The sequence below is a fragment of the Lytechinus variegatus genome, chromosome 14 (genome assembly GCF_018143015.1).
Source record: "Lytechinus variegatus isolate NC3 chromosome 14, Lvar_3.0, whole genome shotgun sequence".
In the NCBI taxonomy this organism is placed as follows: domain Eukaryota; kingdom Metazoa; phylum Echinodermata; class Echinoidea; order Temnopleuroida; family Toxopneustidae; genus Lytechinus; species Lytechinus variegatus.
In genome coordinates, this window is record NC_054753.1 from 16,739,123 (window position 1) to 16,877,848 (window position 138,726).

The window sequence follows — 138,726 nt, forward strand, 5'->3', positions numbered from 1 at the left end:
ATGTAACTGGCTCGTTCATATATGAACGAGCCAGTTACATCCAATTGAGAGATTCAATGATGTCACTAACTCACTATTTCTTTTGTTTGTTATTGTTTGAATTATACAATATTTCAATTTTTACGAATTTGACGATTAGGACCTCCTTGCCTGAACCACAAAATGTTAAAATAATGGAATTCCACATGTTCAGGTAGGAATGAAACTTCATTTCATATGACAATGACAAGAAAATCAAAATATTTCATATTTCATATGATAAAATACAAAAGAAATATTGAGCGATGTCATCAGTTCCCTCATTTGCATACTGACAGAGATGTGCATATAACCGTTTTGTGAAATGAAGCGAAACTTTAAAATGTCATAACTTTCTTATTTTACATCCGATTTTGATGAAATTTTCAGTGTTATGCTTGTTGAATATTTCTCTTTTTATTCAAATCAAGTTTTTGTTGGGGTGTGGACTTGTCCTTTAATAGTGAAGATAATTATCTTATTCATCCTTCCCAGACAGTTAAGAATGATTTGAGAGTCAAATTATGTGCTAGTATGAACCTCTACTGTGGGAGATTTTATGTCACAATTGGCTATCCACTGCTAAACCACAACTTTGGTCTACTCTAAATTCGGTCATTTTCCAACATAGTCTAAACATCACTTGGTTTAATGCCCTGATGGTGTAATTTCCACTTTGTCTATTTTCCTTCACTTCGCCAGATGAAAAGTTGGTACATAAACGGGCCCCTCTTTCTGCAACGGGCCCCAATCAACAGCGCGCATTTGATTGGTTGAAAATCAAGTTGCGCATGATTTTTAGAGTTGCGATTGATTGCATCTCTTTCTGCAACGGGCCCCATTGGAAAAAAAAACAAAAAACTGGAAATTAGACAAAATTGTAAATGGTCTATATGGAAGTTAGACCAAATGCTGGGGGATGAGCTGATGATGGACAAACTATGATTAGACCATGCGGGGTGAGACTAAATGTAAAGTAGACCAAGTTGCACAGCACCATGATCTGGGTCTCTTTTCACAAAGACTTGTTATAATAACAAACGCACAATATCTATAACAAATTTACATGTACTACCATCCAATCAGATTGTAGGATTTCAGTAGCTTTTAACTGTTAAATATATTTATATTTGTTATTCTACCAAGCTTTAAGAAATGAATGACTTAACCCTATCTAGGCCGGGGGGGTCCCCCTCAACGAATCGTGCGATATTTTCGCCGTGCGAAATTTTTGGACCGCGCTGCTCAATGACTTTTTAATTTCAAGTCTTGCGCAATTTTTGAGACCAATTTCGCGTCACCCGGGTATGTGGTTCCGAAATTCACAATATTATTTAAGGGCATGTCAGACCAAAAATTGCTCAAAAATGTGAGTTTGTGTACAAAGTCAATGCAAATTGCATTTTCAACCAAAATTCATAAATGTATGATTATTTTTAGTTTTGCTGGTCTAAATTAATTTATTTTATGCTTTTTATGATCTCAGAAGAGTCCGCAACAAATTTCATTGAAAAAAACAATGAAAAATAAAAGGTAAAAAAACAAAGAAATACATAGGAAATTGCAAAAAACAATTCACAAAAAAAGGATTTGTATCATAATTTTTTTTCATGTACACTTGCTAAGAACACCACACAGAGTTTCTATACCAAAAATTAGTACATTTGGAGCTTTATTTAGGGAGTTAGAGGAATAAGTATGATTTTGCATACTAATTACGCATAAATTAGCATTATCACTGTATAGTGATTCGCATGAAATAAATTACTATACAATTTTGAAGATTATGTCCAAGGCAACTCGCGTGCCAATTTTTGGTGCGATTGCGCGGTCGACGGCCGAGATAAAATCCCAAAATACCCCGGCCTAGATAGGGTTAAACTGCTAAGATTGGTTCCAGGCAAAGGTTTTGTACCACTGACTTGGAACAACAGACTGGGTACACCCCTCAGTTCATACTAAACAGCGCATCTGAAGAATTCAACCAATCAAATCAAAACTCCAAGGGTTCGGACTCGCGAAGAGATGACTTGGTTTCGCTTTTGGATATCCTGAAGTTCTTTCACCTTTCGCCCTGCCACGTCCTACAAAAAAAAAACGTTTTCTCTCTGAATTTTCAATTTACCTTTTCTATACATAAGACAGCCCTAATGAGTTTACGTTCAGGGTCCTACTGACACCACTTCTTACTTGTGAACAAGTTTCCATCTGAAAAAAATTGCTCTTTTACTGACAAAAAATCAAAGGAATTTACTAATTTGTGTTTTCATTTAGTCACTGAATGAGTAAATGGACAGAATAACAGAATACAAACTACATATATGACAGAACAGATCCTGTCCTACAAAGAATTGTGATGGATCTGATCAACCATGACTATGGAAAGCCAACATGTCAACATATAAAATACACGTTTGTTAAAAACGTTTTCTAGATCGAGATGTGATGTAAACCCCTCAAAAAAAGTTCTGCAACTCAAGTTTGAGTGCTAATAAATATCTTAAGCAAGGTTTCCACTTTAGCGAGTTGGAGTTGCGAGTCATACGCGAGCTGCGCGAGCTCTAACTCGCCTTAGCTCGCACAAGCTCGCGTGAAATTTACATTTTTTTCTGGAATTTGCTCGAGTGACAAAAGACTCAACATCGAGTTCACTACGCTCGCTGTACGAGTGAACCGAGCGCGAAACGAGTCAGGCCGAGCTTAGTATGAGTTGCGGTGACCTTTATACGACTTAAAGCGAGCTATGAACGAGTTATCAAGATTTTGTTACGAGTGATAAGAGTTTCATACGACCAAGGGACGAGATATGCACATTTTTGGCACTCAAAGATGGATGCCGGCGGCGGTGGCGTCAACACCAAATCTTAACCGAAGGTTAAGTTTTTGAAATTAAATGGCATCATAACTTAGAAAGTATATGGACCTAGTTCATAAAACTTGACCATAAAGTTTATCAAGCATTATTGAACATCCTTCTTGAGTTTCAGGTCACAAGACCAAGGTCAGAGGTCATTTGTGGTCAATGAACTTAGACCATGTTTAGGGAATCAACATCAAAATCTTAACCTACGTTTCAGATTTTGAAATGTCATCATATCTTAGAAAATATATGAACCAAGTCCATGAAACGTGGACATAAGGTTATTAAAGAATATAAACATCCTGCTTGAGTTTCAAGTCACATGACTAAGGTCAGAGGTCAATTAGGGTCAATGGACTTTGGCTAATTGGGGTATTTGTTAAATTAACATTATAACTTTGAAAGTTTATGAATCTGATTCATGAAACTTGAACATAAGAGTAATCAGGTATCACTAAACATCCTGTGCGAATTTCAGGTCACATGTCCAAGGTTAAAAGGTCAATGAACTTTAGTGATGTTCGGGTGATCTGTTGAATTACCATCCTAACTTAGAAAATTTATAGATCTGATTCATAAAACTTGGATATAAGAGTAATCAAGTATTACTGAACATCCTGTGAGAGTTTCAGGTCACACGACGAAGGTCAAAGGTCATTTAAGGTCAACGAACTTTGGCCATGTTGGGGGTATTTGTGGAATTACCATCATAACTTTGAAAGCTTATGGATATGATTCATCAACTTGGATATTAGAGTAGTCAAGTATCACCGAACATCTCATGCCAGTTTCAGGTCACATGACCAAAGTCAAAGGTCATTTAAGGTTATTGAACTTTGGCCATTTTGGAGATTAATACTATATTGCTGTCATAACTTTCAAAGTTTAGATACAGTTTATAAAATGTGGATATAGGGTAATCAAGTATCACTGACAACTGAAGTCTTAGGTCACATGATCAAGGTCAAATGTCATTTATTGTCAATGAACGTAGTATTGTATCATTGTATGAATGGTGTTTTTGTGAATAATTATTTTATAGTAGTTTTCAAAGTCAGCACTGCTACTATATTGGATAGCGTGATGCAGGTTAGACTGCCAGAGGCGCTCCACTTGGACCTTGTCTAGTTTGATGTCTTGTTCTTTTACCTTGGCTCTGCTCGTCATTGAACTTTTCTTCCGTTTCAATTGTCTCTTCCTGCACTTCTTCTACCCTTGTTTGAATGTCATCTTCTTTCGCTGTTTCCCTACCTGAATGGCCACAACTCTTGGATCTTTTGGATCGAGGCATATTTCTCTCCTTATTTGTTTAAAGTTGTAATAATGCAGTGGCAACAGCCTTTTTAAAAGTAAGTGTACATTTCGTGGGTTAGTTAAAATGTTCACTTTAAAATAAACTCCCTCCTCTGTTTTAATAAATATCAATTGTTATTAATATCAATGATTAGATCATCTAATTTTCTTTAAAATGATACCCTACATGATATGATTATGGTTCACATGGAGGTGCAGTGCCTTGAAATGTGGGGCAAGGTCAAATTCAAAATTAAGTTGCAAAGTGACACAATAATGAAAGTCACTGTTCCTTTTTCCGTGGTGATGAGTGAGTTTTTTAAGCGGTTTCTTTTGAGTTTGATCGGTAATCCCGCCTCGGCTTTAGTAAATATCAATGTTAAATTAATATCAATGAATAGTTCATTTAATTTTCTTTAAAATGATACTTTCCATGATGTGATTTTGGCTCACATGGAGGTGCAGTGCTTTGAACTGTGGGGCAAGGTCAAAATTCAAAATTTGCAAAATGACATAATATTGAAAGTCACTGTTCTTTTCATCCATGATGATGAGTGAGATTCTCAGCAATTGTTTTCATGCACCTTAACATCAACATTCAAATGGAATCAAGCATACCTCTGCGCAAGCAAACACACAAAAAACATAAACCACAAGAAAACATTATGAAATGAAAAAGCAGGGCCAATGGATTTTCATCTGTATTGACACAGACAAAATAATCATGTTCTGTATTGACCCTCCATGATTATTTCTGCTCGTTTTGCAGCTTTTTACTTCAGACCTCATCCAACACTTTTCAATTTTGCTCTTTTTATGATGACATGATCATAACAAGCATGGGATCATTTTAAAGGGAATCAAATGATCTTTTGAAAGATATCAAATATGCATTGTGTAAAATTTGGAGCCGGGAGAAATTAATGGCCAAACTCAGATTTCCAAACTTTTTTGCTCGTTTTGCAGCTTTTCAATTCAAACTTCATCCAACACTTTTGAATCCTGCTCTTTTCGTGATGACATGATCGTAACAAGCATGGTATCATTGTAAAGAAAATCGAATGACCTTTTAAATGATGTCAAATATGCAATGTGTAAATTTTGGAGTTGGGAGAAATTAATGGCCAAACTCAGATTTCCAAACTTTTTTTTGAGGGGTTTACATGTGGGGAAAATATAGATCACTGGACATTTATCATTCAGCCGGCATGCCTCTGAGCCCTTGCCACGCACTCGGAATAAACTCATACGAAACTCGCTGTAACTCGGGGTGCTCGATCTAAAGTCGCGCTAATCTCGTGGGCACCTCCACTTGACTCGTAAAACGATCGCAATGCTCGTATCTCGCTCTTGAAAACTCGGAACGCACTCGCGTATACTCAGATGTGGCGAGTTATTACGAGTTATTGTGAGTTTATCTCGAGCTTCTTACGAGTTATTACGAGTACTGCGAGTATACAACGAGTTTAGGTCAGTTCAGCACGAGTTACAGCGAGTTAGCAAAATTTTTGAACATGTTCAAAAATTTTGAAACTGCTCACGACTTCAAGGAGAGTTGTCCCGAGCTTGAACGAGCTCCGCCGAGTCATGCCGAGTTGTCGCGAGTTATCCCGAGTTTCATGGTGAGCTTTATGCGAGTTATCGCGAGTGCCTCATTTTGGCAACTCGCTATAACTCGCCATAACTCGCGATGTTAACTCGCCAAAGTGGAAACCTTGCTTTAGTGTGCCATCATCATTTGTAAAAGTGGTATCATTGGAAAGTATGATTATTCCTCTTTACGATCATGTGTCATTTGTAATGCTAGTGTTATCATGAAATACACAGACATAAAAAATATGCAGCAATGTAAAAAATGAAATGTTGCAAAATTCGTTGCCATGTCATGTTGCAGCTCAAACTGCAAGTTTGAGTGCTAATAAATTTCTTAATGTGCCATCATTATGTGTAAAAATGTATCTTTAGAAAGCATGATTATTCTTCTTTACAATCATGTGTCATTTGTAATGCTTGTGTTATCATGAAATACACAGACATGATAATACGCAGCAATGTTAGAAATGAAATGTTGCAAAATGCGTCGTTTCCAATAGCGAATTTCCAATTGTTTCGAGGATGGACTGAGTGCATTCACTGTCACCTGCATGGTGGAAATTCTATAGAAATGGAGACTCTTGTTAGAAATCAATGCACTTTGCAACATTTCACTTTTGACTTTTCTCAATGTTCAGGGTGATTGCATATTCCATGATTACATAATCACAGCAAATGGCACGTCATTGTAAAGAAGAATAATTCAGCTTTCAAATGATAGCAGTTTCATCTTTTTTACTTTATTAACCAAAAAGATATCATCCCCAGAACTGAGTTGCAAAACTTTTTTTGAGGGGTTTATATTCATTCAGTGTTTTCTTGACAATTCAGTATGATCCGCTTTGATTACAAAAGGATATTGTGCAAATTTCTTGTAGAAAAAAATTATGACACTGATGGATTTCCATAGAGTTACGATTGATCGGATCAATCGTAACTCTGCGTAGGAGTGGACCCTGATCTTACCGTGAGTTTCTTTTCAATCAGAGGTAGGAGAGTTTTGAAGAGATAATCAACGTTCTTCAGGATGAACTGCCGCTCTTCTTCGAACCTATCCGAGGTGACGGCGCCCTCTACCAGCTGGATGTGGTTATCAAAGACATCAACCAGCACCTCTACAATGTTTGGATACAGCTGGAATAAACAAAGTAGGAATAATGACGATGAATAATAACTAAAACAACAACAATAAATGAAATGATAATAATACTAATAACGGTATATTTACCCAGGGTAGCCACTTCAGTTCTGAAAACTGTTCTCACAGCAGGCCCTGCTACTGTTATTAGCCAGCTAAGCTAGGCTACTTATTTAGGTGCACACAGCTTTTTGAGGAATTTCTTCCTCCCAGTACCCATTTACCTCACCTGGGTTGAATGCAGCACACTGTGGATGAATTCCTTGCTGAAGGAAATTACGCCATGGCTGGGATTTGAACCCACGACCCTCTGTTTCATAGTCAGCAGACTAATCCCTGGGCCACGACACTCCATTCCAAATAACCTTATAGAGTCTAAATGATTCCATGACATTCCCTCCAGTGATGATTGCTCTGCTATAAATACCACACACATATCGAATGACCAACTTCAACCCTGAATTTAACACCATACCCTACCTAAAACCTAACTATCAACCTAATATAAAACCCTACTGTAACCCTAACTGATAACGGACAGTTGAGTCTACTCTTCTGTACCTGCTACTATCCATTCGTCGACTCAAGCTATTATTATTATTACTTATTATTTGTAATGTTATAGCGACCACTTCTCTAGAAAGAAAGGTATTGAAACATTTGCGAAAGAGGTTAGAAGCTAGCCTTCTCTCACAAGCCTTCCTACTGCTCGGTTTTCCACTTCTTCTGGTTTACAGTCCTTTAAGGACTACACTCATTTCGAAAAGAATACTCTACTTCCCAACCTCCACTTTTTCGCCTTTCCATTTCTTCTCCATATTTCAATCTACTTTTTCTATCTCAGTCCCTCCAGGACTTTACACGTGGTGTACCGTAAACCTCTTTCGCAAATGTTTCAATACCTTTCTTTCTAGAGAAGTGGTCGCTATAACAGATTTGACATACCTCTGGTACATAGAGTTTCAGAGCATCTTTCAGGAAAGCCAGGACCACTTTTGTGAATGCAACGGTACTATTGGCTAGATTCACAAAACAGCTATCTGTAGATGTAAAGTGAAACAGAGAAGAATGCATAAAATGGACTGTATTATATTTATATGAACAATGTCCAAAACAAATATTTGTAATCATAAATTAGCACAATATAGAAGTTTAACAAGAAACCATAATATTTACCACAAAGAGCATGGCCAAACATATATTTCAAATAAAAAATAATTTTAATAATAACATCTTGGAATTTAGAATATGATTTATTCTATTAAAAATTTGCTATTGACACAGCATTCATCCAATTTCATAATTGCTGTTCTCATAAAAATATGATGTGCTACCAATGTTTAGCTGTAAGACAATGATGTAATTGCATATCCACTTCATATCTATTAATTTCCAAGGTAGACATTTACGTTATGTATTCAAATGACCTTTGACCCTTGGGAATGATGTATGAAAGTACAACCTCATGGAAAACTGATAGTTCTTCCAAGTTTGGTTGTAATCTGACTATGTACTGACTCTATAGTTGGCATTTTGGAAAATTTATGGTAAAAATTAATGACCTTTGACCTCAAATGACCTATGACCTCACAAAATACGTGAAGAAGATAATACTTACCATAAACCAGTTGGTTAAATTTATCAAAGCCTAGCTGCTGCATGTCCCTAACCAGGTTGTTAGCTGCATTGGGATTCTTTAAATTCAAGGGGTACCAACGTTCCTCCTAAAAGACAAAAGTGATCTGACATTATTATTATGGCTATTTCAACTTTTCTATCAAGTTCCCGTCATGGTGAGTAGGCCCCCCCCAAAAAAAAAAAATCAGAAAAAAATGTATTCAGGCCTGCTTTTCACAGCCAACTACCGAAATCTGCAACAATGAATAAACTATATAATACAATTCCCAAGAATGTTCTATAATCTGATTGGTCAAAAACTGATCACATGATATTCAGCAAAATGAACTATTGCATCCAAAATGCACTATCCTGCACTCTGACATCAGACGCAAGGTCTAACGTTAGAATTATCTAGAATTTAGATCAAATATAGCATTTGGGAAACTCGGTATCATGGGGGTGGGGAGTTGTATAAAACAAACAATGCATGCATTCTTGTGCATAGAGGACCTTAATAATGAACTCTGTGCTCGACTCACCAAATGGATATACCGCACTCGGTCCATTGGCTCTTCTCACGCATCGTTCATTATTTGGCACTGCATGCACGCAGTTACGTGCATTATTTGTATAAAATAGCAGTGAATGGGTATTTTCTGGGGCTCACTTTTTGTATTCCAAGGCTCTTTTTTATTTTCAAGGGTTCTTTTGAGCATTTCGGGCCGAAATTGCCCCCAGCCCCTGTGTAACTGATAACGGAAAGGTACAAGTATACTTCTTCCTAATCTTTCAAGTAGCTAGAAATTGTGTAAAAGGGTATTCAAAGACGTGTATCGATCAGATCTGATTATTCATGTCTGGGAACAACCTTTAAAATTGCCATCCATATTTGAAAACAAGAGATGAAGATGCAAATCCTTTGCTCAGGGCTTTGAATCCTCGATGTTCATATGTGTAGTCAGGTGCCTCAGACTACCTAGATACATCACCTCCAGTATTCTATACATGTATATGATTTTCCAATATAACCTAAATCACTTCCTAAATAGGATAGATGCGTGTAAAAGGATTGGTGATTTATGTAATTGTTGGTGAATTAATCGATCATTCAAGCAAATGGGTATTTGGTCATTTTGTCTCCGACGAAGATTCTGCTAGGATCGAAAGCTTAGGCCCCTTTTGACTCTCTAAATGGGTATTTTCACGGTGTTCTTAAACATTCTTTTTTCAGGTCACATGAAAATATCTGAATTCATGCAAGTCCAACATACCACATTCCGATGTCTTGAGGCCTCGATAAACTGTTCCTTGTTGAAAAGCAGCACCTCCCTGATCCCTTTCAGTGTTAAACCATTGAGTGCAAAAAGGAGGTCTAAACCGATTGTTGAGAGCAGAGAGCAGGAAGTCCTCGCAATGCAAACACATTCAGCAACGGTGACCAGGGCCGTCTGCTTGGCGAGGGCTTGGCGAGAGAAGAGGTTCACAAAGCTACGAAGCTCTGCCTTCGCCCACACAACAAAAGCTGAAAATATGGTAAATATGTAAGATTTAAGATGTAAAGATCTATTAAACTACTTATGTATGTGTAATACATGTAAGATATCCAAAAAAGTAATATTAGGTTGGAATGTAAATACATTGGAGACTCTGCATAGCAATGGTTTGGAATAGTAATGAAATACACTTTCCTACTTTAATCTGTTTTCATTATGAAAGTCATGATTCCTTGGAAACGAAACTTCGAGTAAATAAAGTTTAATCAGTTTACATTTCTCACTAAAAGAAAAAAACTAGGGTTCAATCAAGAAATCCTCTTGATTTCTGCTAGATTGTTTGTACATAATTGAAGGTAGTTGATCCTCCCTTTCTTTATTGGCAGTGACTTGTCCTTGCAGTTTGATGTTGATTTCAAATTACAGAATAAAACAACTGAATATCACATTTAGCAGTTGTAATTGGGTATGTAAGATCTTGAAATTTACAGTCTGTGAAACCAATTCATGAAAATGAGGATTTTTTAAAATACCAAAATGAAGCAGTATGTTTGTATGCCTATGCTATGCAGAGGTATGCTGATAACAGTGTTACAAAAAGAGGGAGAATAAAGTGGCCTTTGGATTGGATTGTAAAATTCATTTTCCAATTAAATTGATAGGAAGCTTACCGGAATAGCAGCCTTGATTCTGGGAGAATGTAAACCTAAATTCCTTGCCCGTCTCTATGATGTGGTTGAAGAAGACGTGACAGAGTTTGGTGACGTAAAGGCTTGTAGCGCCCTCTATCCTCAGCTGTCGTAGAGACTGCTTGATGGCTGCGCTGCGATTCTTTAAGAATAGGTCACAAGCCTGACAGAACAAATGGGAAATCATGATTTTTTTATCTTGTGATACTCATTTCAGAGCAGTCACCCTATATTTCAGTATTTTAAAAGCTGAAAATTTATATTTCGGAGAGGAAATCAGTATTTTCAAAGAAATAACATAGGACAATATATAAAACTGGAACTTAAGCAACCAGTAATCTGCATGAAACCATTGGTATTCTTCTCATTTTTCAGTACTAAATATGGAATATTTGTACTTCTTGGCAGCTCTGTGATTTAGAGATGACTAATGATTGGTATCCAAATAATGAATGTTTATAAGTGCAATGGACATAATATTCTATCTTTCATCGAATGAAGTACTCTACCAATTGCAAATTGAAAAAAATCACTATTTGTTTTACATTACACCTAAAAATAGAACCTAATCATTCGATATTCATGAATTTGAATGGAAAAGTGCATGCAGCTGAGAGAATGCGGTCTGTTCAGTGTCACATACATGCATGTATTAAAGAGTAATTCATGCTGCAGACACAATTGTTTTTATGTAGAATGCCAGTGGTCTTGGAAAGGATGTGCAATTGACAAAATCGTATGGATCCGAAACTGCATGAATGACGTCATTACAAAATGGGCTGAATAATCGTTATCAAATAAAGATCTATCAATGAATCAGATGACAAATATGACGCAGCAAAGAATACAATAATTTCCATCACTGAAACCAAATAAAATGGGACAAACCGGAGATGAGGCTAAAAGTAGACACTACAAATTTCCCGTACACTGGTACAGATTGCTTTTCACAAAATATTGGGACACATCTATCTAAGCCCCATCTTGCAAAGAGTTACGATTGATCCGATCAACCACAACTATGGAAAGCCAGCAACGTCAGCACTTAAAATACATGTAGATGTACGTTCAAAATGTTTTCTACTAGATGTGACGGATAATCATACATTCATTGTTTTCTTGAAAATTCTGTGTGCTTCTCTTTGTTTACAAAGGACATCATGCACATTTCCTGGAGAAAACATTATGACATTGTTGGATTTCCATACAGTTTAAAGGGGAATGGAACCTTTGGAACAAATAGGCTTGTGTAGAAACAGAAAAATTAAAGAATAAGAATAAAGAAAATTTGAGAAAAATCAGACAAATAATGAGAAAGTTATGAGCATTCAAATATTGCAATCACTAATGCTATGGAGATCCTCTCATTGGCAATGCGACAAGGATGTGTGATCAGCGTTCTTGCCAGTGTATAATACGCATGGTGCAAACACCATGCGTGCGGAAATGGAGACCAAGTGGAACCATGCGTAAAATTTCAGCGACATGCGTGGCGACATGCGTGGAAAAATTAAATGGAAATATTCATTAAAAAAAATACACTCCCTGAACTCATCTTAGTGATATCAACTTAATTTATCGGGTTGCGCCGAAGTCCCACCAACTTAAGACCACTTACAGGCCTCCTACGCCACGGCTAGGAAAGTGGCAAGGCGCCCAGCTAGCTCGCGGCTGCTCGCTACGGTTCTCCCGACTCCCTGGTCCTTTCATTCTCTCCCAGTCATCCATGACCCAACTCACTGCAGACATAAAAACCACACACACAAATTCTCTCCCCATCATCACAAGATCAACTCACTGCAAACATTATACACACACAGGACACAACGCAAGCACATGTTTGACCGTGGTTTGACCCTGGCAATTGTTTCTTCGAAGTGATTGTTTATAATTTTTAGTGCTGTGATGATAGAGTGATTTCCGTGCTTGACTGATATCTGATTTGATTTAATCCAAGTTTGAATGTGTGGTACTTGGTTTACTTGAGGTCTGTATGTTTACTGTTTAGTATTTTTAGCCCATTATTTGTCAAGAAAGATCTGCATTCGTGTCCAAATACAATGTAAAAAGATAAAGTTTTTGTAGAACTTTCGTACAATTCTGAGAAAAGTAATTTTATCATACAATATACCTGCAAGCCTGCAAATGTGAAGTTGAAATTATTTAAATGATGCATTTAAAAAAAAAGACTATCCATCATGAATGCCGTCCAAAGCCTCTCTTTGCAATTAAATTAATTTACCCTGACCTAATTTCTCAACACAGGCCATGTAGCAGCCAAACCCAACACAGAATGAAAAGGGCGGCAATCTTCTACCCCCCCCACCGCAAGAATATCAGATTTCCAAACATGTGCTTCTCAAGATTGTGCAATACTAGCGGAGACAAAGAAAGTTATGTAAACAACTCGCGGAGGGTTGGGACTAGTCTTTGTTTTCAGTCACTTAAGAAAATGGCAAACTGGATAAAGGTGAAATACATCATTAAAAAATGATTGTTTGGAATGAAAAGACTAAGATTAAAGGAAATATGACTGAAAAATATCCATAGTTCAATTGCTAATTTCATTACTGACAGAACAATAATATGTGTTTTATTAACTTCTGGTCAATATTCCAATATGACAAGACTCCCATTCAAGACTAGCGAGCAAATGATGGTGGGGGGGGGGGGTTCTGGAATGAAAACCCCCCCAAAAAAACTTCTCACACAAGTCACACACAAATCCCTATGTACTTTGATGATACAATCACAAGTGTTGCTTAACGCAACGCACGTGCTCTGTACTGGCTTTGCACAGTCACAGAAATACACACAACACACACGATGCATCACGGCATACACTGCAGGCTCCAAGCAGAGAAAGTTTGTCCTCTGCTGCTCGAAGTAAATCATTCTGTCAGCTCCAAATTCCATGTTTTTTCTATCTCAGTGCTTGGATTCGGCGCTGGCTCCCAAGCCTACTGAACGGCAAGTATCTGTGCATTTATGTGCATTTGTGTGGGCTTAAAAATACGCCACAATGGGGCTTCCTTAGCGTCTCTATTTGATGAAAAGGCCGTCGCTTCCGCGCTCCGCGAGGGAGGGGTGAACCCCCCCTCCCGCACCCACCCCCCAGGAGTGGCAGCACAAGTCCCCGACATGCGTGATTTTTTTTCTGGCGAGAACGCTGTGTGTGATGTCACTGATGAACAACTTTCCTTTTGGTGGACTATAAAATACCCTCAAAATGTCTCTTTTTGCGTTTTCTTATGATGATACAAACTCTGTATCCATGATGTATTTTTAAAATATATGTATTACATGCCCTCATGTAGAAAGAACACATGATCTATGGATAGATGTGATAAAAGAGGCAATTCAAGTGAAATATATACTAAAGTAATAGGGAGAGTTGTTCATCAGTGACATCACACATCCTTGTCGCATTGCCAATGGGAGGATCTCCATAGCATTAGTGATTGCAATATTTAAATGCTCATAACTTTCTCATTTATTGTCCGATTTTTCTCAAACTTTTGTTGATCTGTTTCTTTGATATTTCTGTTTTCACACAAGCTATCTTGTTCCAATGGTTTCATCCTCCTTTAAGATGATTCAGATCAATCGCAACTCTGTAAGAGGGGGCCATGGCATACTCCTTTGGCAAGGCGTTAATCCACACTCTGCCACTCTCCACCCAGGTGTTAAATAGGTACCTGGTAGGATGTGAAAGCCTATATGTAGTATGCCTAGCAATTGAGTCTTGGAACTCTTGTTGGAATGCTCCCCAGGGAGTGGAGAAGGTGCATACATTGTATGCGGGTATGCAAGGATCCGATGACCGGGGTAATAATATGTCTGTAAAGCGCTTAGAGACGTTGTTCCGATGTATTAAGTGCTATATAAATGCGGAATATACTCACCTGAGTTGATTTACCAAGTCTGATGAGTTGGACGACGGCCCTCCTGGTCACCTGAGGTCCGCCTCGGAGTGACCGGTCAGGTGACACTTGAAGCTCTCTGGTCAGTGTATCGGTCAGCTGCTTCACTCGATGGTCAACTCTAGCCCTATGCATGGTGAATAGAAGAATTGGAAATACAACTAGATCACTTGCTATCTGTGATATAATTTTTTAAATATTAACAATTTGGCTATGCTCAAACAAATACTTTCATACATGTACATGTAAGTATGCAACATTAAAGAAATTGGACTGATTACAACTCAGAATACAATTTTAGGTACAAAATATTGTAAAGTGTGATTGTTTTACATTAGAATTATGATTTCAATGATGAACACACACTATCTACAAGTATATGCAAAATATGTCCTTGAAAAATTATGAATTAAAAATAGAAAGATAAACCACAATTGATACTAATAGTAAAGACATACTAAAATTGTGCATAACAAATCAATTTTGAAATAAGGCCTTTGACTCGAAAGCAATGCAAGAGAAAATACATTGTACTATCAAATGTATATTACATGAAGACAGTATTGTACCAAATATCTTGACCAAAAGCAGAAGGTTAAATTCATTTTTCATGAGGAATCCTGATAAATATGCACAATTTACCTCATCTCTTTCAGTGATGGACCAACCGGTACTTGTTCCAAATATTCATTGGCTGAGAATGAAAATCATGCAACAAAAATAGAAAATTACATATACATGTAGTATTGTATCAGGTTATTCATGAACACAGTACATATCTGAACCTAGTGATGAAATTTTGAAATACATGAAATTAACAACAAAGACTCTGAAAATTAGATTTCAGTGGAGAAAAATATAGGAATCAAGAGTAAATTTAAGTCCTACATATAACATCAATGAAATTACAATGGGACCTACAAACAAAGACCGGAAACAAGCAAATATCCAAACAAATTTGGGAGCCAAAAATTTGTACCAAAAGTTATGCGAGACTTGGCAGAGTAATAAAGTTCGGTAGTGTCACAGAGAAATCTTTTTATGATCGACTGATGGTCTTGCATGTACTTTGTGGTAAACTCCACATTTTCATTGGAGTTTATTTAGTTTCCAAGAAGGGATTATCAGTCATTCTTTAGGTCTTTTTTAACTTACATGTAAGAACAGCTTCATGAAACATGCACTTGGGTGGAGATTGATATTCGTACATTAATATCTTGAAAAAGAGGTGCTTTTAATTACCATATCCACATCCAATATTACACCAAGTAGGTCATACAAATCTCTCCAAGATTTATGTATCAATCAAACGAAACAAAAACTGAAGACCATACCTCTAAGAATAAGATCAACCGATTCTTCAAAGTTCCTCTGTGCAATACTCATGTCAAGATCTTCCGGAAGCTCTAACAACCAATCGACTTGAAGCATACTTGTTTCCATGGAAACAGATTGAAGAAACAAGTTTTCCTCCTCTTCAAAGGCTGGTAGAAAAAAAAATAAAAGGGAAGTATATCATCATACATGTATATGCCAAGTAGAACCTTTTCAGAAGTCCCTAACCCTAACAATTCCTCATAACGAGGACTGATATATATTGTATACACACAAACGCGAAATAAAGAAAATTTATAAAAGGAATACAGCTAAAGACATTAATCCAGGGCGTAAGCTACCATTTTGAAACCCAAAATATGAATATCTCGGCTATAATTTCATTATTTTATATTTTGGGCAAATATGTACTATTTTACATTTTAATTATATTCATCTTAAAGTAGAGCCTTGATATGCAATGTTTTGATGTAGACTATAGCCAATATATGTGTAGCTTTGGAATCATTGAAAAACCAATTGTTGTCACAGACTCTGAGGTTGGGTACATGTTACATCTACTACATAACTGTAACGACATGTAGGATGGGGGGTCGGGTGTCTGGACACTTAACTTTTTGAAGCCTTCTTTTTTGTCTGTGGATTACACTAAAAATATGAATTCGTTACTTGTAATCATTTTCTATTTTGTTCTTTATAACATTTCCTAAAATTTTTACTAAAAATTGATGAAACTTCGCTTGTAAATTTTTCCAAATGACATTCTTAAATTGATCGTACGGACACACAACCCGTTCGGATACACAACAACTGGGTATACATCAAAGGAATGGCTGATATAAATGTTAATAAGTGTGTTTTATCGTGATTGTGGTGGTAGTAGCAGCTTTTTTTTTTAGTTAAACGAACCAATGAAATGGTTATCTTTACAGAAGAAAAGCTCTGATTGAACAAGGTCAGACTGTAACATTAAGGAATGGCTGATATAACTGTCAAAAATATGTGTACATATTGTCATGGTGATGGTGGCAGGTTTTGAAATTATAGAAACTATCAGTTACTAGGAACAGCTTCAAATGAACAAGGTTGAATTGTGACTAAAAGAATGGCTGATATACATTAAATGTCGATAATATAGTGTATACATGTTTATTTTTTATTTAATTTTTTATTCATTTCACATCTTTATATAGGGTAACCAATTCAACTATACATGATAAAAACATTTAAAAAGATAAAACGCTAGTTTGCAATTGGGCCCTGTTAACTAAAATACATACGAATTATAATAGTAAATACATGTATATACAATACATACTATGCAAAATAGACATGTCAATGTATGTTGTTATTATGTTGGTGGATGGTGGTGGAAGCGGTTTATGAAAATTGAAGATACCGTTATATCATATTATATTACTGGTAATCTTGATTGAAAAAAGCTCAAACTTAACCTTTAGAAATTCTTTTTATCCTACATGTACAATAATGGCTCAACCACAACTCATTCATGCAAATAATAGCAACAACTGTAACAAAACTAGAAAAAATAAATATCTTGTGGATGCACTAATGGTAAGATTGATATAAATACATTCTACATTACTAAAATTTCATATGTTTCTTTTTTATCTGTTAAAAATGGGATGCAACATTGGTAAAATATTTACCCTATGTATTTTATTATATAGTGACATTTTTATGAGTGGATCAAACTTGAACTATAAATCACAATACATGCAAGTACTCAATAAATTTGACGCACAGTTTTTACAAAAACTGAAACCAAAAAGAAAACAGGTGAAAACAAAAAATAACTGCAGACAAAAACAAGCATCAAGCCCTAATAACATTCCTGTATTGAGAAAATAGGGGGGGGGGGGGTTAGAATAAAAACAAATAAATATAATGTGATGGGTTTAATTCTGTATCCAATAATAAAATATAATTTATCAGAAAATTATACAAGCTAAGACATGCTATATTTGGGGTATTAAATTCTTGCTCGAATATATACTGTTCACCTAATATAGTACAGAATAAATACCCCCGCCCCTCCCCTCTGGTTGAAATGTACTGAAATGAAAATAAAAAATGAGGAGTATTCAAAATCTGCATGATGCATAATTATGACGTGCAAGATGAAGATACAGACATGCAATAATTTACCCTCTTCTTCTGTACAAGAAAACAGGATAGAGTGCAGAGAAACATGTAGTAAAGAGAAGACCAAGCACAAATATAACTGCATTTAAGTGATTTTTAAAAAGCATTTTGCACATTTATATTAAAATGATATCATTGAATAAAATCATTTTGTTGAGAATAACCATCATTACAAGCATGAATCACAGCCCTGGGAACAATTTTTGAATTTTGTTCAGAAAAAAAAATCCCTCTAAAGATGATCAGGTTTTTGGTAAGGAAAAACTTTTACTTGGGAGAAATACCCCTTTTTTGGCCTGTCCACCTGTGACCTGTTGCATAAAACTCTTAAACTGAGAAAACTCTGGTAAAAGCTGAAAACTAAGGTTAGTCTGATTTCTTCCATTGACTTTAACACAGGGCAAAAACTCTGGTTAAAACAACCTGAGTTTTCTCAGGTAAATTTTTTATGCAACGGGCCCCTGATTTCCAGGGGGTGCTGCCGATGGTTAATAACATATGCAGCACTCCCTGATAAATATTTTTTTGGGGGGTGGGGGGTTCAGCATACCAGCAGTGCACCCCTGCTTCCCTGGAACAAGGCATGAACACATCAGTACTCGAAGTTAGTTCTTCTCTATGCACAAGTACTGAGAAAACTTGAAAGCAATTTCAGAGATGAGCTTCGGTGAAATTGTGTTGATCGCATATTGGGCAATACCTTTGGCCGTGGTACTCCCCCCCAAATATCTCCTGTAGAAAATCAGTGCAAGGGGAACGTTCATATTTACAGAGCGCGAATTCAAGAGAGATTAAAACAATTATAAACCATGCTGGAATCAATGACATATACATGTAGTTTGCAATATTGAAAGCATGAAGAAAGAAAGAACAAATATGTTTCAAGATAAAGACCGTATGCTCATATCTTTCTTTACAAGGATGAAAATAATATTCCAGACTGATTTCTGTAAATCAACATAGAAATGGTACAAGTAAGAAAGATATACAACAAGAATGAGAAATTAATACATTTTTTCAGCACACTATAATATTACTACAGAAAAAGGCACATTTATTTTAGAGACAGAATTTGTGCAATTAACTTAGCATCAGCAGAACAAGACCTGCACAATACTGCATATTTGGGTATTTGAGAATTGCTAAAATTTGATAACTCATCAGATGGCAAATATTAATGAAACGTCTCCCTGATCGAAATTGAGGAAAACTTACGATTCTTTCCCTCTGGAATGTCTATGCTCATCTGTTCAGCCAGCTCCCGCCTCTGACTATTGGCAGCAACCTGGATCTTCTTCGCTTCTTCGAGTTTATCCAGCCAGGTACGCTAAAACCAAAAAAGGACAAATAAACAAATGATGAGGCATGAGCTTTACGAGCCTCCAACAGAAATTCTATGTCCATACATTTAGGGAAGGCATATGTGCTAACTTTTCAAAATGAAAAATCTTTTATACTAAAAACAAATGAAAAAATATCTAATTTGGGGGCAATAACACACAAAAAGTACACTGCATATACTTTAAAAAATCTTATCTTTGCGTTTATTTTGCCTGTAAGAAAAAAAATCTCAAGGAAAAATAAACAAATGATGAGTTTACGAGCTTTACGAGCCCCCAACAGTAATTCTATGTCCATACATGTAGCGAAGGCATATGTGCTAACTTTTCAAAATGTAACATCTCACTAAAAACAAATGAAAAAAATCTAATTCGGGGGCAATTACACACAAAAAGTACACTGCATATACATTTCAAAATCTTATTTTTGCGTTTATTTTGCCAATTTGAAGGAAAAAAAATCTTACTGGTTTGCGGAAAATGGGAAGATAATTCAAGACTGAGAAACAGAGGGAAAAAGATACATAGAAAGACAGAGAGAGAGAGAAAGAGAGACAGACTAAGACTAGAGCTCATTTACCTTTGATTTAGCTGTCTCAGTGCTGTACATGTGCTGGTCAGGAAATCTCAGAACTTTGAAAGCATTCTTGACAGCTGGTTGGGAAAAAGAATACAAAGAGTCATATGAAAAATCTCAATAAGATTGACAACAGAAAGTAATAATTCTTTTGTTTCTTAATGATTACTAGTAATATATTTTGCATAGATCTTTGTTTCAACTCAGAAATGAAAACAAACTCAACTCATACAAAACCTTGATTTGATTCGACTTGAATTTTCTCTATACACAAGTATTGATGAAATTTCTAAAATGTCTCAATATTCGCATCAGATTCCAATATAGAGAAGCATACCAATTGTGAGGTGTGCTGTGGCCTTTACATGGCCTCTACTTACGTCCTACATCTCTGACGTTAACTACAGCCAGACTGTCCAGTTCAAAGAGGGCCTGGTACTTGTATCTTACTGGTCCTCGTCTGGAAAAAAAAGACAAGAACATAGTTTGGAGAATTCATCAAGTATTTGTGAGGAACATTTGAAAATAAAATTTAGTTATACTTGCGAAGTTTGATAATATAGGGAACTATCAAACCTGATGTTCAATGGCTGTTTATAAGGCACCTTAGAACAAGTGTTTGCTGTAAAGCAATGGTATCATCAAATTGTCTCAATTCTTCTGAAGGTCACGTGCACTGCACACATACAAGTAAATGTACATATGGGACTACACGACCATTTTCAGCTCAACAGTATCAGCAGTTTGTTAATGGAATAGAAGGGTTGACATCAGAGAAGGCAAACTGATCAAGAACATACCGGTTATTTTAAAGGCTGAAAATCAGTATTTTGGTAAGAAAATCAGTATTTTCACAGAAAATTCCATAGGACAACACATAAACTGAAACTTTAGAATTGAGTAATTTGCATGAAAACACTGGAATGTTCTTTCCTTTTTCACTAATAATTACTGAGAAGCAGAACTACTTGCCGGCGCTGTGATATTAAGATGGAGTGAAGGGTGGGAAGAGGTAGTCAGCTTTAATTTGCAAACCCTCCACTCTTGTCAAGTGGTCTGAGTGCGCAAAAATACAATGGCTTGTGCACAGAAAGAAAATGAAACAGCAAGTTTCATAATGTGCTAGTCTTTGTGTGAAGACCCAAATGTTGTTCAGAGTTTCAGTCAGGGTCTGTGCCTGCAGACTAGGGGAGGGGGGAAGGGAGTAAATGGGATCTGCTGGGAGATGGAGGTGAATCCAACCACCCCCTTTTAATGGGGACAAATCTGGATGTCAAAGATTGGACCGCTGACTGGATTTACCTGTTCCTGATAAAGGTCGTGATGACAAGACTATCATTGAGCAGGTAGGCATGAACTCTCTGGATCTCTTGAAATGAGTCTGTATCTAACTCGATCAAGTCAGCATCGTAGATGATGTATCTACCCGGGACCTCAGCTATTCTCTGCAGGGTATTGAATAAATGATTAAATCATGAGCATCTATGTCATTTACTTTAATATAAAAAATTAGAATACGTAATGAAAAACAAGTGGAATGCCTCTGGCCGTCTCACCTGCATCACGCAGTTCAATATAGCAGCAGTGCTGACTTTGAATACTACTCTAACTCGCACAAGATGTTCAGTAATACATGGTTACTCTTATGTCCACTTTTTATGAACTAGACCAATAAACTTACAGAGATATGATGGTTATTCAACAGATACACCCAATTCGGCCAAAGTTCATTGACCTTTGACCTTGGTCATGTGACCTGAAATGCGCACAGGATGTTCAGTGATACTTGATTACTCTAATGTCCAAGTTTAACGAACTAGACCAATAAACTTTCAAAGTTATGATGGTAATTCAACAGATACCCCCGATTCGGCCAAAGTTCATTGACCCTAAATGACCTTTGACCTTGATCACGTGACCTGAAACTCGAACAGGATGTTCAGTGATACTTGATTACTCTTATGTACAAGTTTCATGAATCAGATCCATAAACTTTCAAAGTTATGATGGTAATTCAACAGATACACCCAATTCGGCCATAGTTCATTGACCTTTGACCTTGGTCATGTGACCTGAAACGCGCACAGGATGTTCAGTGATACTTGATTACTCTAATGTCCAAGTTTAACGAACTAGACCAATAAACTTTCAAAGTTATGATGGTAATTCAACAGATACCCCCGATTCGGCCAAAGTTCATTGACCCTAAATGACCTTTGACCTTAATCATGAGACCTGAAACTTGCACAAAATTTTCAGTAATGCTTGATTACTATTATGTCTAAGTTTCATGAATCAGATCCATAAACTTTCAAAGTTATGATGGGAATTCAACAGATATCCCCAATTCGGCCAAAGTTCATTGACCCTAAATGACCTTTGACCTTGGTCATGTGACGTGAAACTCATGCAGGATGTTCAGTGATACTTGATTAACCTTATGTCCAAGTTTCATGAACTAGGTCCATATATTTTCTAAGTTATGATGACATTTCAAAAACTTAACCTCAGGTTAAGATTTCAATGTTGAATCCTCCAACATGGTCTAAGTTCATTGACCCTAAATGACCTTTGACCTTGGTCATGTGACATGAAACTCTTGTAGGATGTTCAGTAATACTTGATTAACCTTATGGCCAAGTTTTATTAACTAGGTCCATATACTTTCTAAGTTATGACGTCATTTCAAAAACTTAACCTCAGGTTAAGATTTGATGTTGACGCCGCCGCCGCCGCCGTCGCTGTCGGAAAAGCAGCGCCTATAGTCTCACTTTGCTTCGCAGGTGAGACAAAAATCATATATTAGGAAAGGGGAAAATTTAATATCTCCTTATTTCATTTTGAAAAAGGAATAAATTATCATTATCATTTTTTTTCTTTACTATTTCATTCAATATACATATCAACATATCTAAAAAGGCAAACAAAGGAAAATGCAATCAGAAACCTAATTATCCAACCTGGAAGTTGATAGAGATTTTTAAAATCTTCCTTTTTAAGCTTCAGTTTTCATAAAATAGTTTAAAATAAAATTAATCCTGACATGGAAACGGAAAGAATATACAAAGGTGCAAAGTATGTTTGTCAGTGCTATCATGGATGGAACGTTGTCAATAGAAGTCTACAAACAAGATTGCATGGACTATATCTGGGAAGCATCAGACATTTTATCCCATAAGTCATTTTATGTGACGGTTACTATCATAGCATCTCTCTCTTTGAGTGCCATATTCCGAAACGAGGTGTAGGCGTGATCCCGGCCTGCCTCAAATTGTGACCATTATCCATGATTGTTCTTGAAAGCATCTGAGACAATTAAAATCAAGGGAGGTTGATGAAATGTTGATGAAGGCATCTAAACTGGGATCATTTTATCAAAATTTTTAATACAAGTTGTTAGATCAGTCTTACAAGACTTATGATTGATCCCATCAATCACAACTATGGACGGCCAGCAATGTCAACATCGAAGATGCAAATTTGTTCAAAATATTTTCTTGACAATAATGAATATTCATTCATTCATCTTTCTCTTGAAGATTCAATGTGATTCTCTTTGTTTACTAAAGTGATTATGCAAATATCTATGAAAAAAAATTATAATATCGATGGATTTCCATACAGTTGAGATTGACTGGATCAATCGTAACTGTTTGTTAGACGGGGTCCTGACACCTTCCTTGATCCTGATTGGCTAAGATGCTCTGTCACTATGGTAACTGTCAGATAAAGCGGGACAAGTGAGATAAAATATCTGACAGGTCCTTCCATGAAACGCTTCCAAGGTACTTGGTTCTACCAAACATGGTGCAACAGCTGAGAAGGCCCCCATTATCACAAGATCAAAGGTTATACTTACAGAGCAGCCTTCAACTCTATCAAGTAATGAAGCAATGGTTCTTTTATGTTCTTCCGGGGCTTGGGGTGCATTCTTGTCCCTTCCTGTCTCCTCTGCAATAAATCAGAAATATTGAAATCATATTCATATCCTGATTTCTATTCATTCATATTCACATTCATACTCATACATGTATTCAATTTCATATTCACTTCTCTATTCCCATTCAAATTGATATTCATCGTCACAGCAAATATTTGGTTCGATAAAAAACTCAGCAATTCAGTAAAAAGACTATAAAACTTGAAACAAGTAATAAATAATAATTTTACGTGAAAGTAAAGAGAAAAAACCCAAACACAACAGTCAAGCATAAGAGAGGTAAAATTTTACATACTATTCAATGGCACACGAGTTATAATGTGCAATTAAGCGTCCCTATCATGGCGTTACTATAAGCTACTGAAATCCGAACACCTCACTGGCCGAAAACAAATATCTGTGAAAACCAGTGAAAAACCGCTATATGAAATGGTCCCCTGGGCACTGTATTACAAAGAGTTGTGATTGATCAGTTACAACTATGAAAAGCCACCTCCCCAAACATTCTCAAATGCATTTTCGTTCAAAAATATTTCCAAAATTTGAAATAATTCATACATTTATCATTGTCTTGTATACTAATTGTGCTCCTTTTTGTTTACAAAAAGATGACATTAATGGATTTTCATACAGTTGTGAAGGTCTTGTGATTGATTGAATTGATCACAACTTCCTGTGAGATGGGACCGAGTCAAGGGTCTGAATTGCAGCCTACTCATGCCTTGTGTACTGAAGGCCCTCTCACTCACAGCAAGTTTTGTATGTGCTAGTCTTTGCATGGAGACACACTTGTTGATCAGAGTTTCAATCAGGGTCTGTGTCTGCAGACTAGATGGGACAATGGTCTATAATAAATACCTTTGCCTCCCATAGACATGTCTAGTAGTTGAGTCATGATGGTCTTCTGTTCAGTCAGAATGTGACTAAGTTGGTACATCTCTCCTTCCAAGTCTGGACGCAATAGTTACAGATCACAACATTCGAAATCAAAATATAAAACTAGACAGGTATTTTTTTCAATGATTTGTGAATACAGAGATAAATATTTTGTACACATCACAGAGGAAAATTCAAAATATCTTTGTCATATGTAGGGCCTCGAATACAGTATTATGAAAATTTCACCAACAAAGGCAGAACGTGAAATTAGAAGACTGTAAAAGATGAAATATGCATTTTAGAAAACAGAAAATGAGGGATTTTAAAATAGCTCCTCAATCATACTTGTATGAAACTCGTGAAAGCAAGGATACATGATATCTCTTTGGCCGTTTCGATGAACTGCGTGTAGTTGCGGTAGACATTTTTCTTCAGGGCAACTGCCGTATCATCGTTGAGATTCTGGACCCTTTGTTTGTGTTCCTGGAGATCCTGATACACATCCCCACCTGATGCTATTTCCAAGACATCTGAGAATAAATCAAAGATAAAAACAATAATAATAAAAATAACTAGAATTTAATTCGTCATGCGGACGAATTAGGTGGTCTGTCTTTATTATTGCCATCATGATCACTATTACCATGTTCATGGAGATCAATATGATCTTCATGATGACAATGGAATGCTCATTATGGATGGATTACTTGTGAAAGACGGGAGATGATAAAGCACTGTGAAAAGGGTCTCTTTCATGTATGACATCACATGATATGAAAAAAGTAATTATAATCTCTTTTATCTTGCTAAATTTTAACTTTTATGCCTTTTAATTATCATAAAGGATCATGTAAGAGGTGGCAAAAAGAAAATATAAATTGAAAAAAAAAATCATCTTGTTCACCCCAGGACTCGAACCTCCGCCCTCGAGAAAGCAAGTCAAATGCGTTATCCATTGGGCTACGATATTCCCCATAGAGATTACACGTAAGCAATTTTGAGAATTACAATTCAAATTTTGCAAGCGAAATACGGGCATGATCCCGGCATCTGATCAAAAAATGGAGGGCACATTCCGGAAGCTAAGAATCTCAGCTACAACATACTATAAGCTTAAGGAAAACTGACAAGAAAAAATGGAGGTATGGCTTACGAAATAGCGGAATGTCGAATCTAGTTTTGAGAAAAAGTCATGTCCCATAGAGATTACACGTATAATAATGAGGAAAAATGACAGGCATGTTTTCATCGCTGTTTTACGCAATGATGCGTTTCTCAAAACGAAGATTCATGTTAACTGAGGAGAAAGAGTACATTATAAACTACAACATATTGAAATCTGGGCGAAAAATAATCTTTATTCGAGAAGTTACAGCCAAATTTGCATAAATTTGATGACGTCATTTTTGAAAAAATGAAATTTTTAGTTTGGGCGCCATTTTGATGACGTCACGATATAATTTAGGGACAATGGTGACATGAAATCAAATCTACAACTCATACTCTATCGATATATGAAAAAAAAATTGGGGGTCAACGGAGTTTTTAAAGAGCTACAGTGAATTTACAATAGGCATGTTTTTGCCCATATATGGCCTATAGTGAGAGCTCGCGCGCACACGTGCTGCAAACTTTAATGGGTGTTAATTTCTATATTAATGGTTGTAAAAGGTTGATCAAGGTATCAAATTGCTCAGAATTTTATTAGCAATGCAATGATATTAAAAGAAACGGTATTTCTGCGTTGCGTTAAGGTGTTACGCGCGGAAACGCGCGCGCATACGTGCGCGCGCGCAAATTTTTGAAATGCTTAAAATGACCTGAAACGTACCCAAAAAAATTTATAGGTCATTTGGACGATTTTTTTACCTTTGACGCGCGCGTACGCGCGCGTCATGACCTCTACATGACCTTTGATGACATTGACAGTTGACCCTTAACATGAAGTTAATGTCATGTAAATATTGGTAATTTTTGATAAATGATAATGAAGATATGATCAAATGAAGAATTTTACAAAATGGCGCGTAGATGACGTCATCATGACCATATGACCTTGAAAAGCTTATTTTGCCGTCTCTATGATAGATTCTATATACGACGAAAAAATCAGCAAAATTGATTCAGCCAATTTCGAGAAAAGTTGGCGACAAACATAGGTGCCAAGAATAAAGAAATAAAGAAATAAAGAAAATTCTGACGAAATCAATAGGTGATCTGTCATAGACAGACCACCTCACTAGAATTTAATTCGTCATGCGGACGAATTAGGTGGTCTGTCATGATTTGTCATTCAGTGTCGGCTGATGTATGAAATAAATCATTTAGATATCATTGATAATCTTGATCGTAGACATCCTAAGAATAAGTTTTGACCATTACTAAATGTGATTATTGATGTGGTGATGACAATCGTCAGACATACATCTTCAAACAGATACATACAAGATAGATGATTATAACTCACGGATCAACACGGCAATGCCGGCATGATCCGGGGAGGTCCGGGATAGTTTTGCCCCAGATGACTGTGAACACGGCATCAACACGGCAGCTTCACACGGATCTACACGGATCATGCCGGCAGAGCACGTCGTCAACACGGACCAATACGTCAGCAACACGGACCTACACGTCAGCTACACGGACCACCACGTCAGCAACACTGACCTACACGTCAGCAATACGGACGAACACGTCAAATGCGTTATCCATTAAGCTAGCATATTCCCCATAGAGATTACATGATCCCGGCATCTGATCAAAAAATGGAGGGCATATTTTCGAAAGCTTAGAACCTCGGCTACAACATACTAAAAGCTCAGGGAAAACTGACAAGAAACAATGGAGATATAGCTCACGAAATAGAGGAATGTCGAATCTAGTTTTGAGAAAAGGTCATGTCCCATAGAGATTACACGCAAAATACATGTGATATGAAAAAAGTAATTATAATCTGTTTTATCTTGCTAAATTTAAACTTTTATACCTTTAAATTATCATAAAGGATCATGTAAGAAGCGGCAAAAAGAAAAAAAAAGTGAAAAAAAAATTCATCTTGTTCACCCCAGGACTCGAACCCGCGCCCTTTAGAAAGCAGTCAAAGCCACGATATTCCCCATAGAGAATACACGTAAGCAATTTTGAGAATTACAAGTCCAATTTTGGAAGTGAAATACGGGCATGATCCCGGCATCTGATCAAAAAATGAAGGGCACACTTGCGAAAGCTTAGAATCTCAGCTACAACATACTAAAAGCTTAAAGAAAACTGACAAGAAACAATGGAGATATGGCTCACGAAATAGAGGAATGTCGAATCTAGTTTTGAGAAAAGGTCATGTCCCATAGAGATTACACGCAAAATACATGTGATATGAAAAAAAGTAATTATAATCTGTTTTATCTTGCTAAATTTTAACTTTTATACCTTTTAATTATCATAAAGGATCATGTAAGAAGTGGCAAAAAGAAAAAAAAAAGTGAAAAAAAAAATCATCTTGTTCACCCCAGGACTCGAACCCGCGCCCTTTAGAAAGCAGTCAAAGCCACGATATTCCCCATAGAGAATACACGTAAGCAATTTTGAGAATTACAAGTCCAATTTTGCAAGTGAAATACGGGCATGATCCCGGCATCTGATCAAAAAATAAAGGGCACACTTCCGAAAGCTTAGAATCTCAGCTACAACATACTAAAAGTTTAAGGAAAACTGACAAGAAAAAATGGAGATATGGCTCACGAAATAGAGGAATGTCGAATCTGGTTTTGAGAAAAAGTCATGTCCCATAGAGATTACACGCAAAATGAGGAAAAATGACATGCCTCTTTTCATCGCTGTTTTACGCAATAATGCGTTTCTCAAAACGAATATTCATGTTTACTGAGGAGAAAGAGTACATTCTAAACTACACCATATCGAAATCTGGGCGAAAAACGATCTATATTCGAGAAGTTACAACCAAATTTGCATAAATTTGATGACGTCATTTTTGAAAAAATGAAATTTTTAGTTTAGGCGCCATTTTGATGACGTCACGATATAATTTAGGGACATTGATGACATGAAATCAAATCTACAACTCATACTCTATCGATATATGAAAAAAAAATTGGGGGTCAACGGACTATTTAAAGAGCTACAGTGAATTTTCAATAGGCATGTTTTTGCCCATATATGGCCTATAGTGAGAGCTCGCGCGCACACGTGCTGCAGACTTTAACGGGTGCTAATTTCGTCATTAATGGTCGTAGAAGGTTGATCAAGGTATCGAATTGTTCAGAATTTTATTATCAATGCAATGATGTAAAAAAAACGGTGTTTCTGAGTTGCGTTAAGGTGTTACGCGCGGAAACGCGCACGCATGCGTGTGCGCGCGCAAATTTTTGAAATGCTTAGAATGACCTGAAACGTACTTTTGTTTGGTCAAAAAGTGATTTTGAGCATTTTTAAATTTTGACGCGCGCGTACGTGCGCGTCGTGACCTCCAGGTGACCTTTGATGACATGACCTGATGACCCTTGACTTGAAGTTGATGTGATGTAAATTTGATTGATTTTTGATAATTGATAATGGAGATGTGATTGATAATGTGATTTTACAAAATGGCGCCTAGATGACGTCATCATGACGTGATGACCTTGAAAAGCTTATTTTGACGTGTCCATGACAGATCCTATAGATGACATGAAATTCACTGAAATTGATCAAGTCTATTTTGAGATAACTTGGCGACAAGAAAAATCCGTAAAAATAAATAAAGAAATAAAAAGAAAATTCTGACGAAATTAAGAGGTGATCTGTCATAAATGACAGACCACCTAATAATATGGAGCTTTTATATAGCGCTTAATACAATACAGTTTCTAAGCGCTTTACAGTTTAAACATAACATACAAACAACAAATCAATAAATGAAATAGAAAGAAAATAACAGATAACTGGTAATCATTAAGTGTAAAACATAAAGAGGTAATGAAATATCAACCATATAACAAAAAATCAATAGAAAGATAACAAATAACTGGACTTTGCAACAGCTTACTTGCTTTGTTGATAAAAAAGATGGGTTTTGAGTCGTTTTGACAATCAAGATAGCAGTTTCATAATGATCACTACAAACATCTAACGTCATTTCATTTAAATTTTCAACCTATTTTCAAGATTAAAATCAATATACAAAAAAAAATTTTCATCAAAGAAAACTTGGCATGTTTATTGAAACTCGGATGGTATGGTCTAAAATGTTTATATCTTAACACATATTTTTTTCATTACTTCATACTTGTTTGAATAACATGTCTCCCTTACAATGAAATAAGTTGCAGCAATAAATATCTAATGCACTACACTGTAAATCAGTTGTTAATCCAATTTTTCTAGTTCTTGGAAGAAAAAAAAATTGAAAAAACCTAATTTAATATAATAAAATACAAAAGAACAAGTGGAGATGTGACATCATCATCCTACCTAATAAATATATATGACTGTTTTTTTCAAAATATTACTAAACTTTAAAATTCAATAACTTTGTTATTTGTTATCCGAATTTGATGAAATTTTCTGCATTTTGCTCAGTGAATTCTACTCTATTCATCAAGCTATAAATACTTTCAGCTCGGACAATCCCTTTAATGTTCTACATCTAATTAAGAACATAATGTAAATTATAATTGAGTACCGTAAGTAACGGTGTATTAACCGCACCCGTGTATAAACCGCACCCCCAACTTTGGACTAAAAAAAAAAAAAAAAAAAAAAAATTCTTCTCATATTTACATGCTTATTTGAGGTACGAAGAAACAAAACTAAGTTTAAGATTTCAAAGTATCCAAAGAGATTACCGGTATGCGGAAATCTGCTGTTCTTGATCAATTCATCTACAAATATTAGAAAGAACAATCCCGACAATATTGGTAACTTATACACTCACCTCACAGTCACAGTGTACACACACACAGCACTGCCATTACATGTACATTGCAAACTACGATACAGTACCAGTCATGCCAGTACATTTTATCAAATCATGATCTGTGTCTTTCCCAGCGTAGGAGGAAGAAACATTCACATTTCTTGCATCAAAATCTCACAATCAATTTCAGAAATTTGATGTCTTAGCATGAATTTTGGATACGGGATTACAGGAAGGTTCAAGAAACAAAGAAATTGACATTTTTTCCAGTTGTTTTTTACGGCTTTGTGCCGTCTCTCTCGTGCGTGGCTTACATGGTATCTTATGAAAAGCAAACAGGAAGGAAAAAAAACAAGCTGGCGCGAAACGGGACTTTGAATAGCTATAGCGCCAGCTTAAGTCGCACTATAACCACATTACAACGCAATCTCTAAGCTCACTCAACTCTCACTCAGCGGTGACAAAATATTACCGAGTGTGCTTGGCGTCTCTTTTAAATTAGCCAGGGAACTTCACTACTTTGAATCGAGAATAAAGTCAAAATTAGTGTCATGAAGGTGGGTGCGTTTGTTATGGACAATATTTAATTAATCGATTCCCATTACCCGCGGCTCATACCCCTCAAAACGACATTGCCTGGGCGGCTACGCCCGGCCACTCGATGTGTTGTGAACTGGCAGACAACGTACATGTACGGGAGGGGTTACGGCGGGCTGGCTCAGACCCGTCACCGTGTATAAACCGCACCCCCGACTTTTGCTACTATCCCGCCGAGAAAAAGGTGCGGTTAATACACCGTTACTTACGGTTAATACAAATTTACCCTTACTTACGGTATCTAGCATTCCAATCTCACAAAAATGTATTTATAGATCAAGTCATGTCATTTTGTCAATTTTGTCAATTCAACAGACACTTGCGTCACGTAACGTTGGCGAAGAACAATAGGAAACAAGATGGCGGCATAAACATCGGGCAAGTCTCTTCCGTTTTTTCATATTTCTCTCATTTTTTTTATGAAGTCTTGTTTAAAAATAAAATCAATTGCGCAGAAATGCGTCGGAAATGAAGTTGTATCCCATGTACATGATTTAGGGCTAAATCTATTTGAAGTAAAAATCTTGGGGGCAAAAGTTTCAGGTTTTTTGGCGGTACAGGCATATAAATGGGAACGCCTGGCTTCATTGAGAGTAAGCCTACGTCAGTAAGTGATTCTTAGTTTACTCTCAAGAAGCTAGACTCCTAGAGTCAGAACTAGAATCATGCATTAAGTTAAAACGGCGCATAAATATCCCTTTGCGCAAAATAAAATATCGAGATAAAAGGTATTCTGAAATTCCCTTATCTTTGCATTCTGTTAACTTACTATCATGACTATGAAAATACAAGAAAATTTACAAGAGGTAGGGGGTTATTAGCTATTGTAACTATATAACAATTGTAAGATGTAGTAGGCCTACCGTATTTGTCGTCTGCAAAGTGCAATTATTATTTCTTGCACTTTTGCAGCATCCCGCAAAAACATCATTCATGTTTCACAAAATGAGACATTCCAATGCCAAAGGGTAAAGACATTAAAACGATTGATCGGTAAACTTTTCAGCTATTTAAAATTGGTGTTGGAGGCAATGAATCTTTTTTATACTACAGCAAGCTTCTCATAATTTGAGATCAGTGCAACTCAGCTCATGGATCCGGCGATTTCGCTCATGTAGGATTTCAATGTCTACATCATGAAAACATGATATCGCCCATCTACTTGCATTCATTAAAAAATGCACACGATTAAAACTGTAATGCCTTCCCTGTGTGCTGGAATGAGCTTGAGGTGGAGTCATCTTATTCATTTTCTTTATTTGTGTACCAAACCGAGATAATCTGCGCAAAAAAGGTAACCTAATTTACGGATTAATATGTTATACTTACATTCGTCTGCGTTGAAATTATCTTTCGACAATTTGTTGACAATTTGTTCTGCCATCTTCTTCTCTTTTTTTAGGAAGTACCTACACTAGTCTATACCGTTTCATGTATGCTAGTCTTTCCCATGCAAACACTTTTTAATTACGGTATGCTGTCAGATTAAAACAAAATAACATATAAACTAATAATATACAAATTCAGTAGTCTACTCGTAATCCAAGTTCAATGAAATCTTATTATTAGATATAATTCCCTTTGGCTCTTTGAGTATTTGCGTTTTATTTCTTACAAAATAGGAAATATTGTTGTAGTAGGGTATAGATACATGTAGCTAGGTAGACTAAAGATTGTTTCCTTTGTTTTTTGTCCCGAACCGACGAAATGCGCCGCATTTTCGGCACATATTTTAGCAATTAAGTCCGCCGTCCCATTGTGAATCGAACTGAAAGTAAGAGGGGAAATCAAACATTGAGATTGGGTGAGAACTTGAAATTGTTTCTTTTGTCTTTTTCAGTTAAAAACTTAAAATTTGCCTCAAAACATAAAATTACTTCATAATCGTACATCTGTACATCTGGGCGCGTGCGATTCTTAATGCACTAAATGTCGCATGGGAATTTCACGTTTTCATGTTTGAGGTGTTGTGAATACATAGGGGTTAAATTGACTGGTAAATTGTGCAGCACATTATGCGAGGTCAGTGTTTTTTTTTTTTTGTGTGGGGGGGGGGGTGTTTGTCTGCATTCCTTAGTTTAAGTTGACAGTAATTTGTATTTAGACAGCTGGGGCCCGTTTCTCAACACCGTCATAAGTCTAACTTCTTGACTAAATCGGAGATACATGTAGTGAGCTACTTGTCCGCTAACCGTTTCACGAAGCCCTCTTTACCAAGATCGGGTACAACAACCTCACTAAATATTTATGACACCTCCGAACCTGTCAGTGTCACAACTTCTTTCTTAATGACGTAGTGGCATCACGTGGGTAGACTATGACATGCAAAAGTGCCTAGAAATGAGAAAATTATAATCTTACGTAATCAATCAAAGATGTTGAAATTACATCAAAAAACAAGTTGGATAATGCATTCTATGATCATTGTAATACAAAGAATCTACAAAAACTGTTGGTAATACTCCACAAAACCATTCATTTTGAAATAGTAAAATAATTTATTTTATAAAGATTCTACCACGTCAGGCCATCCATAAATGGACTCGTATTTGTCGTTTTCAGACCCCTATTAACATTTTGATAAATTCTATCTCTAATTTATGCATAGAATTTGTCAAATAGTAAGTTTCAGTATCTAAGATTTAAAAGAAAAATGTTAAACTATATTTTGATGATGTTTGGAATCGTAAAATACCGTATAATTATCATCACTTTACAACGAAAACCGTTATGGTTTTACTTTCGTAAACTATTAAAATTGGATATCCCGGGGGTACCCATCTCAATGTCCACATGTGATTTTTTAGTCACGAGATCAATTATTCATAATTCCATTTTCTCAGCAATTGAATGCTCAAGTCTTCATGGTCTAAGTATGTATGGTGCATAATATACCTGTGCTATTATTCTTAAAAGATGAAATTCCCAATTCATCACAATATTTCCAATTTTGTTATAATTTTTCTTTTTGAAAATTATGCTATTTTGTGACTAAGGCTACGTCTCGTCTGCTCTTTTTACCGATAATATCGATATCAAGGTATTTTAGTTAGGAAGCCTTTCGAGAAACAGGTTTAGTAAGATTGGAACTAACTCCGTGGTTGGTGGATAAAGATATGACTAACTTGTCCAGGTGTTGAGAAACGGGCCCCTGGTAGCCATTATTACTAGGAGAAATAAGGCCAAATCATGGTTTTGGGAACCACTCGTAGATTTGTGTACGCACACTTGTGTACAAAGACAAAGTGAATGGATGTGGAAATAGGAACCGTGCGTGTGACTGAATAAAAGTTAAAACACTGCTGTATGAAGTGAACGGTGGTTCCCAATATCAAGATAATGCCAGAAATAAAACAGGCCAAATCGTGGTTTCGGGAACCACTCGTCGATTTGTATGCCAGGGAAAAAAATTTCAGGGGCTCCAATTTTTCAATTTTTTGTAAAATTTCGGGTGGCTCCATTTCTACCTTTCGGGGGCTACTTTTTGCATTTCGGGAGCTCCTTTCAAATGCTATTTTTTTTTATTTTGAGGAATACCTGTTCACTTATTAATGAATTATTACTTAGGCCTATTTATTTTTGTATGATTTTTAAGTTATTTTTTTCATGATTAGAATCTTGGATGTGTGTGTGTTTGTGTGGGTGTGACTGTGAGTTGAACTTGGATATAAATGGATTCAATATCTAATTTCTACTCCATCTATTCCAGTACAATAACCTGTACTCGGCCATGTAATAAAGGCCCACATACCCTAACTTTTCCTGAAGTTCTTTGAAAACACAGATCTCCACAAAAATTGCTCTTCTCTATGGGGGAGTCTAAATTTGGTGAGAATGAACTCATTAATAACTTAAATATACATGACAATGAAGAAATCATCAAATTTTGTTGGCAGTTTTGAATAATATACCAAAATGTAAACTCTGTCTGAAACAGAAAATCACCATCATTGAGGCCTTTACTGAGTGAATTCTGGCAGAGAGACAGAGCAGGGAGCTCAGGCTGGCTAGCTAGCTAGCGCCAATACGTGAGCCTCCAGCCGGCCTTGTAAAATAGATGGAGCTTTGTTTGATGATTTATTGCCTGATATTTACCTCATCCCCTAGAAAAATAATACAAATGATTTTTAAGTTATTACATGTATTAGCAAATACGATAAGTTATTTTGGATGTTATGAGAAGCCGTTTTGAAAAGCAAAGCCTAATGACAACTCACCAATGCGAGGTTACTAGACTCTGGGATTTATTTCCTGTATAATTCAAGTTATTTTATCACAGAATTGTGATATCTGTTGGGGAAACATGTGCATTATAAATTACACATGGTGGTAGGCATAATGGACCCCTATACATGCAACCGTTTCCCGACCGCTGCAGTGATTTTTTTTTTCCTACCATGTGTATGGAAAAATGTGGTACAGGAAAAAAGACGCTATTTGAAACTCTGTGCTCCTCGCTATTTCCAAGGCTTGTTCATGATTTTGAGTGCAGATTTTGATTATATTTAAATGTTAAGTGGAGCTCGAGCATATGGCACTCGTGGGCCGCTGAGTTGTTATTGTTTGGCAATAATTTCGGGGGCGAAATGAATATTTTATGTCGCCCTCGAAAGCATGATTTTGGGTGATTTCGAGGGCGACTTTAGGCATTTCCGGGGCGAATTCGCCCGCCGCCCCCGTGTATTTTTTCGCTGAATGTACATGTATGCGCGCAATTGTGTACAAAGTGAATGGAGGTGGAAATAGGGAACCGTGCGTGTGACTGAATGAAGCGCTGCTGTATGAAGTGAACGGTGGTTCCCAATATCACGATAATGCCATAAAACGAAAATGTTAAAAAAAATTGTGCTAATGGCAAATGCAGTTATGCACCGGCCAGTTACTACCAGCATACCCCATCATCATCCATTAAGTACAGTCCACCAGGTTGGTGTATTATCGTACTTGTAGAATTGTGCAGGAGTATTTACAGTGCTGTGGAATTAAGATCTAGTCTATGTACGTGCGGTTTAAAAAATAAAAAATAAAAAAATAAAAAAAATAATAATACTAATAAAAAAAAGGAATCAGCGCAGACTCTTAGCGCAATTGGATTTTCTGCACCTCATCACCAATACTTGTTCCCAAGTGTCATGACTAGTCTCTCAATCACATTTCGATGTCAATATATCTACCACTTTTCAAAATGTCGTGATCGGGAATGGCTGTATTTCGGCTTCGATCTCAACGTCTTTGATCTACACACGGCATACAAATCGCTTCGTGGATAGCTTGGATTCGCCTAACCCAGGGAGCTCCCGCTCTCTGGGTTAGGATTCACTGTGCACCGTAATGTTGATATGAACTGAAGTTAGCAACTAAATCATGTGAACATAGATTTGCATGCTGGCAGTTTGTTCGCCACATATTCGCATGATTTGATTTCTAACTTCAGTTCATATCAACATTACGGTGCATGGTGAATCCAAGGCAAGTCGATCAACGACGTTGAGATGGAAGCCAAAATACAGCCATTCCCGATCACGATATTTGGAAAGTGGTGAACATCAAAATGTGACTGAGAGACTTGTCCTGACATTTTGGAACAATTATTGGTGATTAGGTGTGCAGGTATTACGGTAGTCGGCCGGTGCGAAACTGCATTAGCGCAAAAAAAACCTCCTTGTTTGGGGAACCTCGAAACACTCTGTTTCAAGGAGTTTTTTAAATATTTCTTTTTTACAAAAGTCAAAAGAAAAAAAACAGAATAATAATCTTTCTGGATTTGGATCTGGAGTAATGGGAGTGGATGTATATGTATATGATGCAGTCCGGGCATAAATGCATCAGATATTTGCTGGGACTGACAGCAGTCTAACCGACTGAGCTGAGCTACGCTGCCTCAAATTTTGATCCAGTTTTCATATATTTTCATAAAATAAAGACAAAAATTGATTCAAAGATTCTAGATTTATTAAAACAAATGCTTTTTACAGCTGAATTGGTAAATGTTTTACAAAAGGATGTGTAACGTCACATGTGAATAGCTTTCCCTTTGATGGACTATAAAATACCCTCAAAATGTCTTTTTCTATTTTTTCTTGCTGTGATACAAACTCTTTATCCATGATGTATTCTTTAAAAATCTGTGTTACATGCCCTCCTATAGAAAGAACACATGATCTACTGATAGATGTGGTAAAAGAGGCAATTTAAATAAAATGTATACAAAGAAATGGGGAGAGTTGTTCACAACATCACACATATTTGTCGCATTGCCAATATGAGGATCTCCATACCATAAGTGCTCGCAATATTCAAATGCTCATAACTTTCTCATTATTTGTCCAATTTTCCTCAAACTTTCGTTGATCTATTTCTTTAATTTTTCTGTTTCCACACAAGCTATCTTGTTCCAAAGGCAGGTCAGGTTTCATTCTTTTTGAAGTTGCATTCAAACACAACTCTTTCTGCAACAGGTCTAATATAAAATTGTCTGGGATGAGTTCAGTATTCTGCCCTCTATTGTTCATTCTTCCAAAAGTTACAGAACCCTTTCATTAGTGAATTTACATGTATAAAATGTACATTTCAGCATGATCGGTTAAGGGTTCGCATTGAGGTGAAAATTTTTTTTTTAGGTACTTCTATCAAATTTGTTTTTAAAATAATCTTTGATATCTCAGGTTTCAAAAAACTTAGTTTCATGAAGATTGATGATTCCGAAAGTACCGGAATAGTCCATTTTATTTCATGGGGGTGCTGTTACCTCTCATCACGGACGGACATTTCTACTCAAATTAAATTCACTCTAGTTTTATTGTTTTTAAAGTTACTCTAATTTGGTTTGGATGTGCTTGCACTCTGAACATTACTCTATTATCAGACATAATATAGTAGAAAAAAAATATTGGGAAGTAATTTTTTTTGGTAGGTGTTAACATTTCCATTTTGAAATTTCCGTCCGTGATGGAAAAAAAGATGAAAAGTTTTTTTATTCTTTATCAGAATAGAAATAAAAAATAAAAAGGTGTAGAGGTATCTCTCTATACACTGTACATCATTTTATTTGAACATAGCTGAAATCCATACATTTTTTCCATATCATAAACTCAATCAAAAATGATCACGGACGGACATTAATTTCATCACGGACGGACAAAATTAATTCACTCAAATTCAATTCACTCTAGTTTTATTGTTTTCAAAGTTACTCCAATTTTTTTAAATGGTCTTGCACTCTGAACATTAATCTATCATCAAACATAAATTAATAGGAAGAAAATATGGGAAGTAAACTTTCCTTGTAGATATTAACATTTCTGTCCGTCCGTGATGAAATTAATGTCCGTCCGGGATCATTTTTATTAGGATAATGTCTATGGATTCAGCTTTTTATTCTTTATCAGAATAGAAACAGAAATAAAATTGTGTAGAAGTATTTCACTGGACACTGTATATCATTTTATTTGAACATAGCTAAAATCCATACATTTTATGCATACAATATATCAATCAAAAATGATCACGGACGGACATTAATTTCATCCCAGACGGACAAGTGAAATACTTGTGGAAAGATTGATATATGCAAATGAGAAACTTTGCTGAGCAGATTATGAATTTAATTTTAGCTTCTAATAGCAGTAAGAAGTGGCTCTGAGAATTATTCAGAACTCAAATGGAGTAACTACCTACAACTTGTCACATTTTATTGTGATATCTTTGTTTGGCCATTATTGGGGCTATATTTTTGTCAGGAAAATTTTTACAAATTATTGGAATGCAGATAGGGTTGGAAAGCTGCATGTACATGTATACGCCAAAAAAGCAGGTACCGGGTAATAAAATATGGCAAGAACAAGTCCAAAGCTGTAGATTTCATCAATTCAAGCTTGCAGAAAGTGATGGAGAAGAAAGTAGAATGCAATGCATAATCTGATATTAGCAGAAAAATCAATTTTTCCATGTTCAAACCTATGGATTCACGATGCTTCTAATAGAACATGACATCACAGTCTTGAGGCTTGTGAAAATTACATGAATACCTTTTTTTGAAGTCCATTATGGAGCTAATTTTAAGCAAATCGCTTAATATCTGGTAAACTGTGAAAATGCATAAAGCTTGCACTGCAGTGTTTAAAAGTTTTAATAAGCTTTGGATTGGTATATCAATTTCAATTTTGGATTCGGTCAGTGCCTAAATACATGAGGGCTGTTGATATTATGGGGTGTCTCAACTTTGATATGTGCAAAAGATGGATTTAAAGAGAGCCCCGACAAGTGTTGATCCAACAAACAAGCATAAGGATCAGCGACCTGTTGATCTTTTCAATTTAGATTTTTGACCTTAAAAAAAACCCTCTTTGCTCTTGGAAAATTAATGCCTAAAAATCATCAAGATCATAAAAATACTTGTATCAACATGATCATTGATCAACTAGCTGTTGATTTGGAACCTAGTATTCTACAATTTAAAAAAAAAAATCTTATTTTGACAAGAACTGTGTTTAGAGCAATCATATGTCTAGATTATACTGTGCGTCTAGCATAGAAAACAAGTTGCTATACATCTTAAATCAAGTTGCAGCAACTTGATTGAAGTTGCAGCAACTCGATTGTGCAACTAATAATGTTTAATAATATTAAGATATGTACAAATCATCAATACAATAGCATTTGTTCCCCCAAGAAAGTATTAAGAACTTCTTACAGGGTACTTCCAATGTATTTTGATTGTGTCCGTCCGTGATGTCCGTCCGGGATGTCCGTCCGTGATGGAAAATATTTGCAATTCTCTCAGAACTTTGATATTGGTTAAGAATTCAATTTGCTGAACATAGAAGCTAACATACCCGAGTGTTAGTTGCCTTAACAATTATTGGTCCATGTTAAGCTGTTTAGATAGAAACAATAAAAATGTACAAAAATTCTAAAAACCACATTTCTATCATGTCCGTCCGTGATATGGCACATTTAGTGGATACCTATGTTTGTAGGTAACCATGGCAACAAACTTTTTTCATCATTCAGCATACTATGTCCTACCCTTCACTACAAAACACAAAGGAACCTTGTTCATCTTATTCCTAATTTGTTACAAGCCTTCAAAACTTTCAAAATGTATCAAATGTCCGTCCATGATGAACCGATCACGCTCATTTATTATTTATTGAAAAAGGATCGGGTATGTATCAATGTGTATTGATATGGTTATGATACAATTTCCTGTCTGTAATCTTTTGAATTGTTAAAAGAAAACCACAATAAAGGGAAGAATAATGAGATCCCAGACCGCCCCTGGGGCACTGGGGTGATGCTGGAGAGTGTGTGTGACCTATAGTAGCTTGCATATTTCACTCTGTCCTCCTGAGACAGATTGGATTTGGACTGGAGCTTAATGTCTTATGTATCCTAGCACTGTATACTATAATACAGATGATCTATAGGTGGTTTCAAACTGCCTCGATCACAAGAATCCCTGTTAAATTACGAGAACTTTTTAAGGCTACAAAATACCCGTTAATTATTCCTGCATTCACAACACCCCGAAACACATCCTTCGGGATAAGTTCCCGAAGTTTGAGCATGCGCAGTGTGGTCTGATAAGCAGGCAAGGCGGGAGATTCAAAATTACTAGTCCAGCAGCCACCCACGACGCCGTGCCCAACAACACGCTGGGATAAAAGTTCCCGTAATTTGCTTTCACATTGCCAAAATACCTGCGACCTTGGAAAAATCCCCACGAAAGTTCTTGTATTTTCGCCAAGTACCTACTATTTAGCAGGTATTTTCTTTCGGGGAAATTACGCGTACATGTAGTTTGCTTTCACATAAAATACCTGGTATTTTCTGATCGGGGTAAATTTCCCGATCAGAGAATACCTGGAACTGGCGAACTTCGAGGCGGTCTGAAACCACCTTATGTCTTACAAGCTGTGCTTTTCAATGTATGTATATTTGCCTCAGTTCTACATTCTATCTATTTTTATTTCATTGTTACTTCTTTGATGACATGTCATGTATGGTGTTTTGCAGAATTGAAATATACTTGAACTTGAAAAAGATGATGATTAGATGATTAATAGATAATTCAGAGTGAGAATCAGCCAAAACAATTATTTTAAATATGTTTCTAGGGGCTACTTTCACAACCACAATGTACTTCCTACAAGTACATGTAAATCTGCAACATTCAATAAGTTTTGACCAGGGCTTCTTTGTGTTTGGTGTCCAGGGCTCTTTTGAGCACAGTTTATGGGGCTAAATCACACCCAGCTTTTTCTGTTGATTGTTTCCCTGGTGAGATAAGGAAAAGATAAATTTCTATAACTGAAAGGGGAATGAAATAATTGGAACAAGCGGGCTTGAGTGGAAGCAGAAAAATAAAAGAATAAAAGCAAAGAAAGTTTGAGAAAAATCGGGCAATGGAGATCCTTCTGTTGGCAATGTGACAACTGTCTTTTTGATGGACTACATGTATAAAGTATCCCCCAAATGTCTCTTTTTTCTCTTTCACTTGGTGATACAAACTTATGTTTTCTTTGAAAATCTAATAACATGCCCTTTAGAAAGATGTTGTGATTTTTCTCAAACTTTTGTTGACATTTTACTTTATTTTTTTATGTTTTCATACTTAGTAGTAAGCTATCTTGTTCCAAAGGTTTCATTTTCCTTCAGTTCAGCCCCAGTCACATATAGACCCCGGATCTGATCCGGGGTGGTCCGGGGAGAGATCCGTGTTGGCGCCTTGGGCATCCTTGGAGGTCCGGGGTGGTCCGTGTTGGTCCTTGAACATCCGGGAGGCCAACACGGCAGTTTTTGACTGTCAAAAACATCCGGCGTCATCCGTGGACTGCCGGGTTGGCAAAGCCATCCGGGATGGTCCGTGTAGGTCCGTGTGGCTACCGTGTAGGTCCGTGTGGCTGCCGTGTAGGTCCGTGTGGCTGCCTGGAGTATCCGTGGCAGTCCGTGTTCTTTTTTCCCATCAAATCTTTACAACGCTATTTACTTTATGAACTTTTCAGTAGTTGTTAAACAGTTGACACAAACATGCTTAATTTATTTATGATTAAATGGATGATTAAATGATTCAGGATATTTTCTTACGCTTTGGCGATTGGCCCCAACCTAATATTTGTAAACTTAGTGCATGTATGAATAATTCGTTTTCTCTTTTTTTCTAATATTTACCCCAACTTTGTCTGTTATTATTATTTCACATTTCATTTTTTTTTATAAATATGTATATGTATATGTTTTGTACCTGTTACATCGAAATTGTACATTAAGTTTTATACTACTGCCCTTCATCGACAGTTATGTGTCATGACCTGGGCCTATCTTAATTTTTATTATGTTTTCTATTGAATTGGAAAATTTATTTCCTTTATTGTGATTTCAATAAAGTGATATCAAATCAGTGGCGTACCTAGGATTTTCCACAGGGGGGCAAAATCGTCCGCCAAAAATTTGACAAGCCAAAAAATAGAAATAAAAAAACGGTTTTTAATCACAAATACAGGATATCGTACCCGAAAAAAAATTGACAAGCAAAAAAAGAAAAAGGTTTTCAATCACAAATTGGATGTTTTGAGATCTTTTTTAAAAACATAATATAATGTTGGGACAAGGATGAGAAAAGATGAAAAAAATGAATAAATAGATGAATAAATATCAGCTCATTATTATGAGCAAATTTTAATTTGCCGTGCTGGTCAATACAGCTGCCGTGTTGATCCTTGAGCTGACGTGTTGATCCTTGAGCTGACGTGTTCATCCTTGAGCTGACGTGTTGGTCCGTGTAGCTGATGTGTTGATCCGTGTAGCTGACGTGTTGGTCCGTGTTGCTGACGTGTAGGTCCGTGTTGCTGACGTGTTGGTCCTTGTCGCTGACGTGTTGGTCCGTGTTGCTGACGTGTTGGTCCGTGTAGCTGACGTGTAGGCCCGTGTTGACGACGTGCTCTACCAACATGATCCGTGTAGATCCGAGTGAAGCTGTCGTGTTGATGCCGTGTTCACAGTCATCTGGGGCAAAACTATCCCGACCTCCCCGGATCATGCCGGTATTGCCGTGAGGATCCGTGTCTATATGTGACTGGGCTTTCAGAAGAGTTCAGAAAAGCATGATACTGGGTCTCATGATCTCATCAATGACTTTGATAGGCTTCATTGACCTTGTTTCATTTAAACAAAAAGTAATTGCACAGCAGAGAAACCTTGATTTTGGGCTGCTGAACCTTGGGTTACCATTGTCCTTTCCATTTGACAAAGATGAAACTAGCCCCAGACGTCAACCTTGAGTTGTTTTTGATTGGCTGCTGAACATGGTTACCAAAGTTACCATGTGACACAAAGTATTCATATTTAATAAAGTTCTTTTGTGAAACTGCCCCTGAGGTCGTCGACTCTCACTGGCATGTCACTGAGTTGTGCATACACTGTTTTGTGAAAAATAAGTGAAACTTTACAATGTCATAACTTTCTTATTTTACATTCAAATTTGATGAAATTTCAGCGTTATTACTGTTTGATTTGCTATTGATTCAAATCAACATTTTTTCTGGGGTGAAATTGACCTGTAAGGCGATCAATATTCATTACTTTCCTTTTAGAAAGGCTATAGCTAGGAGTCTTCCCTTAAAATCTGAGTCCTTCAGATAGGACTAAAAGCTGTTTGACCATCATGGTCTATTACTATCAAAAGAAAAGAAACCTGTATGTATATTAAAGGGCCATTTAATTTCAGTTATTAATGTAGAGCTCAAAAACAATGACAAACAAATGAAAACTTACAACAACGATCTGATATTTGTTTACACTGAAATACATACAGTATGACTCAAAGATTGTTTACATGTATTTTATGGTTAATGATTATATCCTATTATGACCTCATTGACCTGAAGCCCCAGTGGGCGTATACATTCCAAAGCCTCATCTTTGTTTGGACCAGTTATTAACCACCTACGTTTTATTGACAAACCATTTCGTACAATTTTCTCAACTTTAAAGGTCAATTCAAACCCAGAAAAATGTGGATTTGAGATCAATAGAGAAAAATCTGACAAGCATAATGTTAGAAATTTATCAAAATCGGATGTAAAGTAAGAAAGTTATATGCAAAGTTTTGCTTATTTTTCACAAAATATTTATATGCAGAACTCAGCGACTTGCGAGTAAGGTGGTCGATGATGTCCCTCACTATTTATTTTGTTTTTTATTGTTTGAATTACACAATATTTCAGATTTTACAAATTTGACAAAAAGGACCAATTTGACTGAACCACAAAATGTTAAATCAATGGTAATTCCACATATTGTATTAGTATTCAGGGAAAAGTAAAACTTAAAGTTCTTTCACATTACCATGAAGAGAAAATTAGAATATTTCATATAATGATGTCATTAGTTCCCTCATTTGCATACCGACCAGGATGTGCATATTCATGTAACTGCTTTGTGCAATTAAGCAAACCTTGAGAATGCCATAACTTCTTTATTTTACAACTGAATTCGATGAAATTTTCAGTGAACATGTTACTTGGATTTTTCTCATTTTATTTAAATCAACTTTTTGTTGGGTTGGACTTGTCCTTTAAACTTAAAGACATCATTAAATCCATGTACACAGATGGAGTATCCATGCATCCTTAACAATTTAAAGGTCAAGTTCATATGAGAAAGATTTTGATTTGAATAAATAGAGAAAAATCAAACCAGCATAACGCTGAAAAATTCATCAAAATCGGATGTAAAATAAGAAATATTGGAAAGATAAAGGAAAATAATGTACTGTACAATGTACTTCTGTATGTATACTACATGTACATAGATTGTATTGTATTTATTTTCCGTCAATTAAAAAATTACGATAGATACATTTACAGTTACAAAGAAACGATCATTAAATTGACGGAGGAATTGCCCTACTCAGCGTTGATAACATATCAACGCTGTTTTACAGAGGGGTCCCTTATAGATCTTTCAATATTATTAATAATACACCATGAAAAAAAAATTGTAATTATACACTGGGCCTTTAATGACATGTCATGCATCATATCATATTCCACTTGATTGATGGTAATCATTTCAGTTGACAAAGGGCAATGACATGCTTCAAGGATTATTTTTGAATAACACCAAAACAAATTCTAAAAATATTAGGCAATAACAAAATTCCTTACATTTTTGTCAAAAACTGTAAAATAGTATTTGTATCCTTGTAAAAAATTCACTTAGCTATTTTGTTTTTGTTCTCACTGGACTGAGCAGTTCATTACTCGGATCATCGAGAGCATTTGTATTTCTTGATAAATTGGTGAGTCTTGTTTGAAATTTAATGTAAAGATTATCACTCAAATTTTCTCTTTTTAACGTCCTGTACACTCCAGAGTGTTCTTGGGGGGGGGAACAAATAAAGATGAGTCCTGGGGCCCATCTTACAAAGAGTTGCGATTGATCCAATCAATCGCAACTATGGAAAGCCAGCAAAGTCAACATATGAAATGCATGTTTTTTCAAAAATTGTGCTAGATATGAATGTATATCCATAAAGTCATTGATTTCTTGACAATCTGGTATGTTTTCCTTTGTTTACAAAGGACATTACAAAGAACATTTTATAAATTTTCTGAAATTATGATACGGTACGGATAGATTTCCATAGAGTTATGATTGATTGGATCGATCATAACTCTTTATAAGACGGGGTCCTGGTAGGTGTTTCATAAAGCTGTTATTAAGGTTACAAGCAACTTTTATGAGTGACTAGTGATCCTTTCTTGTGGAAATTATGTGCACCAAATTTTCTTTGATGTTGATTAAGCTCCAAAAAAGATCAACAGTCTTTCATCAAGTAGTAACAAAATGAAAAAAAGGGGGCACTACTATTGACGAGTGGATACCAGGTGCAACCATGGGGTTTCAAAAAGCACCCTAAATAAGTACATGTATTTTCCATATTCTGAAAATGTATCATTAACTAGTATTGGCATCTGAAAGTCCCTACTCTTAGCAAGTATTGGAAACAAAACCGTACCCCTAAACAAGTACAGATATCTTGTTTTGTCATGGATGTGATCATGGACCTCGGCCTTACCTTTTCTTACATTTTGTTTAGTACCGCCCCACCTCCCACACCTTGCTCAAATCGGACTCTAAGTCTAAGCACGTAGTGTTGACTGCTGGGGCAAAAAGTACATTCTTTTTAGAAGCCATTAGAATAGTCTTTGTTATTCACTCGCAAATTTGACTGTAAACACGTAGCTTTCATAGCAAAAATACCCTTTCAGTATTTTAGTGTTTTTTACACCCTTATTATGTTACGTACTACTTATTAAACATGCCCAATCTTGAGAAAGATGTATTTTTTACTCTTTTTGTGCCGCGCTGGGCATCCACTCATCAATGGAAGTGGACCCCCCCCGGAATTCCCACCAGTCAGTGGTCTAGACTAGGGCCTTAACTTGCATTAGATTGTATGTTTCCTTGGAAAATGATATTTTCTAGGGAGAAAATAAAAAAAGAAACAGAAAAACAGTTATTTTGCATATGTGTACATTGTGTAATATCCTTCGGCAAGAAATTTATCCATATTGTGCTGCACTCGACCCAGGTGAGGTGAATGGGTACCCGCTTTGAAGAATTCCTTGAATGCTCGAGTGCCCGATCAAGGTACATGTACATGTACCTTGATCGGGTGCTTGAGCATTCAAGCTGGGGTAATGATAATAGCAGGGCCCACTGGAAGAACAGTTTTCAGAACTGAAGTGGCTACCTGGGTAAATATGCCGTTATTATTATTATTGTGTCTGAACAGCCGAACTTTGTAGTTTCAAAGATGATTATCGTGTATGCATCCAAGTTTATAGTGGAGTATGGGTACATGTAGATTTACATGTAGATAATATATGACAAGATATTTTCTGTTCTTCATGCTGATCGATTTTGCATATTAAAACCTACATGTACATGTATCTGTGCCTGCTCAAATTTTACTTCATCCTACAAAATTGCTGCTTCATACCCAAGGGGAAAAGTAGATTCTTTTAGCTCCAATATTTGAAAGTTCTTCTGCTCCCACCAAACTGGGTATATTGTTGTTGAATGTAGGAAACAGTTTTCCTCTTCAAATTAACAAAGTGTTTATTCAACCCCATATTGGCCACACAGGGCCTCGATTTTATTGTTGGTTTTCTTTTTTCGACTGCCTCCCTGAGTACACACAAAGCACGTGCATTTAATTTGCATGTAAATGGCCTGCTGAGAAGCATCGCAAGTGATATTGGTTTGGCCTGGCTCGCACTCTTCCTCCACTTTTGGCTCTGAACATTGTCCTCTTTATACTAGCCTCTTGACAAGGCCACAGCTCATGACATATTCCTTGTCAAGTAGGGGCTGAGACAAGACTACTTTAGATATTTTTATTTTCAGATAATTTTCAGGAATACAACAGGTACATGTAATAACAAATTAAATTCGGCCAATGCAAAAAAAATCTGTGCAACATTCAAAACAATATCAGAATACAAAGAAAATGCACATCGAAAGAGAAGAAAACACCAGCTAAAATAATGCCTGGGGATGATCATAAGAAATAAAGATTCTGTCAAAAGACTTTTCTCATGAGCTTGTGATAAAAGGAGACAATGACAAGAGAGACAAGACCTGAGTGGAAGTGTGATCAGATGAGGTTCCAGTCTCTTTTCAGTCGTTTTTTTTGTCTGATCTAGATTAATATGTCTATGTAGACATCATCAGACATTTGGCCTTGTTTAAAGGCTATCCTCTGATGGACAATAACAAGGGGACATCTGAACGACCTCATTTCATTTCTGATTGAGTGGCAGTCTCCTTCCCTCCTCGATGTAATGTTCCATTCATGTATTGTGTGCGTTGCTACACCGCTTCATGCTCTGTGATAATTGTTCCTTTGTGTTTTTGTTTAGGTCTATGATTCGGTGAGGTTTTGGCGCTAAGTTCACGACCATCTGCCTGTTGTGATGGTGGTATGCGATTGATAAAACCAACGATCTCCACTGTGGCTGCACGTCCATGAAAAGAAGAAGGTAAGCCAAAGGACTGCATCTTTATATTTTTTCATTTGATGGTTTGTTCAATTCATTTGTTTCTTAAATAATTCTGAACCAGATGACCATTGTATGCATGAAACACATCGTGTGCACTTTGAAGAAACCTGCTCTGAGGCAATATGGTTTTAGTAAAATAATAGTTTCTATCATAAAATATTGCTCTAGAGTAATGATTTATGATTAGAAACTATTATTTAAAACCTAATCACAAGACAATCATTCTATTTCTAAACAAGGAATATGAGACACAAATTTGTTTATTTTTTATGCTATTTTAAGTCCTGTATTATTCTAAAGTTATGTATTGTTGCTACAATGTAGTGATATTGCTTTCATAGGCAATTACATTTCAGTATTTACATGTATCATTACCATCATCATCATCATCACCACCACCTTGGTGATGATGATGATGGGGATGATGATGATGATGGGGATGATGATGATGATGATGGGGATGATGATGATGATGGGGATGATGATGATGATGATGGATAATAATGATTATGATGATTGGGGGATGAAGTCAATTAAATGTGATGATGGTAGTGGTGATGAGCCCCGGGGGGGCCACTTACTGTACATTGACGAGTGGATACCATGCCCGACCAAAAAAACACGTAAAAAGGATGTCTTTTTCACGATAGGGCACGTTACGTACGTAACGTGATAAGGATATCAAAAGCACAAAAATAATGAAAAAAGGGTATCTATTTCGCTAGGAAAATTACGTGTTTAGGATCGAATTTGCTGGGATGATAAAACAAACTTAAAATGTTTTATAAAGGATGTCATTTTTGCCCCAACACTTCATGTTTAGAGTCCGATTTGCACGAGGTGTAGAAGGTGGGGTCATACTAAACCAAATTAGGTAAAGCCGACGACCGAAGGACCCATAACAATAAAACATTCCTGTTCTTGTTTAGGGGTTCATTTCAGGGAATATTTGCCAAGAGTATCGTTTTGTTTCCAAGACTTGTTAAGGGTAGGGTTTCACACGCCAATACTTGTTAAGGGGTGCATTTTCAGAACATGAAAATTACGTGTTTAGGGTGCTTTTCGAGACCCCATGGTCGCGCATGGTATCCACTCGTGAATGGAAGTGGCCCACCCCCCCCCCCCCCCCGGTGATGAGCTTATGAAAAAGATGATTGATGATGATGATGATGAATATGATGAGGATGATAATGGTGATGATGATGGTGGTGGTGATGATGGTGGTGGTGGTGGTTCTATTGGTGAGGAGTAGGAGGAGGAGGATAATGTTTAACTCCAGTTCTTTTTTCAAATATTTTTTATGTACAGTATGTTATTACATTGGAACCTTAAATATCTACATGTACATAGTTGCCCGGGGGGGGGCACTCGACCAAAAAAGTGGTAGGGGTGTGCCGCGGGCGAGACAAAAACCGGGGGCCTTGGATCGGGCTTATTGTAAAAAGGAATGTCCTCGGAACGGGCTTCGGAACTACAAATGTTTGTGAAAACGGCGGTCCTTGGAACGGATCGCCAGCATGTACAGAGATGGGTGCATGCCAAAGGAACGGGCATGATGCAGCTAGCACAGCATTCGCCAGGTGCGCTCGAGCAGAGGCGATGGTTGGACAGCGCTCTGCAGCCACTTTTCACCAAAATTGCAGTTCATTGTATCAGATTAATGCGATCAGAATGGCGTAATGAAAAACATGCAAAGCTTTGGAGCAGATTTTTTTCTTTTTTCTCGATAAGAAGAAAATGCAATGCTTTGGAGCAGCTTTCTTTGTTCTTTTTCTCAAAAATGACAAAAATGCTTTGCCTTGGAATGGAAATTTGAGTGTAAAAAATGGGGGTCCCCTCTGCGGCACATATGCACTATGCATTATATACTGAGTTGCGAGTGCCCCTCCCCCTCGCCCCCACCTTGTAAGAGCAGTGTTACATTGGGATGGGATGGGTATGAGGTGACCCTCCCAGTGTCTTTTCAAGAAGTAAACAAATAGGAAGGGAAAAGGACAAAAGGTAAAAAAGAAGAATAATCATAAATGGAAATCTGGGTCTTGTATAAACCCACCAGGGCTGTTTATTGAGGCAAAACGTCACCATCTAGGTAATCCCTGCTCCCTCCCCCTCCCTGCCATCAAAAACATCCACTTGCTCTCCCTCATGAAAAGTTGAGTCAGGCTCGAATTGCCTGAATGCTGTACATTTTTTTTGTAGGCTTGTATACCGGTAATTATAGTCATACAGCTGTACATGTATGTTTGTGTGTAATTTATTATTTTTAGATACTGTGCATGTATCAGGGGCCCGTTGCATGAAACTTTTTTTAAATGTGTAATTTTCAATGGTGTAATTTTGTATGCCAGAGTTTTTTTATTGCAAAAGTTTAATGCAACAGGCCCCAGATATCATTATTTTTATGCCCGGGACCGACCTCTAAGATCATCATGCGGAAAGATGTGACCATTTTTCGAAGCCTCGAACTTCAATCCGCTGCATCAAACTTCCCCCATTGACATGCACATGTACATAGCTTGGCTTACAGGCACCCAGTTTAGACTCCACCCATTTTCATTCATCATGAGCACAATAATATTCAGTTTTTCTTGTTGATTTTGTGTGTCTAGTATGAACTGGGATGAGAGACTAATCTCCGGGATGATCTTGTCCTAAGCTTCTCAGGTCAAACATAGACTTCCTCTGAGGCCCTGAGGTCATAGCTGATTAGATGATAAGGACACCTAAAGATAAGACCAGCGAGATAACAGATCTCCATGTGACTCACTTGTTTTGAACTGGTTTTCATACATAGTATTCAGGTTATGTTTTTCTTTTTTTTACATATTTTTTATGAGAGGTCTGTTATTATTAATAATCACATGTCTGGTCGCATGCCCTGGTATGGCTCATAAATCAAGTGGATCGGTGTTTGTTTTGCAGTCAGACTGTCTTGACTTTGTGTTTTGATGCCAGAGTACACACAGGGTATCCAAGGCCATTGGTTCGGGTATCTCATTCCTATTGTGTTTAGGAAGCAACCAAGTCCAAGCAACATATTGAGCAGAAATGAGCATGTGTTAAACTTTGAGAAAGTTGTGTTTCAATGTGTATTTTGCTCTTGAGATACTTCCTACTGTGCTTGGACATGTTGTTTCCGATTAATTCTTTGAAACTTGAAGATCTGCCGGGTGACTTTTGGCTCAGTGGGGTCATCTTATTTCCTGTCACAGCCCTCTCAGGGTCTTGTGAACCTTGTGGTAGAGTTTCCTGAATGCATGACCTACACCGTCAGAGCTGTAATCAAGTTCCAGGTTTATGGATGTGTTCCTGCTTCATAATAATTTCTTACTTCTGAATAAAAATGAAGGAGGTCATATCAAGAAAGATCTATGGAAACCAACAATAATTTTTGAGGAATCTTCAAGTGAATCTGCACAATTGGAAGACACATGAAGTCATATAAAGACTTGTGACCCGTGTATCACTCTGATTGAAGTTATTTATTCAAAGAGCAACATTGCAAACTTCACATTGGATTCGACCAGGGAAGAAAGAAGTTTGTTGATTAACAGGTCAGCAGGACCAGCAGGATCAATCAATGCTTCTGTTGCGGTAACAGCAGTCATCCAGAACAGACTCCAGTCAGCTGTCCTCGTGGATAACCAAAACTGACTAATTCGTCATTGATTTCTATGCATTCTTTGTTTTATCTCGTCCTTCAGTAATCCATTCTTATTGAAAGCTATGGATTAATGGGTAATATCTGATCTATATCGGAGTGACTGTCTACCTTCAAGGCTAGTATCTGGAGTAACATGTGATTCTCTAAAATTGGTATCCTGTTGTATAAATCAGCTTCTTATTTTATTCACTCATGTGCTTTAAGCATTGAATATTGGTGACTTGTTTGCCCCGATTTACTTCTGCTCTGTGAGAGCATATTGTTTGAAAGCAATTAAACAGAGGACTGATTAATTTGCATTCTGTGTGAGGGACGTGGTGAATGGGACTGATTTAGGTACTCTACATATGTACTGTTGAATTCGGAATTCTGTAATTCATATACATGTAGGCTTGTGCAAGGACTACTTGGTACCAGGAAGCAATAGGTTATTAAAGAGCATACTTGTAATATGGTTTAAAGTTATATATTTCATTCACATTCTCCAAGTGGTGTATGTTTATTTTACAACTAGCCAGGGAACTAGGCAAGCAATCATTTCAAATCCTCATCAATCTTGAATCAGTTTTTATGATACCGAGCTAAATTGGCTTTTCACCTTTATTGACTGTCCTTTTCATACCTTTCATCAGAATTTGTCAGATCTTGAATTTTTTTACATGTACCCGAAATAAACTCAAATAGAACAAATAACTTGTATAAAAGACACATGTCTTTCCTTTATACAATACCTGACACCAGAATTCATCCCATCATAAATTTTTACAGAAACCCGAAATTTCATATTTGTAAACACAAGTACAACAATAATTTCTATAAAAGACACATGTCCGATGATCCTTACATACACTTGATCAGAATTCATTCCATCATAAATTTACCCTTCATAAGAATTCATCCCATCATAGATATTAAAAGTACAACAAATAATTTGTTACAAAATCCACATTCTTTGTATGTGTAGGCATAATTTGTCAACTATAAAAAAGTGATCTCTGTTGGGGAGCGCTTGAAGGGACTGTACAATTGAAAGGCAAGCCATCCATCTGAAAGATTTATTGTGATCTGTTGCCCATCGTGACTTCTACCTTTGGTGTGATATGATATATTTTACAAAACTATTCATGGACTCGCTGAAGCATAAATATATCCATGGTTGGAGCGAGGATTATCTTGTGAACTTCTCAAAGGATCAAAGAGATCATGCCAGTGTTAAGAGTTGATGCTGAAGTGTTCTTCAGAGCTGTGTCATTTTGTGATTGAACGAGCAATCTGAGTTGGACAAAAGGAAATAGATTGGACCTCCAAATGGCTGCATACAGAAGATTTAGGTGAATTAGTGCAGACTTCAGTACATTCTTAAGTTGAGGCTTGTTATGTTGTTGATAATGTATCTGAGTTGTTTGTTGAGCTCAGGGAGTTTCTGTGGAAAATTGCTCTTGCTGCAAAAATAAAATAAAAAAAATGTTTTGGCTTCTTTCTTGCTAAAAGGATAAAAAACATACTGTAGTTTATGATTGCCTCCCAAAAACTGGAAATCTGGAATCAACTACATGTACCTATGAAGAATTGACTCTCCCCCCCCCCCAATAAAAAGAGCTTCTACTTGACTTAAATGCTGAAATAAGAAGCTGACCATTTGTTAGTGTGATATGTTGTATTTAACCAGTGAATTATTATTGTGGACCCTATGGTGACATTTATGATAAAACTACATATATCTGCCTATTAGTCCCTTCTGATAACATTTATTATATCAATTTCACAAGTCCTTCTCTATTTTGGTTTGACAGGAATCGCACGATGGAGCTGGGGCCGCTGCAAGTCAACACCTCCGGCACCACACGGGGAGGAGTGTCCTGCGGAGGGTCATCAGCCGGGGTTCAACGCCCTAGTTCTGCCTTGGGACTGATGACCTCGCCTTCCCCCTTGAGCCCCTCCGCCCCCTCTCAGTGTCTCAGCCCCACCAGTAGCGGCAGCTCCGGAAGCAGCAGCAGCGGGGGGCAGTCCTCCGGCGTTTACATTATCCACCATGCCCAGCGTCACACCAACGACTCCTTCCTTGCCATGGACAAGATGCGACAACAGGGGGCGCTGTGTGATATCGTCCTGAAGGTTGCGGATAATGAGATCAGAGCTCATAGGCTGGTCCTTGCTTCATGTAGTGCCTATTTCCATGCAATGTTTACAAGTAAGTCAATGCCATTATCTTTAAGTTAATCTTTTACTTCATCATTAAGAATATTTGGTCCTTGTAAAATATAATACCTCCTTGGTCCATATTCTGAAGTCGGGTTTATTTTAAACTCTGGTTTTAAGTTGTGGTTTAACTATGGAAAGCCAGTTGTTACATAAATCTATAACAATAGCTCAGGTTAAATGTATCAGCTCCCAAAAGATAATTAAATGCCTGTTTGGCTTTTCATAATTTTAGCACAGACCGTGGACTAAGTTAAACCTGTCTTCAGGCCCCTGAGTATTTTGATTTACCCTTGTATATAATAAACACAATATTTTCATGAAACTAATGACACCATCACTGCTTTGTACATGCTGCATGTATGCGCTTTAATATTAAATAAATAAGATACATACATGTACCTACATGTATGTTACATGTATGGGTAAACAAACTTGCATAGTAAATGTGTTTTCAGAATTTTAAAGGAATGGTCCGGGCTGAAAGTATTCTTAGCTTAATAAATAGAGTAGAACTCACTGAGCAAAATGCCAAAAAATTTCATCAAAATTGGATAACAATTATAACAGTTATTATATTTTTAAGTTTAGCAATATTTTGTGAAAACAGTCGTTATAAATATTCATTAGGTGGGCTAATGATGTTACATCCCCACTTTCCGTTTTCTTATGTTATTACATAAAATCATATTTTTTTTATTATTTCATACTTGTGTGAATAATATGTCTCCCCTATAATGAAATAAGTTGCAGCAATAAATATCTAATGCACTGAATCAGTTGTCAATCCAATTTTTCTAGTTCTTGGAGGAGAAAATTTGAAATTTGAAACCTAATTTCATATATAAATACCAAAGAACAAATTTTCTCCTCCAAGAACTAGAAAAATTGGATTGACAACTGATTCAGTGCATTAGATATTTATTGTTGCAACTTATTTCATTATAAGGGAGACATATTATTCACACAAGTATGAAATAATGAAAAAAATATGATTTTTTTATGTCATAACATAAGAAAATGGAAAGTGGGGATGTGACATCATCAGCCCACCTAATGAATATTCATGACGACTGTTTTCACAAAATATTGCTAAATTTAAACTTCAAGAACATTATTATTTGTTATCCGAATTTGATGAAGTTTTCAGCATTTTGCTCAGTGAGTTCTACTCTATTTATTATGGTATAAATATTTTCATCCCGGACCATCCTTTTAAGGAAATGGTGTTTGAACAGAGGTCCTGCAGTTTACATAGTTTCAAAGTTAGAACATGAGTTAAGATTTCATTGAATTTGGAAATGCTAACTTTGTATGAGTGCACTAGTGATTTTTATAAAAATAATTAAGTGTATCATCATTTTAATGTTCATCGTGTATGTGTTTGTTTGTGACAGGTGATATGTCAGAATCCCATAGGTCAGAGGTCACGCTCCATGAGATTGACCCCGATGCCGTCAATCAGCTAGTCTCCTTTGCATATACTGCTGAGATCATGATTGGAGAGAGTAATGTCCAGGTATTAATCCCAAATTCCTCTTTTTTCGCCTTTCAGAAGGGAAAGGAAAACGTGAAATTGTCAAAGGTTAATGATGTAGTAATTGTAGTAAGAGAAAAATCTGTAAAACTATGCAAGTTTATTTCTTATTGGTCTAATGCCAATTCGTCTAATTACCAACTCGTCTACTATCATTTGGTCTGTCATCAGTTCTTCCTCTATCCACATGGTCTAATTGCCATTTCATTCACTCCCCATTTCTTGTTATGGCCAGTTGTTCCAGTAGCCGTTTACTCCATAAACCATTGTCTAATTTGATATCAAAGTCTTAATTGGGCGAAATGAATAAAAAGAAAATGGGTATTAGACCAACTTTTTATTAGACGAAATGGTGATTAGACAAAGTGATTATTGGACTAAATATTTATTGGACCAAATGGTTGTTAGACGAAATGAAGGTAGTCATGTGATTAATGGAATCAACAGTGTTGTGAAATCCTGAATTCCATGCTGAAAAACAATCACACTAAAGATCCTCAGGGTTCCTAGCCTATCACTATCAGGGAAAATTATTCAATTTTTGCCAGTCAGGGAAAAATCAGAGAATTTGATTTTAAAAAATACCTCAAATCAGGGGAAAATGCCTCAAATATTGGAAAAAATCAGGGAATTTTGATCAGCCCAGAAGTCAAAAGCATGGTAGTCAGTCAGACTATATTTTGTTACATATCAAAACAGCATCCATTGAACGACTGGTTATGGTGGTAGTATCGGCAACATGGAAGTCTGTGAGAATTATAATGTAGAAAGTTTATATTGTCCAGCGTCTCTGTTCATGGAATGTGCCTGGCCTCCCTATCAACTACATACATTCCCATTCTCATGGACTTCCGCGTATGTGTTTGTGTACATCAGACTGCCTGAAAGTTGGAACTTCCCGAAATGGTTTACTGCTATATAATAGTCAAGGTTTATGAAAAAGATGATTATTTTATTGAATAAAAAGTAATTTCTTGCCTAAGATTACATGATTTACTCTTTCTGAATAGGCTCTACTCCCAGCGGCCAGCCTACTTCAGATGGAGAGCGTCCGAGATGCTTGCTGTAAGTTCCTAGTTGGTCAGCTTGACCCGACAAACTGTTTAGGAATCCGAAGGTTTGCAGACACACACGGTTGCTATGATCTAGAGCAGTCATCCAGACAGTATGCTCTGTATAACTTCTGCCATGTGGTCAATACAGAGGAATTCCTACAGCTTCCACAACAGGAGGTATGAGGATGCATATAATACATTATAGTGCATGATTTGGAGTTGAATATAGCATATTATAGACCTGCATTCATTGATGTCAGGATTCTTAGGTTTATTTGTGCTATTGAGGCTGTAGGATGCTTTGAGATACAATGAAAAGATGATATTTTATATCCATGAATGCAATGCAATGTTTATGGTATTTTTGACATCCTGTGTTATTTACAAACAAAGACATTGGATTGCTTTATTAAACTATTCAATTTATTTCATGAATTAATTATTTCAATTTAAGAAATTAAAAGGGACATGAAAATTAGTACAAGAATTATTATAGATATGACTTAGAAACATACAAATATTGACATTATTGAAATTTACAATGAAAATTATGAATTATTCAATTCATTTCATGAACCAGTTATTCCAATTCAAGAAATTAAAAGGGACATGAAAAATAGTACAAGAATTATTATAGATATGATTTTAAAACATATACATATTGACAATATTGAAATTTACAATGAAAAAAATATGCCCCCAAAATAGATGTTTAAAAGATAAAAACAAGATTACTACTTGATCATCAAAACTGGAATCTACTCTGCTCTTTTCTTTTAATTCTACTTTACAGGTTGAGCAGATGGTGTCTAGTGAGCAATTGAATGTTACGTCGGAAGAAGAAGTATTCAGTGCTGTTATACAATGGCTTCAATTCAATGAAGAAGAAAGAAAAGACTCAGTCAGTCAGGTAAAAATCAATGAAAATTCTATGGAAAAATTGACCCCCCCCCCCTTGATTTGTTATAATTTATAACCTTTTTATTTATTTGGGTTTTTTCTTTTCCTGTTATGTGTTACCTGTCAAATTTTGACATATGACATTTGCATTTTTTTAATGGATAAGACCAATTTGTCGAGTAAAAAAGAAATTGTCAAACAAATTTGACGGATTTTCTGCCGCTCCCCCCCCCCCCATGGAATTCTGGATCTGCCACTACAGTGCCCCAAGGGTTTAACAGTGATTTCATTGGTATTTCACCTCCCAGGTAAGGCGAATGGGAGTATCTGGTAGAATTAAATTCTTGAATGGAGTGAACACTGCTAATAAAATGGGAAATGATAAAATCAGAAAGTCATAACATTTTTTAAGTTTTGCTTAATTTCACAAACAGTTACATCATGTATATGCACACCCTAGTATGTTTGCAAATGAGGGGACTGATTACATCACTCACTCAGTATTTCTTTTGTATTTAATTATATGAAATGTTAAATATTCTAATTTTCTCCTCATTGTCCTGTGAAAGCAAGTTTTATTCCTCCCTGAACATGTGGAATTACAAGTTTTTTAACACTTTTATCACTCAGTCATTTTGGTCCTTATTGTCAAATTTGTAAACATTGAAATATTATATCATTTTAACAAACAAAAAAAGAAATACACTTTAGTTATGGATATCATCAACTCTCTATTTGCATACATGCCACTTTGTTGTGAATATTACTGTTTTGTGACAACTAAGCAAAACACTGAAATGTTATAATTTTTGTATTTTACATCCAATTTGGATGGAATTTTCATTATGCTTGTTTGATTTTCTCTGTTGATTCATATCGACATTTTTCTTGCATGGAATTCTTGGTTTATTTCCAATTGGTCTAATGCCAATTCATCCAATTGCCAACTCGTCTACTATCATTTGGTCTACCTTCAGTTCGTCCACTCACCATATGGTCTACTTTCATTTAGTCTAGTGCCATTCCATTTGATAACCAGTTGGTCCAATAGCCATTTAGTCCATATACCATTTGGTCTGATTAGAGTAAGTGTTAATTGGGCAAAATTAATCAAAATGAAATGGATATTAGACCAGCTGGTTATGAGACGAAATGGTCATAGACGAAATAGTGATTAGACAAAGTGATGATTGGACCAAATGGTTAATGGACGAAACGGTTGTTAGACGAAATGTTGATGGACGGATGGCATTAGACTCAATGAAAGAAGACCATGTGTTGAGTGGATGAGTTGGCGATAGACGAATTGGCAGTTTACCGAATTCTTGACCCTTAATATGGTAATGATAATAATAGGCAACATTTATATAGCGCTTAATACAAATGTTTCTAAGCGCTGTATACTATTACCCCAGCTTTAGCACGGCTACCCTGATTGGACGCATCGATCATTCAAGGAATTCCTTCCTAGCGGGTGCCCATTTACTACACCTGGGTTGAGAGTGGCAAACGTAGATAAAGGAAAGGACGCTAGTGCTGCGGTGGGATTTGAACCCAGGACCTTGCTGTTCAAAGTCCGAAGACCTACCCACTGAGCCACAACACCTATGTAATAGTGAAAGCTTTCGGTAATGTCGCTCTTCTCTTCCCACCTCTAGCTGTTGCGATGCGTCAGGTTGCCCCTCCTGAATCGAGACTTCCTCGTCACACAAGTGGAGGCACATCCTATTGTCCAGCAGTGTAACGGGTGCAAAGATCTCCTAATAGAGGCCATGAAATATCATCTATTACCAGAACAAAGATCAACTCTCCAGTCCCCCAGGACGAGGTTACGCCAGAATCCTTCTCAAGTGCCAGTACTATTTGCAGTAGGTCAGTATGGTTTCGTTCTTGAGGTAATTTGTGTTATATCCATCATAATGATAAGCTGATCAGATGATTGGTCTCACCCCCATCATGTGACCAAATACATTCCAACCAACGTCACGAATTGGGTGAAATTGCCATGAATCCTGATATTTGGGCCCTGTTGTACAAAGAGTTACGTTTGATCCCATCAATCGCAGCTATGGATGGCCAGCAACGTCAACATCTATTATGCATGTTTGTTCAAAATATTTTCAAGCTGTGATGTATATTCATGCATTCATTGTTTTCTTGAAAACTCACTATGCTTCTCTTTGCATAAAAAGGACATTGTGCAAATTTTTTCGTAGACAAAATTATGACGCTGATAAATTTCCATAGAGTTACGATTGATCGGATCAGTTGTAACATGGCCCAGTTGTCATGAGCCGATAATAGTACCCAAGCCATAAATTTCCCTATTAAAGAAAGTCATTCCACAGAGTTGCTTCCTTTCATCATTGGGCTGCAGAAACTGTTACGATGTATTTACATAGCAATCCTCTAGGAAAAGTGCCAATCAAAAAGTCCCAAGTAGCATAGTCCAGTAGGTTTCACGGTACACCATGTATATTTTTGGGGTAAGTGTTGGTCCTGACAAGGACCACCGAATCTCGACATTTCGACGAGTGTGTTCTTGTCGTCTTCAGAATGCCCGTCGTCTTCAGGAAAAGACGACAAGAAACGTCGAGACTGGGTGGTCCTTTTCAGGACCAACGCTTGCCTAAGAAAGATACATGGTGTACCGTGAAACCTGCTACACTATTCTTCACCATGGAAACATTCAGAAGTTATCCCAAGTAGCATCTATGCGTTACCTCAATTTTATTTTTCTCCCTCACTCCCCCAGGTGGAGGCAGCCTATTTGCTATACATAATGAATGCGAATGTTACGACCCTCTCCTCAACTCATGGAGACCCATGCCAACGATGAACGCCCGTCGAGCCAGGCTCGGAGCTGCAGCCATCGGCAAGATCATATATGCCATAGGAGGGTATGTTGATAAGCATGTCTTTAGATGATTGAATGCTCTGTGGGTGCCAGCTAACTCGGCACTTAAAGGGGGATCCGACCCAAATAAAAACTTGTTTTTAAAGGAAAAAGACAAATCAGACAAGTTGATAGGTGAAAGTGAGAACAATATTGGAGCAAACAATAAGAACTCTACCCATTGAGAGATCAAATTTGCTGCATATGTGATGTCATAGTGATGTAAGGCAAGGTCTGCTCTTCCATGTACTCCAATACATATAATGGCTAAAATGTCATTTTTGTCTCACCTGCACTGCAGAGTGAGACTATAGGCGCCGGTTTTCCGACGGCAGCTGTGCGGCGCTGTCAACATCAAAATCTTAACCTGAGGTAAAGTTTTTGAAATGTCATCATAACTTAGAAAATATATGGACCTAGTTCACGAAACTTGGATGTAAGGTTGATCAATTGTTACTGAATATCGCTTGAGTTTCACGTCACTTGACCAAGGTCAAAGGTCATTTAGGGTCAATGACTTTTGGCCATATTGGGGGTATCAATCATCTTGATTGTTGAAGAAACTGTATAAACATATGATGATAATTGATGGTCCACGAAGGTAGAATATCTTGCCCTTTGTATTTGGAACAAACTCCCTCCAACTCTCCGAAACATCTCCTCTCTTGACCGCTTCAAAAAGCATCTTAAAACACACATGTATATATAGAAACCTAAAGTTGTTTTATGCTATTAATAGAACGTTGTATCCTTTGGACAGTGCTATATACATACAATCATCATTATTATTGTATATTATTCCATTCAGCTATGATGGCTCACATGACCTGGCTTCAGTGGAGTGCTTCAACACCCAAACACACTCCTGGTTCGAGCTTGCCCCACTTGGCACCAAGCGCAGCTCTCTGGGTGTGGCCGTACTAAATGGTCTTATCTACGCTGTAGGTGGGTACGATGGTGCGTCTTGCCTGAACAGTGCTGAACGATACGATCCTCTGACCAACTCCTGGACGTCGATAACACCCATGTCAGCCAGGAGGAGATATGTCAAGGTTGCTGCTTTGGGTAAGTCATTTGAAGATTTAAGGTAAAGGAATACAATTATGTCATGAGAAAATCTTTGAAACTTCAAAATATCATGATTAATTGTCACCTTATTAAAGATCTAGATTTGGTACATTCATTTGGTAATTCATTATTATAGGCTGAATGCAATTGTTGCATTTATTTCACAGACCAAAGATAGGCTGAATGCAATTGTTGCATTTATTTCACAGACCAAAGATAAAAATATTGCTGCAAATTTATAGAATGTGATCCACAGTTGTATAGTCATTTGATGCTGAAATTAGCTCTGATTATCAAGATTAGAAAATTGGAGATTACTGTTAGCAGTAAATATGTATCATCTTTCCTTGCTCAGGTGGATGCTTGTATGCAGTAGGGGGTTATGATGGATCCACTCACCTCTCGAGTATCGAGAAGTACGACCCACGGACAAACACCTGGACCTCCATCCCAAACATGATCAACCGACGAGTCAGTATGGGCGTGGCCGTCATAGCCAATCAGCTCTTTGTCGTCGGAGGAAGCGATGGAGCCATGTGCCTGAGCAGTGCGGAGAGCTTCAATCCCGAGATAAACCTCTGGGAACCACTGCCCTCTATGTCAATACGAAGGTTAGTTGAAATCTACATTGGTATGTCTGATTTAAGCAGAGAAGAATTAGGTCACGTATACCATTACTGCTAAGACAGTTCTCTGCCATTTATCACCTGAATTCAACCAACTTGATACACATGCAAGCCTGTCATGTAGAATGCAGGAATGATGTCAGATTTATTTATTTTGTCGTGAAGTTGTTGAAAACTTCAGAGCGGGAGCTGAATCTGCCCAATCATCCCCCGCTGGTCTTTTTTGGTTAAAGCCAAAATTATGTGTATGGTCATGGCAGGGAAAATCACAGAAGCAGGAGGGATTAGAAGAAAAGGGGCTAAATTTGAGTTCCTCCTTACCCTAAGTTTTTTCTTTTAATAACCCTCTTTCACTGCAAAAGAGCCTATACAGTTTCCTAATATGTTATTTGATTCAATACACATTTTATAATTTGGCTTGAACAGAAATATGAGGGAAAAAAAGGATGGTACAGAAAAAGGTAGATATGTTATTCTTTCCTTGTGTTATGTCATTTCAGGAGCACCCATGATGCAATAGCTCTTGATGGCCAGCTCTACGTTGTCGGGGGTAACGACGGAAGTAGTAGTCTGAACAGTGCAGAACGTTATGACCCAAAGACACATCGCTGGACGACGATATCGGGCATGTCAACGAGACGAAGTAGTGTGGGAGTGACGGTTGCCGACATCGTCGCATCGAGGGCGTCGCACAATAGCGTTGCCGAGCAACAGTTATAGCCTCGTGACCAAGAACATGAACTGAACATTCTTAAAACACGGCAGTCTGACTAGCATGTTTAATGTTATTTATTTGAAGCAATGTATTGTGGGATCAACAGCTGTAAGTATGTGTTTGCTATGTGTGCTCTATTACAAAGTGATATGCCATGTGGCTTATTTGTGTCATGTGACTCCGAATACATGTCATGTGACTCTGCATACATTTCATGTGACTGTGAATTCATACCCTGTGATTCTGAATTTATGTCATGTGTCTCTGGCTTTGTCATGTGACCCGGTGTTCATGTCATGTTACTCTGGATGTATATTATGTGACTCTGAATAAATGTCGTGTGACAGAATTTGTCATGTGACTGAATTTATGTCAGGTGATTCCTTACTCTGTACCATGTTACTTGCTAAATTCATTTTCATTGTGTTATTTATTTCATTTTGTGGCTGCTTATGAAACAACGCATCTTTGAGTCAAAATCTAAAATTCCTTGTCTTGTGACATTCTGGTGTTGTTTATTGACACAATTTGTATTTGATGACACAATATGTGGTTGAATATGTGATTTTTTGGAGTTGATATTTGAAAGATGGAGTAGTTCTGTGCTTGTTATATTCCCTATGCAGGGGATTAAGAAACAGTATTAAATAATGAGTGAAACATGAAAGATTATGAGAATCAGGGACTTATATATGCTTGGGGTCAAAGCAAATTGGATGGCCTTTTTTTTATTCATTCTTTCTCCCTATTATTACATATTTTCTTGTTTATATTAATTATAAATTGCAGGCAAAAATTTTCAGGCAAAATCTGTGCATAACGAGTGTGAGAGTTGAATTTTAGATGATTTCAGCTTTTTTCAAATTTATTTTTATTTTCAGCTTTAAGCTCATACAAAAGTATGGGAGCTCTTCCAATCTAATTTTGTCAACACTTAAGCTTTTTGCCAACGTTCTTCAGCTTCTTGAACACTTCAACCTTTTTTAACACATCAGCTTTTTTCAGTTATTTTTTATTTGTGATCACTTAAGCCCCATATGTCTTGTTAAAACATCTAGCTCAGTGATTAGATACAGTGCAAGTATATTAATTGTGCAACAAATGGCATTTACGTTATAGAGTATGCTTTATTTTTATATCTTGTTTGATATTATTGCATCAGTGTGACTTGTTGGCTTTATCGGAAGTATTTTGCAATGAATTTTTAATATCAAGTTGATCATAGTGCAGGAAATAATACCAACTGTAGTCCCACCTACTCTTCTTTGTGTCGGTAGTCATGCAATGCTATGTCAGTACCTCATTTTTTGTCTTGTCAATCTCATCATCATCATCAACTGAATAGAGGAAATTTATTACTCCTTTTATTTGTGTATTTTTTTTTTGGGGGGGTAGGCAGTTGATTTGATATCAACTCTTTCTCGCGATGGTGACATGCCTAACTTTTTTTCATATGAAAGGTGAACATTAGGCAAGAGATAAGAATGTTGGAAAATGATTAAAAATCCACTATTTGAAGCCAAGCCCAAAGTTTTTGCAGTTTTGAGTTCAGAAATTGTTATGAAAGGTTTATCTTTATTTTGATTGCTTTTAGCATCCCAGCAAAAGTGAAAGCTTCAGTAGTGACCTCGTGGGAGAATCGGCCCTTTGGATATCTGATTTGCCAGCTGAAACGGCACTTGGTTAAAGAAATCAGACTGATATTACATATTTCAAACACAGGTTACATTTATTTGATCAAATGTGATTTGAAAATGGGGAAATATAAAATACAGAAAAACATTTGAGTATTTTGCATACATGGAAATAAATTGTTAGAAGCCCCCCCCCCCCCCACATACGCACATGCACAAAAATATTGAGATTTCCATTTCCAGTTTTCAGTCTGCCATTTGTTAAAATAAAAATTTACATCTTGGCCCTAGTCAGAGAGTAATATTTTGGAAAGATATTTCCACCTATCTATATAATTAGAAGTTGTTTTCAGATTCAATATTCATTTTCCAGTTTATTTTTGTCTCGCTCACAAGAGGTGAAGGTGAGACTTAGGGATCCAAATGTCGTCCGTCCGTCACAAACCTGTAATGACACATAACTCCACAACCATAAGTCGCTTTTCAACCAAACTTGGATGTTGGATGGACTTGGGGGACCTGCATGTTATGCTGCAGTCTGAGGTCACATGGTAAGGTCAAAGGTCATTTTCATGCAAGACTCTCTTATGACACCTAACTCAACTGTAAGTCGCTTTTCAGCTAAACTTGGATGGTAGATGGACTTGGGGGACCTGCATGTTATGCTGCAGTCTGAGGTCATATGGTAAGGTCAAAGGTCATTTTCAGGTCAACGTTAAAGTTTACATGCAAGACTCTCTTATGACAACTAACTCCGCAACCGTATGTCGTTTTTCAACCAAACTTGGATGTTAGATGGACTTGGGGGACATGCATGTTATGCTGCAGTCGGAGGTCACATGGTAAGGTCAAAGGTCATTTTCAGGTCAATGTTAAAGTTTACATGCAGGACACCTAACTCCACAACTGTAAGTCGCTTTTCAACCAAACTTGGATGGTAGATGGACTTGGGGGACCTGCATGTTATGTTGCAGTCTGAGGTCATATGGTAAGGTCAAAGGTCATTTTCAGGTCAACGTTAAAGTTTACATGCAAGACTCTCTTATGACACCTAACTCCGCAACCGTATGTCGTTTTTCAACCAAACTTGGATGTTAGATGGACTTGGGGGACCTGCATGTTATGCTGCAGTCGGAGGTCACATGGTAAGGTCAAAGGTCATTTTCAGGTCAATGTTAAAGTTTACATGCAAGACTCTCCTATGACACCTAACTCCACAACTGTAAGTCGTTTTTCAACCAAACTTGGATGGTAGATGGACTTTGGGACCTGCATGTTATGCTGCAGTCGGAGGTCACATGGTAAGGTCAAAGGTCATTTTCAGGTCAATGTTAAAGTTTACATGCAAGACTTTTAACTCCGCAACCGTAAATCGCTTTTCAACCAAACTTGGATGGTAGATGTACTTAGGCGACCTGCATGTTATGCTGCAGTCGGAGGTCACATGACAAGGTCAAAGGTCATTTTCAAGTCAACATTAAAGTTTATGTGCAAGGCTCTTATGACAAGTGTTATTCCATCCCAGTCATTTAACAATGAAGTTTCGATATAATCCTCTCGCGTGCCCTCACAAATCATGATATTTCTGGCTATTTCCATAAGTGGGCGAGACACAAAATTGCTTTTGCCTTGTTCAATTTATAGATATATATTCATGTTTTACCTTTCATAAAAGTAGAACTGCTTTTATATTTTAGTATTCTTTAACTATTATTGTTTTTTATGATTTATTCTATACCACATGTCGCTGTCATAAGAAGAGATATTTGTAAGTAAAGGGTATGTTGCAATAACAGTATTTTTTGTGGTGATAGATGCTTCAATACTTTAAAAGAAAATTTTCTTGTTTGAACAATGTCCCAAAATATCCAAAGATCTTGATACCACTTGATTGCCTTATATTTTTTATTCTTTCATTTTATTTGTTTGTTCAAGTCTTATACAGTACATGTATGCATGAAAAGTACTCGCTTAAAGGAGAAAATGTCTAAATGAATTCTGTCAAGGCTTGCTTAATAGTTGAATTGAAACTAAAAGATTCTAATCATAATTGTCCATAAGTAATGAATTTGCTAATTTAGATCTCCGTTATAAATATTAATTATTATTTCATCCTTTTTTCAGTTCTCATACTACAGTTATGAATAAAGTGAATGCTTTCAAGGTTGTCATACTCTTAAATTTCAAACAAAATGGAGGTTGTTCTCCGAAATGATTGATGTTTTATTTGTATTCACCTTTTTTTAGTTTATATCATCGTGACGGTGCAAGAATGCCCGTGACAAACAAAAACATTTTGTGCACAGCATCAGTGCAGAAACGCCATTATGCAAATTACCTTATACTGCTGAGGGCGTTTTTACGCACATGCGATGTGCGAAAGTGTGGTGTTAAGGGCATTCTTGCACCGACACGAAGATGTTATGTCAGGAAGCGCTTCTCTGAAGTTCTTTTGTGGTTTTTTAGATGAGCCTGAAATATATTCGAAACAAAAAGTATCTAATTTTGACAAATTTTGAATTAAGTCTTACTCTTAAATCATGTTTATCAAGTCGATCAACAATCGTAGATTGTCATCGATGACAATGAATGGGATCATTTTTCGTAGAAATCTGAAAATTATTAAATTGATTGTATCTTATGTGTCAAGGGGCGGTGGAGTATGATATTTGATTCAAAATCAGGCCTTGTCCAGGAGATACCTATTGGGTGATTTCAAGTCCAGTGTTGGCCTTGGTGTTGGTGTTGGAATTTGGATTGCTCTCCCTAGCTCCAAAACTTATTCAGAGTTTGTAAAACTGATCCAGATCACATTGGCATCTCTTAGCTAGTTAGTGAGTGACTTTTCGGGACCATCTTCATTTTATGTTTGGTTGTTATAATCGTGTAAAAATTGACCTAACACCAACACCAAAAGGTCAACACTGAACGTGAAATCACCCGTGGTACTATTCATGTTGATTGGTTTATATCAATAGTCCATTTTTTTGTTGGACACTGTTTGTTATTTTCATCATTCATCTTCTATTTCAAGTGTTTCACTCGTATTTGTATATGTCTAAATACATGTACATGTGCCATATCCAGCATTAGTATCTTAAATTTCATTTATATATTTGAAAATGAGAGAAATTATATCAAGTTTGTAAAGTTCCCTGAACAGTTTCTCTCAAGTTGTAAATTGTATGAAATGATTGCTATATTATCTAAATTCATGAATCATTCCTTATTCTATGACCTTGCATGTTGAGAAAACATTTCAAGGGGCTGTCTCACTGAGTAGCACATTTTTTGCAGACATAGCAAAGAGGGTTTATTTTCATTTGATCCACTGCCAATTCGTCTAATTGCCAACTCGTCTACTATCATTAGGTCTACCATCAGTTCATCCAATATCCACATGCACTAATTGCCATTTTCGTCCACTCACCATGTCCTCTAATAACCAGTTGGTCCAATAGCCATTTAGTCCATATACCATTTGGCCTATTAGACAAACTGGTGATTAGACGAAGTGATGATTGGACCAAATGGTTGTTAGACAAGATGTGGGATGGAGTGGTATTAGACTAAATGAAGTTAGTAAAAAAAAATACAAAAACATTGCTATAGTTGCAATTAAGCAATTGACACTTAGGGGATGTTGCAAGAAAATATTTGCGTTCAATTGCAAATATTCTGTTGCAATTTACAATTGATTGATCACTTTTACCTTTAGCAAATCAGATTACACTCCTTGTTTCATGGAGCAGATTAGTAATGAATCGCAAATATGCAATTAATTGCAATTTATCGTAAGTTTCTTGCAACGTCCCATAAGTCAGATACACCCTATAGACAAAGAGCCTTTAACAATTCTTATGTATACCATTCCCTACTTGATGAGAAAACTATTATTAATTCCATTATTGCCATCAATGAGAAATGTTTATATTGTAATCTAAATACAACTTATAAAATATTAGTAAATTATTATAGATCATCCCAAGCCACTGCCTCAATTAATTAGGTATATTTGTTTGTAAAAAAAAATAAATTGTTTGAAATAAAAATTTACTGAAATTGCTAAAAATAAATATTTGGAGAAAATAGACAAGAGCATCCTACAAAATAGATGGTTTTTACACCAAAATCATTTGGTGTAGATTTTTCATCTAATTCTTTTGGTTGTTGATAGATTATAAACTATGTAAGGTTTCATGGAGGAAAACATTACTAATCCTACTTTTGTCATTTGACATTCAAATCCAATAGGCCTATGTGTTTATGTAGCCTAAACAAGGATAAGATGAGCTTCTTTGTTTTATGCAGTAATACTTTGTATTTTTAAAGAAAGAACATTATTTCAGGAAATTACGCAAAAGATACATGTATGGTACACTCTGTGTGCTTTTAAGGAAAGCTATGCTGCCTCGTAAAACTTTGTCTGGCGTATCATGTGTATTTATTTCTTTATGAACAAATAAATATAGGCATCTTGTAAAATGTGATGTCATGCTAATTGGTTTCCTTAGTGTTGATTTATTCGCATATATTCAGGGTGTAAGTGTGTGTGTGTGTGTGTGTGTGTGTGCGCAGGACGATGTGTGTTCACTTCTGTTTCACTGACATTTCAATATAAAAGTAGAAATATCGAGAAAATGTGCTCCTTGTAAAGAGAAGAAATTTAAAGGGAAAGTCTGTCCTGGTGATCTTGGAAAATCGGTTTCAATAAAAGCAAAAAAAAAAAAATAGAGAAAATGCAAGTGAAGGTTTGATGAACATTCGTCCAAGAATATTAATGAATTTTAGAGTTGATGTCTTGTGACGTCACAGGGGAGCAGCTCCTCCATTCCCCAGAATTCATTTTTTTTTAATGTTAATCTTTTATGATAGGTCCTATATCATTAAAAACATAATTCCATATCCTTTTTGATAAAAAAAAATATTAGTATTCATCATGCTGCTTCCGAGAAGTTGATTTTTTGGAATATATGACATGACAAATAGGGAGAGATGTATGTTCGCATATTTTTTTTAATCCTAACTTTTATCATATTGTTTGATAGGTTTTTCATCACGCCTACCATTTTTTTCTCTCATTGTCCTGTTCAAGCCAAGGGCGGAAATCTCTTCCCAAAGGTAGAGGGAACAAGGGGCTTGAAAATTTGACAAACAAAAAAAGTGAAAGGTTATCACCCAAAAAGTAAGGTCATCTCGCAAAAAATAATGTTTAATTTCGATTTTGAATGATGTATTTCTTTTCAACATAAAAAACCAAAAATAGGAGTGATAGTAGACATTTGATATTGCGCCTCCCCCCCACTATTTTGGGTAGGGGACGTACGCTTCCCCCTGTCCCCCTGAGATTTCCGCCCATGGTCCTGTTTGTATTTAAACGCACTTATCGTCAGGACGAAGTCCGACGAACTTCCCCTTTTAGAATGTCAAAGAAGTTTAGATATCAGAGAGAGAGAGGGGGGGGGGGGGGGTGAAGATGAGACCAGGCCCTCCACTCCCGGTATCGGAGGGACGTACCGCATGCGTATTCCCAAAATGTCCGGTAAAGGAGCGCTTTTTCGCGGGACAAGTCCGGCCCGCGAATTGTAAAAAAAAAAGAAAAAAAAAAGTGAATTTGACTTTTCACCCGGAGATTTCTTTACAAGGGGGTCGTTTTTTTTTCTCTCTCTCTTTCTTTAGACTCCTTAGAAATAAAAAAAAAATCTTTTCTCAGGTAGAGGGTTCCCACAAGCAGCCGTATTAGAGGACAAACAATAAAAACATGTGCATCAGACTGTAATGTCATTGTTTTCATGGTTTTGCTCTTGTTTTGTCCTCCATTCTAATATGGGGGGACCTCTATTGTAATGACAGCTTACAGGGGGGGGGGGGGCAGTGATAGGGGTTGGAATTAGAGCTCACCTCAGATAGGGGGTACATTGAGCAGTACTTTATATAGGGGGTCTCCATGCAGGGCAGGAAAATCCCGCGAAAGGGGGTGGGGGTGGGGCTCAGAGCGCGTGCAAGAGAGATAAGATCATTTAAATTGATGGTATAGGGAGAGAGAGAGAACTAAAGAAATGGAAACCGAAAAAAAACGCGAAACATAAATAATAAAAAAAAAAAAACGTTAGTGCTAGAAACGAAATGGAAGCGAAGAGATCATGAAGAAAATTGCAAACACAGTAAAAATCGTTGACTTTAAATTTGTTATGCAACGCTATATAGCTAAACTCTGCAGAAGTTAAACGGTTTAAATAAGTGTTTAAACCCGTAAATAACAAAGATTAATCATTGATATTTAATATTCAATAAATTAAACATGGTTGCAGTGGGAGAAAGCCAAAAAGGGCACATGTCAAAATTGGCATTTTGGTGCAAACAGTTCTTTTCAAATACTTCATCAGCGTGAATTAGATGTGAAGTAGTTGTGTTTTTTGGTAGTAATTCAGTTGAGCAAAGCTTTTTTGAAGTGATTTCTGATCGATAAGATATATATTTAGGCTATATCTTTTCAACGAGAACAAATTTCAAATCTGAAGTTGTAAAACTAGCTTTTTGGTCAATTATGGTGCCAGTTACTGTCAATTAAAAGGCTTCACATGTTACGAGCGCGAATCGCGAGCTAGACTTTTTGACATGTATAAGACATGAACTTAATCCGAGCAGTTTGGAATCATGAAAATTATGTGTATCTAACTAAAGAATCAACGCGAGTGTTAATATGCTGACCAGAAAAGACGATGACTCGTGGGTAAGATGCATATCTCACCATTCGAATAATGCGAGCGCGAAATGCAAGATGAAAATTTGTAAATTCCATCCAGAGAACGAGACATTCCAAGATTTTTTTGGGTGAGAAAGAAAATAAAGAAAGAAAGAAGAAAAAAAAATAATCGAACACATGAGAATATTTAACTGCAAATGGTCACAATGCCGAGGTTTGACTTGTATGAAGTACTTCAATAATTACATATAATGTCACAGAAATGAAAACAACCACTATTAGCAAAACACTTTTGTTAAATGAAAAATAAACATAACTATACAAAGAACATGGGGATCGAAAATAAATAGAAAGTCAAAAGATAATCCTTATATTCTTTATAAGAATTATTTTGGTGAAAGTTGTAAGAGGTTGAATCTAATAAAGTCTATGACGTAGGCATTGGTGGCGGAAGCCAAAAATTTTAGGGGGGACCACCACAATTTTTTGACAAGCAAAAAAAAATGAGGGGGGACACAGGCAACAAAAAATTGACAAGCAAAAAAAAAAGAAAAAAAGGTCATCAGATAAAAATTTAGGGGGGATTGTCCCCCCAACTCAAATTTAGGGGGGGGGGGGCACGTCCCCTCCCCGCCCCCCGCTTCCGCCGCCTATGGACGTAGGGCCAGTACAACGCAGTTTGTTTATTTCTTTTATTATTATATCCGCCTATTACATTTCATGACGAGATCTGGTATTGTGAGTTTAATACCCGGGGGGGGGGGGGGGCCACTTACGTTGACGAGTGGATACCATGCGCGACCAAAAAAACACGTAAAAAGGATGTCTTTTTCACGATAGGGCACGTTACGTACGTAACGTGATAAGGGTGTCAAAAACACAAAAATAATGAAAAAGGGGTATCTATTTCGCTAGGGAAATTACGTGTTTAGGGTCGATTTTGCGGGGATGATGAAATAAAATTAAACTGTTTTATAAAGGATGTCCTTTTTCCCCTAACACTACGTGTTTAGAGTCCGATTTGCGCGAGGTGTAAAAGGTGGGGTCGTACTAAGCCAAAAGCCGACGACCGAAAGACCCGAAACAATAAAACATTCCTGTACTTGTTTAGGGGTTCATTTCAGGGAATATTTGCCAAGAGTATCGTTTTGTTTACAATACTTGTTAAGGGTAGGGTTTCACACACCAAGTCTTGTTAAGGGATGCATTTTCAGAATATGGAAATTACGTGTTTAGGGTGCTTTTCGAGACCCCATGGTCGCGCATGGTATCCACTCGTGAATGGAAGTGGCCCCCCGGGGTTTAATACAGAATTAACAGAAAACCTGTCCATTGCGACAGCGTATGTGAATTGAATCAGTTAATATATAAGGCAGATATATTTGAAATTATCCATTTATAACATGTATTGTGATAGTTCTTATACTATTTAAATGACTTGATTTAATAATGATTCTAATTATTCTGTTGTATAACCCCTCGATTGCCCCACATCTGATTATGAACTAAAGTAATGCATTGTATAAGTGATATATGATAGGTAATTCATACTTTGTACGTAAAAACGCTGTATAAACTTATACATGTATAAAACGCTGTTTATTTTATGAATCTTTTAGTATAGGCATATAGTTGTTTAACAGTTTAAACAACCTTTTTTTTCAATAATTTGTTTTATTTCAATTTTCAGATATTATCTGAAAAAGTCGTAGTTTCAAACACATTTTGATCATAATGAAATAATTGAATTGCAGGTTATAGTTAACATATGAAAATGAAAATTATTTAATTTTATAATTTCCTAAAAAGCGCCTTGAGCACTCTGCAGAGTGGATTTGGCGCGATATAAGTCTAATTATTATTATCATTAAAATGAGGGACTTATTATAAGGAAAGCTTGTATTAGAAAGCCCCTCTGGAAACAGTATAAAACAGTATTAATTTATTGAAGATTAAATATAAATTGTACGTTAATTGTTTAACAGTTTAATCAATTGTTTAAACTCATTAACATAAGGTTCATATAGCCACGTACGCTGTTGTATCAAAATCTCATAAAGCGGTTTTACTCAATATGTTTTTTTCTTGATATGTTGTTCATTCCAAAATTGGTAAATGCATTTGACGCCTGATTAATAGTTTCACACACACCTTTTCTTATTTTGAGAATTATTCTTTCATAAAATTTGTGATATTATATTGCTGTAAATAGGCCTACCGCCTACAGTGCGAATATCAATATGTTTTGAATTTTCTCGAACATCAAGATTTACTCCGAGAAACCAGATATCATAAGTTAAAAACATATTGATTTCTTAATAAGATATGTTTTTTAATAAGTTTGAACTTGACACAGATCTCGCATAATCCGCACTGATTACATATATAGTACGGTACATGTACATTGAATCCCAAATTGGTTCGGTATGACAGGTGCATTTCGTCATTACCTAAAACACGATCTCATTGGATAAAATTTAGCAATGTGTCAACTATTGGCCAATGAACCATCTTGATACTCGAAATTGGCAGAAAGGTCATTTCCTTCCCACTTCCGCTAGCTAGCTACGTAGGCAGTTGCTTTCCTTGTACGTGCACAGGATTTGACGTCTTGTTTCATTCGGGGAAAGAAACTTTTTATATTTTCAGTGAAAACTGAAAATAACAGAAAGTGGCGAAAACAAAACGAAGAAGTCAACACTAGGACGGATAACCCGGCAAACAGTGACCACTTCAGTGTAAGCTATCACGTATTTTCTGTGTTTTTATCCTCCAGATTTTGTCATATTTACGTGTTGTCGCGAGTCAAATCGGCCGGGTGCCTTGCGCATCCTTCCTTAGACTCAGTCACGGGCGGCCGCTCCGCGCCAGCACATCGACTGTTCAGAAAACGACGCGACTTGTAAAGCCGAGTTGACACGTTGACACATTTTCATGCATGCCTTTGATTAGTCAATCAGTTAAGAAATATTGTCGTTTGTCAGATATTTTCTCCAAACTTCTTTCATTAATCTCAGTAGATTAAGATTTTTAAAGAAAGGGAGCGAATAAATAAAATAACCTTTCTGCAATTTGAGTGTGATTTAACCGAGTCATGTGAGTTGTGCAGACAATCTAATTCAAAGACTAATGTCATGGGGTGGTATTCTGAGATCCATTTTATCTCAGATAAAATAAAATATTTTATCTTCGTTAAAATCAGTGAGATAAAATACCCATAAAATCTCTCCGAATTGGTATTCTGAGAACCATTTTATCTACATGTTATCTCTGTAAGACACACCTATTTTTTAATCAATATCCAATTAGAAACGCGCTTTTATAGCTCTCTCATATCACTCAACCAATTAAAATCCATTCCGCCAGGAGGTGTGGCAAAGGGGTGAGATTGCGTCAATTTATTGACTTCAAATACGCTTGCACTATACGCTTACGCGTCTTCACGGAGATTTCTTTTTAACAAAAAGGACAATAGTCTCATCTTTTTTCGAAGTCTTTATCGCATCTTTTCAAGCATCATTTCAAAGACAATATTAGTCAAGAAAAGTCTCATTAAATACTCTCTGATTGTACAGGAACAACGTTAAGGTGTTATTCTCAATAAATATATAATTTTTCTTCATTTTCATGTCACCATTTGGGGTTAATTCACCTAGAAATATTGGTGAAATCAACGTCGCAGAGATAAAATAGCCTCTACCCTCTTTTAAGTTTATTTTTATTTTTCTTCAAAGTAACATGGGGGCAAGCACATCATAAGCGTTGCAATGGCCAGATACGCGATGGGTATGTGTACGCAGGCATTGTTCTGTTGCGTATCATCTGTAGATACGCAAAATAAAATTTATACGCAAGATAAAATCTAAAATTTTATCTGAGAGATAAAATCTCATCTCAGAATACAAATTTCATTTTAAGAGATAAAATAAAATATTTTAAAGATAAAATGACCTCAGAATACCACCCATGAATTTTTTTTAGTCTTGCGAGACTGAGTCGAAAGTGAGTGAGTCATGGAATGATTGGTAAAGTGTATGCCAAAGTGAATGAGAAGTCACAAAAAGATGGTAAAGTGTGTGCAAAATTTAGAGAAAAATATTAGGCAAATAGCACCTGAGGCTGAAGTGAAAAAAACTAATGTAGGCCTAGCCTAGCTATCTAAAGTAATGGTGGGCCACAAAAACTTGGACATGATGATGGAGTATTTCATTAATGATTGTCAGAGCTGAGTGAGGCAGAGGAGAATTTCTGGGATAAGGCAATGGCATGCTTTATATCAAGCCTGACCTTGCACAACTTTTTTATTGTTTGCTAAAATATTGTCTCACCTGCGAAGCAAAGTGAGACTATAGGCGCCGCTTTTCCGACGACGGCGGCGGCGGCGTCAACATCAAATCTTAACCTGAGGTTAAAGTTTTGAAATGACGTCATAACTTAGAAAGTATATGGACCTGGTTAATAAAACTTGGCCATAAGGTTAATCAAGTATTACTGAACATCCTATTAGAGTTTCATGTCACATGACCAAGGTCAAAGGTCATTTAGGGTCAATAAACTTAGACCATGTTGGAGGAATCAACATCGAAATCTTAACCCGAGGTTAAGTTTTTGAAATGTCATCATAACTTAGAAAATATATGGACCTAGTTCATGAAACTTGAACATAAGGTTAATCAAGTATCACTGAACATCCTACATGAGGTTCATGTCACATGACCAAGGTCAAAGGTCATTTAGGGTCAATGAACTTTGGCCAAATTGGGGATATCTGTTGATTTCCCCTCATAACTTTGAAAGTTTATGGATCTGATTCATGAAACTTGGACATAATAGTAATCAAGCATCACTGAAAATTTTGTGCAAGTTTGAGGTCTCATGATTAAGGTCAAAGGTCATTTAGGGTCAATGAACTTTGGCCGAATCGGGTATCTGTTGAATTACCATCATAACTTTGAAAGTTTATTGGTCTAGTTCATTAAACTTGGACATTAGAGTAATCAAGTATCACTGAACATCCTGTGCGCATTTCAGGTCACATGGCCAAGGTCAAAGGTCAATGAACTTTGGCCGAATTGGGTGTATCTGTTGAATTACCATCATATCTCTGTAAGTTTATTGGTCTAGTTCATAAAAAGTGGACATAAGAGTAACCATGTATCACTGAACATCTTGTGCGAGTTAGAGTAGTATTCAAAGTCAGCACTGCTGCTATATTGAACCGCGTGATGCAGGTGAGACGGCCAGAGGCATTCCACTTGTATTCAAATAACAGCTACAGAATTAGCGGCAAGGTGGTAGACAAAATTGTGAAGTACTGTATAGCCGGGGTTTTGCTGATATCTCGATCTAAAAATTCTACTTCTGCTCTGTCAGTCGATGATGGCACACCACTACAGACTATTGCAGTTGGACGGAAACTCAGAAAGCCAAACTCTGGTGACTGAACATCAATTCAGAGATCACATCATCACATGATCACCAAAATTATTTGTGGGGTAATTCATGTTTAAACAACATGGGAAGAAGAAAAAAAAACTTCTTCAAAGCTAGTTTTTGTGATAGGTAGGTGACATGATTAAGTCGGGCTATAGGCACTGGCACTAGATTTGTGCTGTAGACACTGGTAGACATGTGCCCCAAAAGTCAATATGTGAGTTGGCCCCAACTGTTCTTCTTGAGTAAACAATGTAGTTAAACTTTTAGCATCATCTTCACATTTTCTGGCAGCCAAGTTGATTATCTATAGATTTGACATGTTTCCACGGCTCCTTCGAGTCTTACACAGTCCTACATGTAGGTTATCATAAAGACTTTAAAATGCCTATTTTTAGCCACTAGCCCACACAGTATAGGGACCGGTATGCATACATGCATCTCCAGCACATTTTGTGGAGTATAATTTAAACCTTATTTTTCACTACATTTATTCAGGAAATTTTTAGGTAAGTTTTGAGCAATGTCTGATAATAAAGAATATATTAAGGTAATGCGGTTTAGTGGAAATGCTGTTTCGGTTTTTTTTTGTTGGAGTACCTAATTAAGTGACCAAAACATTTTCAAGACATGAATGAAGTTGGGGGAGGGGACTGGCAGAAATAGTTTAAAAATCAGGTGTGATTGTAATGAAATTAATTATATGAAAGGAGAAGAAATAAGAATGTTAAAGGTTTATTTAAATCAGACAAGAGATAAATGGATAAGAAATATACTTAAAGGGGTGTTCCAAGCTGGAAATCATATGATTTGAATAGATTAAGAAAAATCAGACCATCAAAACACTGAAAGTTTGATCAAAATCGGGCAAGCAATAAAAAAGTTATGGCATTTTAAAGATTTGAAGTATTCTGGTGAAACAGCTTTAGGCATGTATTCAATGAGCAAACTGATGATGTCACATCCCCACTTGTTTATTAGCATCTTATTATATGACATTGGGTTTATTCAATTGTTTTCCTTCAAGAACCAAAATATTGGAATAAAAACTGATGAAGTGCATTAGATATTTAACTTATTTCATTACAAGGGAGACAAAGGAGATCATTCACACATGTATGAAAAATTGAAACAATTGCGATTTCATGTAATAACATCAGAAAATGTTAAGTGGGGATGTGACATCAATTCAATAACTTTGCTCTTTTTGCTCTTTGAATTTATTTAGATATGAATATTTTTACCCTTGAGCAGTCCTGTAAAATAAACATGGTGATCTAAGACAAAGTCATGGAAAATGACTTAGTCATGCCACAAATTCATATACATATCTGCTTATCGGTGTTGGTGATATTCGTTGTGGTCATTTTTTTTTTTTCAGATTAGATTGCAGGATTGCACAGTAAGGTCTTTGTAGAGACTTTCATGTAGATCTACCATGATATGGTGGCAATTAAACTTTTGATATATGATAGCATTTATTCCATTCATCATTAAGACAACAACAAAACAAGGTACATGCAAAGTTAACATTCATTACAATACATGGGAAATCGTAAAATAATGCAATGATAAAATATGGAAAATATTAGAAAAAAGATTATACATTAACACAATTTATAAATGAATGAGGAAGCAACTAGAAAGGCAAAGCCTTATTGATGCTGCCACCTTTACAAAAACTGGAAACTGAATATATGATATTGTGAAATGTATGATGTAATACATACTGAATACCATAAACATTGAGCATGAAAGGGGGAAATACAAATTTTAACACGAATAACAAAAACTGTAATCAATACCAATTACTATAAAATCGAAAGGGGGGGGGAGAAAGAAAATTGATTTTTATCGTGAAATCATTGTTCTCTGCGAAGTTCTACAATATACATGTAGACCCATTGGGCCCCCTGTGGACTTATACGATGAATGCTTATACAATGCTAGAAGATACACATTCAATGTTTGTTTGAAATTTTTTTTCTTTCTTCAAATATAGTGGTGCTGTCTGACTTTGATCACGACCCTAGACCATGAGTACGGATCCTCAATATTTGCCTGGCGGCAGTGCCCCGGCTCCGGCCGTTGACCCCAATGGCTTCAACATCGAAGAAGAAGCCTACGAACCTCCCACCTACGATGAAGCTTTTCCCCCCATGGAGAGCGCCGCCATGGGCGGTGGGCCAAAGCGTGGCCCAAGTGGACGCGGGCCGTCCTATGCCAGAATGGCAGTCAAGTCTTCCATAGTTACTCAGGTAATACATTTGAACACTTGCCTGTGCCTTTTTTACTTTAAAGACTAGAATTCATGTGAAGTGACAATTTTGTAACTGGTTATAGGCAGGTACATGTAGCCTACTACATGACATGTTATCTACATGTACTACAGATTTGTGCACTTTGATTACGGCTGTCTCAATTTGGGAAAGATTTTTCTGATATGAAATAAAATGATCCTGATATCCTTCTTATGTCATATACATCTAGAGACCGCTTTCTGCCATTGAGAAAACAGTGAACTATGTGTATGAAACAGAAATGATAATTTTTAACATTCATCAGTCTCAAGTATTGTTGTTTTCATATTTTGTGTAGTTCTGTTTTCATGTATCTATAAGAAATTGTTTTGTTTGATCCTTATGTGGGCCAAAAAAGTTTTAAGGAATCAAAGATTAAAGGCCCCAATTGAGCTACGTGTACATGGTATTTTGTATATAACTCAGACCCATATGCTTACAGTTATAGGCTCATAGGATTTTCATCTTTTCTACATGTTTGTTTCCTCCTTTTTAGGTGTTTCATGTGCCTTTAGAGGAGCGTCGCTACAAAGAAATGAACCAAGGTTTTGGTGAATCTGGTAGTCAATCGAGCAAGATTTGCACAGATATCATGAAGAACAGCAGTGAGTAATCTCCAATGTCACTCTCAATATATCTTGTATAGCTGGCATTCTCTGACCCATTTTAACACTAAAAAAACCCAACAGACCAATACTATACCTACACTCATTCATATCCTGTAATTTCAGAGTATTAACACAAGGGAAAGAATGCTAGCTAGCTTATACTGCAGTAGCACATTCATTAATTCTTGCACATCTGCTTTTCTCTGACTCATTTTCACATTTTAATCTTAAGAGTGCTGAAGTGAACCAAATAGCACTTGCTAACTGGTACTTTCAGGTATGTAGTTGCCACATTCAGAAAATCTCTATGTATGACTGACGCTGAAACTTACATGAAATTTGCGTGTAGCATTCAGGAAGAATGTGAAAACTGGCCCACCGCAAGGATGTGCTCTTCTAATGCCCCCTGCCTCATGATAAAATAATTGATTTTTATGTCTATATTTGACCGTGATTGTATTTTCATTCAGATGCAAGCATTGAGATGAGTCTTGCTAAGGACCAGAGTTTGACCATTGTAGTGACCGGCAAGGAGGAAGCGGTCATCAAGGCCAGGAGAGAGGTCATGAACAAATTACAAACACAGGTAACTCCAACTACATATTGTAATCCCACATGTAGACCTTGATGTTAGTACATGTAGATCTAGTGTGACAACTGGAAACTAACTTTTCGAGTCAAGAAAGAAAGGAACATTCTTTGAATTTTGACTTGCATATCAACACAACTCTTTCTGCAACAGGCCCCAATTCATACAATACATCCATGAATTGTACATTAAAAAAAGGTATAAAAAGTAGTCTTAAAAACTTTTGTGGAGCTGAAACCACTTTTTTTACAAAATTCTTTTCTTTAAGGTTCGTTTTGGCTATGTACTTCTCCAGATCATAATAATTTTTCATCACTTTCAAGATGTTTTAAAGGATGACATTTAATTCTTGCATGTAGCTATGTATATTTTTTTCTTACAATGATCAAAACAATTTAAAGCATACAATGATCAAAACACAATTTAAGGCCCTATGTCCCTATGTTATATTCATGCAATGGATGTTCATTTATTTCCCCACCCAGGCGAACATTACAATCCAGATCCCCAAGGAGCACCATCGTTTTATCATCGGGAAGGAAGGTAAGAAGCTGAAAGAGCTGGAACAAGTCACCATGACCAAGATCACCATACCAAACAGTGAAGAGAGCTCGGATATGATCAGGATCGTCGGACCCAAGGAGGGCATCGATCAGGCCAAACACGAACTACAACTCATTTCCGATGAACAGGTAGGCAGGGGTGTATGATCAAGTAGTTTGTGAAGTTCAGCATCATTTTATGAACGGCTGGATTAGGAAATTTTGAAGCCATCATTAGATCACAAATTTGTTCGTGATAATACATATATTATACTGTGATACTGATTCAGATAGTTTCAGTCCTGGTGGAGATGGCAATTAGGAATAGTAGGAGGATAAAATTGAATTGGTACAAGTAGTGATAGTGATGATGATAATGATGATGATTAATGTTTACAACAGTGGTGGTACATGTAGCGGTGGTGATGATGATGATTGTGGTGGTAGTGATGATGATAGTGGTCATGATGATAATGAAGACCGATGATGATGGTAATGATAATGAAAGTGATATCACATGATGATGGTGATGATGTTGATGATGATGATGAAATCCTTAATGGATACAACTGATATTTTGTTATGCTGAAGCTAATCTAAAGTGGAAAGAGGATTAGAGGTAGTTTTAAAGAAGATTGCAAATAATAATAGTAATAACAATATGAATCAATTGTTCTCATGATTTTGGTTGGTCACTTTGATTTGTGTCTCCTTTCCTTCTAATTCCATGCATTAAACTTATCACATACTTTGAGAAGGATTAAAAATTACACTTCTCTTGTGGCTTTCTCCCATACAGGCCAAGAGAGCATTCGAGCGATTGATCGTCCCCTACAAGTACCATCCTTTCATTTGTGGACCTGAGAACTGTTTCATCAAGGACCTTTCAGCCAGGACCGGAGCCAAGATCAGCGTTCCACCCCTCAGTGCTAGGAAGGATGAGATTGTTGTGGCTGGTGAGAAGGAAGGTGTCCATGAAGCCAAGGCTCTCATCCTAAGGACCTACGAAGAGAAGGTATGTTTCAAATTAGTGCTGCAGCCGAACCGCCGAACCGAACGGAAGTTCGCAGAACTTGGTACTTCCGAACCGGACCGAACCGAACGCCAAGGCCTGGTTCGGAAGTTCGGTAAAAAAAAAAAATGTTAATATGCAATGCGTAAGTGCGATGACTACATAGATTTAAGTATAAAATTAAACAAAAAAATATTGGTTAGTGATTGTGCACAAAGAGAATTCCACTCAATATATTTTTAAAATCCACTATGACAGCTCCCATCACGTCTTTGATTGAACTGTTATCAACTTAAGAATATTTTATTAACATAAATATATTTTTTCTTGATAAAATAAGGGGACATTTGAAGCTAAACTCGGTATAAAAGTGTGGTGTAATTACGTATTGCCATAATCGATCGTGATCGTAATCGGACCTAATCATTTTGTATTTAATAAAGAAAAAGAACCAGACATAAATTCATTCCTCGTAAATGACAAAGTATGACAGTTTCGGTCTCGTGTTTGATTAAATTTTTATCATTTTCAATTTTTTTTTATAAACATGAATATATTTTTTTCCTTATAAAATGTGGGGACATTTTAAGCTTAGCTCAGTTAAAAAGTGTAGTTGAATTACGTATTGCTGTAATCGGACGTACATTTAATTGTTTTGTATTTAAAAAAAGAAAAAGACAAGACAAATTAATTCCTTGTGACTGACAAAGTAATGGTAAAGTATATATATTCCACCTTCTGAAATTTCCATATTAATATAAAAGATAAATAAATAAGAGATGAAGGAATGAGGGTGAAAAAACAGAAAATATAAAAATTCAAACCAAATCAACGCATGTTCCCTGATCGATGTTCCGGAAATGGTTGGTAAGGAAAGTTGAAACAGGAAGTCCAAACAACCTGCTCTCGGTTGCTATTATACAGGTAAAATTTGTATTCCGAACTTGAAACGTTTTTCCATTGTCAATATTTTCTTAAAAGTGGTTTAATCTGGTCAATTACTGAAAATGAAATGATAAATTATCAGTTCCGTCTTAGTTCTGACGATCAACGCCGGGTGATTTCACAACACTAAAATACAGTGTACAGTCCCATGTACTCATTTTCGTGTTGGAAATATGTTTGAAGTCACGTAGCGTCGATCTTTCTGGACCAAGAATGGACTGATATTTTATCTTTTTAAAGTAATTCATTGACCAGATTTCACCACTTTTCAGAAAATAGGGACTTTCTAAAACACTCATATTCTTTGGAATGTGAATTTTACCGTTATAATAACAGTTGAGTGGAGGTTGTCTACTGTTTCGACATTCCCGATCAACACTTTCCAATTTGAGAAGCTGCGTTGGCAATGACATCGTAATTAGGCCTGGGACGATTGTCATTTTCACCATTCGATTATTTCCTGAAAAAATAATTGAATGATTTGATTGTTCGTTGGGGAATCACGTCTTTTAAGTCACAATAGGTGACCTAATTTATGGTGACCCCCCCCATGAAGAAATCTCCATCAAAGTCACATGTTTAGCATAAATGAAAGTAGGCCCTTTTCCCCCTTTTCCATGATTTTTATATCAAAAGAAACTACATGAAATGAGATTAAATCTTTCAGTATATTGTTCCAATGAAAATCTTTCCTAAATCAATGCTGTTACTCTGGCATCATGCATGCATCCCTCCAAGTGCCACACCCCTGCATATGAATGAATCAGCCCAGATCAGCAAAGCCCAAAGACGTAAACAACTCATTCATGAAGTATTCTTTGAGATTGACCCCAAGTGGAGCATTTCACTTGAAAAATTTCATCCCTTGCCCACACCATGTCTCCGCCCCCACTTGTGGCACTGCCCACGATGCTACACATGTATTTCAAAAAAAATATTTTGCAAAATATTTCATTTGAAATACCTTCAAAATTACGATTTTTTTATCATTTGAACCTACATGTATAACTGGGTCTATTTTTGGAGACTAGTCGAGAAAGTACTGGTGAAGACGGGCGCATGTTGGAATGTCGTTTTCATTGTGTGAGGGGGATATAAAAAAGGTTGCATTGTTTTGAAACATGAAAGGAATTGTCCGGCTCCCACCCTATCTTTCTCTCTCTCTCTCCCTCACACACACACACACACACACAGATGGGGGAGGGGTCAATTCATTTCTGAAGTCATGACCTTTCCTGATAAGGGAACCACTGCCTTCTTCTTTGTTTCCCAAAGTTTCATTGGCTATCCGAAGGTCCAATCAGCTCAAGTGAGCTGGTTGTGTGTTTACTTATTAAGGTCGGGTGGGATTAAAATTTTCGGAGCGCTTTCATGTTGGTGTGTAACTGTGAATGTGATACAATCATTGATAAGTTTTGAAAAATTACCTCGGTAACATAATTTTTAAACCTGTATGAAGTATTAAAAAACCGTTGTCATCGTTGTTTTCTTGTTTTTGTTATTATTACTTGGGTATTCGAGTTATCCCAATGTCATCATCAGGATCTACCGAACATTTGATTAGTGTAAATTTTTCTAATCGATTGGCGGCATGCCAATCGAACCATTCGATCAATCGATGTTTACTCCCAGGCCTAATCGTAATCGATCATGATCATAGCTACATGAAATAATCATAAGAAAAATATTCTGATCTTTGTAATTCTGTTTCTGTCCTGATTCTCTCATTATCAATATTTTTTCTTTTTTTTAAATTTTCATTTAAAAAAGGAAAGTAGAAATGACTGTTATTTTTTGTTTAAAGATTAAAACAAAAGAAAGTTCAACACTTTTCATAACTATTCTTTTTAGAAACAAAATTATAAATATATGACAGATCATCCTAGATATCACTTGTTTGTGGGTCGGCAATCTTTATTTTTTATATGTTAAATTTAATTTGGCATTTATTGCCGAACACCGAACCGAACCCGAACATGCCGCCTGACTTGCAGCACTATTTCAAATATAATGATTTCCTTGGTGATGGGATAGTTTCTCTTGAAATGTTTTATATGTTCCTCATTAGACATCAATTCCACCTCCTTTATCAATTTTTTTTGTAAAGTGTCCTAACTTCATAAAGCTTAGTGATTGAATTATTGCACATCAAACCTTCAGTGGTAACAGTGGTATCAAAATGTCGTCGAGGCCGGCCCCAAGGCTATATTTTGTCAGTCATGTCCTCGGTCTCAGGATGAGTTACATTTACAGTATTACAGGTTTTCCCCAGGGGCCTCTGGACTGGGAACAATTTACAACAGCCAGATTTCTTCAGGATATCCCTAACCTTATTAATCAAATTTTGAGAGGTATAGAATTGATGAATCCAAGTCAAATGATGATAATAGTAATGAACTAAAAGGTTTTTCCGTTTTTATTATTTTTCAGAAACTGAAGACCACCACCGTATCCCTGGAAGTCCGCAAATCCCAGCACCGTTACGTCATCGGCCCCCGTGGTTCCAACCTTGCTGACATCTTGAAAGAGACAGGAGTCTCTGTTGAAGTCCCCCCGACTGACAGCCCGTCTGAGACCATCACACTGCGTGGTGAACAGAGCCAGCTGGGACCAGCTATCACACAGGTCTATGCCAAGGTATGCGATAGTATGACCCAAGGTCAGAGGTCAGACCCATGGTTCTGGGTCAACCTCATCATTTTCATGTTTGGATTACTTAGCATCAACTAGTGCATATATTATCCCTTTGCTTCATGACAATTTTGACCAAGGGCCCGAACATAGAGCTTAGCATTGATTGTAGAACTTTTTTACAATTGATTCCATTGATTACAATGTACAATCAATTGTTAAAATCAAGTGTACGATCAAACGCTAACCTTTGTGTTACGGGACCCAGCAGACGTCAAGGAATGCCACTGAAAATGGCCTCGTGGTAAAAGCATTGACATATAATATAAGCAGGCATGGCCGAAGAAATCCTCAGTGGTACACCAAGTTTGCTTAGTTTGTATTTCCTATGCCTTTTCACAAAGTCTTGGGTCAGCAAAAATTATCAATTCCTTATGAAAATCTAATGACTATCTGACTGTTATACATCTCTTGTCCCGTTTGCTTACTCCAGGCTAACAGCATTAAGATGGAGGAAGTATACGCTCCAGCCTGGCTTCATAGGTTCATCATCGGACGACAAGGAAAGAACGTCAGGAACATTACACAAAACCTACCAAAGGTCAGTATCAAGCATTGCCAATCATCTCTTTGAAATTACTAAAAATCTACTAGAATATATATATATATGTATGTACTTGAAGTTCCAGGTTTCTACTAAAATAGGTTTGTATCCACTTGGTCCACTTACAGATGGACTAATTCTCACATGGCTCTAAAACCACATTTGCCTCCTGTCATTTCGGCTCTATCCTGTTGACTTGGTGTAATGTTCCTTAGTGTAACTGTCAAATAGTTCATCGTCCAGATGGTAGTATCCAAGTGACGATTTGCCTTGCAATATGACAAGGTTTTGTTTCTTGTTTGTGTGTGCTTGGCTGTAGGTTCATGTAGAATTCCAGGAAGGCCGTGATGTCATCGTCATCGAAGGACCGCCAGAAGAAGTTGAGAAAGCGCGTTCAGCGCTCGAGGAAATCTCCCGCGATCTCCAGAGCCGCCTCTCGTTTGTTGATATCAACATTGATCCTAAATTCCACAAGCACATCATCGGAAAGGCTGGTGCAAACAGTAAGTTAGGCATGAAGCCAACAATCCTTAAAGAGCAAGAAGATTTAAAGATGAAAGACTTTTGTGGTAAAAATGAGTTCATCATAGATAATCCACTAAAATGACCACTCAAGTTTCTGCATGAATAAAAATATTTGCCTAACTATTTTGGAAGAAATTGTTTAATTGCTGAGATATCAATGAAATAAGCATTGAAATTGAGCCAAATGTTCGGTATTTCTCCTAGCAATAATTATACATTGTCCCACATTTGCTTATCTGTGTTGGTAATCTACAGTATGAATATTCTTTTCAGGATACATTTAACAAAGTTAAGTAAACTGTACCACTTCTGAACATAGATTTACAATGATTTAGTTGCAATTAATTTTGGTTTACAGACTCTCTTGTGAATTCAGTGTTTACTGCAATTCCTTTCATTTATTTTTACGTACAACAAGAAATTTATTTGATATGATTTCTGACAGCCCCCCTCCCATCTAGAAGGATAGCGATGTTTCTATCCGCATCCCTAATGATGTGGAGAAGATTAGTGACATTAGGATGGTGGTTGCCAATTTCAGAAATTAAAGATTGATAATTGCCTTTAATTTGATTTTGATTCTATCAGTCACCCGCATCAAGAAGGATACCGGTGTGTCTATCCGTATTCCTAGTGATGAAGAGAAGAGTAGTAACATCAGGATTGAGGGAAGTCCAGAAGGCATCCAACAAGCCAAGAAGGAGCTTCTGGAGATTGCTCAGAGATTGGTGAGATATCCTTGCAAAAGTAGTACACCAAGTCCCCGTCTTACAAAAAGTTGCGATTGATCCAATTAACCGCAACTATGGAAAGCCAGCAACGTCATCTATACTACACGTTTGTTCAAAATATTTTCTAGATATGATGTGTATTCATACATTCACTGTTTTCTTATCAGTATGTCTCTCTTTGTTTTCAAAGGACATTGTGCAAATTTCCTGAACAAAAAATTCTGACATTGATGGATTTCCATATACTTGAGGTTGATTTGATCAGTCATAATTCTTTGTAAGACAGGGGGGCCAGGGCTCTATTGACTGAGAGCCATGGCCTTGGATGCCTTACTTATTGACCATAATGGCCCTTTCATATTAGCTTTGTAAATCAAGCTTCATTTGGTAGGGCATTTCTGAACAAAAAAGAAATCAATGTTCCCTTCTGCATATAGCTCAGATTTAAACAAAAAAATTAGAATGGAAGTAAATGAAAGGGCTCTTATTTAGACTAAATCGATTCTGGGGGGTGTTTCACAAAAATACAAGTGTGGATGAGAATCACACTTCAGTTGCGTGAGGTATATAATGCATCTCAACATTGGTTAGATCGTAGGCACGGAATGTGAACTACCGGTTATTCATCAATCAGATTACGTGTGCACACAAGAACTCTTTGTGAAATACCCCCTGGGCTCTGAAACATAATTTCATTTTGTTGGTAATCTAAATTCACAACATAGGTTTGAGATGTACAGTTGAGGACGAGATGCAGACATGAAATAAGCACCTGTGAGCCGGGGGCAATTTTTAAAAAAAATTGCCCCCGGCTCACAGGCTTTTTACAGGAACCGGGGGCAATTTTCTGGAACCAGGGGCAATTTTAAAAAATATATATACAACGGTGAACCACACCACAAATTTGTTTATAGTAAGCGCAGCTCCTGCAATTTTTAATTAGTACATGAATAGCATATGCTAAGTATTAGGCTCATTCAAACAGTTAAGAAATCAGATTTAAATATTTACTGGTAAGTGTTTTGACACCCTCACTCCACATCCCCTTTACAACCACACACACATGGGCTTATTTATTTTTCGTCTTTAATGAACCATGATCAATGAACCCCCCCCCAAAAAAAAAAAAATCTAAATAAATGAATAAAATAAAAATTAAAAAAAAGAGAGAGAGATGGAGAAAGATAGAATTCAGATCAAATAATAAATTTAGAAAAAAAATAATTTTTAAGGTTTTTTTATGGTTTGAATCACGGGAGTGGGTGAGTGTTTGTGTGTGATTGTGGCTGTGAGGTGCACTTGGATTGCATATAAATTATGTTAAAGAAATTAAGAAACAAAATCAATAAATAAATCAGTCTATTCAAATTCCAGCACATAGCCACAGGCTATGTACATGTATTTTAGGTTCACGTACCTTAAGTTTTTTACAAGTTATTTGAAAACGCAGATCTCCACAGAAAATGCCTTTCATTCTGGGAGAGTCTGAATTCGGTGAAAATGTTTTAATTAATAACTTAAATATTCATCACAAGGAAGAAATCATAAAGTTTTTTGACAGTTTTCAAAAATTAACATGAAATCTAAACTCTATCTCAAACGGAAAATCACCATCACTTAGGCCATTACTGATAGAATTCTCACCCAGAGCTCTGGCAGACAACATGAGCTCAAAACTGGCCTGCTAACACCACACTAAAGTGCACGCGGCGGCGTCCTATTTTTTTTTAGATGGAGCCTTGTTTGATTATTCATTGTCTGATATTTACCCCTCTCCAGGAAAGAAGTTTAAAAGCAACAATTCACAACTATAAGTTATTTTGGATTATTAAGGCTCCGTTTTGACAAGCAAGGTCGGCGACTGTGAGGATAAAAGACCTACACATCGTATGTGCTGTGAACAGGGATTTATCTCCTGTGCAATTCGAATTACTATATCACAGAATTGTGATATCCCAACTGGAAATGTGTGCATTAGAAATTGCACATGGTGAAGTATGGAAAAACCGCTACCGGAAGAACGGGCGCACATGTATTACAGGAAAAAAAAGACGGACGTAGCTCACTTTTTATGGTACAGGAAAAAAGACGCACTTGGAAATTTTAAACTGTGTTTATCGTAAATTGAAAGTTATTTGATTTTGGCTTTACAGATATTTAAATTACATGTATGATATGGCTTCACTGCTCACTCACGGCGGGCGCAATTACCTGGAAAATATTTGCGCCCGGTTGTCAAAATTTTGATGATTTTGGGGCTTCATGGGCGCAATTGATGGCGTTATGAGCGCGAATTTGCGCTCAGCGCCCGCTTATTTCAAGGCTTGGAGATGTATTCTACATAATTCAACTTTTTTTTGTCCCCTTGGATATGGCATATTACTGGTTTATAAGGCAGGGAGTCTAATGCCCTTTTAGCAGGGAAAAAATACATGGGGGCTTAGGCAACCTCGCCCTTGAAATGCTCAAAGAGGCCCTGGAAACTACAAAAGGAGCCCTGGAAAATTTCTATTCATCTTTAGTGTTAAAGCTTATCAAATGTTGCAGATTTTAGCCAGTAAGTTCTGAAATGTAGCCCCCGAAAATATAGAATTGATTTTTGCATGCTTTTTAGACAACGTCATCTAATTGGGAACATACACCAGTGCTGGGGTGTCATCATTACCCTTCAGTTACATTTTTGAAAAGTTCAAAACAAGATTGGGCGTCTATCTTGTTTGGTCTCTGCAGTGGGATGTTGAATTGCTAGTCAGAATCTGGCGAGCCGTCGACAGCTCAATAGTATCTTTGCATCATTTGTTTTATTTGCAGGAAAATGAGAAATCCAGAGACATCCTGATTGAGCATCGATTCCATCGCACCATTATTGGAACCAAAGGAGAATATATCAAAGATATCAGGGACAAATTCAAACAGGTCAGTGTACTTCTATTTCACAAACCCTTGTTGCTTGATATGTTATACCAATTTCAATATGATATTGAACTGCATCTTGGAATCCAACTGCACTCGTTGATAGAAATTTGACAAGAAATTGAGATTCTTTCACTGTGAAAAAATGCAGATAATGCAATAAAGTGATTAATGTATGATGTTATTTTTAAGTGTTTTCATAGCACTCATGTTTTCCAAAAGTAAGATTACCACCATTTCAAGATTGTTTAACAGATAATGATTATGGTCATGTTTGAAATGTCACAACTTTGTTTGTGAACAGCTTGTGTATGTGGTTTTAGTGCCAATCAACACTGCATATTCCAATGTTAGCTTATGTTAATTAACCTTCAAGTTCGGCTGTTAATACAAGGTGAGGCCAGCTATCCCCAACAATGGGAACAAAAGGACTAAAAACTTTTATTGTAAAAAACAATTTTATACTTCGTTGTCATCTGTGACTTTGTGAACAACTTTTGGGACGATGTTCTATATGTATATATTTTGTTAAACCTTGTCATTTGTATCTTTATGCACAACTTAATTACCCCTTCGACTGCGTGTCTGCATGATGGATTATATATTATTGTCACAAATCACTTTGCAAAGAACAAATGTGACATGTCTTCTCTGTTTACGACAGGTTCAAATCACATTCCCAGACCCCGGCAAGCAGAGTGATGTAGTGACCCTTCGTGGACCCAAACAGGAAGTAGATCTGTGTCACCGTTTCCTCAAAGAACTGACCAAGGAACTGGTATGTTCTCAAACTCGTAAAAAGACACAGATATCCTGGTATCCGGGGGGGGAGGGAATGGAGAGGTGGAGGGGGCATTTCATCAACATTTTGCATCCAACAAGTCATCAGGTTTCCGTAACTCAAATGTTTGCGATGAATTGCAAATATAAAAGAACCGCACTCATTGGCTCCCAGTCAGTATTATAAACAGAGTGCGCTTGCAACGATGATCTTGATTGGTCATTGCTATTTAGCGGAGCCCTGATCTTATAACCTTCCTTCATTTTGATTGACTGAGAGGGGCAATTCTGTAAAATAATCAACTTTTTTGTCCATCCGACCCCCATTTTTCTCTGTTTTTTTTCACTTCATAAATTCACCAAGTCATGATCATTTTACAGCATTACAGACTATCCAAAGAACCAGAAATTAGAGACGGAAAATGCCATGAAGGTATCACATACATGGGGTCGGACGTACATTTTTATAAAATGGAATTGCACAGAAGCAATATTATGATGGAAACTGTCCGATAAACCAGAGTTTGTCGGAAAAAAACGTTGAGATTTCTTTTCATGAAACGTTCTCCAGGGTTTGAAGTAATGGAAGGTCAGTGTATTGCAGTACGATGGTCTATTGGCCTCAATTCTGACCTATCTGGCCTTGGATGATTTTATACCTTTTCCAATTTAACCCACGTGCTGTGAAGAACTTTGTCCTGCCCTAAACATATTATATTTCAAGGACTGGGTGTTGTTATGACACCATTCAAATTCTGGCTGGTTGGTATGAAGAACATTATGGGTTGCTGCTCAAAGAAGCCACACCTTGCAAACATCATCCAATCAAAAATCTTGTTAGAAGTAATGCCTAAACACGTTTACTGTTGAGAGTGCTCCTTGGGCAATTGCACACAAAATATATGACTCTGTTTATGTTTGAGTGTAAGGTATTCGGAAGAACAACTAAATTATTGTTGCAATGATTTTTTTTTCATAATTTGAAATATTTGTCTTTCAGGTGGAGAACAACTACCAGGTCTCCTTGCCCATTTTCAAGAAATTCCACAAGAATGTCATTGGCAAAGGAGGCTCTACCATCAATACGGTAAGTTGCTGTTAATTTGACTATATTGTTTTTTGCTCTAACGTTTGCAGGTATCTAGAGTGCCTCTGAGAATCTTGAATGAATCCATGCAAATTGCTCTACTATTGATTGGCGGGGTCAATCGCAAAACCTTGGCAATATGATTTCCTTTGTACAAGCTGTATGTGGACTCACAAGCTAACATGTTGTAACTAAGTGGGCTGGGTTGATTTGAGATTGACTTATATAGAGTTCGCTGTATTTTTTTGGCTTTTATTTGTCATTTTTACCCCAACGCATATTGGAATTGGTTTGAGAATCTGTCCAGTTTTCTTCAAGTTGCAGTATGGTGACTCACCATACTGGATAACTCACCATTGGTGAGTTATCTGCATAACTCCCTTTCATAATGGATTGCTATTAGACTGCAATTCACGTACTTGAACTCTGCTCAACTTGGCTGTGCTAGGCTATATTGCATGATAAACTGAACTTGTAGATATGTTACCCAAAGGTAATGTGATTAATGCTGGGTAATATAGGCTGCTGGCTGTATGGCAGGGAACTATCATTTTATTTTTACATATTTTTGAGGTGGCTGGTCAAAGGGGAAGGGGGCAACGGAAAAGAAGACATGGAAGGAGCAAGTTGGGAAGGAGAGTCGGGGTGTTAGGTTGAGGGAGGAGGATGCACCAATTAGATTAATTTGGGGGAACGGGGTGAGGATGATCTCTGTGAATCCTGCCACGCCCGTAGTCTGGGACTGAACTGGGCCCCGTCTTACAAAGAGTTACAATTGATCCGATCAAGCGTTACGATTGATCCGATCAAGCGTAACTCTATGGAAATCCATCACTGTCCATTTTTTTTACGTGAAATTTGCAAAGTGCCCTTTGTAAGCAAAGGTGAACACACCAAATCGTCAAGAAAATAGTGAATTTATGTATATACATCATAACGAGAAAACATTTTAGACATTTGTGTTGATGGCTTTCCATAGTTGAGATTGATCAGATCAATCGCAACTCTTTGTAAGACAGGGCCCTGGATTCAAACTAGGGAGCCGTTTCATAAAGCTCTTCGTAAGAGAAGAGAGACTTTAAGTAAGAACGACTGGTGATCCTTTCTTGTGGTAAACGGTATATTCATTGGCAATTGTTAAGTGCGAAGGAAGGTTCACTAGTCATTCTTGAAGTCACTCTTAACTTACAAACAGCTTTATGAAACATCTACCTGGATGACTGACTTTCAGTAGTAGAAATAAATTTGGTTATGTAATACACATTCCTTAATTGTTTTCTGTTCTCTAGATCAAGGAGGAGACAGATACAAGGATTGAGATTCCCACTGAGAGTAGCGACAGTGATCTTATCATCATCACTGGCAAGAAAGCCAATGTTGAGAAGGCCAAACAGAAGATCATGGCCATCGAGAGTGAACTGGTAAGAGTCTTGTTCAGACATCACACAATAAAGCTCAGTTATGTTTTGGTGTGTTCACATAAATGGCTCACCACACTTGTCTTACTGTTATTTGGGAGACACAATGAACATGTGGTGAAAAGGCCAAACAGAAGATCATGGCCATCGAAAGTGAACTGGTAAGAGTTGTTCAGACATCACACAATAAAACTCAGTTACGTTTTGGTGTGTTCACATAAAAGGCTCACCACACTTGTCTTACTGTCATTTGGGAAACACATTGAACATGATATGCACAATATTGTAATATTACAAAGAATTTTACTGGCTTGAAAGCAAGTGTTGAAAAGGCCAAACAGAAGATCATGGCCATCGAAAGTGAAGTGGTAAAGAGCCTTGATCAGACATTTTGGTAATTTTTTTTTTTTGTGTTCAGACAAATGGCTCACCAGAGTTTTATTCTGTCTTTGGTGAGACATATTGAACGTGATATATGGACAATATTGTAATGTGACAAAGATTTAATTTTTTTCCAACGTTGTACATGGCAAAAATGTTATGTTTTGCACAGATCTTTCATGAATTTGATAGCTCCTCGAAAGATTATCATAACCACACCTCCAAAAAAATATCTGATTGACTTTTTACATGAAATGTTAATGAACTTGTGCCTTGTTTGAATAATCTTCAGCTAAAGGAAACTATGTAAACATAAGAATGATGCACAGTTGTTAATGCTGTAGGATAGAATATTCATTTGTTTACTCAAGTAGATCTATTAATGATCACTGATGCATTGTGCTTAATAAGTTTTTTGGCTGCATTTCAGTTTCTGAAATAGCCCAGTCTATTTAGGGTTAATATTTGGTCGATTGTTTTGAGTCTTACTTTTGCAAGCTAGAATGTAGTCACTCCATTAAGCACAAAAGATAGGCATAAATTGTGGATTTGAAGGGTTCAATATAAACTGCAATGCACTTTTTTTGCTGATAAACTAAAAAAGGAGCACTGGAAATGTTTAAATATTATTTATCCCTGGTGTGTTGCTCTCAGGCTAATATCACCGAAGCCGAGGTGCGTATCCCAACCAAGCACCACCAGTCGATGATTGGCTCCAAGGGTCGTCTGATCCGGGCTATCATGGATGAGTGCGGGGGCGCTCACATCCACTTCCCCAAGGAAGGCTCAGGAAGTGACAGGGTCACCATCAGAGGACCAAAGGAAGAGGTGGATAAGGCTAAGAAACAACTCATGGATCTGACCAATGAAAGAGTAAGTCATGGACAGAAATACTTCTAAAGATTTTTATTAGTTCTTGTTCTTGTTTTCTTGATATTTTTTCACTCTTTTTCTTGTCCTTCCTGTTCTTGTCTTTCATGTTCTTGTCCTTCATGTTTTTGTCCTTTATGTTCTTGTCCTTAATGATCTTGTCCTTCATTTATCTTGCCCTTCATTTCCTTGTCCTTGTTTTCTTTCATCTTCTTGTCCTTTATCTTGTCATTTACGTTCTTGTCCTTCATGTCCTTGTCCTTCATGTTCTTGTCCTTCATTTCCTTGTCCTTTATGTTGTTGTCCTTCATGTTCTTGTCCATCATATTCTTCTCGTTCTTGTCCCTTTTCCTTATTCCTCTCCTCCTTTTTATTCTTCCTTTTTGCAACCTTCATGATTGTTTTTATTTTCAATCTTGCTCATCTTTTGAGGTTGAATTTATGATGTCCTGGCTTCCATTTCCAAAGTAATCATTAGCATCTGAAATGTACATGTAAGTCAAGACATTTTGATTGTATGAATGACCCAATTTTAGATTTCATATTTCATGTAACATGTTGCAGAGCTACCTAGTCTCACACATTATGCTTGAGACTCAAGCATTTTTTACTCTTGTTCATCCCCTCAAATCTCTGTCTCACGCAACTATCACAGCCTATCCCCATATACATTGTATACAATGTCTGTGATCTCACTCAGATTCACAGAAAATCTCATGCATAGCTGGTCTTTGAACTTGGCATCTCTGATGTTGCATCATATGAGCTCTCACTTTATATGATGACATCATATTAAAAAATCGAAAATTGAATCTATATTCTTTAGATTTACTAGAAGTATACTGTAGTGAGGTGTCAGGGAATCGGTATGATTAAAGCTATGAGGAAGTTTATTCCACTCTTAAGTGGGAAAGAAGCTTCTTAATTATCTATCTGTAGATCTGCTGATGGTCAATGCACTATCTTTACTCGAAAACAGGAGCAGGCCAGCTTCACTGCCGACGTTCATGCCAAGCCGGAATACCACCGTTTCCTCATTGGACGCGGAGGAGCAAACATCCGCAAGGTGCGTGAGGAGACAGGAGCGAGGGTTGTCTTTCCCAACAACAATGACGATGACCAAACTCTCGTCCAGATCATCGGGACCAAGGAAGCCGTTGAGGAGGCGAAGAAGAGACTGGCCAGTCTCATCAAAGACCTGGTAAGTGATGCAGGATGAGGAATTGGTGCATATGGTGGTCGTGAGGGTGTTGATGGTGGTGGTGGTTGTTGGTGTTGGTGGGAGTGTTAATGGTGTTGGTGCTGGTGGTGGTGGTGGTGATGATGTAGATGATGATGATGATGATGATGATGATGGTGATGGTGAAGTATTAAATTACAATGTTTGTATTGTACTAATTCTACATACTACATCTGTGTAGTAAAACTACACATTTATACATCTCAACCCAATATCACAAGAATAATCAGTGATGCTAACCTTATGCATCAATCCTTAATCACCATCACAGGATAACATCACCGAAGCAGAGATCGACGTCGACACCAAGTACCACCGTCACTTCGTGGCCCGCCGCGGCCAGGTTCTGCGTGAGATCGGTGACGAGTACGGTGGCGTGACGGTCAGTTTCCCTCGCAACGGGTCAACAAGCACAAAGGTCACCATCAAGGGAGCCAGGGACTGTGTCGCTGGGGCCAAGAAACGTATTCTGGAGATTGTATCGGATCTGGTAAGTATTCTTCCCGCTTAAGATGTTAAGAGATGGAAGTGCTTCTAGACCTCTTTTCATAAAGCTATTTTTGTCTACTATAGGGAGGCATTCCAATTGTCTAAAGATAATTATGACTTACAAAGGATTGTAATAGGAAGTGTGGAAACGATAATTATGACCTTACAAAGGATTGAGAGAGGATGTACGAGATCCCTCTTGGAAATCTGCCGTATAAGTTCATAAAACAACCATAGCAACCGATCAAGGCTAATGATGTTGATTTTGTTTGTTTGGTTGGGGGGGGGTTAGCAATCTCTTCACTGTATTCATTTGAAAGGTGAATCGAATGCCTTATTTGTGTTCACCATAAGTACCTGCCTTTTAATAGTTTCAGTGAAAAAACACATCTCTGCACATGAGATTAGAAATATCATACAGGGTGTATACAGTTTTACTGTATAGGTTATACCATTGCACCTTTCTTACACTTTTCCATAGAGCATTTTAGTGCAAAATAGAGAGCACTTGTGATTGGCTATAATATTTAACCTGATTTGATAATACTTTCTCTTTGAACTACAGGAACAGCAAGTCTCCATTGAATGCATCATTGCGCAGAAGTTTCACGGAACAGTGATGGGTCCTAAAGGTTCTCGTATCCAGACTGTAACGCAGGAATACGAAGTAGCCATCAAGTTCCCTGATAAGAACACACCCGCTGGTGAGTCATTGCTAAAAAAATTCCATGTTTTCAGCGGAAAAAAAAATCAAGGGCTATATCCTGACAAGTAAACTTCAGTTTAACCTGAGTCTAAATTATAATTTTATACCATACTTAGAATGCTGATAAGATTTCTTTCATGTTCATGGCCAGGGCGCGACAAACCCGCTTGCCCGCTTGCCCGGGGCAAGTGAAAATGACGTGCGGGCAAGCACTTCTCAAAGTCAATTGCCCGATCGGGCAAGTGGTTGTTGCGTCTTTTTTTTCTGTACTGTACCTCGTTTTTCCATAAATCATCCAAAATCCACACTCAAAATCATGTATAAGCCTTAAAAAATAGCGAATAGCGCAGTTTCAAATTCCGAAATTGCGTTATTTTTTCTGTACCACGTATTTCCATACACATGGTACCAGGTATGAAAAAAATCAACGCAATGGCCGGGAAACAGTTGAATGTAGTATAGGGGTCCATTATGACTACCACCATGTGCAATTTCTAATGCACATTTTCCCCCTTCCGATATCACGATTCTGTGATAAAAGAATTAGAATTACACAGGAAATAAATCACAGAGTCGAGTAACCTCGCGTTGGTGAGTTGTCATTCGGCTTTGCTTTTCAAAACGGCCTATTATTAATATCCAAAATAACTTGCCGTATTTGTTAATTATAACTTAAAATTCATTTGTTTCCCTTTTTGAGGGGATTAGGTAAAAATCAGACAATAAATCATCAAACAAAGCTCCATCTATTTTACAAGGCCGGCGGGAGGCTCACGCACGTGCGCATACTAGCTAGCCAGTCTGAGCTCTGTCTCTCTGCCAGAGCTCTGGGGGACAATTCGCTCAGTAAAGGCCTCAAATATGGTGATTTTCTGTTTCAGACAGAGTTTACATTTCGGGTATATTATTCAAAACTTCCAATAAAGTTTGATGATTTCTTCATTGTCATGTATATTTAAGTTATTAATGAATACATTCTCACCGAATTTAGACTCCCCCATAGAGAAATGCAATTTTCGTAGAAGTCTGCGTTTTCAAAGAACTTCAGGAAAAGTTAGCTGTGGGCCTTTATTACATGGTAGAGTACAGGTTATTGTACTGGAATAGGCGAAGTAGAAATTAAATATTGAATTCATTTATATCAAAGTTCAACTCACAGTCACACCCACACAAACACACGCACACACCCACACACACAAACACCCACACACACACACACACACACCCACACACACACACACACACACCCAAGATTCTAAGCATATAGTGAAAAAATTACTTAAAAATCATACAATATTAAACAATGTTAGTAATAATTCATTAATAAGTGAACAGGTATTCCTCAAAATAGAAAAAAAAGTAGCATGTGAAAACATGTAGATAAAAATTATTGACCGAGTGCAACATCATAAAATGATGAAGTAAAGACTTGATGGTTTCCAACTAATTAAGAGCTGAACAATAAAGAGCTGAACAATTTTCACTGGCTTTCTTTATAGTTTCCAACTACGGTAAATGAAAGCAATTCTAAGGAAATATGGTAAGCAGGTAGCCATTTCGTGGATTTAAAGATGCAAAATATGAAATATTAGCAACTTTTGTTGAAGGGTTTTTTAAAACCTTAAATGCCCATAAAATATCGATTTTTTTTTTCTCCAAAATAAACGTTAAGACTCAGGCCTACGTTGCTGAAAATATCCTTTTCAATGTGTGTTCTTTTATACTGAACATGATTCTCAATTGTTATTTTGTATACCTTAATAAAAATAAGAGTAGTGCCGTCATAATGAAAAAATTATTTAAAAAATTGGGCAAGCAGTTTTTTCTATCGGGCAAGCAAATTTTTTCAATCGGGCAAGCAAATTTTTTCATCACTTGCCCAATAGGGCAAGTGACAAAATTTTTTTTTGTAGAGGCCTGTCATGGCAATTGTAATGTACGAAATGATTTATTAAATTCATTATATTTTTGTATTCTTCCAACTTCATGACTCATTTAGTACTTGGATAAATTTTTATATTTGGGAATGCCCCTTCCCTCGGCACTAGTCATGAGTAGAATCATTTTTGAAAGTTTTTTGAACCCTCACCTGGTGCCTATTTCATAAAACTTGTTATAACATCAAATTTACAATAATAGTTTTAAGCTGCTGAAGTCATTGAATTTTATTGGCTGATAGTTCAATTCAATTCATTTATTTGACATCCTTAGAAAATATAAAAACATATGTAGGGGAAGGGGGGGGGGTAAGTTGTGACAGTTTTTGCTTTTTGCATGTTAGAGTTGATATGATTAATAATCTTGTTGAAATAAGTTCCTTGCCTTGAAATTTTATTCTTCTGAAATATTTTCCACCTATATATAACTTTCTATCCCCACACTGAAAGTCATCGTCACCTTTGAAAAAAACGATGTCAAATGGCTCAACTTGCCCCATATATGGGGTAAGTTTGAGCCACCTTCTGGGGTAAGTTGAGCCACAAAAACTATGTACAAAATGTATGGGGGGAGAACCAGCATGTCAATTTTTTGTTTAAAGTCTTTTCACTTGCTAATTCTCTATAAATACTAACATCCTGTAAAAGGAAAAGAGCAGTCATGTAAATTTGCTCCTTTCAGCCTGCATTTCAATCGATTTTTATGGTTTGTTTTTTAAGATACTTTACTATAGGAATTACCATGGCTCAACTTGCCCCGTGCTGTTTGACTCAACTTACCCCAGTCCGAACTTAGTGCAATGATTTTGTATCCACACATTTATTATGCATCCATCATATAAAAGACTATGACAAGAATGAAGATCCATACCTGGACTTATAAATGTTGTTATCATGTCTTTATTATATTTAACCCTTTGAACCCTGAATTATTTGGGGCGGTCGTGACATACACCCTGAATTATTTGGACATAAATGACTTCTCGACCACATTCATACAATCCCCCATGATTCGAGACCCAACGGCACCTTTCCCCCGCTAGTACCCGGCCCGAGCCGGCTGAAGTTGTTTGGCTTCTCGTAGACCTAGTCTACAATCAGAAATATCAAATTTAGTGTCTGTTTTGGGCTCAAAATCACTGTTTTCACCAAAGTGAGATATACCAATTGCTTCCCCATAGTAAGCACGTGACTCGCCACGTATTACCACATCTACGACACGAGCAATCACAAAAAAGTGGCATATTTTGGCCATTTTTTAACGCTAAATAGACTGGGCTATTTCGACGCCTATAAAGACTGGGGGGGGGGGCTGATTCAGCCCCCCCTTATGATCTCGGCCGTTGATCACGCGATCGCGACGAAAATTGGCACACGCGTTACCCATGGCATTATCTACAAAACTATAACATCAAATTTGGCAAAAAATCTCATGTCTCATTAATTATGCTAATTTATGCGTAAAATCATAAGTTTGCTCTAATTAATAAAATAATGCCCCTGAAATGCTAATTTTTGTTTCACATACTTTAGATAGGCATCTGATCAAATTGATTTTAAAAAAATTTCAAAATCAAATTTATTTTCTTATGTATTCTATTGTTTTCTAAATTTCTTATGTATTTCTTTGTTTTTCGACTTTTTGTTTTTTATTATTTTTTCAATGGAAATTGTCGGGGACTTTATTTTGACCTTAAACAAGATAAAATTAATTGATTTTAAGCAGTAAAAGGAAAAATAATGAAACATTTATGAATTTTGGCTAAGAACACTATTTGCATTGGATTTGTACACAAATTCACGTTTTTGAGTAATTTGGGGTCTGCATGCACTTACGAAATGTTGCGTAATTTCGGAACCGCGTAACCGGGGGTCACAATTTTGGTCTCAAAAGTTGCGCGAGACTTGAAATTAAAAAGTCAGCAAGTGACGCGTTCAAAAAATTTCGTACAGCGGATTTATCGCGAAAAATGTCGAGGGGGGGCTGAATCAGCCCCCCCCCAGTCTTTTTAGGGTTAAGCTAAATCCTTCCGATATCATTCCCGACATTGACTGAAATTATCGACTTAATATTCTTACACGTACTAGAAAGATGACGTCATTTTAGAAGATCACCTGACATTTAGAATCCATGATTTTGAAATCACATGGCTGTAGGCCGGTATTCCGGCCTATCGGGTTCAAAGGGTTAAAGACGTGTGTGTTTATAAAGCACTTATCTATTTCACACTCTTTTTTACTTTTTTGGCTGAAATTCATATTTTTCCCTCTAAAAAACTACTTTTTGTTTCAAAGTTGGAAACAATGTGGTGGGGTTAGGGGTTATGCTATGGGTCATCAATACATGACACCACCACAATGTCTGACTCATTCAATATTGGCCTGGGGCTGGTGGCTCAACTTGCACCTATGCTCAACTTACCCCGCCTTCCCCTACATGTTTAGTATGATACAACAACAAAAGAGTAAACAAATTTGAATTTGTTCAATAATGAAGCAGAACTAAAGATAAATTATGTATTATTTAAAATGTTTTTTTTTTTCAGCCCAACCCGTGAACGGAGAGACCAATGGTGATGATGCCCCAAAGAAGCAAGACATCATTGTGATTACTGGCAAGAAAGACAAGTGTGAGAAGGCTAAGGAAGCTTTATTGGTAAGTATGATATTGACTATGCCTTAGTTTGTGAATGGGTACAGTGTGACCAAAAAAAAATTGACACCTCACATTTCCCCAATTTAAGGAAAAAGCAATGTCATGAATACATGATATTGACTATGCCTTAATTTGTAATTTGTGAATGGGTACAGTGTGACCAACCCCCCCAAAAAACTTGACACCTCACAAATCCCCAATTCAAGGAAAACACATGTCATGAATACATGATTAGATATGGCCTGAAAGAGTATGCTCTCCCAAATGATTTGATACCATATTTATGCAGTGTTTATTAAGGCTTGGATGATCAGGAGGTATTCTTTACAGTGATATAAACTTTGATTTGTGTCAAAGTAAGGCTGCAATGAATGAATCCAGATATCAACGATGTCATAATCCTCCAAGGATTGCATTAAAATGCCTTTCAAAACACTACAGTAATTTATATCATAATTATTTGATAAACACTTTCTAGTTTCAATTTTGAGTTAACTGGCGTTGCAATCGCAATGTGAATGTCTGAGATGTAGAAGCTTAAGAAATGTGAGAAACATTTGTGACAGAGGCATAGAAATGGGAAGTGAAGAGTAGTATGGAAAGCAACATGTAAAAGGCATAGTATGTGATTAGATTAAAGATAGAGCTCTAAAATCTAAAAAAATGGGTTCAAACAGAATCCAATGATACGACCACTGAAGTGTTTGTATGTATGAATTAAAAGTATGTGCCAATTGGTTCTGGAAAATAATATATAATTGCTGAGAAATGAGCAAAATAAGCATGGAATTCCATAAAGTGTTGGGTATGTTTCCAAAGAAATTGATACACTGTTCCGCATATGCCTTTTTGTGTTAGTGATCTTCAGAATTATCGGTTTTCAGCTAAGATTTTGAGATTTCACAATGATAAGTTCATTTCAATGTACCAGAACTAGATGTATGATAATATTGTGGCAATTAACCTTAATTTAAAGTCTTTCTCATGAAATACACTTGTTTGCTGCACCTACTGTCTTTACCGTTAAACAGGAGCAAATTCAACCCTTAAGATTATTAAGTCTTATTTAACAATGATTTATTTATATTTTGTTAGGCACTGGTCCCAATCACACAGGAGGTCAATGTTCCCTTTGACTACCATCGTTATATCATTGGAGCCAAGGGGGCGGTGTGAGGCACATGATGGACGAGAATGATGTGAGTACCACCAAACATTGATACTAGTAATTATGCTTGCTTATACAGTGCATCCCACAAAAAAGAAAACTAAATGTATATTATGCCTTTACTTGATAATAGAGACTTTTAGGAGCAGTGAACGAGAACGACGTAGCAGTCGTCTGATCGTTCGAGTCAACGTCGTCTGCCCTTCTTCACTACAGATGCGAATACTTTAGATTTCACTCGACTTGTACATATACGTATGTCCACGTGAAACAGCTGGATAACCAGCGGGTCATGACATGCTGCCCGACCTGGAAGATCTGCGTACTAGTGCCTGGCGACCCGGTCTGGTGATGCGAAGGTGCAACTTGTGCAAACTTTCCCTTTCACTTGCTTTGATTCCTTTTTGCACGAGTTAGGATATATATCGATGTATATTGTGGAGATCAGAAAGCAATTTCAAATATGATAAACATAATGCATCGTACAACTTACATTAATTTTGTGAAAAGTCACTGACTGTGCTTTAAAATGGAAAGGTTGATCTTCATGCTGGGCTTGAACGGTTGAAATGACGTCACTCACATGCACGTCGACTGTGATTTTGGAGAACCGCAAAGTAGATGTGGCGGTTGATCTTCATGCTGGGCTTGAACGGTTGAAATGACGTCACTCACATGCACGTCGACTGTGATTTTGGAGAACTGCAAAATAGATGTGGCGAGGTTCTTGATTCTAATAGTGGATGTGTGTGAGGATCCGAGGCAAATGGAACACCCGAAAATGATGTCATCTCCTATCAGTCGTCTATGTCGACATGCATTTCTAAAAGTGCTCAATTGTGCTCTCAAATGTCTTATTGTTTTTTTTCATATTATAGTTGTTAGTTTTCCCCTGCGAAGTTTAAGTATGGATACCATTTCTCACAATATTTTTTTAGGTGAACATCACCATTCCACCTGCCAGTGAACAGTCAGATGTAGTGATTGTGAGAGGTACACCTGCTAATGTATCAAGGGGCGTAGAAGCTCTCATCAAGCGAGTCAAGGAGCTGGATGATGAACAAGAGGACAGAGTGAGTAAACGTTGTGTCTGTGAGTTTGTGAGTTCCAGTCGGATGTGGTGTTTGTGAGAGGTACACCTGCTAATGTATCAAGGGGCGTAGAAGCTCTCATCAAGCGAGTCAAGGAGCTGGATGATGAACAAGAGGACAGAGTGAGTAAACGTTGTGTCTGTGAGTTTGTGAGTTCCAGTCGGATGTGGTGTTTGTGAGAGGTACACCTGCTATTGTATCAAGGGGCGTAGAAGCTCTCATCAAGCGAGTCAAGGAGCTGGATGATGAACAAGAGGACAGAGTGAGTAAACGTTGTGTCTGTGAGTTTGTGAGTTCCAGTCGGATGTGGTGTTTGTGAGAGGTACACCTGCTATTGTGTCAAGGGGCGTAGAAGCTCTCATCAAGCGAGTTAAGGAGCTAGATAATGAACAAGAAGATGGATTGAGTAAATATTTATGGTGTCTGAGGATGTATTCCCTCTTAACCATGAGATAAGTATGACACTCCACTATCGCACAAGATCGATACAAATTAAATATGGTAGAGAATGGTAAAAAATTTAAGTTCAACCCCTATCGTCTCCAGTTAGTGGTGAAATGTCATACAATTACACTATTGTCCTTGACTGCATTTGACAAAACTCATTGTTTTATTATTATAATCTGTCATATCATTTCTGAAGTGTAGCCAGTCAGAAACACAGAATATCCATGATATTTACCCCCCCATCCTCTCTTGTTTCTAGCGCCTCGAGTCATTCTCAATGGAGTTGACGCTGGCCCCCAAATACCATTCTAAAATTATTGGCCGTAAAGGAGTATCTTTGCCAAGACTGAACACTAGCCAGTCAGGAACATTTGAATTATTTATGATATAATATTTATCCCCATCCTCTCGTTCACAGCGCCTCAAGTCATTCTCCCTGGAGTTGACGGTGGCCCCCCAATACCATCCCAAGATCATTGGACGCAAGGGAGCGGTGATCGGTAAGATCCGTACCAGGCATGACGTCAACATCCAGTTCCCCGCCCGTAACCAGGAGGATCAGGATACCATCAAGATCATGGGATACGAGGCCAATGCCCAGGCCGCCAGGGATGAGATCCTAGCTATTGTCAAAGAATTGGTGAGTTCGTTTGGCTTCTCATAATAATATCATATCTTTATACCCCCGTCACACTTATTTGTAATCAGCAGGAATCGAGCAGAACCAGCCGGAATGAAAATTTTTCAAAATTCGTGCCACATTCGGAGGGAATTTCGAATTGATCTAAATTTGTAAAAATGTCGTTCGATGACTTCAATGCTCCTCAGTGCTGACTGACGTTGCAGCAACAGCTAGCCGTGCTATTATGCGATTTGATTCTCCCATTAATGCGATCGGAATGCCACGAATGCTCTTAGAATGTCGTAAGAATATTTAGAATGCAGTCAGAGAGCAGTCAGAATGCACTTCGAATGTCACATCGTACGATATTTCTCCACTTTGAATGCACTTCGAAAGTTTGGAACATGAGCAAAACATTCGGGCTGGTCACGAGAATGGACCCGAATGTCTGGAATGCACTCAGAATGCAGTCAGAATTTTTAGAATGCGCTTCGATTATCCAGGAATGTACCAAGAATTTTCATTCTGACGGCATTCCGGCTCATTCCGCCTCTAGTGTGACGGGGTTCAATGTTTCATGATTATATTTGTATATTTATGTTCAAATGTATGATATTGTTATCTTCACTTCATCCTGTTACTTCTCACACCATCGCTACTCAATCCTCATTCAGCTCATCTCATCTGGTTTACAGTCCTTTTCAGGACTTCACTCACTTTCAAGAAAAGAATACTTCTAATTTCCTCTTTTCATCCTTTCTCGTCTTTCCATTTCAATCTTTCTGCCTGTATTTCCTTCCCTTCCTCACATTACACACGGTGAACCGTAAACATTCTCCATGCGATGTTTGTATGTTTTTACATGTATACATTATTGAAAGAAATAAATGAGAGTATTTTCACTCTCCCTCAACTCGATATTGATACATGCAATTTATAACGAGCCATATCCACCTTGTTAGAGATGCTCAAGGCTCACAATGGAAAAAAAAAGGACATGGAAATATATTGAAATTCTATAGGTAATGTTATAGTTTCATCTGAGGTGGTTTTGATCGAGATTATTTGACACTCGAACTGTCAGCTTTGACAATCCTTGATGTTGATTTGATAAGAAGCATTGGTCTATGGCTGTTGTTATCGTAGCTGTTTGAGAATGAAAAGCTGTCAGTGCTTCATGTTATGATTATGCCATGAGGTTACTGGAGCATAGGTTCATACCAGTGCTGCACGATATGAAGATGATATCAAAATATTGTATCACATTAAAACTTCAATGAATATATGCGATATCAGATCCAAGATATATTCAGGGGTGTGAGAGTTCAGCTATTCAGCTGATTTCAGCTATATTTGTTCTTAATTGTCAAGCTTATTTCAGTATTCTTTGTTTTTTTGTCTGTACAAAAGTATAGGAGCTTTTGCAATTTCAGCTATTTTAATTTGTTCTTGCTCACACCCCTGTATATTGCATATCATGGTCTTGTAAATAATTGAGGTTTCAATGTGTTACAGACTGGAAATCTGCCTTGAAATGCTGTATTTTTATCCAACTAGCAAATTTAAATGAGTTTAATGTTCTTCCCTGTCAACCCTCAGGAGGATCAAGTCTCCGTTAAACTGTACATTGATCACCGCATCCATCGTCGTTTGATCGGTGCCCGCGGCAAGGCCATCAACCGCATCATGGATGACTACAAGGTGGACATCCGTTTCCCTCGGGACGAGGACCCTGACCCCGATCTGGTGGTGGTCACCGGTGACGCCGATAACGTCGATGAATGCTGCGATCATCTCAAGAACCTGGAAGAAGAATACGTAAGTAGTGGTGATGCCTTTGTTTTTGTGTGATGTGGGGGGGGGGGGGGGCATGGGGTGAGGAATAGTGGGGGGGTGTGGATGTTGGGAAAAGATTGCTTTGAGTTTGTTTATGTGGGCTATTGATTTGTTACTTCGTTTTATTCAAAAAGACATTTAGTGTGAAGCCCGAGAAGAGTAATTGTGGCTACTTTTCACAGTTTGGGGGAAAATCATTTTCTATAATCATTGTTATGTTTTATTCTTGGTTTCCTTTTTTTCAAGCCTTTGAGGCTTTTTGGGATACCTTTTTCTTTCATTATTTTTTTTCTCAAATCTCATCTTGATGTTTCATGGTTATATTTATGTTCATGTTCAAAATTATGTATGATATTTGTATGTTTTTACATAAAGTATATATTGTTGAAAGAAATAAAAGAAAGTATTTCCACTCTCCCTCAATACAAAATTACCCCTTAGTCCTCATTTATTTCTATCACTGTTATGGTTGTACTCCATTGAGACCTGTACAGGAAGCATATGTGGCTAGCCACCATAAACTAACGATAAGTCGTAGAGGAAGGTTATCTGCTAAAAGCGGAAATAGTAATTTTGTCTCCAAAAAGTAAAGATTAAAGAATTAGCTCAACTGTAAGTGTAATTCCTCTTCTTACTGTCTATGTTTGAAGAAGTTAAGTTGGATAAAAGACAAGAAGAACTATATATTCTTATTATTCTTATTAAATAGATGATAGATGTGACCGAGAAGCAACAATACATCAGAGGTCCCAGCCGCAAAGAGGAAACCCCCAAGAGCACCAACAACGCTCCCTTTGTGATCCGTGATGCACCTTGGAGCAACCCACCTGACACCTCCAACGTCAACGACTTCCCATCTATCGGTGGACCGGGACAGGCACAGGCTCCCAAACCAGCCCCATCTTCCTCAGCTCCTCGCTGGGGGCCGGCTTACAAGCGCTAAGTGATAAGAAGGGGTACCCCCACCATTCCCTTTTCCTTTCTGTTTTTCCTGTAACAATCCAGGTACACTTTGGGGAGGATCAAGGATTCATATGGGAAGTGGGGAAAATGCAACCCAAACCCCAAATGATATAACCCTTTTTTTTAAATAGAGATAAATGATAAAAAAATACCATGCAAAAGGACAGTATTTTAGGGGACCAGGATTTAACTACTATTTTGATGCAATGTTATACAAATAATGCTTGGTGTTGTACCACTTGTGCATCTCGAAATAATTTTCAGAGGGAGTCTTGAAAGTGGCTGGAAGATCTTACGCCACCATGACACCTCTTTTCTATTTATTAAATGACTAATAGCCTTGATTTACTTTCCCCATGATAAGAAATTTAACTACGTTGAAATGTGGTCATTTTAATAGATGAGAAACTATGAAATAATCCCTTGTTCTCATTATCAATGTCCATTCTTTAAAAGTGCACTTTACTTTTTATGAATATTTTGATATTGCTCTATCATTTTTAGTTTAGTTATTTATGTCTTCTTTATCTTTGTCATTATTTGAATATAGACCCCCCTATATGTAGGATAATGTATTGGCTTCGGTGTGATTTTGTTTTGCTGGACACGTTTAATTGAATTATAACCTTACAAGGACATTTTTAAATTAATGCTGTATTGTAACAATGAAATTTTCTTCAAAAGATGTAATCATAAAGGTTATTAATGTAACTGCCGTATTTATTGAAATCCAAACTTTTACTGAAAATTCACATTTTTACTGTGTCTTTGAAGCCTATAAAGCATTCGCATCCCGTTGCCATCACATGTGGTATTATTCTATTAGCAATAAAAAATATAGGCAGAACTATGAGTTTACTAGTATAATCTTTTCATGTAAGCAACACAGAGCCTTCAGATTAGATTATTTTCGGGGGAAAAAATTATCTTTTTATTATGTAAGTACAAAATTGAATGTTGTATTTTTGTAGTGTTTCAATGATATGTATGTTTATGTTGGCCGAGGGGAGGGGGTGGGGGTGTTGGTAGAATAGGTAAGTAAGAAATGCTGGGAACTGTTTCTTGGTTTATCGCTATTCATTTTGTCCATTTTCATTTAACGACCAAATTTATGATATAGCAAGCGGTGACTGCCATTCGGTATGTGTGTGTATGGTAATGTTATGATGATATGTTCAAGTTTTGGTAAAATACTGCTTTGCTTGAGATAATCTTTATTTTGTGAGTTTTTTGGTTGGTTTTCTTGTGATGATGATTAGGAAGATCCAGTGCTGTTGAATTTTACATAATGTTCTTTGTTTTAATATAGGTGATGTCTTTACTCCACACAGAGTAAAATGAAATGAGTTACGCAAAAAGTTGAAGTTTTAAGCATTCGAAATGGAAATAATAAATAATGAGAAATATTTTTTTTTTAGTTCAGGAATTTTTACGCTTCAAGGTTATTTGACTTCTTGAAGAAATCACTGGTTATTTTTCAATTTTATTCTTAGCCAAGAAAGCTATTCTTTGTGCAATTCACAGATTTGTGAATAAGAATGTTTTTTTCTTAAGCATTTGAGAGGTAGTGTTTAAACTATTAAGAAATTGTTTTGTTCATGTATTGTACACCTGGATACACAGTTCGACTACAAATTAGATACATGTATTTTCTAATATTACTTTTGTTTCAATATCTTTCATCTCACTTTTCATTTATATAGAATATTTTGAGTGAGGAAATCTTAGGTGGGATTAGGGTACATATATAGCGATATTTTACTCTTTAGCATGAATAGAAAAGTGGAGCTTATTTTTCTCAATTGAAATGTTCAATTTTACTACTTTTGTTGATGAGATTGTGATGTATTATGCATTGCGTGATTGCAATGTACAAACTATATGAAATGTCAATTTGAATGAAGAAAGGCGATTGCCCTTTCTGTACTTACAATTTATACAAAGATATATATGTATATGTAATCACTTGAATAGCATATGGGTAGTGGTAGTATTATTTTTTGGTTTCAACCTTTGAAATTTTATATCATTGCTTAAATGACATACAGAAAAAGCTGTATAGAGAGTGTGTTGCTTACCTAAAAAAAGAAGAAGAAATTATGTATGAAGATTCATGCATGTTGACATATGTAAACGAAATGTATTCTTACCACATGCGTAAAAAAACTGCTCAGTCTTGTTGACATGTATGTTAAGGAAGGACTTATTTCCATATCTTTATCATCATGATTGATTTTGTATGCCAAATGTAAGATTAATGAATAAACTTACGGATGCCACTGTCAACAATATACCCATCATGTAAGTGTGTTCTTTTGGTTTGATAATAGAAATCCCTATGAGCTGATTGCCAGGTTTTAAAGTCATATGATTCAACTGCCTTTTATTGCACCACCTCTGTCCACAATTATCTGACCAGGGGCGGTATTTTTTTTTCCGTATCTTGCCTTTTCCCAGAGATATGACAGAATTCTGGTGGATGTAATTATAGCTTTTGTCATAAATGTGCACAATCCCAAATAAGCAAAAGATATGACAAAATTTATAGCAGGGTCTAGCAGTCATAAATTTTGTCATTTCTTTTTAGTACCAAATATCCTGCCGAATATCAAGCATACAATGATATTGTTGAGATTAGATTGTGGTTTTAGTTCCACTCGCCATCCATTTTCAAAAAAAAATTTCTTAATGCTACAAGTGGTTAGGCCCATCATATCGATTCCTCCCTTTTTCTCCGTTTCTCTTTTTCTACTTCTCTTCTAAAGTCCTTCACAGCTCCCTGTCTCTCTCTTTGTAATTTAGCGCATCAATATATGCCCAGTTGCACAATGCCAGCTACTGTATTGAGGATACGCTCAACATGCCACTGGGCCTTCCGATTGGTTAGAAGGGGTCTTACTGGGAACTAACGATGATTATGATTGGTTTGCCTCCTGAAAATGGGTGGGAACTTGGAGAGAACACCGAGTTGTCACACCTCAGAAACGATTGGATCAATCAAAACTTGGTGCAAGACGGCCCCTTCTCTACCACAAGTGAACAAAGAGTGTTACAAGTATTCAACAGTAGTGCTTGTCTTGGTTTATTTCTACGAGTTGCAAATAATGACAATAGAGCTAAGAGGGGGAGGGAGGAATGAGAAAAGAGGGAGAAGGGGTGAAAGAGAAGATGGAGAAAAGGATGAGTCATGTTGAGAAAACCTTTTTTTTACTATTTAAGCCTGTAGAACAAGTAGGCCTATTTCCCCTCGCCTTCCAAGTTTGACCTCTGTGGCGACACATAGGCGATACACAAATTCCACTACTGAATAGTGCATTAGATATGTCATCATCACCATTATCCCCATCATCATCACCATCGTCACCACAAACATCATCATCATCATCAATCATCATCACCACATCATCATCATCATCAATCATTACCATCATCATCACCACAAACATCGTCATCACCAATCATCAATCATCATCATCAATCATCATCATCACCACATCATCAATCATCATCATCACATCATCATCACCAATCATCATCATCATCAATCATCATCACCACATCATCATCATCATCACCAATCATCATCATCATCATCATCATCATGACCATCATCATGACCATCATACCCTCCCAACAACACCATCTCACCCACGCTCTTTCCAGGATCACCATCATTATCGCCATCAACTTCTCCAATATTAAAACCACATCACCCTTTCTATCCAATCTGATTAACGAGTATAAAGTTAAGGAATAACTCAAGGCTCTTATGTCAAAAAATATATACTGCTTTAATCTTCAATTACCAAGGTGTTTCCATCATGGTGATATGGCACCAAAATACAAATATTTAACAAAATGAATCCTGAAGAGGAAGAGAAAAACTTGTTTATGATGTAAAAAAGAGACATTACAAAAAATGCCAAACCTGCTAGAATCGCATCAAGTCATGGAAAACACTAATTTCTAAATGACAACCCCAATAACAATTGACTAATTCGTCAATTGTTCTTCTTGTGTCATCTATAAATGCTGCAAAAGATCTCAAGAGCTCTTCATGAATTGTTTTTATGTATTGTGCAATATCACCTGTTTCTCTCTCCGGTAAAGCCATCTGCATGTATTACGACTGGTCCAAGATCTGATTTTGAAACAAATCGCACTTTGCATATTTTCTTTAAATATAAATGAAAAGTGTCTTTTTATCTTAGGTTCAAATTAACTGTAAGAACACTAAATGTAAGCAAGTTTTGATGATTTCAAGCCTTCATTTTGAAGTAAAAGCAATATTTGTCTCAAATCGTATTAATATGATACGATTGCTACGTCATGACAAGTAGGTATTCAATTTGCTTTTATTTTCATGATGGTAGCATAGTCAGATTGAGCTTAGGTATTTGTACGATGATTTAGAACTTTATAGAGTAAGATGTTTCATGCCTTAACATTCGCATCAAATTTTAATATATTTCATTTCAAAATCCGGTCACAGACCAATCGTAAGGGGTGCGGTGGCCTCAAGGTTCAGAAAATCATGTTTTAGTTCATGCTAACATGTCTCTTACAAAGTTTCCCACTGGTTGACATGTCTTATTCACTTCACATGCTTCATTCCTTCATGAATTTGAGGTAGCATCATCACTAACATGTCACCGCAATATTGTCCTATGAGGCTTTACTTATTCTACTGCTTTTGTTTCCTTTATCCATGGGGTTCTGCATTATCTTTAGCGCTACATGGTTGCTTCAAGGCTTCTACAAGCTTTCCCTCTAAAGATCAAAGAAGACTTGGCCTGTCCACCTGCTACTCCAACTTTCTCCATGGTTTTAAATTGCATGTATGCTTTGGACAAATGCTTCAATATTTGTGATAAGCTTTCTTACAAAAGATCCCTGAAGACTTGTTTTCTGCAATTGCTGTCAAAACTTTTTTCAAAAGTTGTAGCTTTTGTGTTAGCTTTTTATTTACAGTTGCTTCAGTTTCAATTACTAGCCTTTCTAACAATGAGCTATGAAGACCTGTAACCTTCACCCACTTTCCTCACTTTCTTCATGGTTTGAAGTTTCTGCATCAGCTTTTTATCATTGCTCCAATGTCCAGCTAGCATTATCAACAATGATCAATGAACAACTAGCATTATCAACAATGATCAATGGGAACTTGTCTTCCTTCACTTGCTTTCCAAACTTTCGTCATGGTTTAAAGTTTCCTTCATCGGCTTTTCATTCTTGCTTCAAGTCTCTGATAGCTTTTCCAATCATGAAATTGATCACTGAAAACTTGTTTCTATTCATTCATCTACTATTTTAAACTTTCTTCAAGGCTTTCAGTTGCTGCATCAGCTTTTGATTGTTGCTCTAAGGTCTGTTACTAGCCTTTCTGATGGTAATGACTGAAGACTTGCTTTGTTCATCTGCTATTCTTGACTTTCTTCATGGTCTGAAGCTTCTGCGTCAGCTTCTGATCGTTGCTTCTGTGCCTCTTTGGTGCTTTCTTCGAGGGGGCCGCGTCGGGAGGCGGCTCCTTCCCTTGTCTCCTCAATATCTCCCTCTGCTCTTCCCTCACCAGAGCTCGGATGTCTGCGTTCTGCCATATCAACGTATTCAACCCTGCGAGGAAAGACAAGTTATGAAAGTCGAATAGTATTGTGAACATGGAATCCTGAGGCCCTCTTACACAAAGCCTGCATGTACAGTTGATTTGTTTGCTTGTTGGCACATAATGATCAATGTTATGAAGCACAATAATCAGCCCTATTACCATGTTTTCAGCTTTAATGTTGCCATGGCCCATTTCAAAATCATGTGATGGTAACATTTCACTTTTGTTGAGCACTGAATAACAAGCACTGAAGTGTCCTACCAATAATGTAGGTACCGGTAAAAATACTGCTTCTATGTTCACCTGGGCCCATATCAATAGAAGATGAGGAATAGGCAGACCTGCAAGCCTTCTACAACAAAAAAAGAGTATTCTTAGAAGGAAAAAAAAGTATTTTAAAAATTTGTCTCAATTCAACAATCACCAGCCTGTTGTAGTGAGATCGGTGAAAAAACATGTGAAATGACTCTACTTGAAAACTTGATAATTCACCGTTTTCAACATGTGCTCGTAGGCAAGAGTTTACTTGTTCTTTTCATGCAACAAGTTACTGGCCAGACAGTGATTTTTACCAGTATGGGACCGTAGGACCGGCAATAGTGTCGCGCGATGTGTATAATACATACTCCATGATGGAAATTTAATTTCATACAAAAAGTATTGGTATATTCATAGCAAAAAAGAGGAATACATGTACTCTAAAAAGGGAACGGTTGGCATGTCTGAATAGGCCACAGTACACAATAAGGTGATTACTACCCACATTGGCCGTCCTATTCTGAACTGTGGTCTTAAGTTGTGGTTTAACAATGGACAACCCACAGGTATCTCTAACTACCATTTCAATTTGTCAGCTCATCTGCCACTCAAATCATTCATAACTGACTGAGAATATTTACTGATAGTTCTCTTCATCATTGTAAAACATGAGAAAGAATGATGAAAAATAATTACATTTTCAATAATAAACTCAATCAGTTGTTCAAGATAAATAGACAAAAAATGAATAAGTGAGGAAATATGAAGTCAAGAACACTGGAAGTATTTCTTATTGGAAAAGGGATGGTATTCCAAGTCTTGGCAGCAATATTGTTTCTGTGTGGCTGATAAAGATGTTTTGATAGAAAATGAACTGAAAAAAAAATAGCTGAAGAATTAGAACCTTACCCATTCCTGTGGCCAAGGCATCACCGCTTGGATTGAATACATTCAACTACAAGAGAAAAAGAGAGAAAAAAAAAGAGAAGAAAAGTTTAGGAAATATGACAAGCAAAAATTCACATTGAAAATTACACATGATTCATTGTTCATTTTTCAAACACTGATCTATGAGCCTATCTAAAGACAAGTGATCCCATATAAATACCGTACTGACTGACTGTCTCACTGACTGACTCACTGACTGACAGACTGACTGACTGACTCACCCACCCACCCACCCACTCACTCACTCCTCACCACACATCCTCCCACACATCCACTCATTCAATCATTATTATTACTCATTATCTATAGTGTGCTTTTCCCATTAGGCCTAAATCATATATACATCCATTCCTTCCAATAAATTTCTTCTTCTTCACCAATTACTCACCGATTGGATACCCTTAGCACATTGATCCATTAGCCTACAGACTAACTCCCCAGTACCTACATCATAAGCATCTACCGATCGCACCGTATCATGTTCAAATGACTTCAAGGTTGCATCGGGATATCTGCCGACAACAATGAGGTTCTGGAACGGGTGCCAGGTAGCCTGACAAGAAGACAGATTAAGAAAGAACAGAGCCATGATTAGATGACGATAATAGATTAATGGTGTTTTTTGCCCGAGGATACAGAGCGCTACTATCATTACCTTGCCTTTAGCTATGTTTCAACAGCGCTCAGTGCATTCAGGGAATAAATCCTGTCAGGTACCTATTCACTTCACCTGAGTCGAGTGCAGCAGTGTCGACGATTTCTTGCAGAATCCCCCGTTTTTAATCCAAATTGAAGATCATTAAATAGGAATGAGATACATGTAGATATTCATTACCAGTCATGTGAGATGGCCTTACAAGTGAAGAAATTATAATTTGAGGGAAGATTTTACGCACATGCTTAATAAAAGTACACATCTACATCCTAACACATAAATACATGAAGTGATATCACACAGCACCAAACCTTCGTTTTCTCATTCTATTGAAAAACCATTTACAATCCCGTCATTTATTCATAAGAGAAAAGTGTAGGAACTCTTCTACCCAACAGCCAACCACAAAACAAGAAAGTACTATTCCATTAAACCTTAAACCATTGGCAGTAACCTTGCTTTCATTAGTAATTTGCTGGAAAACATTGTTGGGTTACTTGAGGAAATTCAATTGATGTTACTTACATATTCTATTAACAGCTGCATGGAGGTATATTCATTAGTCTTCAAATCAATGAAAGGTCATTCAATTACAGTATTTAATAATCTCAAGAACAGTAAAAACTCATTACTCAAAAGCGCTGAATTGGGAAGTTCATCAAACTGAAAATAAGTTATGAGGCTTTAAAATTGAAATTTAAATAAAGCAGCTCACATAAGCAGGGCTGCCAACTCGAACAAGAACATTTCAGTACTTTAAAAGCTAAAAATAAGCATTTTCAAAGAAATAGTACTGGACAATTAATAAAACTTCCACTTCAGAAATCAGTATTTTGCATGAAACTATCAGTAATCTTCTAATTTTTCAGTACTAAATACTAAATTGGCAGCGCTGCAATACCAACTTCAACAGTCACACCAATATGTCAAACTTATATCTAGATCACATTTGCTCTACGGTGGCTGTACGGTGAGTCAAAACAGCCGTTTTATTAATAATCTCTATACAAACCACCTATATGTAGCTGGAACAAAAATGTTAAAAAGGCTGTTTTCGACTCACCGTACGGCAGCCGTAAAATAAATGTGACCGAGGTATTAATCTTAAAGCTTGTGTATAGTTTTGGTAAATCCACCAAAATGCACCTATCACTATTCCAATTCATTGCTAGCTAATATGAATGGATATGCCCTATAACAGTTATGATGTGGAGGATATGAAATGAAAATGTGTTTTACAGGATAAATTTTGCGATTTTACATGGAAATTTAACTTGATCGGGTCACCCGATCAAATTAAAATATCTGTGTGTTTTTGTCTTTCAATTAAATCCTATTCCAAATCATGGAATGGGCTGAAACTTTCAAGATATGTTCTTTGTCTGTAACTTTTGGATATCTAATCACTAAATTTATAAGATAAGTGCTTGAATTCCCATTTTTAAAATTTAAAACAAGCATCGCCGAGAGAGGGCGCTATATATCCAAGATTTGAATATTTGAAAGTTTCTCAGAGAAGTGCAGTTGGAAAAATATCTAACGGTCTCTATGCTTCAGTAAGACTGTCATATTAGATGATATTCGATTATCAATCACATTATTGACCCTTTACCAAAGCTATACACAGGCTTTAAAATCAATCTTATTGTTGGTGAAACACCCCCAGGTCCCAGTAGCAGGAATCCTACCTTGATAGGCGTTAAATGCTGAAAGAACCTGTGAGGATGAATGATGGTCCTCTCCAGCGTGTCCCAGAGAGGGCCGGAGTAGACCCGAATGTGGCTGTGTTGGTCTGTTGTGAGTAGCTTAGTCCCATCTGGGCTGAAATGTGCTGGAAATTCAAAGAGATTTACAGATATGGCTTGCAGATTTGATAATGGTACGATAGTACTATTTCAAAGAGTATGTTGCCCAGGATCATAACATGTTTCCACTGGAAGTGCAAGCAACATGTTTCTATACCGGGCTGTAAATCTGAAACAAGTAGGATATTTAAGTTTTAAAAGCTGAAAATCACTTTTTTTTCACCCCCCAAAATATCATAGGGACAACAAATAAAATGAAACTTCAGAAACAAGCATTTTGCTTGAGACCATCCGTATTTTTCAGAACTAAATACTGAAAATCAGTGCTGGTTAGCAGCTCAAAATAAAGATCTGTATCTTTACGGTGACCCAATATTGGCTTGGGTGGAAATACACAATTTGACTTCAGAGCTTCCATACTGTGGCCATAGGTGGGGGGGGGGCGCTTCCAAAGAAAAATAACAAAACTCAACATGGGCTACGCAATGAAACAGATACGCTACTATGTCCGTGCATACATTTATTTTGTCAGGCCTACTCGAAGCCAGCTCCTCCCCCCCTCCGATAATAATCTATCCTGATAAACCATCAAAGCTGGATAGGTCTATTGCTCTAGTCTTTTTCTTGCTAGGCATAAGGATGGGATTGAGATAGGATGAGATTTTTCCACTTAACACCAATAGCCTTCATTTATAATTATCTTCATGAAGGTTCATATTTTCAGAATGCTACAACATGGTCTTCAAGTTAATTAATTGTTGGTAATTCTTATATATAGTTTTAAAACTTTTTATGCATAACCCCCAAGTAAAAACAGTGCTTGGTCCACTAACAGGTTACCCTGGGTGAATAAAACAAAATGAAATAAATGAAGAAAATAATCTTATGATTTGCATCATTGATTTCATTTTAATTCTATCAATAATCGTACAGTTACTTGTCGGTTCCATGACATTTGCTCCGGCCACAATTGCTTCGCTCGAAACTCCACACCTAATGGAATGACCAACTTCAACCCTGAATTTAACACTATGCTCCACCCTAAACCTGACCATTAACCTAACGTAAAACCCTATTGCAACCCTAACACTAAATCTTCGAAGAAATCAAGCCCGGTGCAATTGTCGCAGGAGCAAATGTTGTGTCAACTCCTTGTCAGCAACGATTACACTCGACATTACGTCGAATCAATCATAAATCGTGTGTTCCATATAAGCTTTGTGTAACTGATCCAAGACCACGTTACCCCAAATCCTATCCTTGTGTTTTTTCCTTGCCTCACCTGAATTGATTGGTCTTTCGTGGGCCATCTGATAGAGGTAGCCGTTCTTGTTGGTGACGTTCCGTATGTCCCACATCTTCACTGTCTTGTCTGTGGAAGCGGTTGCCAGGAGCCAGGGGCAGCGTTGATTGAATTCACAATGGGTCACCTTCTGTTTGTGGAGCCTTTTCGACCACATCTGGTGAAGAGACAATGAATTCACACAATGGTCTCAACACATACATTTTCACTCAAAACATGAAATGGTAGGAACAGCCCGAAGGAAAGGAAAGAAGATGACGCATATTCTATTGGAAGTGAGCAGTGACAAAATCTTTTATAATACATAAAAGTTTGCTACTATATAACAATACAATCTGCCCATCCCCCTCCTTTTTCTCCTTCTCCCTCTCAATGTCCTCTTTCTCAAATTGTCTCCTTCTTTTCATTCTCCTGCTCAACTTGTCCTACTCTTCCCCTTTCTTATCTTATCTCTCCTCTTCCCCACCCCCTCCTCCTCCCCTCTCTCCTCCTCTCCCCCTTTCTTCCTCCTCCTCCTTCTTCTTCTTCTTCATCATACTACAATAATAATCATGATAAAACCTTATTTACCTGCTCTCCTTCTCGAGACATCAGCACCACATTACCAAAGTTATCTCCTGTTGCCAGCACATTGTCTGTATAGTTGATATCCACCGAGCAATACCAACGGCTGAAAATGAATAAATAGTAAAGAATCAAAGATTTATTTACCCAGGAAGGTAAAGCTAAATATCAATTGTGTATAAAATAAATTGTATACACTTTTACAAGATGACACATTGATAATACAGTGAAACCTGTCTATAGTGACCACCCAAGGGAAAAACAAAATGTGGCCTTTATAGACAGGTGGCTGCTATAGACAGGTTCTTATACACACAGTCTGCCTCCATGGTTAACGGTTTTAGTGGTCACTATAGGCAGGTGGCCACTATAGACAGGTGGCCACTAACACAGATTTGATTGTATCTACACTGAATCTTTAATAATTTCTGGTATGTATGAGCCACAAGATTTGTCACAGACTTAAGGATAACCCAACTGTACACAATTCTTATATAACATATCCTCTTCAAATTTGTTTGGCTGAGGTCAAGTCCTACACATTAACCAGTATAAGACTGAGCCTGCATATATATATGCAGGCTGTAGTCTATGGAAAACATGTTTTATAGCGAAATCATTCAGCCCTCAACTGGTTAAAGTGTGGTCTAGGTAAATAGCAATGTTTGGATTTGAAGGAAGTAGTACCAAGGTTAATTCTTCTTGAAGTCATCGATGTATTGAGGTAACTCTTCTGCTCAACTGCCATTTGACCCTCTCTACATTATCTCCGTCTTCATCCCATTCCCTTCTATCACTACGTAAGATCAAATTCACTCTCATCAAGAGTGGCATCAGGGGGAAGGGGGGGGGGGGATTGTGAGGGGAGAGCCCGGGGAACAATTTTTTTTAACTGGGGGGTGCTGATGCAAATTTGAAAAGCCCCCCCAAAAAAAAAAAAAGCCCCAAGGGTTTTACTACAAAAAGGAAGTCATTTTGATTTTTTGTTCAAATTTTCCACACCTTTCGGAATTCCAGGGTTGCTGCCTATGGAAAATAATGCAAGCAGCACCCCCAAGGATAATCCGCTTCCCAGGGCCTGAGGGGGGGGGGGGGGTGTCGAATGTGGGGATAGAGGGGAAACAAATCCCTCATGAATTGTGATGTTTCAAGTAGTGATAATATAAGGAAACAAAGAAGAAAAAAAAACGACAAAACTGTCAAAAAAGAAAGTGCATTAAAAGGAGGGGTTTGGAATGCAAATATTACTTAAATAAATCAAATGATAACAAGTAAGACATCACATTGTCTTCCCCCCTCCCCCATAAAAATATTCTGGCACTGTCCCTCACCCTGACTTCCACATGCACATGTTCACATCCATGCACTCATAATTTTTACTAACGATTCACTAAGGGACAAGAAAATGACCGTTTTACAATCAAAACTCACTTCCAGTCATTGGTATTGAGGTAAATCTTCTTCGGCTGACCGTCAAAGCTGAGACGACTCACCATACCATCGATAGAGGAAGTGAATATCCAGTTGGGGTCAGAAAGGTCATGTCTTAGAGCTTGGACAGAGCCCCCCTTACCAATCTACACATGCAGGAGAGGTCAAGGGTTAAATGTCAGAAGTTCAGATAGAGATGGAATAGAAAAAGGATCAATACAGTGGAAAAAATTTCCAATTGAAAATGAAGAGAATGGGATGAATCGTATGGCATAGAATGAAATATAAAAAAGGTGCAGGACCATTTTGAGACAACAAAATGGTGTGGATTGGTACGAATACAAGAAAGAAGGAATGACAGATGGATCGAATGGTATACGTCAAAGAAATGATTGAGAATAACATTAATAAGATGGAAAAAAGGGTGAGATATAAGAGAAAACAGAAACGAAATGGATGATGTGTTGGTGCAAGAAATTAAAAGAGAAGAGCATTGAAAGAAGGGAATTTTGGCAGAGAAAGGGAAGAAAATACAAATAACATGGCTTTAGTCAGTGACAAAAAGAAAAATCCATTTCATAAAAAAATATCACAACTTTCGTAGACGGCTTAATGAAACATTTTGGCCACACAATTTCAGTGGTAAGCCTTGGTCTGGGTCAACAAGTATGTTTGCTCTTACTTCATCCTCTAAAAATGTATAGCTGTTTCAATTAAGACAGAAAAATCCTGTTTACCATTGGTGTTTTATAGAGTCTCGTTTAGAAAAGTTTGAAAAGAAATTCATCTGTAAATAAATGGAAGAACTTTCTGTCACATGACCAGCCAGTTTGCGTCTGATTGGCTAACCTCCAGTCCATGGTGTTCTGAAAGAGATGGAGAGTTTTGCCGTCAAAGTTTTGAAGCCTGACTTGTCCATCCAACGATGCCGAGTAGATCTCATCCGGCTTATCTCTGCTGAAGAGCAAGCATGCAATATTTCCTCCGGGGCCTATCTAATAACATCAGATAACAAATTCCACAATTATATATTTTTTTTCTTTTTTTAAATTGTTTTTGATCTGGCCTTAAGCAAATTGCTTTTTTTTGCATCTATATGCAAACTAGTCAGTTTTGACTATTGTTGCCTTGCTGAAAAATTGCTCTTCCTTTTCACTCTAATTCATTTGTTGATCAGTGTTAGTTAGGAAGGTAAAGGTTCTAAACAATCCAGGAACACCACCTCTCAAGCCCTATATTAAAACATTATCCCGACAAGTCCAGTGTAAGTCTAAAGATTCCATAATTTGAAGGATTCGGATCTTTACTAATTGGTCAATCTTTGTTTTCCTTCAGGTTTTAATTGCATTGTTTTGCCCCTGTTAAAACCATGCAACTACCATTACATGTAATAGGATCTTGTTCCATAATATCTAGTTGCTATTATAACTTAGCTTTTGAATGGTAAAAATTCTTAAGGGTCAAAAAAATTCAAGATTAATGGTCTAGCGTTTAATCAATGTTATCTGTCATAGCAAAGTAACCAGTTTAATAACTTTTTTTGACGAGGTCATGTTGATGCTCCATAAAGCTGTTTGTAAAACTCTACATGAGCCATAAGCCAAAGACTACACAAGTGGCTATAAAAAAGAAGAAAAAAAACAAACAAAACAAGCACTGAAGTGTAAAACATGTCACCTCACATTTTTCTGACACAAATTGAATTTTGATGATTTTTAATACCGGGGTACTTCAATTACAGCAGGCTTCCTATAAATCCATAAATAATATTTCGGGAGGAGTATTCTTTCTTTAGATGAACTGTGACAATTTGGATTCACCAATCAGTCAGAAAGTGATGTTTTGGACTTAGTTCTTTTGACCACTTTTTTTTCCTTTTCAGAATGGTGATGATGATAATAATGATGTTTATTTTAGAAAATTAACCTTGGGTTCTACCTCTCATGTCTGGCACGTATATAAACTGCAAAATTCTCTTGATCTCTGGCCCTAGAAAAGACATCAGTCTCCATATCACTTTCCGTCATTACTTACTCCTGGAACAACTGTCCATCCATCTTGACCTTTGACATAATCCCACAGCATAAGGTCACCGCCCTTTGACCCCACAGCGAGCATTGTGGGATGCGTTGGGTGCCATTCAAGGGCAGTCACACGCCTGTCGAAAGGACTTGCTCCATGACTCACTCTGAATTCTGAAAGTTGTTGCACAAATGGTTGTATGGTGGCCTGAAATAAGAGGTAATTTTCAAAGATTTGCATAAGTCATTTGATGATAGATAAAATAAGATAAGATCTTATTATTAAACTCTCATGGACACTTCTCCGAGAGTATGATAGTCTCAATAAGGACCTATGTACAATAATGAATTTGTGTATACAATATAAACATATATGAATGAGCATGAAAATATTTACAATATCGAATACAAATTACATGTATGCTTGCATTGGGAAAATGTACATTGCAAAATGCTAATATAACAACAAACAATACCAAAAATATTAAAATGATAACAGCATTTTCAAACACCCTTATCTGTAAGAAACATAAAATCACTAATTTCCTTTTTAATTTTGTTGCCTCCCATGATTGAAAACATTGAGGTGTGAATGCTGAACCTTATGGCTGCTATGCCAAACACAAAGACATAACTCCCTTTTGACAATTTTAGAGAATTTGGTACTGAGATAATCAGCATAACCTCCAAATACTGAAAGCCATATAAAGCCTTAAATGGATGGTCTAGGCTGGAAATATTTATATCTCAATAAATAGAGTAAAATTCACACAGCAAAATGCTGATAATTTGATCGAAATTGAACAAATATCAAAGAATTTTGAATACATGTAATTGCATTATTCAGGTGAAACAGTTCTAGGCACATCTTTATGAATATTCATTGGGTGGGCTAATGATGTCATATCCCCACTTGTTCTTTTGTATTTCTTGACATGAAATTAGATTTTTTTCTACAAAGAACTAAAACAATTGGATTGACAACTGATTAAGTGCATTAGTTATTTATTGCCGCATTTTTTTCATCAGAATGGAGACACATCATTGACAGATGTATGACAAAATGAAACAATTATAATTTCATGTAATAACATAAGAAAAAGGGAAGTGGGGATGTGACATTATCAGCTCATATATGCATATAACTGTTCTCACAAAATATTGATCAACTTTAAAATTCAATTACTTTAATATCTGATTTTGACAAAATTTTCAGCATTTCGCTCTGTGATTTTTTTTTATTTATTTAGATATAAATATTTTCAGCCAGGACCATCCCTTTAAGACCTCAACACACTTTTAGTTTCTCTAGAATTCTCTCCTCTTCTAGATTCCTACTTTTTCCTGGTTTATTTCCCCCAACGGGTTTTCATTTCCTTAAAAAAAAAGAGATATATTGCATTACAGTTCAATACCTGCTTTAGGCCTTGTCTAAACCTCTGTCCCGTGGTATGTCTGTAGATTTGATGAACTATATTGGCGCTGCGTAGATCCCTTGGTGTTTGGGCTGGAATCATGGACTCCTCACTCCCTCTGATGATGATGCCACCAATTGAGTCATCTCTTGCTTTCTCCTCTGCATCCTGATCCTGCTTAACACAAACGTACAAACACATCAAAGTTTCATGTCTTTAAATCATGCTTCTTCTTTTTCTTCTCTGGGTACACTGCCCAATGCCCCACAGTGGGAGCCAACTGGGCAGGAAGTGTGCAGATGTTGAGAGAGAAGATGCTTTTATAGTCTTTGCTTCGCTTTGTGTAAATTTTAAATTTGAAATATGTTTCTTTATACATTACAATTTAATTGAAAGTCTGTCATTTTAAAGCTGAATTCTACCCCAAAGTGTTTTTATTGAATGGAGGAAATTAGAAACGAGCATAGCTCTTGAAAACAGGGGTGTGAGTGGTCAAAAAAAAAAATGTGGAAAAAGCTGAAGAGTGCTGAAAAAGTCTGAAATAGAAAGAGATACTTTCTGTACAGAGGTAAGGCAAAAATAAGCTGAAAAGTGAAAAAAAAATCTGAAATCAGCCAAAAATCCGAACTCTTATACCTCTGTGAAAATCTTTGAATAGAAATCAGATGTGAAAAAGTAATGCTGATTTACACATACACAACAATAATTGATAGGTCTACCAGTCCAAGGCGATGTCAAATATCCATTTCATCATGTTCATTATATGAAGTACATGTATGAATTTAATTTTTTTTCTCCTTCCTTGATTGACTGAATGTGGTTTTCAATCAATTTTTTATCTTGAAAATCATTGTACAACAATCTTATTTTTAGGTCCAAAAATAAATCATACGTGATACATAATTACATGCATGTAACTAAACTTCCAAAGTCAATTAATTGCAAATTTGTAATTCATTGCTGGTCATCAATAAGTATAAATTGATTTGATATCATTAAAATTTATATAGGCCTATCACTCATATTCAGTGATTGCCATTATTTTCTTGCAACACCCGGTAAGAGTAAGACTTTGGCCATTGGTTGTCTTTTCGTTTCCTCCCGGCCCGGCTCCCCCGGGCTCACGCGCGATCCACTCACCACAGTTTTGCCTCTCCTGCTGCTGGATCGAGTTTTAGAAACTTTTTCTTTCGTGACATCTCCGGCAGTTTTCACATTCGTACATCCCTTCATGCCCTTAGAACCGTCTTTCTTTTTCCTTGGCATAGATGGTGCCATTTTATGCGATTCCAGGATCACAAATTTCATCAAAATCTAGCTTCGCCCCTGGCACATCTCAGTGCATGCGTGGAAGTACCTTTGCAACAGCAATAGGTCTAAGGTATGGTAGTGGATCGTATTACCGAACACTTTTCATGAATTTGATCATATCAAACACATTATTCAAATAAAATTCACCAAACTTTCACCATAAATACACAAATACCTACAAAATATAAATATGTAGAAATTTTGCCGAAATTATTTTTCATTTTTACGACATCAGCTTCCAATAGGACCCCTCTTCGCAAGTGAAATATTTTGGTCACTTGAAAAGGTATCGTATTACCGAACGTGTGTTTTCTATGGGAAAAGGTGGGAAAACAACAAAGTCACTGATGAGCTATTTTGACCATATTTTATTGTTTTGAGGATATAAAGACTTCGAAATTGTGTTTTTGATAATTTTTCATCATTTTTCTATTTAAGTTCCCTTTGGAAGGAAGTTGCAAAGGTTTGAGCGTATTTGATTATTTTCTGACGCATTATGATGCGCGCGTTCGGTAATACAAGGCCGGTCGGTAATACAATATAGGAATAACGCATTCCGCGGAGTTGTTTAGCGAATATGCAGTGCACGAGAGGTTTCTTCTGAGCATGCGCACTCCACACGAGCCGGAGGCGAGTGTGGAGTGTGCATGCGAAGAAGAAACCTCGAGTGCACTGCATATCGCTGAAAAACGACGGGTAAAATGCGTTATTCCTTTTATAAGATGGCTAAGTAATTTCGATCGCAATTTTAAGCACCTTACATGAGAAAGAAATAATGAAATAGATCTAAATCAAATATCAAAAATTTTGAAATTGCACTTACCGTGGGTTAGACAATTTGGGTGCGCGAAATTTGCACGGGCGTGCAGGGATAGACACTTTTCGCGAATGATCACGTGGTACGCTTTGACCAATCAGCAAGCTGCAAATTATTTAGCCATCTTATAATCACTCACTATACACGTGCTTTTATTTCATAAGTTCTTGTCAGCTGTTTGATGTTTACAAAATAGGACTTGCGTAACATTTTTCCCGCGGTATGGTCCATATTGAGAAGTCGAACCGTCTATGAATAATTTTTAAATATAATATTATCTTTTGATACACTATTCTAAATTAAATATTTATACGTATAAAAATTAATTTGTATATTTTATTAATATTTAAAGCGTAAATTATTGGTGAAAGATTGTATTAGTTTCACAAACTCGGCAAATGGGTACGTGCAGGAAAACCGGAACTAAATATCAGACTGACCTGGGAATTGCATCCAGGTCATCCAGGTAAATGCTGCATATGCACGACAAAAGTGACCGCGATTCCTCGCTGAATACTACCTCTTTTGCTCACCTGTACGACCGCAATTCATCTCAAAAGACAAAATGGCAAGTGGAAGGCGTTTCTTTGTTGGTGGAAACCACAAGATGAATGGAAACAAGGCGTCGATCGATGGAATTTTGAAAATATTGGAAGATGCACAGATTCCTGGAAACACCGGTAATTAGCGCCGCGCGGCTTCGGCCATTGCCGCTGACTGTCTGCACTGCACTGCCACTGGCACTGCCACTGGCATAATGTGGTACCTCGTCCTCGAACGAAGTTCTGTTACTGTAGGCTCCAACTCCACTTCACTACCGCTACACCACGCTCCACCACGCTCCACCTATATGAACTTCGGGATATTCCGTGTGACAAACATCAACATGACAAAGGTGGGATGGAAATGTTATTTATTGTAAAAATTATAGGTCTAGAAAAAAATAGAACAAGATTTTGAGAAAGAAAACTAGCCGAATCCAAAACGTCGCATGCGATCAGTTTGACCTGCGAACGATCGCATGAGATTTTTTTAAATCAGCCGTGAATAAATATGTGTGAGCAAATTGATACTGGCCCCAAAATTGCCAAATCACCAATTTTGAGGATAACCGGAGGTCCGGAGCTGAGGATGGACACGGAGTGAAATACGAGTGAACAGTGAGAAATTAAGCTAGTTTTCTTTCTCGTTATATTTTTTTATAACTTTTACAATAAATTACATTTCCATCTCACCTTTGTCACTCGGAAAATCCGAAGGAGTTCATCGTCCCGAAGTTCAGGTAGGCCTAGGTGGAGTGTAGTTTAGGCAGCGGTAGTGAAGTGGAGTGGAGCCTGCACGAACTTTGCCCGAGGTAGATGCGGTATGGCAGTGCCGAACATCATGAACATCAATAAATGCAATGATTTGCAGGGGGGGGGGTGTATATTTTGTGCTTTAAGTTTTGGGAAGTGTGAAGGCGAAGCTTCTCCCTCTCTTTCCTTACATGAATATTCATCTCTCAGGCTCAGATTTCCTTTTTGGCTTTGGTTAACACTTATTTCCAAGTAAAATATAAGCAAAAAAAAACTAAAAAAATGAAGGGGTAGAATGTAATTGAATTTTTCCTAAGCTACAGGATGTATAATTAAACACCCGAAAAAAGTTATCACTTTTTTATGAACGACATATTCCCATTACAAATATCTCTTGTGACTCTCAAAAGGGGGGTGGCACACTTGTGTATGAATGACATATTACATTAAAGGACAAGTCCAACCCAACAGAAACTTGATTTGAATAAAAAGAGGAAAATTCAAGTATAACACTGAAAATTTCATCAAAATCGGATCGAAAGTTATGACAATTTAAAGTTTCGCTTGATTTCAGAAAATAGTTATATGCACATCCCGGTCGGTATGCAAAACAGTGACACTATTTCTGTTGTATTTTATTATATGAGATATTTTGATTTTCTCATCATTTTATGTGAAATGAAGTTTCATTCCTCCCTGAACACATGGAATTCCATTATTTTAATATTTTGTGCTTCAGGCAAAGAGGTCCTGATCATCAAATTCTAAAAAATTAAATACTGTATAATTTAAACAATAAAAAACAAAAGAAAGGGTGAGTGAGTGACATGGACTCTCATTTTGATGTAACTGGCTTGTTCATGTAACTATTTGTTAAAAATAAGCGAAACTTTGAAATGTCATAACTTTCTTATCTTACATCCGATTTTGATGAAATTTTCAGCATTGTACTTGGCTGATTTTTTTCTATTGATTCAAATCAACATTTTTCTGAGGTGGACTTGACCTTTAACAATATTGACTTTGACTCAAAATGGGGAGGGTGGCATGGGCCGGATGTGCCCCCCTGGATCAGCCACTGCCTTGCATGTTTTTTTTCTCCACTTACAGGGGAGACATCTCTTGCCATGCTGCAGATCTAGGGGTAGAGTGGGGGATCTTGGTTGCACAAATTACATTCTAGTTTTCGTTCGTTCCCACAGATGTTGTCGTTGCCCCGCCTACCGTCTACCTCTCGTATATGAATGCCAAGATCCCAGCAGGAGTGAATGTCGCTGCACAGAACTGCTACAAGGTACCCAAGGGAGCATTCACTGGGGAGACGTCTCCGGCTATGCTGGAGGATCTAGGGGTAGCGTGGGTGATCTTGGGACACTCAGAGAGAAGGCATGTCTTCGGCGAGTCAGATGAGGTAAGTCGGTGCAAGGGAGTGTTCCCTGAAAGCAGGGTGCTACAAAACTCAACCCCAATTTTGGTCATTCTCCTGTGAGAATTTTGCTTGCCCAATTCGGGCAAGTAGTTTTGGTCTTTACTTCAAAACACTTGTCTGACCCTAATTTTTACTTGCCTCGGGCAATTGGGTAAGTGCTCATGTAGCACCCTGCCTGAAATGACTTGCCTGATGTCAAAGTCTGTTCTATCCAAAAATGCAAAGTTCGAATTCTAGCTATGAGTTAGATTTTCTGTGACTCGAGGAGAGATGCCAGGCATTGTGCATAATGTGCAAGGGGATTTAAGCTGTGATACAAGTGTGAAAAGGAGATTTTTTTTTTTTTTTTGGGGGGGGGTTGAGCAAGAGTCCCAAAGATGGGAATCTCAGGGCTAAAGTGGGAGACTTGGTATGTGTGTTTATCGAATAGTTTCCATGTAGTATCAGTCACCTGCAATGATGATGGAATATTCTGAACAGCAATTGTTTACACCCAATAGTTTGCTCTCAAAATCTTTTTTTTTCTAGTCAGAATGACCAGGCATCTCTGAACACCTGTGCTGTCACAAGTGTCGAAGAAATGTTATGTTGAATCATAGAGCTTTTGCCAACGTTCCACATGTTCACTTCTGATTTTGGAAAGATCGATATCCAGCTTACCTTGAATGGCGGAAGTGGTAGTTTGCCCATCACTGTTATCAAGAGTAATTAATTGCTTGCCCTAGTCATACAAATTTCTGTATTTTGGTAAGAGATTTGTTGTTTGAATATGAATCTCCCAGCACTATCTGAAACATCTAAATAAAGCTGCCTATACAAATTTTTAACTATTGTTATTTTATGTCTTATTAGATCCATAATGACTTTGCCTTCATCTTTTGTCAATTATCTGACGGTGACCTTCAAATTTTTTTATCTCCCTTTGTGTTCACTACACAGTTGATTGCTGAGAAGGTTGCTCATGCCCTTAGCTGTGGACTCAAGGTGATAGCATGCATTGGAGAGAAGCTAGATGAGAGAGAAAACGGCCAGACCAATGAAGTTGTCTTCCGTCAGATGAAAGCTTTGGCCGGTATGTCAAGCATTCTGTTTCATTAAGAGTTAATGATAACTACCATGGAATTCTTGATTGTGATTTGGCTCTCGACACCTTTAAACGTGGAAGTTGCCATAATAGCGAAATTGCCTCTTTACGAATCAGGCCTCAGGTCTTCTAAATTTGACCTGATGAATTCTGTAATCACCCTTGGCTTTGTAGTGAGTTGTCAACTGGTTACATTTGAAAATGGATAAATCATGGAAACTTTTTCCGTTTTATAGAGAAGTTACACCGACTTGATTCTTATTTTGATGCCTCTGCCACATATGATGGGTTCTGTGCCATTGTTCTAGAATTATTTGTTAATAATTTTTTTCGATATCTTCATATCAGCTTTTACTATACTCCTGTCTGCATATCAGAATGGCAAAAATCTTTTTAGATTTAGGATATAGTTTGGCTCTATGTGATTTGGTGTTTTATTTAGTGCAGACCGGCTGTTTCATGTTTAGAGTTAGCATTATGGTGGAAACTTTCAACACAACTTACAAATGAAACCAACTCTTGTTCGTTTCTTTTTTTTTTCCCTCCAATATTTCTGGTATTTTTCCTAGGTTTCATGGCCACAATATTTCTTTCATCTCAATGATTCAATTGTTTTGTTCATTTTCAGATGTGATCACTGATTGGAGCAATGTCGTCATTGCTTACGAACCTGTGTGGGCCATTGGGACCGGTAAAACAGCGACTCCACAGCAAGCGCAGGAAGTCCATCTGAACCTGCGCTCATGGTTAACGGAGAATGTGTCTGCATCGGTAGCTGCCAACACACGGATTGTGTATGGAGGTATGTCGACATTAAAGGGGAATCTAGCCTTGGTCATAAAATGTGTTATGAAGGAAAAAGAGACATAAAGTAGAATTGTGAAAGTTTGAAAGAGATCAGACAAGCAATAAAAAAGTTATGGCTGTTTTAAAATTGAGATCCTAAGACTGTAGATTTCAAATTGGCAACTGAGTAAGTAAATTATGACAAGGGGCAAGGACAGATTCCCATAGGCCATGTACTGTAGTATTAGTGATTTGTGGTTTTCTCCTTAGTACCTATTCCCCTGGGGCAGTAATCTAAATATAGCCCAGGTAGTATACTGTTTATGAATGAAAAATATAATTTGAAGTAAGACTTGAAAAAAATGTCATTTAAGCCATTGTATTGGATTACATGGAAGAGTAATATTCAAAACTTTCTTATTGTTTGTCCAATATTGTTCAAATTTCACCTGTCAACTTGTCTTGATTTTCCTTTTTCATCTAAAAAAGTTTTTATTTGGGTTGGAATCACCTTTAAGCAACAGTACAATTATTTTTTTTCATTTCTAAGGATGAAGTTTTGGAGCACAACATAACCATATGTGACCTACCACCCCAAAACCAGTCGCCAGATAAGGTTATCTGTAAATAGACAAAATAGTAATTTAGTCTCCAAACCCTCCCCCCCCCAACAAAGGCTTATCTAAAAGAGCAGTTCTTCATTCAAATCATTTCAGTAAATGTTGGCTTTATGAGCTAAAGATCATAATGATTACATGTATATTCCTATAATATATGTTTCAATTGAACTCTCTTTTTTGTGTAAAAAGTTGTGACAGTGATTACAAGCATATCAGATGCTTTAAGTGGTTGATTTCACTCTGAATATTTCTTGAAATTATTCCTGAAAGATTTTCACATTTTCATTTAATAAATAATATTGGCAATTGCTGAAATATTCTAAGATTTCATATTGTTTTTGAAATCACAACTGCTACAATTTTGGTGAAACCAATCTCAGACTGTCCAAAATATTACCGATGACCTACCATTGGTTGATTTGAAGCCAGTTTTGCAAGTGTGACTGTAGTAGAAATTATTATTTATTTAATAATATTTCCTGGAGGTCCTTTAAATAGTGATAGTGGCTGTGATTTTCATTTGCAATTTAAAATGCATTTTGGAATTAGATCACATATTCTATCTAAAAAGCCAAATATGTGATCACATCTTAAAACTTCCCCATCAAGCCTTTATTCAAGTTAGATTCTTTACAAGCAGCGCATGCAAATTTCCTACATTCTTTTATTATATTTTCCCTCCTAGGTTCTGTAAATGCTGGTAATTGCTGTGATATAGGACAGCAAGCTGATGTAGACGGTTTCCTTGTCGGCGGAGCGTCATTGAAAGCCGAGTTTGCACAGATTATCACTGCCGGGAGTGCGTAATGCTGTCGTCATACACTATCAATATTATAGTGCATGATAGTACAGATTATATTCTTACATTTTATAGGTACTTTGAAATTCCCTTGTGAGCATTGCAATAAAATGAGATTTGAATTCATATCTACAGTTTATGCTCACTCAAATAATAACCTTGTGGATATAAAGATGTTATTTTGCAAAATGGAATTTTGGCAAACCAACTCTGTTGAAAATTCCCAGTATTTGGTTAGGAAGTAAGTTGATAACCGGGTAGGTGTTTTCTAAAGCTGTTTGCAGTTATGAGCGACTTCATGATCAACTGGTGATCCTTTCTTATGGTAAATGATACGCCCTAGATTTATTGGTCTTGATTTAGTTCCTAAGAAAGGATCACCAGTCTTTCGTAAAGTCACTCGTAAGTTACGGAGAGCTCATGAAACATGTAGCAGGTTGTCATTTGACTGAACTGTTTATGGTATTGAGTGTGATGTTAATAGTAATGCTATTAGTGTGACCCGATGTGATTTAGCCCACTTGATATTGTTATGACCTATTTCAAAGTGATTGGCTACGTACCACCGATATTGCTACTTTTGATCTGTCACCAATGTTGCGGAATTGGGCCTTGCCATCATTCATATTTTCATGACCTGGCTTGCCTCTTGCATACATGCTTCTTTGATGACAATCATTCATATTTCTATATACTGCCCTCTATTTTGAGAAAAGTGTAATGCATTATTAAAATGTCCCACAATGCAGCATCAGCAGTATGATGCATGCCTGAAGATATCTCTGAAATGAAAAAAAATATTTTGTTTAGTAGAGTGATATCAGCAGAGATCACTTCTCACTCATCAAATTCAAACTTGTTAATTTTCATATAAAATGAAATAAAATAAAATAGTAAAGTAAAATAAAATGAAATAAAATGGTAGCACTATAAACAATGACATTTGCATATGATAATAAAATCGTACAAACAATGTCAATCAAGTTATGTATCTATCATTTTTCAATGATGGAACCTCAGATAGTTCCCTCTGATTTTATGTGCAGAGGAAAATTTTTTATCAGTGTCATTGACCTTTGACCTTTTAGCTTCTGCTTGCACAGGAAAAAAATTTACAGGTTGGTACATGTGGCACCACCAGCTTTGCTCTATAATCCACTCTGATGTCGGGACACAGTTTGAATATCAGTATTATCCAGGCTTTGAATTTCAATATTATTTATGAAAAGTGCACTCTTTTTAAATTGGATACATTTTTATATAACAGCACAAAGGGGGAGGGGGCAGAATGAACAAAAAATGAACAAAAATGTCTAAGCCAATGAGAAGGTACTGGTGGCCACCCAATTATTGGCCTTTCATGACACTGATTATCTTACTATTGATCAATGTGATGAAATATATTCATATATATATAGTTATCAAACTCATTATTTTATTTGAAAATTGTTCCAAGTTCAGTACAAAAGAGCTCTTGTTTGCCGGGTGATAATTGAAATAGTCCACCCTATATATTTTGGACATCAAGCAGACATGACCAAGAATGATATTTGAAAGCTACTGAAACAAATACATTTTATGGTTAATCATCTGGATTCTGTTACAGATTTGTGGCAGTTTTCACAAACCAAGTTTATGAAAGGGTCATTTGATGTTTCATTGAGAAAAATGTCATCTTAAAATTGCACTTGGGAAACAGTGCTAAATGACCCTTTCATTTTGCCCTCCTTATCTTCAAAGCTATTTACATATTGCATGAAGGATCAATTATGAATGTGTGTTTTGATGATGTGTAGTAGTGTATCTGCAAAGCAGTGATTGAACAATGTTTGAATAATACTAGGAAAAACCCAGCTGAAGGAAGGAGAATTCAGAGATAAACATGTAAAACTATGGTGTACTGAAAAATTCCTTTTGGTATAGACAGGGCATGTGAGCTTTTCAAATCATTCAGTAATCACAATGATTCCAAGACCAGGGATGCACTTACCATTGCCATATAATGAAACCTGGTTCAGGAGAATGAAGTTTGATTTAAAACTCAATAATTCACGAGTACAAAAACATTATTTACAGTAAGACAAAGAGTCTAATTTGTCAATAAACTTTGTATGGTCTGATAAATATTATTGTGCTCATTTGGGGATTTGAATTCTTATTGGACCATGATATTGTTTAGTCATTGAGCTACTATCTGATAGTAGGTCCGTGTTTCCATTAAATCGTGTATCATACCATACTGTCTAAGGTCTATTTCATACAATTACTGTAAATGCTGTGAATCAAAGAAGGTCAGTCTTGGCTGCTCAATTGTTATATTATGTAATATGGTTTGCATTATGTTTTTCGAATTCCGTTTGAGGTTAAGTTCATGAAAGGCTTTGTGATCGCATGTATGGTAAAGTTAACAGCATGGAATAGTGCCAGAAGATAGCAACTTTGTGTTTGATGATGTCATGTTTGATTGCCAAACTCTTAGCTGTGACCCTTTTCCACTTTTTAATAGCTGTAAATATAATCTAGTGATATTGCCGTACACTGATTTGAAGGTATATCCGACAGACAGGAAGCTTTATACGAGATCTAAGAAAGGCTTGCTTTGGAGGGAACGGAAGATTTGTGTGTCTGGTTTCAGCGTATCCTTGCCTGAATAAAATCAACCATAGTGTTTATTATCAATATAAGGATGAATATATGTATTCATATTTATGGTAAACTATGAATGTTCAAGAGAGAGAGAGAGGGAGAGGGGAAGAAGGAGAAGAAGAAGAAGAAGGAGAAGAAAAGGAGAAGAAGGAGGAGGAGAAGAAAAGGAGAAGAAGGAGAAGAAGAAGAAGTAGAAGAAAGAGATAGATGGGGAGGTATAATGGGGAAGTGAAATCTCCTTATGATAAATAAAAGTAACTACAGCTTAAAAAGTCACACTTTCATGGGCCATCCATTCCCTTGCTCCATAAAATTGTTTTCTATCAATTTTCTGTTTCTATAGAATGCTCTTCTCCTGCTTTAAAAGTTATCCTCTCCAGGGGCCCGTGCATAAAACTTTTTACCTGAGAAAAATGGTTGTTTTTACCGGAGTTTTTGTCCTGTGTTAAAGTCAATGGCAGAAATCAGACCAACCTTAGTTTTCATATTTTACCAGAGTTTTCTCAGGTAAAAAGTTTTATGCAACGGGCCCCAGGTGTATGCTTGATTCGGCAGTAGCAGTAGTTTTGATAGTATTGGAATTAGTAGAAGCAGCAGCAGCAGTAGTAGTAGAAGTAGTAGTAGAAGCAGTAGTAGTAGTGGTTGAAGTAGTAGTAGAAATAGTAGTAGTAGTAGCAGCAGCAGCAGCAGCAGTAGTAGTAGTAGTAGTATAGTAGTAGAAGCAGTAGTAGTAGCAGTAGTAGTAATATACTAATATAATGATTTACTTCCGTATAAAAAAAATCACATGTACAGTATATGAGACGTATAACGTCCGGGCGCCGTTTCATAAAGCTGTTCGTAAGTTAAGAGCGACTTTAAAAACAACTGGTGATCCTTTCTTATACGCGCCCATTGCCAATGAATACATCATTTATCACGAGAAAGGATCACCAGTCGTTCTTCAAGTCGCTCTTAACTTACGAACAGCTTTATGAAACACCCACCTGATATATTACCCACACTCAGCACGATATATGAAGTCATCTTTGTCTTCGATCCTTGGGCTACAACATGGATAAAAAAGAGTAAACCAACATCTCCAATAGGGTATTATTAAAATATAAATTGAAAAAAAAAATGCAATTAACACAAAACATTACGTTTACGTTGCCAATGAAATGTCAAGAATTCATTGATAAAATTATATACATGAGTTGTATATTATCATTAAATACATGAATAAAAGGAATAAAAGTAATCGAAACAAAACAAAAAAGTGGTAGAGCGTTTCATCAAATTTTATGTCCAATAAGTTGTCGGATCTGACAACTGTCCTTGATTTTGATTGGCGAAAAAGCACTTTTACTCTGGAAATACCGAGCTTGTCGATTAAAACGTCTTATAAATCCTTTCATGAAATGCTCCTCTGGACACAAACCCAGGGGACCGGAGACTGCCACTTTAAGACCAAAGTTTAGTTGTTTTTTTTTTGTTTTTAGTGCGGCACATATGTATTAGATCATGTTGTAATTTTAGTAACCCCCCGGGGGCACAAACCAAAACGCATTCTGAAGTGGCAGTGGTTACGTAGCAAAGGTCATATTATACCATAGAGCTATTACAGAGATTGTTTACATATTTTTTCTTCTTCTTGACCAAGATCAGTCAGAAATATTTGTGTTATCATGACGAACGTATAGTATGACACCATGATGGTATCATTATCATTCAATGCACTTTTCTTTAAAAAGAATAAAACTCGGAACAAAATTTAGGCTAAAATTTGACTTTCATCTATTAGATTAAGAATAATTCATATTATCTATTAATATTATTTAAAATATTGAGCATTATACAGATAATTTAGCAAGCATATTTTGTTTTAGTCATCTTAATCTACATCTCCATATCGAACTGTTCTTTGCAATTATATTTGCATAGTAACCATTTAAAAATGATTTGGCTTAATTTCATTTAAACATCTGGATTTAACAATAGTTTAAAAAGCGTGAAAACTTCTTGTATTGTAGAAATAAAAATACTTAAAATCTTTTATTTCCCACTTTAAATTTGTCATATTTATATTAATGAGGCAGATAACAAAATAGTATCATATATTGAAATCGCATTTAAAGGACATACAAACATTATAACATATATAATATAATAAACAAATATCAAAACAAGGAAACCTATTGTTTGAAATAGCGGAGGTATGGTTAATTTTACCATTTTGATCCATGGACACTACACATATATAGATCATGTAGAATTACCAAAATGCATGTGAAGTATTGACTCCGGCTACAACCCGTGGTATAAACACACACACACACCCACAACTTCACCCACATACACGTTTTAAACATCTGTCAGTGAATATACACTGTTTCTTTTCAGTTTTCAGTCAGAATGATATAGAAAACCCGAGGTTTGATACAAAATCTCTCAGAGGCCAAAGCTCAGAGACAAGATCTCAGGCAAGACCAACGTAGATAATTGAAAGATTGACATTAATAATATTCCCCATCATTCACATGGAAACGTGATGAGAAACACCGGTTCAATCGGGGGCAGTTTGCACAAAGAATTGAGATTAAACGCATTTCAAGGAAATCAAGCCTAAGTCCTAAATGAGAGCGTATGATTGGCTCAAAACCAAGTTACGTTTGGTTTCTGCCGGGTTTCTGGTGTTACGTTTGATTGCAACATACTCCTGCAGCGGGCACCGAATGTGAAAAATACCTTAACTAAATATCTCTAGGGCGGGTCTCGTAAAATGAATGGGTCAGGGGGGCATATTTTGGTCGGTTTAAAAATATCGTTGTAATGTTCCCTCTTCAGCAGGGGCGGATCCAGCTTTTGCCAATAGGAGGGCCGAAAAATATTTTCATCAACATTTTTCTCGATTGGCCGCTATAATCTTTTTAAGTTTTTAGTATATGTTAGTTTTTTATTGTTATAAACAAGAAAAGGTATCTCATGTGGTCTTAATATATAATGCAAGCGCGAAGCGCGAGCTAAAATTCTTTGATATTTTATGTCCTTAGAACTGAAGATTCTGAGCAGTTTTAATAATCATGAACAAACCTAAGTATCTAACAATGCGAGCGCGAAGCACGAGCCGAAATTGTATTGTAGTAATGTGAAAGGGACTAAATTGGGACTGTTTTTAGTGATTAATGAAGAGGATACATGATCACCAATTAAATGAGAGTGCGAAGTGCGAGCTCAAAAGTTTTGATATTCCGACCTAAAAACTGGACAGTCTGAGCGCATTTTTATTTAAATTAAGAACAAGCTGTGTGTCTCAAACAATTAAATGCGAGTGCGAAACACGAGCTTAATATGTTGATATACTGACATAATATAGAAGCATTTTGACAAATTTTGGAAAGAATTTTCAAAGAGGATATGTATCTCACAAATCAAACAATGCAAGCGCCCAGCGCAAGCTGAAAATTTTGATATAACAATTTGTGTTAATCAAACAAAAGATTGAATGCTTGATGTGCGAGCTAAGATATTGTGTGCAAATTGATTTCAGAACTGGATATATAAAGTGTCATTTAATCCTCTTGAATGGGATTCATTACACGGGCAATGCGAGCGCGAAGCGCGAGCGAAAATATTTATACAGTCTATTTTCCAAATCTTCCCCTCAACTCTTTCTTGTTTCCTTTCGGGGTCGGGCCGGTCATTACGAGGCTGTAAATTGCACATCATGGGTATAATACCCCTTTCTTACTTTTCTTTCTGTTTTTCGTAGTTTTTATCGAGATAAAGAGTACACTTTTTCTGCAGGTTGTCAAAAAATAGGGGGGGGGGGCGGGGCCGGCTAGGCCCCCTCCTGGATCCGCGCCTGTTCAGGGCCCTGCATGGGAACAATTTTTTAACAGGGGGTGCTGGTTCCAATTTGACAAGTATGGTCCATGAAAACTGACAAGCCAAAAAGGAATAAGAAGGGAATCTCGATAAAAAGTG

General features: G+C 36.9%; 5 protein-coding genes across 8 annotated transcripts; 3 read left to right on the forward strand and 2 right to left on the reverse strand.

The window, feature by feature from the left end:
• Positions 1-1,797: 1,797 nt before the first annotated feature.
• LOC121428222 (exocyst complex component 8-like) lies at positions 1,798-32,855 on the reverse strand. 3 transcript variants are annotated; one of them, XM_041624837.1, is made up of 18 exons: positions 32,705-32,855; positions 25,239-25,394; positions 24,844-24,936; positions 23,905-23,996; positions 21,348-21,490; positions 20,426-20,505; positions 20,049-20,122; positions 19,344-19,455; positions 18,132-18,137; positions 15,962-16,111; positions 15,270-15,321; positions 14,610-14,754; positions 10,687-10,867; positions 9,794-10,044; positions 8,521-8,626; positions 7,848-7,942; positions 6,731-6,898; positions 1,798-2,102 (listed from the first exon to the last, which is right to left on the reverse strand). In XM_041624837.1, exons 1-18 carry the CDS (start codon positions 32,757-32,759, stop codon positions 2,007-2,009), a joined length of 2,055 nt encoding a protein of 684 aa, XP_041480771.1. In that variant the 5' UTR covers positions 32,760-32,855; the 3' UTR covers positions 1,798-2,006. The 3 variants fall into 3 exon arrangements, with proteins under 3 accessions (XP_041480771.1, XP_041480769.1, XP_041480772.1); XM_041624835.1 differs by having other exon boundaries at positions 18,132-18,140; positions 32,705-32,854; XM_041624838.1 differs by lacking the exon at positions 18,132-18,137 and having other exon boundaries at positions 32,705-32,853.
• A 183-nt stretch (positions 32,856-33,038) lies between these two features.
• Positions 33,039-65,222, forward strand: LOC121428223 (kelch-like protein 17). The gene is made up of 11 exons (XM_041624839.1): positions 33,039-33,179; positions 48,307-48,426; positions 53,905-54,302; positions 55,708-55,829; positions 56,858-57,079; positions 57,696-57,812; positions 59,461-59,674; positions 60,558-60,702; positions 61,507-61,763; positions 62,122-62,377; positions 62,893-65,222. The coding sequence occupies exons 2-11, from the start codon at positions 48,413-48,415 to the stop codon at positions 63,110-63,112; spliced, it is 1,965 nt and encodes a 654-aa protein (XP_041480773.1). The 5' UTR covers positions 33,039-33,179; positions 48,307-48,412; the 3' UTR covers positions 63,113-65,222.
• Positions 65,223-74,013: 8,791 nt separating this feature from the next.
• Positions 74,014-110,262, forward strand: LOC121427570 (vigilin-like). The gene is given in 25 exon segments (XM_041624025.1): positions 74,014-74,185; positions 78,883-79,138; positions 79,677-79,785; positions 80,259-80,374; positions 80,863-81,069; positions 81,719-81,934; positions 85,307-85,513; positions 86,001-86,108; positions 86,431-86,614; positions 87,225-87,364; positions 90,179-90,283; positions 90,945-91,058; positions 92,061-92,147; positions 93,437-93,568; positions 94,601-94,819; positions 95,796-96,017; positions 96,328-96,546; positions 97,111-97,249; positions 101,735-101,844; positions 102,940-103,000; positions 103,003-103,043; positions 103,951-104,085; positions 104,969-105,190; positions 106,772-106,990; positions 107,718-110,262. Coding segments are annotated over 24 exon segments (3,768 nt in total). The 5' UTR covers positions 74,014-74,185; positions 78,883-78,916; the 3' UTR covers positions 107,952-110,262.
• A 1,481-nt stretch (positions 110,263-111,743) lies between these two features.
• On the reverse strand, positions 111,744-125,347 carry LOC121427623 (DNA damage-binding protein 2-like). Of its 2 annotated transcripts, none has more exons than XM_041624119.1 (10): positions 125,114-125,347; positions 123,974-124,147; positions 122,572-122,766; positions 120,538-120,683; positions 119,113-119,212; positions 118,522-118,699; positions 117,123-117,265; positions 115,168-115,332; positions 114,741-114,786; positions 111,744-113,581 (listed from the first exon to the last, which is right to left on the reverse strand). In XM_041624119.1, the coding sequence occupies exons 1-10, from the start codon at positions 125,279-125,281 to the stop codon at positions 113,382-113,384; spliced, it is 1,515 nt and encodes a 504-aa protein (XP_041480053.1). In that variant the 5' UTR covers positions 125,282-125,347; the 3' UTR covers positions 111,744-113,381. The 2 variants fall into 2 exon arrangements, with proteins under 2 accessions (XP_041480053.1, XP_041480054.1); XM_041624120.1 differs by lacking the exon at positions 120,538-120,683 and adding an exon at positions 121,387-121,532.
• A 1,219-nt stretch (positions 125,348-126,566) lies between these two features.
• LOC121427447 (triosephosphate isomerase-like) lies at positions 126,567-134,795 on the forward strand. The gene is made up of 5 exons (XM_041623840.1): positions 126,567-126,781; positions 128,599-128,807; positions 129,765-129,897; positions 130,538-130,711; positions 132,001-134,795. Exons 1-5 carry the CDS (start codon positions 126,667-126,669, stop codon positions 132,120-132,122), a joined length of 753 nt encoding a protein of 250 aa, XP_041479774.1. The 5' UTR covers positions 126,567-126,666; the 3' UTR covers positions 132,123-134,795.
• Positions 134,796-138,726: the final 3,931 nt, after the last annotated feature.

Bases quoted from the DNA above. Each gene is read 5' to 3' on its own strand.
- LOC121428222 (XM_041624835.1), bottom strand. From the start codon at position 32,759: ATGGCAGAACAAATTGTCAACAAATTGTCGAAAGATAATTTCAACGCA. The intron at 20,123-20,425 runs GTAAGTAGAGGC...TTTCCCAACCAG, and splicing joins TAACGTCAGAGATGTAGGAC to CTGTCAAGAATGCTTTCAAA. The intron at 14,755-15,269 runs GTAAATTGTGCA...CACCATGCATAG, and splicing joins CCATCACTGAAAGAGATGAG to GGCTAGAGTTGACCATCGAG.
- LOC121428223 (XM_041624839.1), top strand. The intron at 61,764-62,121 runs GTAAGTCATTTG...TTCCTTGCTCAG, and splicing joins TGTCAAGGTTGCTGCTTTGG to GTGGATGCTTGTATGCAGTA. The intron at 62,378-62,892 runs GTTAGTTGAAAT...ATGTCATTTCAG, and splicing joins CCCTCTATGTCAATACGAAG to GAGCACCCATGATGCAATAG.
- LOC121427623 (XM_041624119.1), bottom strand. From the start codon at position 125,281: ATGAAATTTGTGATCCTGGAATCGCATAAAATGGCACCATCTATGCCA. The intron at 124,148-125,113 runs GTGAGTGGATCG...TGTGTTAAGCAG, and splicing joins GCAGGAGAGGCAAAACTGTG to GATCAGGATGCAGAGGAGAA. The intron at 114,787-115,167 runs GTGAGTAATTGG...TTTCTCTTGTAG, and splicing joins GTGCTAAGGGTATCCAATCG to TTGAATGTATTCAATCCAAG.
- LOC121427447 (XM_041623840.1), top strand. From the start codon at position 126,667: ATGGCAAGTGGAAGGCGTTTCTTTGTTGGTGGAAACCACAAGATGAAT. The intron at 126,782-128,598 runs GTAATTAGCGCC...TCGTTCCCACAG, and splicing joins ACAGATTCCTGGAAACACCG to ATGTTGTCGTTGCCCCGCCT. The intron at 128,808-129,764 runs GTAAGTCGGTGC...TTCACTACACAG, and splicing joins TCTTCGGCGAGTCAGATGAG to TTGATTGCTGAGAAGGTTGC.